This window comes from Nicotiana tomentosiformis, chromosome 12, assembly GCF_000390325.3.
Source record: "Nicotiana tomentosiformis chromosome 12, ASM39032v3, whole genome shotgun sequence".
NCBI classification, from domain to species: Eukaryota; Viridiplantae; Streptophyta; class Magnoliopsida; order Solanales; family Solanaceae; genus Nicotiana; species Nicotiana tomentosiformis.
In genome coordinates, this window is record NC_090823.1 from 32,454,310 (window position 1) to 32,598,488 (window position 144,179).

Sequence of the window (144,179 nt, forward strand, 5' to 3'; positions counted from 1 at the left end):
GGAGTCGCTCGTGATGGAGGTGGGGGTGGAACGGGCACATTGTCATGAGGTACCCGACCTCTCTATTTGGCTCGAGGCTCAAGAGGTACCTCCTCTACTTGTTCCTCCTCGCCGTTCAATTCCCCTAAAGGCAAATTTCAGAGATCATTGTTCGCCATGTTTGTACCTAACATTTCTCACACAAGTTAGTAATAAGGAAGGGAAAGAAGATATTCCAAAAACACACTCAAATATACAGCTAACACCGTTTTAACTCCCCGGCAACATCGCTAAAAACTGATCCACGTCCAATCTGCACTCAATAATGAGTGAAAACAGTCGCTGAAAGAATAGAACCCAACAAGAGTCGGGGTTGATTTTCACATGGAGTTTAATATGGGTGTTAGGGGTATACACTTGATGAGAGTAACTGAAATAACTAAATTGCACTTCCAAACAAAGGGTTTTGTTTTCTATTTCTAAATTATCACTAACAATTATAAACTAATGAGACAAAACTAGAAAGCGAATGATTGTTGTTAATGTTTTTACCAAATGGTTAAAAATCCTAGGGATGTGACCTTCACCTAGGTGTTTCCCTAATGGCTTAAGTACGTTAATACTTGTTTTATTGATTTGGGTGTATTATAGCTCTCAACTCTAAGTTATCGACTCAGTACCTCTCGGTCGTAGAGTGATTTTGCCTAATTTGGCTTTCTCAAGCCCAAATGGGTATCAAGCTAAATAGTTGATATGATCTCAAGTCGGTTTTTTCCTATCTCTAGTTCAAACCCTTTAATTAGCCCAATTTCGTGTTGGCCAAGCTTTCCTAGACTAGGTCCCTCTTTCTCAAGTAAAGACCAAGTCAAAAAGGCATGAATCAATGTTTGCAACCATTAATTCTAAAATTAAAGTATAAACAAGGCTAAATAATCAACACCCAATCATAAACAAGCATTAAATTAAATACCCATAAGGTTTACATACTAGGGTTGGGTCACAACCCTAGTAAGAGTCTAGCTACTCATAGTGGAAAATGAAGAAAATAAAGATGAAATACTAATTAAACTCATAATCTAAGATTAAAATGATAAACTATGATGTTTTAATCCCAAAATAGTCACAAACTTCCTAAAATAGCAAAATACAACGGCTACAACTGCTCAAACATCAAAACTTGACCTAAAAATGGGATTCTCGTCTATTTATAGTGGCCCAAAATTCACTAACAAAAATGCCCCTCGGGAGGTTCTGCGGCCGCAAAATTCTAAGTGCGGTCCGCATATTGCTTCAGCTGCAGGGACTTGGAATCTGCAGCTACACAATTTGTTCTGCGGTTGCACAATTCTTGTGCGGTCTGCACTTCAGGCAATGCTTCAAGTCTTGGTCACTTGCACACTCTCTGAACTTTTGAATTCTTTGTCAGTGCGGATCCTGTTCTGCGGCCGCACAATTCATGTGCAGTCTGCATATCTGCTTAAAGTCTGCTGGGCTTGTTCACCAGTTCTACGATCGCAGATGGAATTCTGCGGTCCGCACTTTCTTCTGCGGCCGCAGAAATACCTCTGCAGACTGCACTTCTTACGTGATACACCCCTTCTTGCCTTGTGAGTCAGAACACTCCTTTTGTAGTCAAATTTCTTCATGAGAGCCCAAATTTCCCATATTCCTGTAATTTGCACACTTTCATTAGTTTTGGAAACATAAATCAATACTTTCAGACTAAAACAAAGCAAAACGGTGCTAATAAGTGGTCAAAATCCACACTTATCCCTTCGCTGCCCCAAGCGCAAACCATTTAGAGATCATGCCTATAGGATTTTATAATGCTTGTAATCTGTAATCTAAATAATCTGAATAGCAGCACTACCTATAATATTTTCTTAAAACTATGTGGTCACATAGAAGCCATACCTATAGGTTTTAAAACAACTTCAATATATCTCGATTCCAAAACTGCCTATTGCAGAATCTGAAATCTGTTTGCGTGCTTTTGTTGCTTATGTGTGGAGGCTAACTTAAGTTATTTGTTGTCTTTATGTGTATTCCTACTTATTTTGAATGTGCACTTAGTTTTATCATTTTGAGCACCTTAAGTGAAATCTAGAACCACCCAAATAGTAGGTCCAAAGCCTCCTGGACCATAGGTATTGGATGGGTAGTGCACGCATCAGACACAATTTAGAACTGAACTAGAGTGTTTTAGGTAATCAACTTTAACATAGTAATTGGGTAGCAGTAGATGATAGTCTGTGCCTGCTGAATAAAATGAGCAACCCCTACTTTAAAGGAGTTGCGACATATTATTTATGTTGCACGGGGTGATCCTTTAGGCTAAAAAACTTAGGACCCCCCTTTATATGTTTGTTTCTCGCACCTTTGTTTCTTTAAACTTAGAGAAATTAAGATGTATCTTGTAACCTCCAAAGACTTGTACTGATCATTTATATATAGTATAATTCCTTTAAATGTGAAATCTGATTTACACTTGTTTATATCATAGTTGAACATTTAAATTCCCTGTCTTCTTTCGCTTACATGATCACATAGGACAATTATAATCCAATAATCCCACGTAGCGTTGATTTCAGCTGTGACCCATAGTTGTGGACCTCAAAGATTGAATAACACCTTCTCTTTGAGGTAATTTGAGCCCTTACCCGATCTTTGGTGACGCATACTAGTTCTAATCAGAGCTACTTACAAATAGGTGCCCTAACGCACCTCCAAATCATTAGGTGGTGACTCTTATCTTTTAATACCTCCTTTAAAAGAGTTGTCACACGTCGAAACCCGCTTTCGCAAGAAAATGGGGCGCGACAACAAGGTAATCAAGATGTTGTCTAAGTTCGCCGAGCTGGCCAATGTCGAGATCACTCTGCGACATCTTGTGTTGCACATGCCCAACTTTTATCGGGGTACGGTGTTGAACATTCACCACCGAGGAAGAAAATCCCTGGTCGTTACGACAGACGACAAGGGTAGTCGACAGTTTTGGCTCGGCTTCTTTTTTGTCAAGACTGAGTCTGTTGTGGCTGATTTCACAGATTTCCTGGAGTCTTGAAACTGCGCTCGTAAGTACTTTTACTCGTCTATGTTCTTTCATATTATCATGTATATTTGACTTTGTTGGATGACTTTTCTCGTCTTGTAGCTACTGCTCGGAGCCTCCAGTTGGTGATGCACCTTGCCGATTGGGTCAAGCAGGTCCTCCCTTGTACTGCGGGGATCCGAGATTGGTCTAGTTTCTTGCAAAAGTACAAACCAGCTTCCCCCAAAAGGTAACGTTAATACGTTGTTTTCATACGGTGTTGTATTCGGCTTTGTTGGTCTAATTGTGTTTATCTTCGTATTTCTTTCTAGGCCCTGCCAATGAGGTTATCAAGATGAACCTGGAGCTGACACCTTTTTTCAGGAAAAGGAAGGGCGTTGCTTCTTCTACTCCTACCTCTAGTTCGACCACTGCGTCTGTTCTCCCTTCGGCTCCTTCCCAGGTTGAGGACGACGAGGTTTTCCCAAGCATCACGGACTTGAGGACCGGAAAGATGACGGTCGTAGATGGGGAAGCTGGTGTACCAGAGGTAGTTAACTTATCTGAAGTTTCCCCCAAGGTCTAGGTGCAAGATGATGTGACAACTGTGACCGAGGGAGATGCTGGGGTGGCCCCGGAGGTGCCTCAGTTGGAGGAACCCAACACTGCGACTTCTTTGCAGTATGAAGGGAATGTGGCTGCAATGAATGCCTTTAACGAATATCCCGCACTTCCCGAGCACAATGAGGCTCCATCCATGGAAGTAGCTTAGGAAGCTTCCTAGCTGATAATGGGAAAAGCAATATGCCCGCCGAGTAGTGCGACGAGCGAGTTGAGCCCATTGGAGATGAGTCTGACTCTGACTTCGATCCTAAAGAACATGAGATGATTGACAGCGGGACGACTCAAATTAAAGTGAGAGTAGAGGGAGGTTCAAGGACGGTCATGATCCCGGTAAATCATGACCTACATAAAAATACCAAGGATGTGATTCAGGCCTTTGGCCTCTTCTGTTCTGATGCCGACCATCAGACTCTTGGGGGGTTGAGTGATAGCACTCTATCCAAGAGTATCGCTGGCCTTGCTCTCAGGGTAAGTCATTTCCTTTTCTTCTTGGCTTTGGTTTGCTTTTGAATCTTATCTTATTTCCTCATTTTTCTTTTCCACGTATAGACGTTATCATGGAGATCGAGAGTGTCCGGAGAGATCAAAGGCAAAAGCAGGTTTACTACAAGATGGGGACAAAGTTTGAGGAGTACCGAGGGAGGTACAGGGAGGCTGAGAAGAGGCTCCACGAGGGGGGGAGGTGAGGTGATCGCCCTGAGGGAGGAGCTAAAAAAGAAGTATGAAGATTTGCTTGCATCCGTGGAGCGGCTCAACGCTTTGGAAGGGGCGCTGAAGAGGAAGGATGAGGAACTGGAGCTTAGCAAGGTGTTGAGGCTCAGTGCCACGACCTTCAGAGTGGGGTCGACCAATTGCAAGATCAAATGGATGAGTGCCAGTTCGAAGTGGACAGGCTCATGGAGGAGGTTGCTGGTAGGCAGAAGCTAATCGAGGAGGCGAAATCTTTCTGAAGACAGCTCCGAGGAGGGATGCTCTTTTTGAGTTGGCGAATAAAAGTCTCTATGCTGATCGGGATAATGTTTAGTCGACAGCTAATGCTAAAGTGGCTTGGCTTGAAGAGAGGATCAGTGAGTTAGAGAAAGAGAACGTTGAGCTGCTTGAGCGGGTTTCCGCTGTAGAGAGAAAGATTGCTAGATTGCTTGAACGGCCCTCCACTTCTCATGCCTCTGAGTTTCCGACCATTCCATAAGATAGTACGAGAGGTGGATTCTTGTCGAGGCTCGAGTAGAGGTAGTCCGAGATTTAGGCCAGACGGGCTTTGTCTATGAGACTGCGTTGGAGGGGGCTCAAGTTAAAGATCGTGAGGCTCGGTTGGCATGTGGTTAGGACCCCAACACACCTTAGCTTGATGTAAAGGACGATGATGAAGAAGGATTCCATGAGCTTGAAGACAACGCCTAGTGCGATTCTGCTTATAGTCAAGGCGATGATAAAGAGGGTGGCAGAGACCAAGGCGAAAACAGTCATTAGGCGTTCCGTCCCTGTTTTAGCCTTTTATACTCTTTTTCCCTTTTTTTGGCATCTTCGTGCGTCTTTGTAAAGAATTTTATCTAAATATTAAAGTCAACTTTCATTTTATGTGTACCTTTTCTATCATTGCATAATTTTTGTTTTTCTAGTTGTGTGTTTTAATTCTGTACTTCTTTCCTTTGTTGTTGCCCTATGGGTTGAGATGGTCATGGGGCTGGGTAACTATACTTAAGCGGGTTGAGTGAGTACCTTTTGTGTAGGTGTAGAGTGTCCATGGGCCGAGGAGTTTGGTTCGAGATGATCGAACGTATGTCTGTTTAGTTAAGACGTGGCCAGAGGCTGAGGAGTTTTGTTCGAGCTAGTCAAACTTATGTCTTCTTAGTTAAGACATAGCCAGGGGCCAAGGAGTTTTGTTCGAGCTGGTCGAACGTACCTCTTAGTTGAGACATGGCCAAGGGCCGAGAGGTTTTGTTCGAGATGGTCGAACGTACCTCTTAGTTGAGAGACTTAGGAGAACAATTCTGACAAACAGGTATCTCATTCATTTTAATCACATGGTGTCAATTACATCATTCTACCTTAAGGAATTTTGGGAGAAAATTACAAGTTTTGCGTGCTGACGTTCCAGTCCAGTCCCATTATATCTAGTCCCTTCATTATTTGATTTGGAGATTCTTGAGGAGTCGGGCAATAAAATATGGTCGTTCTCACGTACTTTACTTCGAAATATCCCGTCCGTTGCTTCGTTAAAAACCTCCTTGAGAAAACCTTATGGGACAAAACTCAAGTGAGGGAAAAAAGTACAAGTTATGGGACATTCCTTGTTTTTCAGAAGTTGAAGTACTTGAGGTGGCTGGTATTCCAATTGTTCGGTAGTAGCTTTCCTTTCGATGTTTTCAGTTGGAATGATCCCTTGTCTGCCTGCCTATGATTTTGTACGGTCCATCCTAGTTGGCTCCTAATTTCCATTATTGGGGTCTCTTCCTACTTGGTTCTTGGCCTTGAGCACGTAGTCCCCGACCTTGAGTAACCGTACCTTGGATTTTTTTTATTATAGTAGCATTCTGCTTATTTTTTTTGTGCGACCATTCTTACATACGCCATGTCTCTCCGTTCTTCGACTTCGTCAAGGGCTTGTCTTCTGGTATCGTCATTGTTATTGTCTCTCTCATTGGTGTACCTTAGGCTGGATTCTCCTACTTCAATCGGTATGACTGCTTCAGACCCATAGACTAATGAGTAAGGTGTTTCTCCCGTGCATGTTTTTGGGGTTGTACTATGTGCCCACAATAATCCTGGGAGTGTCTCAGGCCACAGTCCCTTAGTATCTTCGAGTCTTTTCTTCAGGATGTTCAAAATTGACTTGTTGGAGGATTTTACTTGCCCGTTGCCGGCTGGATGGTACCGGGTTGAGAGTATTCTTTTGATATGCCACTTTTAGAAAAACTCAGTGATTTTTCTCCCTGTGAATTGGGGTCCGTTATCACAGCTTATTTCTTTAGGCAGGCCAAATCGACAGATGATGTTCTTCATATAAAGATGATTACTTCTTGCCCACGAATTCAGGAAAAATGCGCCTGCTTCCACCCATTTAGAGAAGTAGTGAGTTAAAACCAAAAGGAATTTAACGTTACCTTGTCCCGGCGAGAGTGGTCCCACATTGTCCATTCCCTATTTGATGAACAATCATGGCGAGGTAACAGAATGGAGGTGTTCGCCTACTTGGTGGATTATTGGGGCGTACTTTTGGCACTATATGCACTTCTTTACAAATTCCAGAGCGTCTTTCTTCATGGTGGGCCAATAGCATCTTGCCCGTATGAGGCATCAGACAAGTGCCCGGTGACCAGAGTGACTGCCGCAGTGGCCTTCGTGAATTTTCTCAAGGATGCGTTGAGCCTAGTTTGGGCTCGAGAATTTTGCCAAGGAGACCCCGTACGTCATTTTATACAATTCGCTGTTGAGGAGGCTATGACTCGCCGCTTTCATCCTCAACCTCTTGGCTTCCTTTTTATCATTTGGGAGAGCACCGACCTGTAAGTAATTTATAATGCAATTGCTCCAATCCAAGGTTAAGTTTATTGATTTTACCTCGATGTGATCTAAGGCTGAGATGAGGAGATGCACCATATTTTTGTCATGAGGGCTTATGCTTTTTGTTGCGGCAGCTAATTTTGCGAGGTTGTTTGCCTCGACATTCTAAGTTTGTGGAATCTGGTCAAGCTGACATTCATCGAATTTGGGTAATAGTTTTCAGATCTCGGTCTGGTACTTATGTAACCTATGCTCTTTGATCTGGAAACTCCTAGTAATTTGGCTAACTATGAGCTGCGAGTCGCATCATAGTCTTAGGCACCTCTCCCTGTATTCAAGTGCTAGCCTTAGTCCTATAATTACTGCCTCATACTCAGCCTCGTTATTAGTCATATATGGGCATCTTATAAATTGGTATATTATTTTGCCGGTGGGGACTTCGAGTATGAGTCCCAGCCTGGACCATCATGTATTGGCTGCACCGTCTGTGTGCAAAACCCATAAGTCTTGCATTAGGCCGGAAGCTTGCGTAGCTTCCTTTTCGGCCTCAGGAATTACCTTGGAACTAAATTCCACGACGAAGTCGGCGAGTACTTGTGAGTGGTAAGTGATGTCGTGTTCACTTAACTCTATTGCCCATTTGGCCAGCCTCCACCACAGTTCAGGTTTGTGAAGTATGTTCCTTAAAGGAAATGTGGTGACGACTGAGATTGGGTGGCATTGGAAGTATGGCCTAAGCTTTCTTGAAGCTTTGACAAGGTCCACGGCTAATTTCTCTAGGTGAGGATACCTCATCTCGGCATCGATAAGTGTCTTACTGATATAGTAAATTGGAGATTACGTACCTTTGTCTTCTTGAACCAGGACTGCACTTACCGCTACCTCTAAAACGGCGCGGTAGACGAGGAAACATTCTCCGGGCTCAGGCTCTGAGAGTAGGGGTGGTGATGAAAGGTATTCCTTGAGCTCCTTCAGTGCTTTTTTGCAATCGGGCGTCCATTCGAGGTCATTTTCCTTTTTGAGTACATTGAAGAATCTATGGCATCTACCGGGAGACCTCAAAATAAATTTAGACAAGGCAGCGATTTGGCCCGTCAGTCGCTGGACTTGTTTCTTGGTAGTTAGGTGTTCTGATATCTCATCGATAGCGTTAATTTGATCTGGGTTAACCACGTTGTGATACTAGGAAATCCAGGAATTAACCCGAAGTTACGCTAAATGCGCATTTCTTAGGGTTCAGCTACATCCCTTATTTCCTCAATATCTTGAATGTTTCCTTCAGATGGTCGATGTGATCCTCGACCCTTAAGGATTTGACTAACATGTCATCAATGTATACTTCCATGGTCTTGACGAGCTGGTTTTTGAACATCTTCATGACCAACCTTTGGTACGTGGCTCCTGCATTCTTCAACCCGAATGACATGACCCTATACAAGTGTGTTCCCCTGTGAGTGATGAATGTAGTTTTCGCCTGGTCATCCTCCTCCATATGTATCTAGTTGTAGCCGGAGTATGCATCAAGAAAGCTCAGCAACTCATGTCCTGTTGTGGCGTCGATGAGCTAGTCAATATGCGACAAGGGGAACGAATCCTTTGAACAGGCTTTTTTCAGATCAGTGAAGTCCACGCACATCCTCCACTTACCGTTCTTCTTTTTTACCATTACTACGTTAGCGATCCACTTGGGGTACTTCGATTCCCTAATATAGCCGTTTGCCAGGAGTTTCTCCACTTCTTCATGGATGGCCTCATTGATGGCAGGGTTGAACTTTCGTCAGACCTGTCTTACTGGAGGGTAGTAGGGGTCGAAGTTCAGCTTGTGCGTAGCTATATCATTAGGGATGCCTGACATATCTGCATGGCTAAAAGCAAATAAGTCGGCGTTAGTTATTAAGAATTGACTGAACATACCTGGGTCCTTGAGCTTGCAACCTATGTAGGCCTTTTGGCTGGGGTCCTTTGGATCTAGCTGGATGGGATTGAGGTCCTCTATGGTCGAACCTGTAGCTTTGACCATTTCTGGATTCGTAATGGTATCCTTGGCTTCGACCTGAAGGGACCTCGACCCTGTTGAATGCTATGCTTTCTTTTCTTTTTCTTTCTTTTGTTGAGTGGTCGTACTATCCAGGGCGATCCGATAGCATTCCCTGAATATGCGTTATTCCCCTCGTATGCTGAATATTCCTAGGGGGTTAGGAACTTGATCACTTGGTACAAGCTGGAAAGGATTTCCCTCATGGGGCCACGATGGAATTGTACGTCATGTCCTGGTCCATGATGTGGAATGTGGTCTCTAGCTTCACCCTGCAAGCGAGGACGGGGAATTTGATCTCGCTCGAAGTCCGTTCAACTGCATTGTTAAAACCAATTAGTGTAATGCAGCGCGACACTATCTTGTCCTCGAGTCGTATCTATACGAGGACTCGAGTATGGATAATGCATGCCCTGTTTCCATCATACAATAATCCTTCTAACATCAGTATCAAGAATGCGTAAAGTAATAACAAGTGCATCATTATGAGGGAAGGTAAAATCGCCGACATCCGACTCATCAAAGATGGTACTTTCTTTAAGGTCGTCATACCGTTCATGGGTGATTGATCTCTTGAGTTTGTGGGTGGTGTGGAACCCGACGCCATTGATAGAAGTGTCATCGCTCCCTTCGATTATCATGTTGATGGTACGAGTGGGAGATGGCGGCTTTGGCGGGCCTGGGCGTTCTCTCCCTTTTGCTAAGGTGTTATTGCATTTGTCATTGAGCAACTCCTTGAGGTATTCTTGTGATAGCAGAGTCACCACTTCTAACCTTAGGGCATGGCAATCCTCGATCTTGGTGGAACTCATAGAAGGCATTTGACTTTCTTGTGTTCGAGTCGGACCTCATCTTCGATGGCCACTTCACCTTCGGTCTGAGCTTTTCGAGTACATAGACTATATCTGTAGGTGACACACAGAAGTTATGTGCAGATAGTAAAGGAACCACACCTCGTTCACTTCTGGGGATGTCTGATCTTGGCCTAGAGGGACCGTCTTCACGGTGAAAGTTGGGGACGGGTGGCCTGATGTAGGGTTGATGCCGATCTCCACTCGGTCGTAGCATTGGGGGCCTATCCTCGTACTATCCATGCGTTCCCTCTCGGGTTCGAATTTTATTAAGAAGAGTCGTCTAGGTTGGCCCATTGAGGTCCTCATCGTCTGCTCTAACCTCGACACAATAAGCGTTATGGATCTCGTCCTAGGTGGTCGGTGGGTGTTTCATCAATATGCTCAGCAACTTTCTGGTCGCCCTCGAACCCTCTCTGTTTAGCTTGTTCTGGAAGGCTGTTACGACTATCCCTTTGGAGACATTCGGTAAGGTCATCCTCACTCTGTTGAACTGAGCTAAGAAGTCCCTCAGTCCTTCCAATTGAGATTGCTTGATGGCGAAGATGTCGTTTACCCTGGTTTCGGCCTTCTTGGCTCCGGCATGAGCTTTTACGAACTTGTTTGCCATCTTCTCGAATGTTTTTCTATGGAGTAGTGAGAAGTAGAGATTTCAACCTATTATTTGCTCTCTTTTACTTGTGCTTAGGGCCAAAAATGCGTGAAGGTATTCCTGGAAACTAATGTAATATGCTTGCTTGAAGGGATTGCTCAAAATGAGTCAAAGGAATCATAATCAACTCATAAAGGAGTCAAAACTTGAACAAAAACCAAGATTGGGCCATAAGATATGAAACGCGGACCGCACAAATATTGTGCGGATGCGAAAGCTAAAACGCGGTCGCGAGAATTATTTCACGGTCCGCGAAAGAAAGATTCAAAGAGATGGATTTTTGGGCTAAAACATAAATGCGGACCACGTCAGAAGGGTGCGGACACAAAAGTATCGGCGCGGCCGCGATTGGAATTACGTGGACCGCGGTTGATGAGGTTCAGAGAGCTTACATTTTAAGCAAAAATAAGAAGTGCGGTCCGCGTCAAGATTATGCGACCGCGGAAGTCTCCTACGTGATCGCAATGGGAATTGCGCGATCCGCAAAACCATGCTCAACCCAAATCCAGAAGTGAAGAACGCAGACCGCGATCAGAATTACGCGGCCGCTAAAGTAAGAGTGTGGCCGCGATCAGAATTACACGGCCGCATAACCTCCGCAGGGGTATTTTTGTCCGGAAATTTCACCTTAGTATAAATAGAACTTTTTGTCATTTTTATGGAAGGTTGTGTATTTGGTGGGCACGTGAGACAACTGGAACTTCCCTTTTTGGGAAATTTTGAATTCACCTTATAACATTAGATTTGCATCTTTTAATCTGGTATTATGAATTTTATCTTCTTTTCATCTTTGATTTATGCTATTTCTATGAGTAGCTAGACCCATAGCTAGGGTTGTGACCCAACCCTAGTGTGGGTATTTAATGGGTACTGAATTTTAGGGCTTGAATATTTATGGGTTAGTGATATTTAGCCTAGTTCTTGCTAGAATTGTAGAATTAGTGGTTGCAAACACTGATTCATGCATTCATGACTTAGTCTCTTCTTGAGAAAGAGGGTCTAAGTCTAGGAAAACTAGGCTAACAAGGAATTGGGGTGAACTCAATAAATTGATATCCCCAATTAAAGGGTTAAACTTAGAGATAGTAATACCCGACTTGAGCTAATATCACATTACTTGCATGAATACCCATTTGGACTTAAGAAAGTCAAATTGGGCAAAATACTCAAACTATTGAGAGGTATAGAGTGAGTACTTGGGTATGATAGCTATATTACGACCCCAAATTAATCAATCTTGCCCTAGATTCTTGCTACCCGTTAGATAACCACCTAGGCGGAAGTCACTACCGTAGTCCTTTTAAACACTTGAAAACCAGCTTAAAAAAATATTGTACTTAGCTTTAATCATTGCATACAATAAAATAGAATTAGAAGTAGAATCAAAACCAAAATGTGTGGAAGCGTAATTAGGAACAAAACATGCATCTAGACTTAGATATAAACCTAATTCCAAATCAATTAACTCCCCGTGGATTTGATCCTGACCATATTGGGTAAAACTGCATCGACCATCCTCGCTACTCAATAGTAGTGTAGGCTTGGACCCAATCAATTTTTGGCGCCGTTGCCGGGGAGTTAGACAGTCTTAGCTATATATCTAACTATTTGTGTGCTTTGTTCTTCTTTCCTTCCGTTTTTTTAATTTTTGTGTGTCAATTGCTTTTAGGTACCAAATGGCTCTTAATGAGGACCTCGGACATATTCCTCAGAGGGAGGAGGCAGATGAAAATGAAGTGGATGAGGTTCATCTTGAACCTCAAGTACAAAGAAGAGGTCGGATGCCTAATGACAACGTTCCAAACCCTCCCCCTCCTCCTCCAAGGGCAACACACCGGGTGTTGCCCAATGAAGGCTACGCAAGTGCAATTGTCCCGCCCCGGATTCGGGCGGACAATTTTCAAATGACCAATTTCATGCTTACTCTATTGGAACAAAGGGGTTTCTTCACTAGAGCTCCACATCAGAACGCATATAAGCATCTCAAAGGTTTTGTAGACACATGCTGGGGGAGCAAGCAGACAAATGTATCTGAGGACGCTTTGAGGTTAAGGTGTTTCCCTTTCTCACTTAGAGGGAAGGCTTTGTATTGGCTTGAGAGGCTACCCAACCATTCCATCACCACTTGGGATGAGCTGGCCGAGAAGTTCATAGCAAAGTTCTTTTCTCCGGGACATATGGCAACATTGAGAGATAAAATCCTTGCTTTTAAACAAGAGGCAACTGAACCGTTACATGAGATTTGGGAATGGTATCGGACAACGATCAAAGAATGCCCCAACAACGATATGACTGAAGCAATGATCCAGCAAACCTTTTATAGGGGTATCAACACAATTAACCAGTGTATGGTGAATCAGCTCGCAGGGGGTAACTTCATGAACACGCCATATTCAAAAGCATGTGAAATATTAGATGAGATGATGGACACCTCTTCAGCTTGGCAAAGTCGGGCCAACGTTCCTCAGGGTGACCCTAATGTTATCCACCTTCACAAGGAACTTCATGATCACGAACAAGCCATAGCAAAGTTGACAACTACCATGAATCAGTTAGCCAAGGCATAACTTCAGCAGGTTCAGGGGCCAATGCAAGTAAATGCCATGGAAGGAGTGAATGTAATGGTTAACAAGAGGAGACAAAGAGGTCAACAAGTTCAACACAATCATGATCAATTTGAGAAAAGTGGTAGTGGTACAACCAAGATGAATATTATGACAATCAAAGTGAAGAGGTTCAATATGTAAACAATTACCAAGGTCAATGGAGCAATGCTCCAAATCAACAACAGTGGAGATCACAGGGAAACAATCAAAATTGGGGCAACCAAGGCCAAGGGAATTGGAATAGTGGCAACAATAACAATTCGAACAATTGGGGGAACAACGATCGAAATTGGGGGAATCAAGGAAATAACCAAGGAAATTGGTGTGGCAACAATAATAGTAATTAGGGAGGTAATGGAAACAAAGGGGGTTGGAACAACAATAATCAAGGAAATTGGGGGTCGGGCTCTCAAAGGCCCCCGATGTATCAACAACCCAACAACCCGCCTCTATATCCGTCACAAAGGCAAAGTTCTTCCAACAATGAGATGGGACAGATAGAAAGCATGTTCAAGCAAATGATGGAAAGAAACGCCGACTCTGATGCCCAAATAGCCTCCCACAACACTTCTATCCGTAACTTGGAAGTCCAAATGGGTCAAATTTCTCAAGCCTTGAATACTCGCCCTAAGGGGGCACTACCAAATGATACGGTAGTAAACCCGAAGGGTAGAAATAATACGGGCCATGCTATAGCGGTAACTACAAGAAGTGGTAGAGGTGGAGTTGCTAGTACCTCCAAGCCAAGAAAGATCATGAATGATGATGTGGTTGTGCAAGAAGAGGATGAGCCAAGAAATGATGAGAATGTGAACGATGAAGTGAGGATAGATATTGATGAAAACGTGGAGGAGACACAAGATGATGTGAACCCGTCTAGGGAACAAGTGATAGACATACCGGATCCGGTAGTGCCCAAAGCCAAGGCTCCTCTGCCAAGGCCTCCTCCACCATATCCTCAAAGGCTCGCAAAGCAAAACAACAAGAACTAATTCAAGAAAATCATTGATATGATGGAAAGTTTGTCCATAAATGTGCCTTTGTTGAAGCTCTAGAACAAATGCCGGGATATGCCAAGTTCATGAAGGACTTGGTAACAAAAGAAGAGGTCAATGAACTGTGAGACGATCAAAATGACACATCAAGTGAGTGCCATTGTGCATTCCATGGCTCCAAAGCTAGAATATCCCGGTGCCTTTACAATTGCATACACTATTAGTAGTGCCGATTTCACCAAAGCCTTGTGTGATTTGGGAGTGAGCATTAATTTGATGCCATATTCTGTGTTCAAGACATTGGGGATTAGGCAACCAAGACCTACTTCCATGAGGTTACAAATGGCAGACATAACAATGAAGAGGCCATTGGGGATAATTGATGATGTGCTAGTTCGGGTCGACAAGTTCATACTTCTCGCAGATTTTGTGATACTCAATTGTGAGGTTTACTATGAGGTGCCAATCATATTTGGGAGACCTTTCCTAGCTATAGAGAAGGCCTTAGTTGATGTGGAAGCTGGGGAGCTCACCTTCCGGGTGGGCGATGAAAAGGTTGTGTTCCACGTGTGCAAGTCAATGAGCCAGCCTAATAGCAACGAAGTATGTTCGTTTGTGGATCTTGTGACTGAGGTGACTGTTGATGACACAAGTGCTATAATTAATGTGGGGCACTCTTTGGAAGTTGTGTTGTTGAATCATGATGAGGATGAGAAGGAAGTCTTGGTAGAATGTGCAAATGCTATGCAAGGAATGAGATCCTACACATATGGACCCCGAAAACTTTCCTTGGACCTTGAGAACCGGAAGACTCCACCAACAAAGCCCTCAATAGAGGATCCACCCACATTAGAGTTGAAGCCCTTTCCTTCACACCTCAGGTATGAGTTCTTAGGCCCTTGTTCCACATTACCTGTTATTCTCTCTTCCTGCTTAACTAACATGCAGGTAGATTCCACCCTTGCGGTGCTTTAAAGAAGAAAAAAGGCAATAGGTTGGACATTGGCGGATATTCGGGGTATAAGCCCCGCCTTTTGCATGCACAAAATCATATTGGAGGAAGATGACAAATGCTCCGTGGAACATCAAAGGAGGTTGAACGAGGCCATGCAAGAGGTAGTCAAGAAAGAGATCATCAAGTGGCTAGATGCAGGGGTTGTGTACCCCATTTCTCATAGTTCATGAACTTCGCCGGTACAATGTGTCCCAAAGAAGGGGGGCATGACTGTGATCACAAATGATAGAAATGAATTGATCCCCACAAGAACTGTCACCGGTTGGAGAGTATGCATGGATTATAGGAAGCTGAACAAAGTGACCGGGAAAGACCATTTTCCATTGCTATTTCTTGACCAAATGTTGGATAGACTGGCCAGACGTGCTTATTATTGCTTTTTGGATGGATATTCCGGATATAACCAGATTCTTATTGCACCTAAAGACCAAGAGAAAACCACCTTCACTTGTCCATATGGCACATTTGCGTTCTCTAGGATGTCGTTTGGTTTGTGTAATGCACCAGCTACTTTTCAGCAGTGTATGATGGCAATATTTACGGATATGGTGGAGGACTTCCTCGAGGTGTTCATGGATGATTTCAGTGTTGTGGGAGATTCCTTTGAAGAATGCTTAGATAATCTTGATAAAGTGTTGGCCCGATGTGAAGAGACCAACTTAGTGCTTAATTGGGAGAAGTGCCACCTTATGGTCGAGGAGGGCATTATCCTCGACTATAAGATCACAAAGCAAAAATTGAAATGATATCACCACTCCCTCCTCCGACTTCCATCAAAGGAGTGAGGAGATTTCTTGGTCACGCGGGGTTTTACCGTAGGTTCATCAAGGATTTCTCAAAAGTGGTGAACCCCTTGTGCAAGTTGTTGGAAAAAGATGCCAAGTTTGTGTTCAATGATGATTGCATGAAATCTTTTGAGCTACTTAAGTATAGGTTGACTACCACTCCCATCATTACCGCACCCAATTAGAGCTTACCATTTGAGCTCATGTGCCATGCTAGTGACGTTGCGGTAGGAACGGTATTGGGAAAAAGAATCAACAAGATATTTCATCCGGTCTATTATGCAAACAAAATAATGAATGACAGCCAAGTCAACTATACGGTGACCGAGAAAGAGCTATTAGCCATTGTCTTCTCCATGTAAAAGTTCTGCCCGTACCTCATGGGTACCAAAGTGATTGTGCATACGGATCACGCGACACTTCGTTATTTGATGAGTAAAAAGGACTCTAAGGCTAGGTTAATGAGATGGGTTCTTCTTTTACAAGAGTTTGACCTGGAAATCATAGACTGAAAAGGGAGTGAGAATAAAGTGGTGGACCACTTGTCCCGCTTGGAAGAGGAGGGGAGGCCCCATGATGGCCTCGAGATTAATGATTTATTTTCGGATGAACAACTCATCTCCGTGTCTTTGACTGGGGTACCTTGGTTCACCGATGTGGCTAACTTTCTTGTGACCGGCATTGTCCCAAATGAGCTCTCTTCTAACCAAAGAAAGAAGCTCAAACGGGACTACTTGGATTATTATTGGGACGAGCCATATCTTTTCAAAATTTGCAATGATGGTGTTATCCGGAGATGTGTTCCGGAAGAAGAACAATTGAGTATTCTTGAAGCTTGCCATTCCTCACCCTATAGTGGTCACCATGGTAGGGCGAGAACTGCTACAAAGGTCCTAAGTTGTGGATTCTATTGGCCTACCTTGTAAAAAGACACTAGCGAGTTCGTTAGGTGTTGTGATGAGTGCCAAAGAGCCGGTGGAATTTCCAAGAAGAATGAAATGCCTCTCACCACCATCCTTGAGATTGATATTTTCGACGTGTGGGGCATCGACTTTATGGGACCATTTGTGAGTTTATGTGGGAACACTTATATTCTTGTTGCTGTAGATTATGTTTCCAAATGGGTTGAACCTGTGGCTTTGCCCAACAATGAGGCACGGGGTGTGGTGGCTTTCTTAAAGAAAAATATCTTCACAAGGTTCGGCACCCCAAGGGCTATCATTAGTGATGGGGGTTCTCATTTTTGCAACAAAGCCTTTGGCACTTTACTTTCCAAGTATGGTGTCAATCATAAGGTGTCAACCCCCTATCATCCCTAGGCAAGTGGACAGGTTGAAGTCTCCAACAGGGAGATCAAGAGCATTCTATCCAAGACTGTCAATGCAAACCGAACTGATTGGTCAAGGAAACTTGACGATGCTTTATGGGCCTATAGAACAGCTTACAAGACTACAATTGGTATGTCTCTGTACCGGTTGGTATTTGGGAAAGCATGTCATCTTCCGGTTGAATTAGAGCATAAGGCCATGTGGACGCTGAAGAAATTGAACCTTGAATAGGATGTAGCTGCCAATCTCCGGGTAGAGCAACTAAATTAACTTGATGAGTTCCGATTTCATGCTTATTCTAGCTCGTCCTTGTATAAGGACAAGATGAAGTACTTACATGATAAGTATATCCGGAACAAAGAATTCAAGGAAGGTGACTTGGTTCTTCTATTCAACTCTCGGTTATGGATGTTTCCGGGAAAGCTCAAGTCGAAATAAAGTGGTCCTTTCGAAGTGGTACATGTGACTCCTTTCGGTGCTCTAGATTTGAAAAACAAGAATGGTGAGATCTTTTGAGTCAATGGGCACCGAGTGAAGCACTAACTTGGCAAGATTGATGATAGCCATGTTGTGGCATTAATCCATTTCAAATGATGATGGTAACATGCGTTGTGCCGCGATGTTAAATCAGGCACTTCTTGGGAGGCAACCCATGTGTTTTTCTTTCTTTTGATTTTCTTCATAGATTAGACATTGTTTTGGACTAACTGGTTGTGAAGTGTATGTGGAAATTGGTTGTGCAGTGCAGGAAATTGACAAGGAAAGAATGTGGCTAAATGGCAAACTTTCGCGGACTGCGCTCAAAATTTCACGGACCGCACGAGCACTTCACGGCCGCACAATTCTGCGCGCGGTCGCGTAGTTGAATTGGGCAAAATGCCAACTCTCTGAAGTTGGCATGTCAAAATTCCTTCAGAGTTCGCGGCCGCATTTGAATTTTTGCCGTCCGCACAAATTGTGCTGTCGCGGCTAGTGTTTCGCGGACCGCGCCCGTGCATCTGAGGCCGATCTACAAAAAGGTAAAGAGTGCGGACCGCGACAAAATTTTGCGACCGCACTCAGGTAAGGCGGTGGGGTCACTGGGTTCTGAGTATAAATAGGATTTCTTAAAACTTTTCACACTTTACGAACCCTAACCTCTCAAACTCACCTAAAGCACTGTGCATCCTTACTTGATTTCAAACTCATACTATTCTCATCAATTGTCGATTTCCTACCACATTTTACAACTGGTATGTTCATTTCAATAATTTGATTTTATCTTTTCTTTCCTTTTCTCTTTGTTTTAATTTTTCTTTTTAGATAGGGTTAGAATCATGCCAAAATGTCAAATTAATGCTTAATTTTTTATTAACAACATATGGGTAGTGTTTATATGCATAATGGGGGTTGGGGTTAGTAACTTTGCATGTTTAATTGCAATAATTCTTGGGTACTTAGTGAAAACCTTAGTTTTAAGTGATCATCAGTGCCGATTTATTTTGAATATCACGGCCGCGGTCATTTTTCCGCGGTCTGCGATAGGGGATGCGGCCGCATCCAAAATTATGCGGTCCGTGATACCCTAACTTCAGGGCACTGATGGTTGTTTAGAATTCATGTCCGTGGTCACTTTTGTGCGGTCCGCGATTGGTCTTTGGTGACCGCCCCCAATTTTTTGCGATCCACGCATTTGAACTTCAGAGACTCTATCATTTGCCTTCGCGACCGCGTTCAGTTTTGTGCGGTCCATGATTGGTCTTTCGCGGCCGCACTCATTTTTGTGCGGTCTGTGGTTGATCAAGTTCAGAGAGCCAGTAGTATGAGCCTAGCCTCTTCGCAGTCGCGTTCACTTTTACGCGGTTTGCGATGGGCAGTTCGCGACCGCACTTATTTTTGTGCGGTCCGCGATGCCCTGTTCTGAGAAGCATTATTTTTCCTTTCATCTGTACTGCTTTAACACATGATTGAACCACAATCCTAACTATCTTTCACTACTTGTGTATTGCAGAAAATGGTGTGTTCTCGTGGGAGAGGAGACACTTCAAAGGGGAGGGCAGAATCCTCCCGAGGCTGGGGTAAAGGAAAGCAAACCTTACCCTTAGCAACCCAAAGGGTAGTAGGCAAAAAGGCTACCCTCGTTAGACCTCCTGCCGACTCCTCTGACACCAGTGAATACCTCACATCCGGGGAAACGTCTGAGGGGGATTCTGTGCAACCACAACCGGGGGCACAATCACAACAATTCCCCGACAGATTCCATTTAGTCGATGAACCTACCTCTTCTTCTAGGTCGTCTGATGGTTCAGAGGGAGGTAGTGAGGCATCAGAGCCATCTTCTTCACCCGCTACAACAGATGCCTCAACAGCTGCCCCAATAAATATTGATGATGATGACGAGGTCCCGAATGACGGGAGAGGGGGTGACACAATCATGGGAGGCCTGGCTAGATCAAAGAAGCCGGAGGTGTGGGCTGATAGATTTGTAAGTGAGAAGGCGTATGGCAAATTTCGGGAATGGTGGCCCCAAAGGTCGCTTACTCTTGAGCGACAATTCATAACAAAAGACCTAAGCCAACACAATCCGAATGTCCTACGGCAATTTACAGAGAGAAAAGGATGGAAATGGTTCACCTTCCGGTTGAAAGATGCCAATGAATACCTCGTCAAGGAATTTTATGCCAATGTTGCCCCACATCAAAAAGGGTACAAAGGTGACGAAGGTCCGAAACTTGAAAATCCGGTTTGATGGAAACGCACTGAATAGTTATGTAGGGTTTGAGGAGGTCGAGGCAGTGCTATACCTGGAGAATCTAGCCTTGGGTGATGCAATTCGCCCATGGATAGCTGAGATACTTGCTATTCTGGGGACAACACCTGCATGGCTCACAGTAGGAGTTCAAATTGTCAGAGCCACCCTTAACTTTGAAGCAAAAGGGTGGGCGACATTCGTGTGCAGCCGTCTAGACCCATGCCAGCATGAGAGTGTCCTTCCACTCCCCCGGGCAGTATTGGTAGCTTCCATCATGGCAGGCTATCCTATTAATGTAGGAAACTTGATGTCCTACAACATCTCCAATGCATTCCAAAAAGAAGAAAGATCATATCCCTACCCCAACTTCCTCACAGAGTATTTCCACGACCAAGGGGTAGATCCGAGACATTTTGATGTGGAGGTGAAGGCTAAAAAGCCTTTCTCATGGTACCACCTCCAGGGAGTGGACAACCCTAAGTTCAATGGTAAAGCCACTACTTCCACTGTCCAGTCTAAAGAGCCAGGGGTAGTGGCCACCGGGTCAGTTGCCGAGCCCTCCACAGCAGCCGGAGCAACTGCCATGCATCCTCCTTCCTTCGGGCCATCCATCACAGTGCCATTATCTGTGCCCACATCTTCTACCTACCCTCAGACTGCACTACGGGTTTCACAGACACTATCCAGCCTCAACAACTGGATGCATGCAGCCACCACAAAGCTGACCGCCATTTCCAGTGCAGTGGCAGCACAGTCTTCAGCCCCATCAGAGCTTCAGGTACCTCCATCATTGGAAGAGTCTTTGAAGAAGATTCTGGACAACCAGAACAAGATTCTGGATGACCAGAAGAAGATCTGTAAGACTCTTGATACACATGGGATGATTATCAAGGATTTGGGGAAGCAGGTGAAGAAGATGTGGAAAACTCAGGCATCTAAGCATTCGGTGGAGAAGTTGAGAAAAGAGGTTCAGAAGATTGCTTCTGCCGGTGATATTCCACTGGACATGCTCATGAAGGAGACAGCCCAGCAGCACCTACACTAGTGCATGAGGCATCAGATGCAGCAGCTGGCCAGTCTGAGGAGCCGACTGCCACTACACATATTGTTGAGGAGATGATCCAGATGCTCAGAAACCCCATGGTCCCCCAGTCAGAGCATATAGAGGTCCAGTTAGAGGACATGGAGGGAGATGATCCTATGCAGTCTGAGGACCCCACTCATATTCCTGACCCGATGCAGACAGAAACCACATAGGGAGTTGTCTTTACACCCTAACCTTTCCCTAATCTTATTTTGATATTAGCATTGAGGACAATGCTATTTTTTATTTGGAGGGGGGGTGGTCCATTTTGATTTGATTTGTGATGACATTTGGTATGTAATAACTATGATACTATTTTTCTTTATCTTTATTTACCGTTATTTTCACTTTTAATATGTATATAATTTTACCATTCGATGTATATATTCATTTCCATTATGTATATATTCGTGTAATCCATTTTGTACATATTCAGTTTACTTTTCATAGTTTACTTCATAACTTCTTTCGTTATTTTTCCTTAATAGCTTAGCTTCTTATTTCCTCTAGTAGCTTTTTTTTAAGTTTTTATCTTCTTTTTTACATTTTGTGTGAACAATAAGACTTTGGTTTTCTTAATGCCACAGTTCTTTCCAAAGGTGGATGTTGTGTGAACCGGGTGGCTCTTCCCAACGATGGATGGCATGACAACCTTCTTAAGGGATCAAGTCCGTTTTTTTTTATTTTGGTGTATATAGTAGTAGTAATGAATAAAAGTGTCTCAAGCAGGCTTCACTTGGTACTAACACATTTATCTTCGACCTCATGGTTAGAGACAAGCTGATTGGCAAAGATTAGCCCTAGTTGTGACTTTTAGACTCTTGAGTTGACTAAAACAATCATCGAGTGATTTCCTTGAGCCATCTGTGATTTTCAATCTTAGCTAGGGTTGTTGTGGGACCTCGACTCTATTCTCTTTAATAATCCAGCAGCTTGAGAGGTGAGGTATTGAATTGCAAGTCCAAGTCTCGTGCCAATAAGTCTATAACTTGCCCTGAATGTTTGTCTAGGTAAAATTCTTAGTGTAACTCGATTTGAGAAATGATTGTAGGCTCTCCTTGGTCCAATTTGGACTTTGAAAGCTTCCGTAGCCTACCAATATGATATCCCTAGTCAACCCCTTTGAGCCTAAGCCTTTTTCATTCAATAGCCACATTACAAGCCTTTATCCGTTCTATAATGACCCTCTCTTGGCACCCAATCTTTCCTTAGCATTCATGATGAAAAATTGGCAAAAGCATAAGTTTGGGGGAGAGACGAGGAAGTTGAAAGTGATAAAAATTTCAAAGAAGAAAAAGAATTAATGAAAAGGAAAGGCAAAGAAAAGGAAGAAAAGCCAAAAAGAAATACATCAAAAAGAAAGTGAAGGTTAAAGGGATTCAAAGAACGCAATGATGAAAGACATGGAATGATGAGAAAAGGAGAAAAATGATTGTCATGAGTAAGAAAGAGTGACAGTGTGTCTCTCTAGTTCCCCTAAGGAAGAAGAAAATGACTCAAAGAGTCAAGAAAGTATGAGCTGAAATGAGAAAATAGAATGCTTAAGGAAAGATGAAACCATCATAGTTCGAAAAGTCCTACCTTGATCCAAAAGCATTCATTACATCCCATTAAAGACCTATTTGATTTCAAGTTGAGTGAGCTTACATTAGTGGTGATTTACATAAGGGGCAAGCTTATGGTACTTAGAGCCGGACTTGTGGCATTCTTTTGAGAGTGATGAGCGCACTTCTTCACAATCCTTGTTTTAAGTGGTACATTCTAAAAAGTGAGATTTGCTCATGGAGAGTAGAGGAGGAGAAGTTTGGTATCCACAATGACCTACTTGATAGAGCGAGCGTCCTTGATGAATTGAGTCAACTCTTGATGCTCTAGTGTCACATTAAAACTATAGTACTCAAGAGGTCATAACATGGTGTTGTTGATAATTCATTTGTGTTGAGAGTAATTGTTTGTCCCAATTGATGCTTGATGGAGTCATCTTAGGCCAGCTAAAATATCCTTTTCTTATTCTTGTGGAGGTGGGAATTACCTTATTTGCTCGAGGACAAGCAAAAGCTTAAGTTTGGGGGAGTTGATAAGTAGGGATTTTAACCTATTCTTTGCTCTCTTTTACTTTTGTTTAGGGCCAAAAATGCGTGAAGGTATTCCCGAAAACTAATATAATATGCTCACTTGTAGGGATTGTTCAAAATGAGCCAAATGAGTCATAATCAACTCATAAAGGATTCAAAACTCGAACAAAAACCAAGATTGGGCCATAAGATGTGAAACGCGGACCACACAAATATTGTGCGGCCGCAAAAGCTACAACGCGGTCGCGAGCACTATTTCGCGGTCCGCGAAAGGAAGATTCAGAGATGGATTTTTGGGCTAAAACATAAACGCGGACCGTGTCAGAAGGGTGCGGCTGCGAAAGTACCTGCGTGGCCGCGATTGGAATTACACTGACCGCGGTTGCTGAGGTTCAGAGAGCTTACATTTTAAGCAAAAACAAGAAGCGCGGTCCGCGTCAAGATTATGCGGCCGCGAAAGTCTCCTACGCGATCGCGATGGAAATTATGCGGTCCGCGAAACCATGCTCAACCCAGATCCAGAAGTGAAGAACGTGGACCTCGATCAGAATTACGCGGCCGCTAAAGCAAGAGTGCGGCCGTGGTCAGAATTATGCGGCCGCGTAACCTTCGCAGGGGTATTTGTGTCCGAAAATTTCAGCTTAGTATAAATAGAACTTTTTGTCATTTTTAGGGAAAGTTGTGTATTTGCTGAGCACGTGAGACGGGCGGAACTTCCCTTTTGGGGAAATTTGTATTAGATTCACCTTATAACATTAGATTTTCATCTTTTAATCTAGTATTATGAATTTTATCTTCTTTTCATCTTTGATTTCTGCTATTTCTATGAGTAGCTAGACTCATAGCTAGGGTTGTGACCTAACCCTAGTGTGGGTATTTAATGGGTACTGAATTTTAGGGCTTGAATGTCTATGGGTTAGTGATATTTAGCCTAGTTCTTGCTAGAATTGTAGAATTAGTGGTTGCAAACATTGATTCATGCTTTCATGACTTAGTCTCTTCTTGAGAAAGAAGGAGTAAGTCTAGGAAAACTAGGCTAGCAAGGAATTGGGGTGAACTAAAGAAATTGATAGCCCCAATTAAAGGGTTAAACCTAGAGATAGTAATACCCGACTTGAGCTAATATCACATTACTTGCATGAATACCCATTTGGACTTGAGAAAGCCAAATTGGGCAAAATCACTCAAACTATCGAGAGGTATAGAATGAGTACTTGGGTATGATAGCTATATTACGACCCCAAATTAATCAAGCTTGCCCTAGATTCTTGCTACCCGTTAGATAACCACCTAGGCGGAAAGTCACTACCCTAGTTCTTTTAAACACTTGAAAACCAGAATTAAAAAAATATTGTACTTAGCTTTAATCATTGTATACAATAGAATATAATTAGAAGTAGAATCAAAACCAAAGTGTGTGAAAGCGTAATTAGGAGCAAAACATGCATCTAGACTTAGATATAAACCTAATTCCAAATCAATTAACTCCCTTTGGATTCGATCCCGACCATGTTGGGTAAAACTGCATCGACCATTCTCGCTATTCAATAGTAGTGCAGGCTTGGACCCGATCAAGTAGGCCGACAACTGCAAGTTCCACGTTAACGCTACCCATGTGAAACTTTCACCGAACATTTCTAACAAGATGGAGGACACCTGCTCTTTGGTGAGGTCGTTGCCCTTTAGTGCGGTGACATAATGGGTCACATGGTCAGGATCAGTCGTCCCATCATAGATCCTGAGGTACGGGGGCATCTTGAAGGTTTTCAGTATGGCATGAGGAGCTGCTTCTTCCCTATACGGCTGCTCTATAAACCTGTCGGTATCTCTTTTTGGTATTAATTTGGGGGCATCTGGTATCTTGTCGACCCGTTCTTGATGTTCTTCTATCTGTTCTTTGAGTGCCATGTTCTCACTCTCCATTTCTTCCATTCTTTTTAACACGGACGTGAGGGCGTTATCACCTACATTGTCAGTAGTTATATGGATATTACATGAAGTTGGAGGGTTCAGTTGGTTGTCTTGCCAATTCTTATGCTAGGCTGCAGGAATCCTTGGGGTTTGCACGGTCGTGCATAGGACGTGCTTACTCATCACATTGACCAAGGTGTCTGTTAGCTAGGCCTTTAAGAGTTTTTTTATGGCAGGTAGTGCTCCTTCCTCCGCGGATATGGAAGCGTCTTTTCCGTTGGGTTTGGTCATGCTGCAGAAGGGTGTCGGCGACTTCCCTAGCCTGGGGGATGCTGTAGGGGTTATTTCTTTGTCATGAGTTTCGTACCCTTTGTCGATGACACTTATTAGATTAAGCGGGATGTTGTATGCCGCTCATGATCCCTTTCCTTGGTCGACTTTTCCCTGGTTGAAAACTAATAGTTTGACTATAAAATCTCCACAGATGGCGCCAAACTGTATGACCAAAAAATAGATTTTGGTTTTATACAATTAGATTGATAGAAAAATGGGATTAATCATAGCCAATATCAATAATCAAGGACAATTCCAATATTTTATGGTAAGTACTTTAGTGTGTAACGCTAAAGAAAACAACTTGAGATAATACGGAGTAATAAAGACCTAAAAATATAAAGGAGAGCAATAAATGATAATAATAAATGAGTTTCAACTAGTAAATCAGATAAAGATTACCCGACAAGGATAAGATTTTCAAATGTGTTTTCTGATAATGATGGAGGTTGATTAGTGATTGTATATTCCAATCCCTCTTGGATCGAGAGAGAAGAATAAAAGAAGGGAAGTGTAAAGTCAAGCCGTGTTTCTATTCAATAAAGTGAGAATCTTGTACATCGAATGTTTGATAAAATTCTTTACAAAAGGTCCAATCCCCTTTCTAATCTAAATCTCTTCCTATTTACAAGAGCACATGGGTCACAAAACCCTAGATAGTACAACATAGAGGAATATCTATTAGAATGTTCTTTAGGGAATCTAACTCCTAAAACTGGTTATCACTTCGTACCGAAGGTGGATGCTTGTCCTCATCTTCTGCTAAGCCATTTCGACCTCGACAACGACTTATCCTCCACATATGACCTCGACCTTTTGGAGTTGTGTCGACACGTCACAGCCACCAAAGGCTTTATTATCCCTGACTAGGTCAAACACATAAAATAAAGTTTTCGCCCATACAATGCATGGGTTGGTTGATGGTTTAGTTACGGGGATATTGTAGTAAGGTGGTTGTTTAATTTATGAAAGGAATAATAATGTATGAATTATTATGTGGTTAATAATATTGAGTGAATTGTTATATAGTGAATAATAGTGCAGGAATTATTACGTAGGAATTATGTATTTTAGACCCCCAAAAAAAAAGAAATTTGTGCATTTTCCTCTTTAGGTACCCTTATCCATGTGCTAGTAAATATATTCATATTCCACATTTTATCCATGTAAAATATTATGTTGAATTTCTTTATAAGTTCCTTTGATATAAAAATATTGTATTTGATCCGCATAACGTTATATTAGTTATACATAAATTATATTACAGCTAATATTTACTTGCATTATGTATTTATATTAAATTAAGTAATTTAACATTAGTAGTTTAAAATTGAAGTAAATATACATATAAATTAGGGAAATCGCAAAATATACCCCTCAACTTTCATATATTGTCTACATTTAACCTTCGTTGTACTATCGGACAAAAGTTACCCCTACCGTTATACTATCGGGCCAAATTTACTCATACAATCAGCAAACTTTTAAAAATACCCCTTGATTTGTTAAGTAATCCAAAATCTCCCAAATTCTTTTTATTTAAATCACTTGTTGTTCTTCTTGCTCCATTATTTTCAAAAATTACTATTGATATGAATGTTAAAGTTACTAGACTATACAAATTATTCGTATTTTTTTTAATTACCAATGCACCATTTCTCTTCTTGTAATAAATAAAATTAGTTTAGAATTTTATTTATTTTTCAATCATATACACACCGTAGAATTTAGTGGGTCTATTTATTGTGTATTATATGCAGCTGATCATCATGTATGTACATGTATATTCAAATATATTTTGTCATTGCGTGGTTAGTATAGAGTAAGGGTGGCAAGTGGGTCGGTCCGGGCCCGAGACCGGCCCGAGACCGCGGGCCTAGTGGGCCGGGACCGGGACCCGTAGGACCGCTAGTGGTTGGCTTGGGCCGGTCTCGTGGGCCAGTTCTTGCCTTTGAACCGTTAGGACCGGTATCGTTTGGCCCGCCAAGGGACCGGGATCGGACTAGTCCCTTGGCGGGCCAAACGGGCCCAACGGTAATTTTTTTTTAAAAAAAGTAGTCGTTTGGCTATTTAAAAAAATAGTCGTTGGCCTTTAAAAAATAATCGTTGGCTATTTAGAAAATATCCATTTAACCCCAAACTTTTTATAATTATACCTTTTCCCTATTTTCAACTATAAATGTCCCCTCATTCTTTCATTTTTCTTATAAAACCAATATCAATCTATCACAATCTCTCTCTAATTTTCTTCTATACTTGCTACTATTGCTTACTTTATTCCAAAAAATAGTAAAAAAAATATTGAGGTTGTTACAATTTGTGAAAAATTTGTGAAGTTGGTGAATTGAAGTCTTCAAAGTCTTCAACGATAATCAATTTTTAACAAGTTGTTCGTTAATTCGGTAAACTCGTTCCAACTCTTAAGTCTTAATATTATAGTTTTTGTTTTTTTTTATTTGCTATTACTTGATTAATTAAGATGTCTTCCTTAAAAAATATTTTTGGTAAGAGATACCATGTAACTTGTATGATCAAAAATTAGTGTGTATTATGTAACTTGTATTTTGGCACATCTTGATTAGTTTCTTTTTGTTCTCAATGGTGGTATTAACACCTTGTTGTGCTCATTCCATAGGGGGGAGGGAGATTAAGAAAGATATTGCCATATTTTTTTAATGCTATAATAACATTACAAGATATTGCTTTGAATATCTCTTTACAATATTTTTGTATTTAAATTTGAATTAAAATATTTAGGTCACGATTCTATAATAAATTTACAAGGCATTGCCTTAGATATTTTTTTAACATCTTTTTGTCTCTAATTTCTATTTAATTTATTTAAAAAAAATAATTTTTAGCCGCTGGTCCCACTTAGCCAGCGGGCTGGCCCGTTTAGCCCGAAACCATGAGTTCGTGGGCCCGGTCCCAGGCCGGTTCTTACAAAAAGACTGTTTAGCCCGGAACCGCTAAGCCCGTTTATTTAAGGCCCGGTCCGGGACCGGGACCGCGGCCCACGAGACCGGACCACATGCCACCCCTAATATAGAGTTCGATCGACTAACTTAAGAGTGCACAATGTGTAGGCATTTAATTAAAGTAAAGTTGAATTAGACAATATAAAGTTCCCGAGGAACTTCAACTTCAATCACTAATACTTGCAAAGTCTTCATACATTTGGTGCAATGAATTCATTAAAATTGGGATGTTGTAAATTCTTTTAGAATTTAGAAAAGCTACCTAATTTAGATTTTTCAATTTACTATACTTTGTTTATTCGGTTATATTATTTAATATTTTTTTCTCTAATTTAAATGCCAATTATTTTAAAAATAGTGGATCAAGAAGAATAACGAGTGATTTAAATAAAAGAAATTTGGGAGATTTTGGATTACTTAATAGATCAATGAGTATTTTTAAAAGTTTGTTGATTGTAGGGATAAATTTGATCCGATAATATAAGAAAAGTTAAATATAGACGATATATGAAAGTAGAGAGTTATATTTGTCACTTTTCCCAATAAATTAACTATAGCTAAGTGGTAAAATGCGGGTTCAAAAAATATAGCATTCTTAGCCGTGAGTATGAATTCAGTCTTTGTTATCAAGCACTCTATCCTAATATGGGATTTTTTAGGGCCTAATCAGAATTTGATGGAACCGCAATACAGATACGGGATATCCAATAGGAAAAAAAGAAGAAGGTATAAAGTCAGCAGAGCTCAGTTTCTTAAAAAGCTTAACAGACAACATTAACAATGTCCTTGAATTTTGTCAACAAACCGCGACCAAGCAGGAGGAGCCAAGTGTAGCACAATGTCACCAATTACACACGAAGATGATGGAGAAGAACAAGCCCTAATCCATCACTATCACAATCACGTGCTCTCTCCCTGCCTCCCTCTCTCTCTTTCTCTCTCTCCACACACACACACACACAATACAAACAAAGAAATTCAGGCGTCGCTTATGTCACCGTCATTCACTGCGCCGTTGCCAACAATTTCAGTCGTTTTAAGAGTTTTCCCTGGACTTTTTACTTGGTTTGTTCCCTTACTTTGTTGATATGTAATTGTTGTTCCTACCATTTTTGGAGATCGATGCACTTAGCAAAAGATAGGATATAAATTATAATGGAAGAAAAAGATCTTGACAGGCAATATGTCTTACCATTTTAGACATGTTACCACTTTTACTGTAGGTTTTATGCTTTCTAGAAGTGGTTTAGCCTTTATATAGAGAACTTCTAATACTTTTTATTTGTCTTTGCATAATATTGTGAGGATTCATGAAAGATACTGTGAGGATAATTAAAATAATGAATGGAAAAAGAGAAACTGATTTAGTTCCCATTATTTAATTAAGAAATCAAGATTATTTTTCATTTGTGCTTGAGGAAAATTTTGTTGCCGCATTGTGAATACCTCATCGAGAAAAGAAAAACCCCCTCTTTTGTCGGGAGCTTAGTAAAATAAAAAGCTTCATTGAGCTTTAGTGAATTGCAAATGACACTTGGTGTCAATGTGGCCGAATCAGGATTTGAAGCTTATGGGTTCAGAATTTTAATCTTTTTAAGCTACTGGGTTCTAAAGTTAATAATTTATATATATTCAATGGGTTTCTTAAAATAAATACAAAGTTTGGACCTACTGGGTTCTAAAGTTAATAATTTATATATATTCAATGGATTTCTCAAAATAAATACAAAGTTTAGACCAAAGCTACTGGGTTCAGCCGAACCTACAACCGAAAGGCTAGCTCCGCCTCTGGGCGGGCGATGTTGTTTTGTCTATTCCTGAATATTAAGAAGTTTCATTTTGAGAGAAACTGGATAGTGCTGAAAGAGTGTGCTTATGAACAAATGGATTCACCTCTTCTTGCTCTATATATCCTGGTTGTCCCTCGTGCCTTTTCCACAAGGGTTGACATGATCTCCAAGAATCTTCTGCCAACCTCATTTGGCTCTTCTCATCAAATCTCGAGAAGTTTACTTATTGGTGTTTCAGTTGGTTACTCTGGGATATCTTTTTCTTGTGTATCATGTTCATTTTTCTATTACAAAGGGTTTTTCAGTTTGCCATTAGAGGCTTTGAGTTATTCCGGGTAGTTTACCTTTTGATGCTTGCAATCACTGAATGTGTAAATCTTTTATCTTAGTTCTGCTCTTTCAGTTTTGTCCAAATTAATTCCAAATTAGCAGTGCTTTGTAATCATTGTATCGTAGATATGATAGTTTTTCAGGTGCTTACCTTTTGCTCTTGTACCTATGCTTTAATCGGTGACAGCTTATTTTGCACATTTTGATAAAAATGTCTTCTTAGATAGTTGTTTGTAGCTGCTCATAGGTGCAAAATGCATCTTGTGGCGGGAGGGGGGTTGCAGTCTCTTGGATAACGTCTTTCTTTCTCTTTGGTAGTTCTTTACTTTCATCTAACTTGGAGTATTTGACCCAAATGGCAGGTTAATAGATGTATCAAGGTAATCCTGATCGTGAGCAACATAATGCGGAGAAACCACCTCCCTCTTCTGCAGGTGGGGCCCAGGAGACAATCATTGTGGTTGGACAAGAGGGACAAGTTAAACAACCTCAATTAGAAAGGAGAAAAGGGAAGTTGGCCTCAAAGGTGGATAATATTTCTCTTTTACTTTTGCTATGCTTTTATCTTAACTTACTCTGATAGGGCATGTGGTACAAGTAAAGTATTGCGCTGTCTATTGGAGGTCAACAAATCGCTTATCCTAGCAAAATATGACAAATTTCAAGCAAACAACATAACTGCTGCAAGCCCACGTTGCACCATCACCAATCATGTGGCAATGTAGTAGCAAAACACTTCCTCGTTTTATTTTGCCTTTTCCATATGAAGGAAATATATATAACCTGAGTTGAGAAAATTTGGAACCAAACACATGTTCTGGAAAATGAACTTGAGAAATTAAAACTTTTAAATTTGTAAATTCTACTAGAAAAGAAGACAATGGAGACTTTTCAGTTAACTGAACAGTAACATGTAATATGTGCTCCACAATTTTCAGGCTATGTGATTACTATTGCAACTTTTGAGTCACAATGTACCCGAAGCTTGAAGTTTTCTTTGTTTGAAATCTCCTTATTTGGATTGATTGGACGAATAACGCTCTACACAAGGGAATGTTCTAGCATTTGGCTGCTGTAATATCTGCTTAACTTATATAGGAATCAATATATTACTTTAGGATAGAGTGTGGAATGAGAATACTTGTATTGATAGTCCCATAAATTCGTATTCTTATCATTGTGGGCAAGGGGATAGAAGTAAAGGGGAATCCCCATCATTCGAGCATTAATCTACCTACTGATTGTGTCATTTGAGCATTAATCTACCTACTGATTGTGTAGGAAGTCAGCTCAGCTCTTATACTTGACCTTGCAGTTCCCTTTGGTGAATATTTCCAGAAATCTACTATTGGCGTACCAGAGTCTTGGGGTGGTGTATGGAGATTTGAGCATTTCGCCACTTTATGTCTATAGGAGTATATTTGCAGGGAAGTTGCAGGATTATCAGACTCAAGAAGCAATATTTGGTGCATTTTCATTGATATTCTGGACAATAACTCTCATTCCTTTGCTCAAATATGTATTTGTGGTATTGAGCGCTGATGATAATGGTGAAGGTATGTTAAAGAGAAGGCCCTGAATGCATTAATACTTGTGGAACCTGATTGTGTTGATCAATTATACTTGAATACCAGGTGGTACATTTGCTCTTTACTCTCTGCTCTGTAGACATGCAAAATTCAGTCTACTTCCCAACCAACAAGCAGCTGACGAGGAGCTATCTGCTTACAAATATGGCTTCGCTGGGCAGTCGACATCGTCTTTAGCGTTAAAGAGATTTCTTGAGAAACACAAGAAATCACGTACAATTTTACTCATTGTTGTATTAGTGGGGGCTTGCATGGTTATTGGTGACGGTATTCTTACACCTGCAATGTCAGGTTGATAATTCTAACAGTATTTGCTTTTCTTTTATGTGGTATTATCTAGTGTACATTTGTAACTCGGAAGCTATTAGTTTATCCAAAAAAAGAAACTGGTTTATGAATTGATTACTTCCTTGGTTGGAGAATGATAGATAACATAAAATTTTTTTGCATGAGATATTCAGCACCTTGCTATGCCTATGCTAGTGCAGAAATGCAATCAGAATTTTTGCATTATTACATGCTTGAAATCCTGTAAATTCAGTCGAATTTAGTGTATTTATTAATTGGAATCATTTTACTGTGGCAGTTATATCATCCATGTCAGGAATCAAGGCTGCAGCGGAACACCTATCTCACGGTAGATTTACTATTTTACTACTTTTAATAGCTCCCGTGTGACCTCAGTCCAAGGCATTGATCATTAAATTATCTTTCATCATAGGTGAAGTGCTGTTGCTTTCTTGCCTGATATTGGTTGGTCTGTTTGCTCTACAGCATTCTGGGACCCATAGGGTCGGCTTTTTGTTTGCACCTATAGTTATCATTTGGTTGATATCAATATTTGGGATTGGGCTCTACAACATTATATTTTGGAATCCCAAGATTGTGTCTGGTCTTTCTCCCTACTATATCATCAAGTTTTTTAGGGAAACAAGAAAACATGGTTGGATGTCTCTTGGAGGTGTCCTCCTTTCTGTTGCAGGTACACCAAATATATTAGCTACACATTTTGCTCTTTATCCAAGAAAAAAAGTAGTCTTTAAATTCAGAGCATTGTTTGTGCCGATACTTACTAGTTTGTGAAAGAAGGATTAGACAACATGTCCTTCAGAATTTGAATCTTGTTTCTAATTCATTTTCCATCAGCAGGTACCGAAGCTATGTTTGCAGATCTTGGCCATTTCACTGCGTGCTCAATGAGGGTAAGTCAACCTATGCGCAACTTCAGCAAAATCACGGCCGCAAATGCGGTACCAAATCGAGGCTTTTTCTTTATTTAACCCACCATATGTGTCTGTGGAAAACCCTGTGCACTAGGGAAAAAATAATTGGGCTGGGAAGCAACAGGCAAGTATATGTTTCAGGTTGCATTTAAATATTGAATATATAAGTCCTTAACAAATTAAAAATGTAAAAGATCCAATTGTAGCAAACAAACAAGTTTTACAAGGGTTAACATAATGAATTTATTTTAATCAGAGAGGGACTTCAGTTGTTTGCCCAAACATTAATAAAATCTTAGAGAGGGACTTCAGATGACATCTAAGTTGAGAGAAATTTGAACCATTTGAAATAGCTTTTTGGGCCTAAGATTGGAAATAATTTTGAAAGAAACAATATAAATAGCATATGCAAATGCAGCCAAAATGGTCATATTCTATGAATTGGGTCTCTAAGCTGATTATCCTTGTGGCTGGGCATATTATATTGCCTTTAGTGGTCGTTTCTCTCTGCGTCATATCATTCAATATAGTAATTGATTAGTTTTATTTCTAGAACTTGCACCATGTCAATCTGAAAGTTATATTCTCCCATGCAGATTGCCTTTTCATTTCTTGTGTACCCTTGCTTGGTGGTACAGTATATGGGTCAAGCCGCTTTTCTTTCCAAAAATATTGCTTCTATCCCGAATAGCTTCTATAATTCAATACCTGGTTAGTCCTTTATTTCACTTTTAAATGAGACTGTTCTCGAGATTGTTGACGAAGTTATATTCAGTCATTCCCAACTGCTGCTCATTGCTTTCATGCAGATAGTGTATATTGGCCTGTTTTTGTCATTGCTACCCTTGCAAGCATTGTCGGTAGCCAGTCCATCATCACAGCTACATTCTCTATAGTCAAGCAATTGAATGCACTAGGTTGCTTCCCGCGAGTCAAGATTGTCCACACCTCAAGGAATGTTAAGGGGCAGATCTATATACCAGAAATAAATTGGATCCTTATGATTCTTACGCTTTCCGTGGCTGTTGGTTTCCAGGACACAATTTTAATTGGAAATGCATATGGTAAGCCTAACAGTGTGTTGAAGATCTTTTTTTGTAATATTTAGATGCTCCCCTGACTGTAATTTTTTGTTTCTTGTTTGGAAAAAAAAAACATTTAGTTCCAAAACAAAGTAGATCTGATCGGTGGAAAGTAGAATTACAATCTCCATCATGTCTTCTCCCCAACTATTTCTATCATATTGCCTACAAAAGCAACTCAATTTGTTTCGCAAAGCGTAGCTAGTTCCATATCCCATGTAAAGGAGGAGGGTTGAGATAGTTTGATAGACAACGTGGAAATAGTCTAATTTTGATGAATCCTTTGAAATATATCGGACCTCTACTGCTTGCATTTTGTGCTTGCATATCACAACTCAATTTTTGTGATTGCATTTTTCTACTATGCTTCTTAGCTCTACTTATGTACTCTTCTTTGCAAACCTTGTGATGGGGGATTTATATGCCTCAGAAGGGAAAAAGGAGTCTCTTCTGAAAAAGAAAAGAACGATGATCTAAAACAAGAAGAGTTGAACAAGAAATGATCTCTAATTGCATGACCTGGAGAAAAGAATCTGCTTTCTTTTCCCAGAGAGTACTCTCTTTTGCTAAGTACCATGAGGCCATTGTAACTTCTTTTATGATGACGCTGAGTTACAATTTCTATTTCTGCAGAAATTACAGAAGAAATTTACTATTTATGTCCACAATTGAATCTTTGTTTTGATTTAGTCTTTTTATTACTCTTGGTTGTTTTTTCATATGAATTCTTTTTCTTTCAGGCCTAGCTTGCATGACAGGTATGTTTATCACAACATTTCTAATCACGTTGGTCATGATCTTTGTGTGGCAAAGAAACATAGCACTTGCCACTTGCTTTCTCCTGTTCTTCTGGTTCATTGAAGGTGTATACCTGTCTTCCGCGTTCACCAAAATTCCACAGGGAGGATGGGTCTCCCTAGTGCTTGCCTTTGTCTTCTTGTTTGTCATGTTTGTCTGGCACTATGGAACTCGCAAGAAGTACAATTTTGATCTACACAACAAAGTTCCATTAAAATGGCTCCTTGGCATGGGCCCTAGCCTTGGTATTGTCCGTGTCCCCGGGATAGGCCTCGTATACTCAGAATTAGCAACAGGGGTCCCATCTATCTTCTCTCACTTTGTCACAAATCTCCCCGCATTCCACAGTGTGCTGGTGTTTTTATGCGTCAAATCTGTTCCCGTACCCTATGTCTCACCGGAGGAGCGCTTCCTCATTGGTCGCATTTGTCCAAGACCCTATCGCATGTATCGTTGCATTGTTAGGTATGGTTACAAGGACATACAGCGAGATGATGGGGACTTTGAGGACCTTCTCATCCAAAGTATAGCAGAGTTTATCCAAATGGAAGCTGTGGAACCACAGTGTTCAAGCTCTGAGACTCCATCATTTGATGGGAGGATGGCAGTTATAAGCAAGAAAACTGTACAGTCAACTTCAACATTAATTGTCTCAGAGGATTTTGGAATGAGTGACTCCATTCAAAGCAGCAAGTCTCTGACCCTCCAAAGTCTAAGATCTGCTTATGCTGATGAGAACCTGCAAATGAGGAGGCGGCGAGTGAGGTTTCAATTGCCAGAAAACCCTGGCATGGATCCAGCAGTCAGGGATGAGCTTCAAGATTTAATTCAAGCAAAGGAGGCAGGGGTTGCATATATAATGGGGCACTCCTATGTGAAAGCTAGGAGATCATCCTCTTTCTTGAAGAAGTTTGTTGTTGACATTGGGTATTCATTTCTGCGCAAGAACTGTAGGGGTCCTTCCGTGGTGCTTAACATTCCTCAGATTAGTCTTATTGAAGTTGGCATGATATACCATGTCTAGAGGGAGGATGACCTTGGCGTGCCTTTTGGCTGTTACCTGCAGAATGTTTAGGCTTAGTAGATGGTTGGTCGTCTTATAACTTCAAATGTGATCTCCCATAGTAAATGTTGAGGAGATGATGTTGGTAACCTTCTGACTTAAAATGTGATATCCAACATCAGATGTTGAGGAGCTGTTTTAGTTTTTCATGTTACCTTCTATAGTTTCTGCATATATAGAGATAATTTTATCTTAGCATACTGGGAATAGATAGGCATGCAAATGTGCTTTTTAAGAGCATTCTACATCAAGTGACAAACCTCAAAGTTCAATTAAGGAGAAAGGTACTGTTGAGTTAATTTTAACAACCAAATAAGCAATGTGAGTGAGGCTGCTGCCATAGCTTTTGTAGTTCTCTTGTTGCAAAATAGTTGTTCAAATTTTAGGTCCCAAATGCCCTTTCTATTAAACAAGAAAGTTAACATGGGTCAGAATGACAAGAAATTTACTTGTTTGACATTGTTTATTAAAATCAACTGGTATCAAGATATATCATGGCACTAAGGCAAGTCTTGCCTCTTAAGTTTGTAAATGACAGCCTAATTCTTAAGATCAATCAAATGGTAAAAGTTGTACTGTACTAGTTTCAAAGAATGTATTAGATTAGAAATTTCAAGGATTTCATTAATAAACAAATTTCAAGGTGAATCCTTTTTTGGTTATTTATAAGATTATTTTTTTTTTAACTATGAAATAAAACCCATAGTATCTGCAGTTAATTAACACATTACGTATGTTTCGATGAGTCGGATCCTGTGTTTCTATTACAAACAAAAAAAAATAGTGGTTAAAAAATAATCTATTGCTTAAGACGAAGCAAATTCAGGATCATACGTTTACTAACACGTTACGTACATTACAGTGAGCACAAATGTAAGAAAAATCTGATTCAATTATTACAATGCATATAAAAAGTAGTATAATATTGCAAAACATGCTAGTCATTAATTAATTGTGTTAATCCAAAGACGACCCTCAAAATAGCAAACGGAGTTCAAGCAGCTAGTTAATCTTCCTCATTACATTATTCTCTTTTTTATGTATTAACAGAAGCTATATTATTATTTTAAGAAGGATATTGGCATGATATATTCAAGTAAATATGAATCACATCCAGCTATGGGCATGATTTCTAATAATCTGTCATAGATATCGTAAACATAGAAACCGCAATACAACCAATATAATTAAGTTAGCTATTTTCAATTACCATAGTCTACTGTAAAATTGCTACACTTTTAAGTAGGTGTAGCTCAAGGAGAGTTTAGTAAAGCTTTTGTTGTAGGCCTTTTGAGGCCCCAAAAATTTAAGGTAAATTTTATCATTTTATTTTTTCTTAGATAATTCTGAAATTTTCTAGAAAAAAGGAAAAAAGAAAAAGTAAAATATCTTTACAAAAAAAGAAAAACTGACTGACTTCCTACTTTTTAATAGTAGAGATACTTTGAATTAAACTACTCAAATCTTCATATTTTTTACAATAGTATCAAAGGTAATATATTGCAAAAACATGACTAACAATCTTATCAATTTAAGTTAAGAAACTAATCTCAAATGAAACAAAACAATGATATTGTTTCCATGAAATCTAAACACCATTTTGCTGTAGGTACTAGACAACAAAACAATCAGACACATCTCACCTTAACTAGAACTTACAAGTTCCAAATACTCAAAATCCCTAACATAATCAGACATTTTAACTAACAATCAGAAGTTGAACTATGAGATAAGCAAATGACAGAATGAAATGGCGCAAATGCTTCTACTACTTGATCACTGGCAAAGCTGTTCGACTGCAGTAACAATCTGGGGAGGTTGGACAACAGTCCAGTTCTCTAACGTCCCAGCATACGGAGTTGGCACATCCTGTGATGAGAGACATACAATAGGGGCATCTAAATAGTCATGGAAGTTCTCAGTTATAGCGGCCGTCAAGCTGGAACCAATACCTCCTGTCCGCATACATTCCTCGACGATGAGCACACGGTGAGTCTTCTTCACTGAATTTCCGATGGTGTGAAGGTCAAATGGTTTCAATGACCTGATATCAATGACCTCAGGATCATAACCCTTGTCGACAAGCGTCTTCGCAGCCTGCATCACGTGATACCTCATCCTGGAATAAGTTAAAATGGTAACATGCTCCCCGGGTCGTACCATCTCTGCTTCTTCAAGATTCAACACATACTCTTCATCTGGAATTCTTTCCTTGAGGTTGTAGAGCAAAACATGCTCAAACAGAATCACAGGGTTATCGCTCCTAATAGCTGCCTTCATCAAGCCCTTGGCATTGTAAGGGGTTGAGCAGGCAACCATTTGGATTCCAGGAATTGACTGGAAATACGACTCGAGGCGCTGAGAGTGCTCTGCTCCGAGCTGTCGACCGACTCCACCAGGACCTCGAATGACGACTGGTATCTTAAACTGGCCACCAGATGTGTAGTGAAGCATACCACAGTTGTTAGATATCTGGTTGAAGGCTAGAAGAAGAAATCCCATGTTCATTCCTTCAATAACTGGACGCAGGCCAGTCATTGCAGCTCCAATACCCATACCAGTGAAAGAGTTCTCAGCAATGGGAGTGTCGAGAACCCTGAGATCACCATATTTTGGGGCAAGGCCTTTAGTTACCTTGTACGAACCTCCATAATGACCGACATCTTCACCCATTATACATACAGTGGGATCTCTGTCCATCTCTTCTTCAAGACCTTCACGGAGGGCCTCAAAGAGCAATAGTTCATGCCTAAAGATTGTACATTCAATCACATAAGTGGTGTGATCAAGCAACAAGAAAGCTAGATAAAGAACAATCAGGTAAGTGATAATTGATATAGTTCACACCATGATCGACATTAAAAAATATGAGAAAAGAGTGCATAGCTGACCACCCAACAAAGATCTATTCAGTGACGTAAGTTTAATGATTAAGCAAGCACAGTTATAGAGTTCTTTTAAAACCACAGACAATCTATCCCCAATCATTCGGAAGAGTCCTTCTACATTCAAAGATAATGTTGGTTATGACCACCATCAAAACTAAACGAGATCTATACCCCTCAAACAACCAGATCAGTAACAGGAATTCCACAGCAGGAATTTTATGCATGAGGAAGAGAGAATGAATAAGAGACCTCCTTACTAGCTTCTGGTTGCCTATATCATTCATGTAATTAGAACCTCAGAACCCAACAAATAAGAGAGGAAAAATCAGAAATTCAACAAGTATGAAGTGGGAAAGTAAGCTAAATTTCCTACAAAATATGCCACCTTCCTTTTGAACAGAGTGCATATCCGACCAGCCAAATACATTTCCCCGCACTATACACACACAGAGAGAACACTCTACTCCATCATAGCATCTGTTCGACCTTACACCAAGAAAGCAAACCTCCATCGTGCCTTTTCTCATGATAATTCAAAGTATTTGTTCAACATGGATCATCAACTCTCCATTTTGTTTATGTTTCCATAATTTCTCTGTCTCAAACCTAATTAAGCAGATATTGCATAGATATGAAAATCAGGTAATTCACATACATGATAAATCCAAAGACCAAAATTTTTGAAGTCAAGTCTCAAAATTGAATTGGAAAAATCAGTTTCTCTTCTTAGCGAAGACATTGATATGATGATTCAATAGAAACACTGGTAATTACCAGGTATAGCTATATACAAATGTACTTGCATGAGCTGGAAAAACTATAGTGGTGTTACTTATAAAACTTTGGAAAAGAGGGGTAGTGCATAGACTTAGGGGCATTATTATAGGCATTACAACGGTGACACCAAACCATTTTGGGTTTATTCTGTAAAATAGAGACCACATTTTTGCTAAGAGCATTCATAGAAATTCATAGAGAGGGAGGAAGAAGGATATATTCATCGACATATATTGTAGAGTGCGAAAAAATTGGTTCTATACCTCATGCAAAAGCAGCTCTATGTTGGGGTTATAGGTCAGTGAAAAATTACAATAATAACATTACTAGCTTACATTTAAGAAAACTTTTAAAAAACTGACGTTGGCAAACTCTATTAGCAAGGACCGCAATGAATCCATATAGAGTTGAAGGGAATTTTTCTAGCAATAACAAATAGGAGATGGTGAGATATCAAGAGAGAGAGAGAGAGTCACAGTTCTCTTCTTTTTGTTTGTGAGTCGCATGACAGGTTCAAGCAGTAAAATGGTGCGCAAGGCAAAATGCATTCCAAGACGTCAGTACAGTTGTACACTTTTGGTAGCTTTTTGGTGTATGTGAAATTAATTAAATGATATGGACACAATCTAAGATTTAATCAGTTCCTTACAAGCTTGAACTAGGAATTGATCTTTCGTATAGCCGTACGGTTTCAGCAACAATCAACATCTTAGGTTTTTTTTGTCTTGTTTGGATAAGCCAACATCTTAGAGTTGTTTTCCCATCAATAAAATACATGTGATGGCAAAAAAAGAAATTCAAAATTTTGGAGCAAATAAAAGATAAAAAAGTGAAAGTACTACAAGAAAGAAAAGTGAGAATACACACAATTTATAGCTTTAGGGATCGTTCGGTTCACTTACTAGTTATGCAGGAATTACAATTGAGGGTTGTTTATGCGGTGACTAATATGAAGGATTATTATACATGAATTACTTACTTTACAAGGACGTTTTTGTCTTTAAACAGTTTAATCCTTCCATTGCTAATACACATATTCTTATTCCACATTCTATCCCGCATGTTAACTCGAGTTTTATTTAATACCGCCAACCAAATGCTGTTATGCGGCAATTATTCTTTTCTTATGCAACCAAACTATTAATTATCTTATGCAGAATGTATATCCTATATATGTGGAATTCTATGTTAGGATTAATTGCTCTAATACCACAACCAAACGACCCTTAATAACTCCCTGTTTTTTCAGAAAAGTCCACAGGAGACTTGCTTGGCTAAAAGAAAAGATCCGCTAAAATTGTATCCTTTATCTATGTACACATACTTTTGGATGGAAACTACACATACTTTTGGATGGAAACAAGGGTTGGGCTTCTAATCGCTACATAGTCCCTTCCTGTCTCTCTTTTCTATTTTTTCCTGATTTATATCCCTCGTACTAATCCAAACACAACCATATCACTCCCACCATCCCTCTCCTTCCTTTTGTTTCCTTTCCGGAACAAAGAGGAGAATTAGACATGTTCATTTCAGGATGAACAGGCATCATCTGAAGTTAAACAGCAACAGCTATTTTTTTTGTTTTCCTTATTTCCTTTTAACAACTCCATCAAGATTAGTACCTCCACCAAAAAAAATAATCCTACCAGCCAAGCTCCTATTTAAGCCAAGATTGTCAAACATTGCCCTAGTGAGCCATGATGAATAACTAATCTGATCTACTAACAAGCCACCCCTAGGACATGAATTTTCATAAAACAAGTGGTGATTAGAGCTCTAGAAGACAAGTATTAGGAGAGACAAGTGGCAACTATGTGAAAATTGTAGAGAGAGAAATATTGTAAATGAGGAAATTGTATTATTTCCAAAACTGAGATTGTATCTGTACAAGTTCCTACTTATACACATGTGAACCACTCCACTAATTAACAGCTGGCATAACTAAACTCCAGCTACGCTAACCGACTCAAGTGTGTGAAGGAAAGAAAATGACATAAATATCCCTAACTAATCTACGACTGAGATATAACACACTTGTGTGTTTAGACACCTGCTGATCATTACACGTGGCATAGAAGAACAGTCATCTCCTAAGCTTATCAAAACCAAACATTAACCCAAATCTCTGATAGTATCAGCATCACCACAGTGCTCATCTCTAACTTCAACAACCCCCCCTCAAGTTGGAGGGTGCAGATTGAACCCCCAACTTGCCCAAAATGTCACGATGCAAGGGACCCGGTAAGGATTTGGTAAAGATATCGGCTAATTGCAGACGAGTAGGAACAAAAGAAAGAGAGATAAGCCCAGATTGGAACTGCTGCCGGACAAAATGGCAGTCAAGCTCCGCATGTTTAGTGCGTTCGTGAAAGACGAGGTTTTTGGCTATGTAAATGGCCGTCTGACTGTCAGAGTGAAGCGGAACAGGTAACGAAGGAGGAAGAGACAAATCGGAGAGAAGGCGAACTAGCCAGGTTAACTAAGCCACAACACGACGCATAGATATGTACTCTGCCTCGGCGGAGGACAAAGAAATAGAGTGTTGTTTCTTAGATTTCCAAGAAATAGGGCAAGACCCCAAACTGATAAAAAAACCACTGACGGAGCGGCGAGTATCAGGACAGGAACCCCAGTCAGAATCGCAGAAAGCAAGAAGGTCAAAAGGAGAGGAAGTCATAAAAAGGCCCAAGCCAAGATCTTTGAGAAGATAACGGAGACAGTGTTTGGCAGCATCCAAATGAGGGAATCTAGGGTCTTGCATGAACTGAGAGAGATGTTGCACAGCGAAAGAAAGGTCCGGACGAGTATGGGTCAAAAAATTGAGTTTGCCAAGGAGACGACAGTAAAGGGAAGGATCAGGGATAGGGTCCCCCACACCAGCAAACAGTTTGCAAGTAGGATTCAAAGGAGAAGAAGCAGGTCGCTCAGCAAGACAGTCAAATTTAGAGAGCAACTCAAGGGTGAATTTGTGTTGACTGAGAATCAGACCTTGAGGCTCCCTAAGGACTTCCATGCCAAGAAAAAAAGATAAGTGATAAGTCACCCAAATCCTTGATTTGAAACTCAGCATGTAAGAACAATTTTCAAATCAGTTAATTCTTGCATATTATTGCCAGTCAATAGAATGTCATCGACATAAACTGCCACAATAGACACAGAATCACCACTTCGCTTATAGAACAGAGAGTAGTCGTTGAGAGAGTGAGTGAAGCCCTTAAAATTCAAGGCAGCTGTCAGTTTAGCATACCACTGACGAGAGGCCTGTCGCAGACCATATATGGACTTCTTTAGACGACAAACTAGGTGAGGAGAGGGAGGAGAGAAACCTGCAAGAAATTTCATATAAACCTCCTCATGGAGGTCACCATGTAAAAATGCATTATTGACATCCAACTGGTAGAGGCCCCAACCCTTCTTCACAGCAATAGCCAAAATACATCGAATAGTGGTCATTTTAACAACAGGGGAAAATGTCTCAGTGAAGTCATTGCCTTCCCTTTGAGTATCCCCTCTAATCACCAGTCGAGCCTTAAGCCTTTCAACAGAACCATCAGATTTAAGTTTAACCTTATACACCCACTTACAAGGAAGGGCTTTCTTGCCTTTAGGGAGAGGTACCACTTCCTAGGTATCATTGGCAAGCAAGGCATCCAGTTCCATGGCCATGGCATCCTGCCAGCCAGGATGCTGAGCAACAAGTGAGTAGGAGACAGGCTCTTGGATATGAGAGATAGACTGAAAAACATGTTGATTGGAGGCAGACAAAGCACAAAAGGGAAAGGGAGCAGGGGTGACTGGGGAAAGGAAACAGGGAGAAGAAACATCAGTGAGGTGAAGAGCATTGCAGATGAAATCTGAGAGATAAGCAGGGGTTTTGTGGCGTCTTACGGATCTGCGCAGTGCAATAGGAGGTGGGTGATCAGAGAATAAGGGAGAAGAGGAGAAAATGGAAGGGGGATAAGAGTAAGAAGGAGAGAGGGGAGAATGAGGAAGAGGAACAAGACTAGGAGTAGGAGGTAAAGAAGAAGGAGAAGTAACACTAGGAGAAGGAGGGGAAGGGGAAAGTGGAGAAGCAGGAGGAGAATCTAAGAAAGAAGGAACATGAATAGGATTAGAAGAGAAATCCATAGGAGGGACAATAGAAGAAAGAGGAGAGGAGGAAGGAGAAGGGGAAGTCATTAGAGAAAAAGGGAAAATGGATTCATGGAATATAACATTTCTGAAAACAAACAAATCCCGAGTAGTGAGGTTAAGTAGTTTGTAACCCTTTTTGCCAAAAGAGTAACCAAGAAAAACACATGGAGTGGCCCTGGGATCAAGTTTACTTCTGTGTTGAGATAAAGTGGAGGCAAAACATAGGCAGCCAAAGCATTTAAGGGAGGTATAGTCAGGTTGTGTGCCAAATAATACTTCATAAGGTGACTTATAGTGGAGCAATTTAGTAGGGTATCTGTTTATCAAATAGGTGGTAGTGAGTAAACAATCTCCCCAGTAGACTAGAGGTACTTTGGACTGAAACAATAGTGCTCTACAAGTCTCAAGAAGATGTTTATGTTTCCGTTCAACAATTCCATTTTGTTGGGGTGTGGCTACACAAGAGGTTTGGTGAATTATCCCTTTATCATTAAAGTAGGTTTTGGCTGTAGAACTGCCCCCTAGCTCAAGGGCATTATCAGATCTAATAACTTTTACTTGAGCAGAAAATTGCCTTTCCACCATAGAAACAAAAGAGGTTAAAACAGTAAAGGCGTCACCCTTAGTGCTCAGTAAATAGGTCCAGGTACCCCTACTAAAATCATCAACTATAGTGAGGAAGTACCTGAAACCATCATGAGTTGTTGTGTTATAAGGTCCCCAGGTATCAATATGTATAAGCTCAAAAGTGTGAGAAGTAGAGGTAGTACTAACAGGAAAGGGCAATTTATGTTGTCTTGCCATGGGACAGATAGTACAAGGGAATGTATCAGGAATAAGAGCAGCTTTAGGTAAAAAGGAAATGTTTTTCATACTAGAAATAGGCATATGCCCAAGTCTTACATGCCATAATTTGTGACAAGACTCAGCAGAATAAGAAACATTAGTAGAACAACTAGACAAAGAATTAGCAATAAGCTGAGTGCAATTATTTGGAATAGTTGACACTGGTTTGCTTTGGTGCAGAGAATCAGCAGGAGGATAGAAGGATTGAAAAAGGTAGAGTCCATTCTTCACCCTACCAGGAGCCAGAGGCCTCTTCAAGGAAAGGCCCTGCAACACACAGGAAGTAGCACCAAACATGAGAAGGCTATTGAACTGTAAGCAAAATTTCTGCACTGAGATCAGATTGAATTTGAAACTTAGCACTAGTAAAACTTTATTTAGAGTTAATTCTGGGTGAATAGGAACTTTCCCTGCATGTGTAACTTTGATCCTATAGGAGTTAGGTAGATTAACATAGACAGGCTGTGGCAGAGGTTCAACATTAAGTAGAATAGATGCATCAAAAGTCATGTGTTCTGAAGCTCCAGAATCTAGGATCCAAAAATGTGTTTTAGAGGTGATGAGTGGAAGAGAAGAGGAGTGTATACCAGCACAATTAGCTGTTGCATTGGTCTCAGAACTGGAAGGTCCCTGCTGTCCAAATTTAACCTGTTGTAATAACTCCATTAGCTGAGTGAGTTGTTCCTGCTTAATACCTATACTGACATCAGTAGCATGTGATTGAGTATCTTCCTGAGTGCTAGTTGCATTGCTGTGTGCATGATTATTGAAAGGTCTAAGTCTGTTATTTTTAAAGTTGAGGGGATAGCCATGAATCTTATAACATTTCTCAATGGTATGTCCTGGTTTCTTACAATATCTGCAAATGAGATTGGTAGAATTATTCCTCTTGTAATCCTGATGTTGAGTCTGACTGTTTCTTAGTCCATTGGTTGGGTTTCCTTGGTTATTGTTAAACCTGTATTGTCCTTGACTAGCATTCTGCCCAGTACCAGTAAATGAACTTGAATCACTAGGATAATTCCCCAAAGGTTGTATACTCCTCTGTCTTTCCTCTTGCAATAGAAGAAAGTAAGCTCTATCAATATCTGGTGAAGGATTCATCATCATTATGTTTCCTCTACAGGCAGTGTATGACTCATTCAGTCCCATTAGGAATTGGACTAACTTCTGTCTCTCTTCAAGTGCATTGTTTTTCTCCGGTGCTCCACATGTACACTCTGCACAACTGCACACAACCCTACATCAAGTAGCTCAATTTCATCCCAAATTGCTTTCATGTTATTGAAATAGGTTGCAATGTTATTTGATCCTTGCACAGTTTCTACTAGTTGTTTTTGCAATTCAAATAGCTGTGCCAGATTCGATTGTCCATATCTCTTCTCAAGTTGTTTCCATAAATCGTGTACAGATCTAGAGTGCATGACACTGGATCTGATTTCTCTTGTAAGAGAATTCAACAACCAAGCAAAAACCATGTCGTTACAACGAGTCCAAAGGCTAAAAAAAGCAGAATTCTCCTTTGGTTTTGGCAAAGTTCCGTCAATGAAGTCAAGCTTATTCTTAGCAGATAGTGACACTAATACAGATTTTCTCCATGAGCCATATCCAGTTCCATCAAAAGCACTGAAAACCAATGCCATACCTGGTGAATCTGAAGCATGAAGATAATACGGGTGAAGATGATCGATCTTCTCCATTGTAGCAGAAGTAGAAACTCCAGAAGTTGGAGTATCTTCCTCCAGAACCATGATCGAAGTAATGAGTTTTGGAAACCTGACGAAGAACCTGAGTTTTTCTGGAAAATTCTAGAAGAATCTAGACAAAAAAAGCATATGCTCTGATATCATGTGAAAATTGTAGAGAGAGAAATATTGTAAATGAGGAAATTGTATTATTTCCAAAACTGAGATTGTATCTGTACAAGTTCCTACTTATACACATGTGAACCACTCCACTAATTAACAGCTGGCATAACTAACCTCCAGCTAAGCTAACCGACTCAAGTGTGTGAAGGAAAGAAAATGACATAAATATCCCTAGCTAATCTACGACTGAGATATAACACACTTGTGTGTTTAGACACCTGTTGATCATTACACGTGGCATAGAAGAACAGTCATCTCCTAAGCTTATCAAAACCAAACATTAACCCAAATCTCTGATAGTATCAGCATCACCACAGTGCTCATCTCTAACTTCAACAAACTAAAAGAAAGCGATTTGAACTATAAAGACTATGTGCATGTAAAACTCAAAGGAGAAGTAAATATACCCCGGCTTGGATGAAGTAGAAGCAGCAGCAGTATCTTCTTTTGCCTGTAAAAGAATTACACACAACACCAAAATCAAAGTCCAAAAACAATAACATTTCCCTCTAACCCATTTTATGTGATGATATTTGACTGGGCATAGAATTTAAGATAGATAGAAAGACCGACTTTTGAAACTTGTGATCTAAAACAAGCCAGACATTTTGTGGCTACAAATCATGTCATTAATTGTAAAATGATAAAATGAAAAGTTTAAAGTCATTCAAAATTTACAAATATGTCATTCTTTTGGAAAGACAACAAGGAAAGAGAGTCACACAAATTGGAACGGACAGACTAAAAATGAAAAATTGGGACAGCTAATTATGCACATTTTTGCTAGTACACAATTACATTCATACATAAACACACACAATCATATCATAATGTGAGAGTGAAGAATACTAACAGCAACTGCATTAGTAATTATTTGTTCAGCTCTTCCCCCACCGCCACGTCGGTTCAAACCATAACTCAAACGCCCATCAGATCTAACCAAACAAAACCTTCCTTTCCTCTCTGCACCAACAAACACAAACACATGCATCAAAACAAAACCATAAACTCCACAAATTTAACACAAAAGATTCAAACTTTGGATACTAAACAAGGCTCCACCATAAAACACAAAGATTAGACAAACCCAAGAATCATAAAAATTGAACCAAACATACACAATCAATTAAACCCAAAAAAGGCATAAATTTAAGCAAAACTTACAAAACCCAATTAAGGAAAATAGATAAATGATTCATAAAATGCAACGAACCTGAAAAAGATGTGCGAGAATTGGCGAAAAGTGACTTCTTGGAATCCAAAGAATTGGCTGAGGAAAGTGCAGTAGCAGCACCAATTCCTTGTATAATAGCAGCCATTTAGAAAAACCCACGAATAAAAATCCGTTCTTGATTCAAACAAAAAAAAGGAGTATCAGATTGAGAATTCAAAAGCCACCTATAACTATATATATGAATTAAGAAGGGGGCGGAGATAGCAAAGTGTTTGATAAGTTGGATTGGGCGATTTAAAATATATCTATTGAGTGTAAAAAGAAGAGTGAAGTCAATTTGTGCTTCGTTCACATCGCCTGATTGTGTACTTGCTTATTCACTGTAATTTGACGAGTGTCCATGTGAAGGGTACATTTGTCATTAGAAAGTTTATGATTATCCGCTGTCTTTGATGGCTTAGGAGTTAGGAACTAGTTTGGTTGGCCTACCCTAACGACCAGCTCGTTACTTGTTATGACATGAAGTACTAAAAGATCGAATTACGTATTTTGCTATGAAGTTTTCGGTATGCCGACTTTGTCCTAATTATAACAGGGGTGCAAATAGCACTAAATATTGTCAAATGTATGTGTAGGCATATAAATTTTAGAATTAAATTTATTAAATAATTTGAACTATATTTAAATGCAAGATATATTAGGCCAAATAAATATTATGAGTTAATATAATTGAATTAATTTTATAAGTCAAATATATATGGATTAAATAAATAAGTCTTAATCCATTGGGCTAGCCCATTAATTGGGTTAAAGTGATGAGCCCACTTCATTAAGCCCAAGATTTCATCTTCCTAGAGGCCCAATTTGATGCTCACGTGTCAAATGACGTGGCACGCCAAGTCAAACAAAAGAGCCAATAGGATCATGCCACGTGTCAAAATGACAAGGCATGCCAAGTCACATTAAAATGCCAATGAAATCGCACCACATGTGCAAGTGACATGTTCTGGCCAATCAAATATGGCCTTGTCACGCTTCAATCTGATTGGTCGGAAAGAGTTTATTCTTATCATAACTCTTCCCTCCCACAACTATAAATAGGGGTCTTGAGAGAAAAATACCAGAAGTTATAACAAGAAGCAAGAAAAAGCTCGTGGATCAAACGCTGCAAATTCCTCCATAAGTTTCAAGCTTCAAGCAATCAAGTTCAAGTTCAAGCTCAAGAACGAAGAGCAAATCAAGATTCAAGGAGTACGAGTTTAAATCAAAGTTCGTGCTAGTTGAATTCAAGATCATCGTTCGTGACAACAAATATAGGTTCAAGATCAAGCTTAAAGGCACTTGAATTTATTTACTATTGAAAAGAAGAATCAGAGGATTCATAGAGATTGTACACTCAAATTACTTGAAATCAAATACTATGATTGTTGCGATATTTTTCGGTCTTGATTTTATTTTCTCGACCCAATTTATTGTCTATAAATTCTGGCACGCCCAGCGGGACAATCTCTACCTCTCATCGCAACTTTTCAATCACCAAAGTTCAAGAACATTGAAATGGCTTCAAAGAAAATCAACTCCAGTTCAACTTCCACCAAGGTTGCTAATTCCAAGTTTTATGCTAATGTATAAAGCATCCTCGATGTTACCTTTGGAAGCTTTGGACCAGTTACGAGGAGCAAAGCAAGATCGTTAGGATAACAAGCACCCCAAGTGCCATCCGCATCAACCCCTGTTTTCGGATCTTCATCCTCAAAAAGGAGCAACATCTTCCACAAACGCACCCGAAGGAGGAAGCGATGTTGCTGAAAAGATAAAGAAAACTCTTGCTCTGCTTGACCTCTCCGGATCCAAGCACTCTGCTGCGAAGGAAAATGATGATGCTTCAAGTGATGTATCCTCCCCACTTACACCACATAGTGTGAGCCAATCGAGGATCAATCTATGTGATAATCCATACTACTCTCCCTCGTCCACGACGATCATGCAAGTCATGGTAACAAACACTTCATCTGTGGAGGAGCAATTGGCAAACTTGACGGAAGCAATCGCTGGCTTGACCAAGTGCATGCAAAATCAAGATGCTAGAATTGACAAGCTAACAGATAGGGTAGGAATCTTGATGGAAGAAGAATCCACCCATGCACCGGGCAAGCTCCCAGAAGTTCCAGAGATTGATTCTCCCCCAAGACAAGTAGCATCCGCTAAGGCTATCCCTGTCTCATCTGAAGGGATAATTCCAATCGATCAACTGAAGGAGTTCATTGAAGGAACCATTAAGAACAATTATGAAGTTGCTGCCGAGTTCTCCCTTACATATGCAAAGCCATACACTGCAATGGTCGATATGTTGAAGATGCATGTTAGCTATCAACCTCCAAAGTTTCAACAGTTTGATGGTAAAGGTAATCCAAAGCAACATGTGGCGCACTTCATTGAGACGTGCAACAATGCTGGGACGTATGGAGATTACCTCATCAAGTAGTTTATACGCTTGCTAAAAGAAAATGCTTTTTGACTAGTGCACAGACCTCGAGACTGGATCTATCATTAGCTGGGATCAACTAGAGCAAGAGTTCCTCAATCACTTTTATAACACGATATGTACTGTGAGTATGATAGAACTCACAAATACTCATCAACGAAAAGGTGAACAGTTATCGACTTTATCAATCATTAGAGGAATACAAGCCCCAACTGCAAAGAGAGGCTTAGTGAAGCTTCTGGCATAAAGATGTTCATCCAAGGCATGCATTGGGGACTCCGCTACATCCTGCAAGGTATCAAGCCTAGCACATTTGAAGAACTTGCGACTCGTGCCTATGATATGGAGTTAAGCATGGTCTCCGCTGGAAATGAAAGGCTGCCTATCTATGAGCCTCGCAAAGTGAACGACAAGCAAGAAGTCAGGAAGTGGGGCAAGTTCGTACCCAAGTCTAAAAACAAAGAAGCTAGGAATGTCAACGCATCACCTGTGAAGTTCACAACAAAGGTGAGCAAGAAGCACAATACGAAATCCACTTCTTTTCAAGATAAACCAAGTAGGAAGTTGACTCTAAAAGAAATGCAAAAGAAGGAGTACCCATTTCTGGATTCTGACGTGCCAACAATTTTTAAAGAATTCCTCGAGTTAAATCTCATTGAGCTTGCGGAAATGAAGCTGGTAAAACGAATGACCCAAATTACTGCAAATACCATCGACTTGTGAGCCACCCTCTAGAGAAGTGCTTTGTCTTCAAGGACAAAGTTATGGACTTGGCTCGTGAAAAGAAGATCGTGCTTGAAGATGAGAAAGCAAATGCAAACCAAGTCTCTATTACCTTTGGCTCATTCAGTCCGGATGAATTATGTGGTTTTAAAGAAAGTAAAGATGGATAATTACTGGAGAACAATAAAGTTGAAGTCGATCAACCTGATGATGATGAAGGTTAGACATTGGTGACTCGTCGTAGGCGCCATAAAAGGAGCCCACGAAAAGAATCAATAGAACAACCAACAAGGAAAATAATGGTAAAAGGACCAAGGAAACGAAATCCAGTTAGGCGTTTGAAGAAAGAAAAAGTGGAGGTGCACCACCCTCAAAAGCCACGACATCCAGTGACCTTGGAGGACTTCTTGCCATGTTAGTTCCGCATGAAGATTTTCCATGATGGTATTGAGGTCTCTTGTTGCAATGCTGATAAAGGGGAAGAAAAGAGTGATGACCTACTGTCACGACCCAATTTCACCTATAGGTCGTGATGGCGCCAGACACCACTGTCAGGCAAGCCAACCATAATCAATTTACTTAATTACCTATTTTAGTGTTTTTGAAATAAATTTTTTTTCAATGAAATAGTAAAGATAAAACCCATAGAGTAAATGATAAATATTTTTAAAAAAACTAAATTTCTAAACAATTCACAACCATTTTCAAAATCCGGTATCACAAGAGCATGAGCATTTACTAGGGAATTAAAATAAAATACAGCATCTGTCCAGAATATAAATTAGACAGGAAAGTATAATAACTTTAACGGAGATTCTGTTAGCTGCGGATCGTAATATAGAATGCTGCTCACCTATATCCCCACAATTATTAACCACACCTCTGAGCCCACAAGGCCGCTATACATATATGTACCTGCACAATAAAATATGCAGCAAGTGCAGTATGAGTATGAAAATAACGTGTACCCAGTAAGTATCAAGCCTAATCTCGAAGAGGTAGAGACGAGATGGCCGACTTTGACACTCACTATGGGTCAATAATATTAAATAATCATGAAAATAGAAATATGTATATCAACGTGATTCATAGAGTTAACAATAATTTTATTGAACCAGCAGAAGTAATTAAATTCCTTCAATTCCAATAATTCTCAATATATTAATTAAATTCCTTCAATTCAAATAATTTCTAATCTATTAATTAAATCCTTCAAATTCAATAAAAATTCCAATTTATCAAATAGCTTTACAAGCTGCAATTCAATTTCAATAAAAATTCTAATTTATCAAATAGCTTTACAAGCTATAATAAAATGTCCAAGTATCGTGTAATTATTATTATTATTATTAAGCACGATTTCTGCCGAGGACGTACGGCCCGATCCAGAGTCTGTTTGCTCAAAAAGTTGACCAAAAACTTAAGGATCCAAGTGTTCCGATTTCAATCCAAACACTTCTAAATCCCGAACCAACCATCCCCACAAGTCATAAATCATTTAAAGCACATACGGAAAGTTTTATTTAGGGGAACGGGGTTCTAAAAGTCAAAACAACCGGTTGGGTCATTACATTCTCTCCCACTTAAATATACGTTCGTCCTCGAACGTGCTAAAGAGTGTTCTGGAGTTATCCAAAATTACTGTTTAACACCTCGTGTACCTACCCGTGCTACCACACCCAGTTGAGCATATTAACTTCTCCCATTTATTTAAGCAAATAAGCCTTAGAGCACAATTCTAACATCCAGAATTCTCCACCATGCCTGTTTCCAACATATGAATGTCGTATCAATCACTACACGATGCACTAATACAAGATTGCATACCTTTGTTGAATTTAGACCATGTACCGCATCATTCATATGACTATAATAACATCCTCCGATAACAATAGCCAAAATTTCACGAATCTGATATTCACAACACACCTCATGATACATATAAGTCATGTTCTAACTCTTGAAATGCTTCCACGATGGAATAAATGTGTAGAAATTCATAATCAACTGCCGAGTCAACAATTATTAAGTTTCTCCTTATGACAAGAACCATTGCCTCATTATAACCAAATAATGGTATTTGCTCTTTATTACACTCCATATAATCTGATCGCACAAATCCCAAATCCAATAATCTCGTCTCACCATGTATAAGTTGCTCAGGCAATAAACCACCTCAGACATGATAAAAAAAGAGCCTCATATGATGCCACGATGAGCTAATAAGCTACGGCCTCGATTGCGATATATAAGAAAAACGAACTCTGGAAAGGATTACTCAACCCACATGACTAACTAGACAACTGAAAAGGTATCATGAACCTTCCTCAGAAAATGGGACACAAACACACAAAATAGAATATAGGGGACTGTACTCAACATCACACTGTTACGACGTGCAACCTGATCCAAACAACATACCCGTGGCGGCGTGCCACCCGATCCGCACAAATCTATAAGAAAATACTTACTGAGCTAAAATGCTCATTACAACAAAATATCTGAATATCGGACACAAGCACGCTCAGTGCATAATATCATCCCTGGAAGGACCGACAGTGCCATACGCTACAAAACTCAAGCACAACTAAGGTGTGATATATGATATGAATCTCGAGAGCCATCCTGCTCACATAACACCATCGCTACGCGAAACCTCATCACATAAGAAATTTATCAAGCCATTTCATAACTCACACGGCACAATATAGTATTACATGAAATAACCGACAACAAAACAACATCCAACGTCCGAATACTCCACCATAGAGAGCTTTTATGCTGAAATGAACACATTCGGCCTAAGATAGAGCCCGTATTCATATTTAAATCCATCCACATACCTCAAGCCGATTCTGATCGCACTGTACTAGGCTAATAACCTTTCAAGGATCCATAATAACCCTTTTTCCCATAACACACAAGAATAGCCATCATAATCGAAATAATTTCCACAGTCCACAACCAAATGAACAGAGCGCCCTCCAGGCATAAATTCTCGAATCAACGATATTACCACAATATTCATACTTGGTTTCAATCTTCACTCAATCAAGTGACTACATGTCACTCTTACACAATATTTCTGTGAGACACGCTCCCACGACCTTTCGCACTAGGTAATAAGTCTGCACATCCATGCTACCGGTTACACTAATGTTGTAAAGCATATCCAAAATCCATAAATCACTACACAAGGTCTCTTACACCTGACATCGACCTTAGATGATTTCAAAAACAATACCATCTTACTTTAAACATCTAAATTCCTTTCCTGCTTATCCGAGCTCATGACATCCTTGTCAACACCGAACCAAAATCTTAAATCCTCAACTTTCGAATCCCATGCTACTTAGTGCACTTAACCACGCCCATGCGCAGGAGTACAAGAATTCCATCATAACTCCCGAACCACTAATAGAGTAAACACTTCATCATATAGAAACCTTCTTCTTAACGCATTTCAAGAGAACCATTGCAACACGTGACTGAATTCCTATATCCGTAGAAAATACCGGCCTCAAGTAGTGGTCTAAGCCACCATAACTTTTTCGGGATCCCTCTACACATAACATGCCATAATACTTGAATTCCTCCAGATAAAATCAATTACGGCGGCTGCCAAGCCTCGCACGTACCGCCACAAATTACATGCATAACTCTATGCGCTGAAGGAACTAGTCATTACCACCATCATGCCGATTCAACCATTGTTAGCCGACCCGTCTTTTTCTCAATTTATTCTCAACATGCCTTAGAAATAATAATAGCTTCATTCATTACATCACGAACTCAAATCCGCACTCATCCTAAGTGACGTTATTTCACGAGACCACGCTGTTTCAAAATCCACAAATCATCTCATACCCCTCCTTGTGCGCACTTTTTCATCTTCAACTATTACACCCATTCTGATACTTTTTTTTTGTTTTTTCAATCCGAAGTTATTTTCTTCCGTTTCATATGCTACACCACAACCTAAAGATAACGCAGAGTACTCCAAGCCCTGTTTCATAATCTGCTGCAAAAGCTCAATACTCAACCAGACTACGAACTCGAGATCCTTAGACACACCACTTTAAATTTTTGAACCCGCTAAGACCGTTATTGAGAGTCACTTGCTCCGACTTGTTCCCAAACATGATCAATTCCAAGGCTCTGCTAGCGCATGGACACTTTATCAAGGAAACATCTGACTGTCTCACTTTTCTGTACATTACATCTATACGAAGCATAAACTCTGAGTCTTCCAAAAACCTGAATATGAATTGATAAGGCCAAATATGGCACACATTCCCCAAATCCTTTGCTCAAATTACCACTGAAGTTTTCTTTCCTTAGTTGCAATGACCCACCAATACATCGATAACCAGAAACCGCACAACTTGACACTACGCAATCCAATCATAGGCGATGGGGCTCTCCCACTTAGCTTGAAGCTACAATTACAAAATTCTGAAATCCACCGAGATTCTTTCTTCATCGTTGACATGATCCTGCACACGCAACTCGCCAAATTTTTCTCAAAATCCTTCTACTAACCTTTAATAAACACTCTGAACCACTAGCCACATTTACATATTAAATCTCTTACCGGGTAACCAGTAGAATTCTTCGAAGAAGCTTCGTCAACACCACACGACTGCTAACCTGCTCACAGGAGATAACCCACATGTGGAAATTATATGCCGACATATTCCAACGTCGCTGCATTGGGTGCAATTGCTATGAAATCAGTAGATCATCCTGAGTCCGAGCTCATTCACCAGCTGCACGAGTCTGTTCACTCCTCATGGACGTCAACTAAAGGTGCGACAATACATTCCAATCCAAAGTCATGTTGTATCTTTCTTCATATCAAGCAACTCCCTCCTGTTGTATCCAATCTTCCTCAATATAGCAGCCAATATTCTAAATTAAGTCCGTAAACCTAGTCACTGTCCATTTTACATCCCAAATCACTCCAAATGTTCCTCAAGACATGTAATCATCCTACCACGTAACCCATGTGCTACCTTGCCACTCTCCCACTTTGGTCAACCATCTCCTTTAAGCAACTACTCTGCTTTCATTTTCTTACACTTGGCCTTTTCGGAACCTAACCACCGCAAGGCACCTTCCACATGTCCTTCCTCATCCTTCGCTGCCCAGTTGTTGCCTTAACACAAAATACGTCTCTGTAGCACTTGAACCAATAGCTCGTTACCAGCTTTAAACCTTTCTGACGATCATCCTTCTCGAGACATCAATACTAGAAACACTGCTTCGATCCTGAATTACTGCACACCGCGATCTCTAATGACTGCTTCCCCTATACTAATTCCTAACACTCCGTCGTGAAGGCGAGTTGAAGAAAACTATAACACTGGCGAACCTTAACGCATTTTACAAGGCGATGACACCACATCAAAATTGAGAACTCTACCACACTCGAAAATATCAAGCTTCGTTACTCCATCAACCCCAAACATGAACATTCATAGTCCGGTTGCCTTTTCTCCGCTGGAATTAAAACATGAAACCTCTGAATCATGTACTGAGAAAACCTTCTTTCAAGTCGTTTACTGCCCTGATACATAGTCGAACATTTTTTTTTCATTTCATAAACACTATGCGATAACAACGCATGAATCTTCATAACAATCAATGCCAAATCTCAAAACCTTAGGTAGTACTGATACTTAATTTGAAATGACAGAGCGGCCTTTCGCAAGGCGATGACAACAGCCCAATTAATTACACAAGGAGAAGTATCTTGTACTACACCTGTAGTACCATTAAAACTTTTCTCGATCCTCAATGTATAACAAGCGCTTCACGTCGCATAAGATTGAATAGGAAGGAAATGTAGGCATAAGCCTCAAAGGAATTGAATCGGACAATGAGGAATCAAAAAGGAAAGTATTCCTAACAACCCTGTAGCCTCTCGAAGATAAGCACAGACGTCTCAGTACTGATCCGTAAGACTCTACTAGACTTGCTCATGACTCGTGAGACCTACGTGAATCTAATGCTCTGATACCATGTTGTCACGACCCAATTTCACCTATAGGTCGTGATGGTGCCAGACACCACTGTTAGGCAAGCCAACCATAATCAATTTACTTAATTACCCATTTTAGTGTTTTTGAAATAAAAATTTCTTCAATGAAATAGTAAAGATAAAACTCATAGAGTAAATGATAAATATTTTAAAAAAAAATTAAATTTCTAAACAATTCACAACCATTCCCAAAATCCGGTATCACAAGAGCATAAGCATTTACTAGGAAATTAAAATAAAATACAGCATCTGTCCAGAATACAAATTAGATAGGAAAGTATAATAACTCTGACGGAGATTCTGTTAGCTGCAGATCGTAATATAGAATGCAGCTCACCTATATCCCCACAATTATTAACCACACCTCTGAGCCCACAAGGCCATTATACATATATGTACCTGTACAATAAAATATGCAGCAAGTACAGTATGAGTACGAAAATAACGTGTACCCAATAAGTATCAAGCCTAATCTCGAAGAGGTAGAGACGAGATGGCCGACTATGACACTCACTATGGGTCAATAATATTAAATAATCATGAAAATAGAAATATTTATATCAACGTGATTCACAGAGTTAACAATAATTTTATTGAACCAGCAGAAGTAATTAAATTCCTTCAATTCCAATAATTATCAATATATTAATTAAATTTCTTCAATTCAAATAATTTCTAATCTATTAATTAAGTCCTTCAAATTCAATAAAAATTTCAATTTATCAAATATCTTTACAAGCTGCAATTCAATTTCAATAAAAATTCTAATTTATCAAATAGCTTTACAAGCTATAATAAAATGTCCAAGTATCGTGTAATTATTATTATTATTAAGCACGATTTCTGCGAGGACGTACGGCCCGATCCAGAGTCTGTTTGCTCAAAAAGTTGACCAAAGTCAAACTTGGCCTTTTAAAGCCAACTTAAGGAACCAAGTGTTCCGATTTCAACCCAAACACTTCCAAATCCCGAACCAACTATCCCCACAAGTCATAAATCATTTAAATCACATACAGGAAGTTTTATTTAGGGGAATGGGGTTTTAAAAGTCAAAACGACCGGTTGGGTCGTTACACCTACCGTTGGCACCATCTCCAGAAAAGCTCATCGAGTCTATCCCTCAAGAAGTTAACGCATGCGAGGAAAAAGTTATGTTCACAAATGACGACCTTCTACTAGGTGACACTCTTCATAACCGCCCGTTGTACCTGGTTGGCTATATGCGTGATGAAAGGGTAAATCGAATTTTGGTTGATGGAGGATCCTCAGTGAACATCTTGCCAATTCGCACTGTGAAAGAACTCGGTATTCCCATGAACGAACTTTCGAAAAGTCGTGTGACGATCCAAGGATTCAACCAAGAGGGGCAAAGAGCCATAGGTGTGATCAGGTTGGGAATCACCATTGAAGATATGCAATCAAGTGCATGGCTGCATGTGATCGATGCAAAGACTTCATACAACGCCTTGCTTGGAAGGCCTTGGATATATAAGAATAAAGTGGTTCCATCTACCTACCATCAATGTTTAAAATACTATGAATGTGAAGTCGAGAAGAAGATAATTGTTGATGACGAGCCATTCACCGAGGCTGAGTCACACTTCGCCGATGCAAAGTTCTACTTGAAGAACAACATTGTGAAGAAGCTAAAAGTTGATGATGTCATGAATGACAAGGATGGCGAGCTCACGGCTAAGAGAGCTGAGGTGACTGCTGGTAAAGCCAAAGTTGTTACTGAGGGGGTACAACCCGACACGAATAAATCTCATAGAGGGGATATTGCGTCTTATGGCAAGAAAGTAAATCCCGTGCTCCAATATATCCCTAAAAGGAAGAAAGATGAAGGTGAATCATCGAATCTCCAAATTAACATGCTAAAGGAATTAACTCTTCCGGTAAAACGAATTGACGCAGTAAAGTTTCCTCGAAGCCACTTGCAGGGTTTGTAGCCCAAAATCATTTGCAGAATGTGGCACTCCCTACAAAACGAACAGATGAAGGTTTTGATCCTAACACTTACAGGCTATTTGCAAGAGCTGGATACAATCCCAATGAGCCATCAAAGTTAGGGAAGCTCCCATCAGAAGCTGCGAAGAGGAAACCACATGAAGGTTTGGGATACAAGCAACCGTCACCAGTGCGCATCTCCATAAGAAGGGCGAGCAGCAATTATATCACTGTAGAAGACGAATCTGCCGCTTCTAACATGCCTTCTGTCTTTGATTCACTTGGAAAATTAACTGTGAGAACTTTCGTATTTGAGAGATTGGGTTCATTAAAGAAGTGGAATAAGTTCCAGAGAAATTATCGAAATACAAGAACATCCGCTTCACCCAAAATTCAGAAGATCTCTAAAGATTTCCAAAGTTTGGTTTATTCTAGAATGAAGCGACAAACAAAAGTCATGGGTTCGTGCGATGGGGTACTGAAGGTGAAGCCATACACTGTGGTCTACACTAAAGAACGTGATAAAGACGAAGAAAGTGTGGGTTCTTCGTATCATGTTACTGCACAAGGCGAGTATGGTATTTTATCTCTAATGGAGGATGGCGAGAAATTGGATGATGTTTCACTGTGTTATCACATATCCTTCAACGATGGGGACCCTCAAGAAGATGAAGATGCGAAAGATGCTCCCATGTAACTTGAAGAAGGGGTGAAGGCAACGATTGATGTCTTAAAAGAAGTTAACCTTAGCACTGATGAAGAACCAAGACCCACCTACCTAAGTGTTTTGCTAGAAGTTGATGAAGAAAGCACTTATGTTGAGTTACTTAAGGAGTTTAGGGATGTCTTTGCTTGGAGTTACAAAGAAATGCTTGGCTTGGACCCTAAATTAGCAGTCCATTACCTTGCGGCCAAGAATGGCGCTCGTCCTATTAAGCGAGCTCAAAGGTGCTTTAGGCCGGACTTGGTTCCCCTAATTGAAACTGAAGTTAACAAACTTATTGAAGCTGGATTTATTCGGGAAGTTAAATACCCGACGTGGGTTTCAAGTATTATCCCTGTAAGGAAGAAGAATGGCCAGATTCGAGTGTGCGTCGACTTCAGGGATCTCAACAATGCGTGTCCCAAAGATAAATTCCCGCTTCCTATTCTAGAGCTGATGATCGATGCTACTACTGGGTATGAGGCAATGTCATTTATGGATAGTTCGTCAGGCTATAACCAAATTCGCATGGCACCAAAAGATGAAGAGCTTACTGCATTCCGCACCCCTAAGGGTATTTATTGCTACAGGGTAATTCCTTTTGGCTTGAAGAACGCTGGCGCTACTTATCAATGGGCTACGCAGAATATTTTTGACGACCTCCTCCATAAAAAAGTCGAATGTTATGTGGACAACTTGGTGTTAAAATCAAGAAAGAAGGGCGACCACTTGAAAGACTTGAGAATGGTGTTTGAATTGCTGCGGAGGTACCAACTTAGGATGAATCCATTGAAATGCGCCTTTGGAGTTACTTCCGGAAAGTTCCTTGGTTTCATATTCCGACATCGAGGGATTGAAATTGATCAAGCCAAAGTAGATGCAATTTTGAAAATGCCTGAGCCTAGGGATATTCACGAATTGAAAAGTCTGCAAGGAAAGTTAGCGTACCTTAGGAGATTCATTTCAAACCTAGTTGGGAGGTGCCAACCATTCAGTCGCCTTATGAAGAAAGGTGTCCCTTTCAAATGGGACCAAGCGTGTAGCAATGCCTTTGAGAGTATTAAATCCTACTTGATGAAGCCTCCGATTTTAGTAGCCCCTATGCTTGGAAAGCCATTGATACTATATATTTCAGTACAAGAAAGGTCTGTTGGAGCGTTGTTGGCCCAAGAAAATAGTGAGGGGAAAGACAACTCTCTCTACTACTTGAGCAGGATGATGACACCAAACGAGCTGAATTATTCGCCAATTGAAAAGTTGTGTTTGGCGCTAATCTTCTCAATTCAAAAGTTGAAGCACTACTTCTAAGCTCATGTTGTTCGTCTTGTTTCTAAAGCTAATCCCATCAAGTTGTCAAAACTTGTTCTTAGTAATCGACTAGCGAGATGGTATCTCCAATTTCAACAATTTGAGATTTTGTACATCCCTCAAAAGGTTGTAAGAGGACAAGAATTGGCAGACTTCTTGGCAGATCACCCTATACCTAATGATTGGGAGCTAACTGACGAACTACCCAATGAAGACGCAATGGTCATTGAAGTTCAACCTCCATGGAAGATGTACTTTGATGGTGCTGCACATCGCGGAGGAGCTAGTGCTGGTGTAGTATTTGTCACTTATCAAGGTGAAGCTTTGCCCTACTCTTTTACGTTGACGCAACTATGCTCTAACAACGTTGCTGAGTATCAAGCACTAATACTTGGGCTTGAAATGGCTGTCGAAATGAAGCGGTTGCAATTGCAAGTCTTTGGTGACTCTCAGTTGGTGATCAACCAGCTTTTAGGTAGTTACGAGGTCAAGAAACTTGAACTACGCCTATATCATGATTATGCTAAAAACATTAATGGGATGGGTCGGTGACGTGACAATTCAACATGTGCCAAGTAAAGAAAACAAGAAGGCTGATGCTTTAGCTGCCCTAGCTTCATCGTTAACCCTGCCTAATCAAGCGCAAGTTACTGTCTGCCAAAACTGGGTAGTACCGCCACCAAATAAGGTTGAAGGTGAAGGAAATGAACTCAAGCATCTTGTCGTTGTTTCTAAAGCTGAGAAAGAAGAATGGCGACAACCCATTATCGACTACTTAATCTATGGGATACTTCCAGAAAATCCGAGGGGAAGGACTGAAATCTATCGTCATTCACCTCTCTTCCTTTACTATAAAGATACTCTATACAGAAGGTCATTCGAGGGGGTACTCTTGTGATGCTTAAGGGAAGAAGAAGCACTCCAAGCTTTGCAAGAGGCACATTCTGGGGTATGTGTGTCACACCAGTCTAGACCAAAGCTCCACTTCCATATAAAAAGGATGGGATATTATTGGCCAACGATGGTAAAAGATTTCTTGGACTACGCTCGAAGATGCAAGGCTTGTCAATTCTATGAGAATTTTATTCATCAACCTCCTGAAGTGTTGCACCCGACTAGGGCATCCTGGCCGTTCGATGCTTGGGGATTAGATGTTGTTGGACCACTGCCAAAGCCTCTGGTGGGCACCTATACATCTTGGCTGCAACTGACTACTTCTCAAAATGGGCTGAAGTTGTTGCTCTTAAGGAGGTAAAGAATGAAAATGTTGCAAGTTTTATCCGAGTAAACATAATCTATCATTTTGGCATTCCTCGTTACATAATAACGGATAATGAAAATCCATTCGATAATAGGTTGATGAACAAGATTTGTGATCTCTTTGGCTTCAAGCAACGTAACTCTTCAATGTACAATGCTGCCGCCAATGGTCTAGCTGAGGCATTCAACAAAACTCTATGCAACTTGTTAAAGAAAGTCGTCTCCAAATCCAAACTAGATTGGAATGATGTATGGAAGAAGCTTTATGGGCATATAGGATGATTCACCGCACGCCAACACAAGCGACTCCTTATTCACTCGTTTATGGAGTCTAAGTCATCTTGCCACTCGAGCGTCAAATACCTTCTTTAAGACTAGCTATTAAAGAAGGAATCACTGATGAAAATAATGCTCGACTTCGATTAGCAGAGTTGGAGGCTCTTGATGAGAAAAGGTTGGAAGCTCAACAGAGTCTTGAATGTTATCAAGCTCGATTGTCTCGCGCCTTCAATAAAAGAGTTCGCCCGATATCCTTTCAAGTAGGAGATCAAGTCCTTGCCATACAAAGACCCATTATTACTTCCCATAAACCTATGGGGAAGTTTACTTCAAAATGGGATGTGCCATATATCGTACAAGAAGCTTACTCAAGTGGGGCTTACAAGCTGGTTGATGCAGATGGCATGAGAATTGGTCCTATCAATGGCAAGTTTTGAAGAAGTACTATCCTTGAAGTTGCAACGCTTCTTGACGCATGAGCCTAAACTGCATGTTCATATACTCCTAGACCGCATGAGTCTAAACTGTGTACGGCCCACCACAAAAAAAGAGGCCCGCTAGGTTGAAAATCTCGAAAGAGGCGGCCTAGGCAAAAGTTAGGAAATAAAAAAAAATAAAAACAAATTAATTCACTGAGGTACGTAGACAATTTAGAGTTTTATTTTGAGTTCAGTCGTATAAGTTCAAAAGATACATAATCCCCCAATCGTTGTCCGAATGAAGTACGATGGAATGTAATCCATTCAGTCAGCACTTGGAAATCGAGTTAGATATTCTGTTAAACTTTGGATCCCATTTGATTTAAAGAGGGCAGGCCGCTATGGTAAATTTATGTCTTCAATGAAATGATTAATATCTTTTAGGGGGCTGCCAAGCATTTGCATTGAAGTCCGAGGGATTCGTTATGCCTTCATGTTCGCCAAACCTTCAAGTTATTTTTTTGGCGTGCCTTCACGATGATTCAAATTTAGTGAGACTTGAACCTAAGGCATTTGGTGAGAATGAAGCTCTTGAATTTCAATTTCTGACAATTAAAAAGGTCTTACAATCTCAAGGCTTCCACACCAAGATACAAAACATTTTGGTAAAGTCGCGCTAATTTGGAACTGTCGACATATCAAAAACCAAAGTCGACTTCGAACTATCATCTGAAACTATACTTAAGGTATTAAATTTTATATTTTAGATGTATTTTAGATTTTGATGTTTATTTTCCAAAAAATCAAGTGGTTCATGATTGCGACGTCACTACTTCAAGACACAAAACTTTTGGTGAAGTCGCTCAAATCTAAAATCGTCAGTGTGTTAGAATTTAGTATTGACTTAGAAATATTATCTGAATCTATTCTTAATGAATTAAATTTTGAATTTTGGATATGTTATATATTTTGAAGTTCAGTTTCTAAGAGATCAAACGGTTTGTTATTTCGACATTCCTACATCAAGATACAAAAGTTTTGGTGAAGTCGTGCAAATCTGAAATTGTCGCCGCGTCAGAATTTAATATTGATTTTGAACTATTATCTGAAACTATCCTTAAGGCACTAGATCTTGCATTTTGGATATGTTATATATTTGTAAGTTAAGTTTTCATAAAATCAAACTGTTCATGATTTTGGCTTTTCTATACCAAGATATGATATTTTTGGTGAGACTGCGCAAATCTAAAATTTTCAACTTGGTGGAATCTAAAGTTGGTTTTAAAATATTATCTGAGGCGATTCTGAAGGTGTTTGATTCCAATTTTTGGATATGTTTTAGATATTGAAGTCTAATTTTCAAAAAATAAAACATTTCGTTATTTGGACTCTCCCACGACAAGATATGAATCTTTCGTTACAAGCGCGTAAATCTGAAAATCATGCGACTAAGATAAAAGTCGGACAATGTAAAGCAAAAGAGAAGTAACCTTATTTAAGATGAAATAAATATCTACTAGGTCAATCTAACATAAAGATAAAAGGGGAGATAATGCTAATAGCCTAATCTAAACAAAACTTGTAGTTGATCAATTCTTGACAGCTAGCCTCCAAGTTCTTCTTCTTCTGCTCCAAATTGGCCGAATCATCAACAGTCAACAAATTTACGTTGTCATATGAAGATACTGATATATTTTAGATATTGAAGTCTAATTTTCGAGAAATCAAATATTTCGTTATTTGCACTCTCCCACGACAAGATATGAATCTTTCATTACAAGCGCGTAAATCTGAAAATCATGCGACTAAGATAAAAGTCGGACAATGTAAAGCAAAGGAGAAGTAATCTTATTTAAGATGAAATAAATATCTACTAGGTCAATCTAACATAAAGATAAAAGGGGAGATAATGCTAATAGCCTAATCTAAACAAAATTTGTAGTTGATCAATTCTTGACAACTAGTCTCCAAGTTCTTCTTCTTCTCCTCCAAATTGGCCGAATCATCAACAATCAGCAAATTTATGTTGTCATATGAAGAGACTTCAGTCTCGGCAGCTGAAACTTTTTCTTGAATCTCTTCAACCTCCTTTTGAGTCGCTTCTATAACACCTTTGAGGTTGTCCCTCTCTTGTTGTAATGTCTGCAACTTCTTCACAACTCTCTTCAGTTTCTTTTCACTAGAGGAAACTTTCTTGACTTTCTCACTTGCTTCAAGTTTGAATGATTCAAGACGCTCCTTAGCTTTGGAAATCAGCTCCAGCTTCTCATCTTGACTCATCTTATCAGCCAAATTGGATCACTGTTGGTCATATGAAGAAGCAAGCTCGAAAAGAGAATCTAGTAAACACTATAATGGAGAAAAATCTAAAATATTCGCCTTTTTCATATCCTCGAAAATCTCAGTGATTTGCTCCCTATAAGATGAGAGCAGTTCTGCACGAGTTTTGGAGAGTCTATTGCAAATATCCTCCTAAAGCCCCAAGATGAATTCCTTTTTGCTATTAAAGACAATGCTCTTTCCTTCAAAAATAGACACGGTTGCATTTGTCATTAGTGGAACGCGAGTTATCCCATTTGGAGTTGTCTTTTTAGGCTTTGTCATGAGGAAGAGATGATGCCTTTGAAGACGACCTCACGTTAGACGTAGGCCCTCCAATAGATTCATCACTCACTTGCAGCTTGTCATGTGGGGATACCATCGGATGCCCAATGGCATTTAACTACATAAGAAAAAGGCAAAGAAAGTAGGTAATTTTTAGTGAAGGTATTCGTTCGATATATATATATATATATATATATATATATATATAGAGAGAGAGAGAGAGAGAGAGAGAGAGAGAGAGAGAGAGAGAGAGAGAGAGAGAGAGAGAGAGAGGCAAGGTGATTGTATTTTTACCTCTTTGTTACAAACCGTATGCGTTCTTGAGGGACTATCAACACTTGGAACCTCTACGATCTCTACTGGGTTAGGCTGTTTTCTTTTTCAATTTTGATCTTCATTGGTACTCTGGCTTGTATCTTGAGGAACTTGCGTGTTAAATGGAAGAACTGGAGGGCGTTTCTCTATATCTATTGAAGTGAACACCACCTCTTTCAAAGCTGCCTTTGAGGATTTAAGCGTCCTTTTCTTATGTTGTTTAACTACTTTTGGGATTAGAGTAGGTGGTTCTTTGACTTTTGAGAGCGTCTTTCCAACACCTTGATCTTCACCTCCTAAAGAAATAGTAGATTTTAGCTTAACATTATCTACCAGAGCTTGTAAATTATTCTTGAGAAACTTCCCATGCGCTTTCTCCCACCAAGGCATATAATTGGTGGAGAAAAGCTTCTCCACAGGATCTCCCATTGGGGGAAAAGCCGCACGTGACATAGACTGATACAATGTGCAAATCCTCCAAAATCTGAGTCCTTCATCTAGAGAGGCGCTACTGATATCATTCTCCAAACAATCGGGGACGTTCTGGTAAAACCCAAATTGACGACCAAACCGATGCGGGCTATATGGCTCGATGATGAAGGAGTTATCATACCTCGAAGGGAGGTAATTAAAACATAAGCTCATGAAGTAATTTGACTCCAACTCTTGAGGGGCATCGTTATCCACATAATAATAAGGACGAGAATTGGTTAACATTGTTGGTGTCCAAACTATATCCTCTCCATTGTGGATGCATTTTCTTGCATCCTTCTCGTCAAAGTACCTCGCAACTCCCTCTCCTGAGTACGCAACCATCTAAGGGACAGACGGACCCTTAGCAATTGGATAATGAGTTTTGAGATAATGTGCAAGCCAGTCGTAAACATAATGGATGGGAAAACAAACTTTGACCTGATCAAGTTGGGAAGAACATGAAATCTTATTCAAACCATGATAAATACTTGCCAAAACTGGGACCGCAAGGCTAATCTTTCGCCTGTTTGCCATCATTCTTGCCTTTTTAAAAGTCTCGGGACGAATGAAGTTCTCTGCCTTATAGGGAAATGCAAAAGTACATAGCCAAATTGATAAGAAGGCTGCTATATATGTTTCATCCTTCTTGTCAGACCTCACCCTAAGCTTGGAGAATATAGCTTCTTGATCACTCGACCACCTAGTTGTCTCGGAAATAACTCCGTTAGGATCATGTGTTGACTTTAGGTGTGCAGATTTCTTTTCCTTTCGCGGTGGGGTAGGTTTATATATTAAAGCTTTTTTATACTAAAAATTTGTCCACTTGCTCAAGGAGACCTTTTGATTAACACCCGTACCTTCCTTAAGTTGATGAAAGGCAGCAAATAAATACTCTCAATATCGAGGAATAAATCTCATCTGTTTTTCGTACAAACCGATGAGTTCTCTTGTCTCAGGTACCACTTCTTCGTATGGAGAACCCGCAATGAGCAGACCTCCAAGGATATGTAAGTCCCAAAGAGAGATAGATAGTTCCCCATCTAATGTAAGAAGCGCGTTCGTCTTGGGGCACCAAGCCTCATAAAATGATTGTAAACTGTTCGAGTTTCGATCATAAGTGAAAGTGAGGCATATACAACATCATAAATCTTTGATGTACTCATGGTTTGTTGGCTTTCGCCAAGCACATCTTCAAGCAATTCCCAATATCTTGGAATATGACGATACTCGCCCTCGATTGTTGTTGTGTTTCCATAATGTACTTCGCCTTGAATTATGTGACGCCTTAAGTTTGGAAGGGTACTAGCAATGTTTATGTGGCGATAGATTGGCGCTTGGAGAGACCACATCTTGGACAATGGATTAAAAGTAGACTTGTGCTCCAAGGTACAGTTTTCTATATGAAGGAAGTTCCTCATAGAAGGCCATAAGACTGCATACCGGCCAGCTTGTGGGGTGTGAACCAAAAGCTTGGTTTGTTCTATGTCATCTTCAGTCTCGATTACGAGATATCTAAGTTTGGAGGATGACGAGGTATAGTCTCTGAAATTTTCCATCTCTACGGGCTGCAAAAAAAAAAAAGTCATCAAAGTCCAAATCGAGAATATTAGAATTTGCTAAAAAAAAGAGAATATTAGAATGGGCACAAAGGCCTAAATGGATAAAATGGCCTTCGGTTTTCGTGCAGGAGTGAATATCCATCCCTTCACACCCTGAGAGCAATGTTTCCGATAGTCGGGTAGTTTTGAGAGTAATCTCTCCGATCGTCGAGCCATATTGAGAGTAATCTATCCGATAGTCGAGCCATATCGAGAGTAATCTATCCGATAGTCGAGCCACATTGAGAGTAATCTCTCCGATAGTCAAGCCACATTGAGAGTAATCTCTTCGATAGTTGGGTCATTTTGAGAGTAATCTCTCCGATAGTCGAGCCATATTGAGAGTAATCTTTCCGATAGTCAGGTCATTTTGAGAGTAATCGTTTCGATAGTCGAGCTACATTGAGAGTAATCTCTCTGATGGTCGAGCCACATTGAGACTAATCTCTCTGATAGTCGGGTCACCTTGAGAGTAATCTCTCCGATAATTAGGCCATGAGAGTAATCTCTTCGATATTTGGGCGGGGATGAGTACTCATCCCCTCACACCCTATGATTGTCTTCTCCATGTATGGATCATATTGTTAAACAAGAATATATCCTTCTCGTTGACCTAAAAAAAAGAGACAAAAATGCAGGAAAAGAACGGTACCTGTCAATGATTCGCTTGAATAGGCTTGTGAGCTACAACTGATGCCAATTGAAGGGAAGGCATGTCCCTATTTATAGAGCTCTAAAAGTCATTAACTGAAGGATTAATAGCGATGTGGGAGCCGCGATTATCAGAGTCCAACTAGAATTCGTTATCCTAATTCAATTGAAAGAAAATAAAGGTAAGGCGGTGGAGTTTGTCTCTACTTACATATAAATTAGGAAAGGGACGATGGCATTCTTGTTCTAGTGGACTAAGGAAAGGATATCCAAGCAAAGGGAGACAAAGATGACATTTTGTTCAAATTTTTGGATCCATGTGGCTTTATCCTAAATACCTCAATGAAAGAAAACTTTAAATTCCAATCTGTTGAAGTCGGTCAAGGTTAGATGCAATGTTTTTAAATACACATTTTGCTCAAAGTTCCTTAACTGAATAGTGATCAAATTTGAGCGCTTGGTTGCACAGCAACATTTCATGGAGCGTCTTTGAGGGACACATGAAGAATTTCTTACTTCAAGACTAGTCTTTGAAATTCACACAACAAGTCTTGAAGTAGGGGCATTTGTATGCATATAAATTTTAGAATTAAATTTATTAAATAATTTGAACTATATTTAAATGCAAGATATATTAGGCCAAATAAATATTATGGGCTAATATAATTCAATTAATTTTATAAGTCCAATACATATGGATTAAATAAATAAGTCTTAATCCATTGGGCTAACCCATTTAATTAGGTTAAAGTGATGAGGCCACTTCATTAAACCCAAGATTTCATCTTCCTATAGGCCCAATTTGATGCTCACGTGTCAAATGACGTGGCACGCCAAGTCAAACGAAAGAGCCAATAGGATTATGCCACGTGTCAAAATGACAAGGCATGCCAAGTCACATTAAAATACCAATAAAATCGCGCCACATGTGCAAGTGACATGTTGTGGCCAATCAAATATGGCCTTGTCACGGTTCAATCTGTTCGGTCGGAAAGAGTTTATTCTTATCATAACTCTTCCCTCCCACAACTATAAATAGGGATCTTCATAACTCGAAAAAAAATACCAAAAGTTATAACAAGAAGCAAGAAAGAGCTCATGGATCAAATATTGCAAATTCCTCCATAAGTTCCAAGCTTCAAGCAATCAAGTTCAAGTTCAAGCTCAAGAACGAAGAACAAATCAAGATTCAAGGAGTACGAGTTCAAATCAAAGTTCGTGCTAGTTGAATTCAAGATCATCGTTCGTGACAACAAATATAGGTTCAAGATCAATCTCAAAGGCCCTTGAATTTATTTACTATTGAAAAGAAGAATCAGAGGATTCATAGAGATTGTACACTCAAATTACTTAAAATCAAATACTACGATTGTTGCGATATTTTTCGGTCTTGATTTTATTTTCTCGACGCAATTTATTGTCTACAGTATGTATGTAAAAGTTAGTATTTTTTAAAAGGCAAAATTATCTCGATATGAGACATGTTAGAAATTTCTCAATGGAATCATGGGACTTAGGTTCAGTATATTGGGGCTTTCGCCTTTTGCTTCGTGCGCACATTAGGTTGTCTAACGTGTAATAACAAGAATGAGTAATTTTTATAAAATATTATAGTTTAGAGCTTAGTAACTATAAATAATTTGGCATCAGTTGTATTCGTTGCACACGAATAGAACTAAGGCGAAATACAAAAATACAGAAAAATATAATGCGCTTGTTGAGAGTCAAACTCAAGACCCCCACTAACTAAGAGAATTCTCTAACCAACAAAGCTACGAGAGCTTGTTGCTCTGTTGTTTCAGTTCAAAATAATTAATCTCTTATTTCACAAGATTTGCTATAAATTCAAATATAACTACGAGTGGTAAATTTGTTGAAAGTATAACTATGAATGATAAATATAGTATAAATATTTGATGTGTCGCGTAACTTATCTTTCACATACTTTACATTTATGGATGTCCGCTCAAACATCCTAGAATATTTTCTTCTTAGACATTCTCTGATCTATTCGATTATGTATATGATATCCTGTTAGAATACATTCCTTCGCATTCCTATCTGCATATGGTATTATGCTAATTAGATTAGTTTTAGCACATCTTTCTATTGTATACAATTTTATGTATTTGATTTTTTTTAAATTTAATTTTTATTTCTCTTTTTAAAATATAAATAAAAAATTGTGTGCATTGGTGCAATTACTTGTAGCATGCTTAAAGCTATATTGGCATAGAGTAATTGAGCTATTATATATATTTTTAGACGCTTGAGAGAAGTAAACCTTGGACAAGTAGGACATCTATCTTCGGCCAGTATCGTATTCTAATTAATTATATATCCTATGCAATTTCTCAAGTTGAGTTCAAAATTTTGAGAGCTCGGCGAATTGTTTTGCTTCAACCATGTTTTTTTTCAAAGTCCCAATTCGCATTGAACCAATTTAACTCTATAAATTCAGCATAAGAAATGATACTATTGTCCAAAAATATAAATTTTGAAATAGGTGTAGCTTTGTCTAAGAATATTTTCTCCACAAACTTTTAAAGGGATTACAGCTAGAGGCAAAGAGTAGGCGAGGAAGGAAGCCGAGAAGTAGAGGAGGGATCTTTTTTTTCTTTTTTTTTCCTCCAAAATGGCTAGGTTCAATCAAACCAAATGTCTGACCTTGCTAGTCTGAGCAAATATGCAAGGAGTACCATAATTTAGATCTTCTGAAAGTACTCGAGATGTGACATCATCATAGTGAGACATATCACCTCTGATCACAGCTCCAATACAGAATATTGCTTGATATTTCTATGACTTTCCCAACCATGATAAAAAATAGTCAAGAACCCACATAACATCAACATCTTTCGAGTTAACTCTTGAAAGTATGCAAAGCTCCATCCAAAGGCTTATTGATGATAAGATCATTGAAACATGCAACAACAACATCAAAGAGGTGGCCTTGGGCAGAGATAACATAACCATTCAGCTGACGAACAACATATGTTTGAAACAAATTCTTCTAGTCGCAATCTCTCTCAATTGCATACTAGATCGAAACCTTGAGATGGGTGAATGATAGTGCAGGTGAAGAGGTTATGCTTTTTCTGTGTAAATACAAAGACAAAGAATAACAAGTAGAATGCAGTTGTGTGGGATTCACAGTTGTTATACAAGGATGAAGATTGCATTGAAAGTCGTTATTTTTTTTTTAACTCTCTTAGGACTTGGGATAAATATAAATTTACTTTTCTTGTAAGTGTTGATGAGGGCGGACTTTGATTTTCTGGGTTGGGATAGGGGATTGGGTTCGGGGTCGAGTGTCTGGGTTGGGATAGGGGATTGGGTTCGGGGCCAGGGATGGGTGTTGGTGTTGGTATCGAGGTCCAGATTTGATATCACGATTTTGGGGGCGATGTGCATAGATAGCCAGTAATAACACATGTATTTACTTTTAAGCCACTGTTTTAAATGTATTTAGTCTTTAGCCACTGCTTTAATAAACTTTTACCCGTCTGGACGAAAATACCCTTATGCTATATAGGATTTCGCTGATACATACGCTCCTTATTCACGATCACCAGCAACTCAAACTTACGTGCCAACTTACGTGCAAAGAATTGTTGTGATCGTCCAAAATTGCAGAAGCTTCTCTTCCGATTTCAAACTTTTTATCTAAGTTCAGAATTCAACTTTCTCGTCCAAAATTCACCATAAAATTACAGTAAGTTATAAAGTTTTAGATATCTCTATATGCTTTTGTGGGTTTGTGTGAATTTTTATTTCGTCACTGAAGAATAAGATGCTAGGAATTTAATTTTTTTTTCTTTTCTGTATTGATAATGTTAAGGACATCGCGTCCTTAACTCAGTGATTGTTCTGTAAATATTGAGGACATAATGTTAAGGATTTGGTGTCCTTAACATGACTGTTGTTCTAAAAAATATTAAGGATAAAGTATCCTGTGTTTTGCAACTTGTATTAATAAAGTTAAGGACACGATGTCCTTAACTTCATGACTGTTGTTCTAAATATTAAGGACATAGTGTCCTGTATTTGCAAATTATATTAATAAAGTTAAGGACACAATGTCCTTAACTTCATGACTGTTATTCAAAATATTAAGGACACCATGTCCTTAATATTTTCACTGCACACAGCAAAGTTAAGGACACAATGTCCTTAACTTTTTCACTGCACACATCAAAGTTAAGGACAACTTGTCCTTAACTTTTACAATGCACACATCAAAGTTAAGGACAACTTGCCCTTAACTTTTACAATACACATATTGAAGTTAAGGACATCATGTCCTTAACTTTTTCAATGCACACATCCAAGTTAAGGACACCATGTCCTTAACATTTTGATTGCACATATCAAAATTAAGGACATAGTGTCCTGTTTTTGCAACTTTTACTGATAAAGTTTAGGACATGATGTCCTTAACTTCATGACTACTGTGTAAAAATTAAGGACATAGTGTCCTATTTTTGCAACCTATACTAATAAAGTTTAGGACATGATGTCCTTAACTTCATGACTACTGTGTAAATATTAAGGACATAGTGTCCTGTAGTTGCAAATTGTATTAATAAAGTTAAGGAAACGATGTCCTTAACTTCATGACTATTGTTCTAAATATCAAGGACAACATGTCCTTAATATTTTCACTGTACACAGCAAAGTTAAGGACACAATGTCCTTAACTTTTTCACTGCACACATCAAAGTTAAGGACAACTTGTCCTTAACTTTTACAATGCACACATTGAAGTTAAGGACATCATGTCCTTAACTTTTACAATGCACACATCCAAGTTAAGGACACCATGTCCTTAACATTTTGACTGCACACATCAAAGTTAAGGACATAATGTCCTGTTTTTACAACTTGTACTGATAAAGTTTAGGACATGATGTCCTTAACTTCATGACTACTGTGTAAAAATTAAGGACATAGTTCTTGTTTTTGCAACCTATACTAATATAGTTTAGGACATGATGTCCTTAACTTCATAACTACTGTGTAAATATTAAGGACATAGTGTCCTCTATTTGTAACTTGTATTGATAAAGTTTAGGACATGATATTCTTAACTTCATGACTGTTGTTCTAAATAGTAAGGACATAGTGTCCTGTGTTTTGCAACTTGTATTGATAAAGTTTAGGATATCTTGTCCTTAACTTCACGATTGTTGTATAAATATGTCCTGAATTTCCCATTTTCTTGACTTGCAAGATGGATACAATATGTATTATAGTTGCTTTTAATGGTAGATGGACTGCAGGCTATAAGTATCTTGATCATCAAACAAAGCTTGTTCTAGTACCTGAGGCAATTCGATTTGAAGATTTAATTAACCAGGTCTTTGAAGTTATTGAATTGGATAGAGACAAATTTGAAGCATTGATATGGTTTGATATCAATCTGGGAACAAGCAAGGTAATGCTTGTATCCAAAGATTTAGATCTTCACACATGTATATAGTTACTAAAACGTCATTCACTCTTCAAGGGTTGTCGTTTCATTGTTGATATTTCGGAACGAGTTTTTGATTCTACAAGCACCTTTGAACATGTCAATACAGAAATTCAACAAGATAATCAAGACAAATGCCAACAGATAATGGAAATAGATGTGGTTGAAGCTCAACCAATAACTGAAGAGGTGCTTCAAACATTTGATTCTATTCAAGTAGAAGGACAAAGCATTATAGAGATCGACAACGAACAAGCTTTGGGTATTCAAGTCTTAGAGAGTGCACCAGTAATAGACGAAGTTGCTGAAAAAACCTTTACTCAACTAACTAGACAAAGCTCAAATTCGAAACAAAAAGAATACCCAACTACGATATTAAGAGAAAATGCTTCGTTGGATGAAATAAAAGTGGGATCAATATTTGACAAAAAGAAGAGTATAATTAACTGTTTTTCCAATATAGCAATTAAAGGACATTTTGAATTCAAGGTTGTTAAATCAAGCTCAACAAGATATTCGTTGAAATGCAATGATGATAGGTGTGGGTGGTGTGTGCGTGCTTTCAGAATTAAAGATTTAACACTATTCAAGATAGTAAAGATTAAGAAAAATCATAACTGCTCAGTTAACACTATGAAAGCTGATCAAAGGCATGTAACTTCAAAGTTGATTAGTGGTTACATTATCGACAATCTTCGAGACCCAAGGTTTGAAGTTACACCAGCCTTTGTCATGGCAGAAATGCAAAAATTGCATGGACTAGACATTGGTTATCACAAGGCATGGCATGCTATTCAACGTGCTTCAGCTTTGATAAGTGAAACTCCTGAAGAGAATTATGAATTATTGTCTTTATACTTATATATGATGAAAAGTAAAAATCCGGGAACATACACTAACATAAAGATAGATGATAACAACAGGTAAACAATCAAAAAGAGTTTATTAGTCTGTTTTATAAACTTTAGGACATGATGTCCTTAACTTGGATGTGTGCAATGAAAATGTTAAGGACATGGTGTCCTTAACTTTGATGTGTGCAGTGAAAAAGCTAAGGACATGGTGTCCTTAACTTGGATATGTGCAATGAAAAAGTTAAGGACATGGTGTCCTTAACTTTGATATGTGCAGTGAAAATGTTAAGGACATGGTGTCCTTAACTTTGATGTGTACAGTGAAAATGTTAAGGCCATGGTGTCCTTAACTTTGATGTGTGCAGTGAAAATGTTAAGGAAATGGTGTCCTTAACTTTGATGTGTGCATTGTAAAAGTTAAGGACATGGTGTCCTTAACTTTGATATGTGCAATGAAAAAGTTAAGGACATTGTGTCCTTAACTTTGCTGTGTGCAGTGAAAATATTAAGGACATGGTATCCTTAACTTTGATGTGTGCAGTGAAAAAGTTAACAAGATGGTGTCCTTAACTTTGATGTGTCCAGTGAAAAAGTTTAGGACATGGTGTCCTTAACTTTGATGTGTGCAGTGAAAAAGTAAAGGACATTGTGTCCTTAACTTTGCTGTGTGTAGTGAAAATGTTAAGGACATGGTGTCCTTAACTTTGATGTGTGCAGTGAAAAAGTTAACGAGATGGTGTCCTTAACTTTGATGTGTGTAGTGAAAATGTTAAGGACGTGGTGTCCTTAACTTTGATATATGCAGTGAAAATGTTAAGGAAATTGTGTCCTTAACTTTGATGTGTGCAGTGAAAATGTTAAGGACATGGTGTCCTTAACTTTGATGTGTGCAGTGAAAATGTTAAGGACATGGTGTCTTTAACTTTGATGTGTGCATTATAATAGTTAAGGACATGGTGTCCTTAACTTTGATGTGTGCATTATAAAAGTTAAGGACATGGTGTCCTTAACTATGATGTGTGCATTCTAAAAGTTAAGAAAAAGTTCTCCTTAACTTTGATGTGTGCACTGAAAATGTTAAGGACATTGTGTCCTTAACTTTGATATGTGCAGTGAAAATATTAAGGATTTAGTGTCCTGTATTTTTAAACCTTCTGTTAAACTGTATTTTCAAGTTTCTTTATATGTTTTATGCATATGGATCATCAATAGCTGGTTGGAATCATTGTAAACTAGTGATTGCTGTTGATGCAACTTCTTTAAAGTCAAAATATCGTGGTGTTTTAATGATTTCAGTTTTAAAGGATGCAAATAACCAAATATTCCCACTAGCCTTTGGAGTTGCAGAGTCTGAAAATAACAATTCCTATGAGTGGTACTTTAGTGAGCTTCGCAATGCAATAGGGAGCCGTGACAATTTAATTTTTTAATCGGATAGGCATCAATCTATTGCACATGGCATTGAAAAGGTATATCCTGAAAACCACCATGGGATTTGTATATATCATTTGAAGCAGAAGCTAAAGCGAAGGAAAGTGAAAAGTTGTCACGACCCAAAATTAACCCCTGTCGTGATGGCGCCTATCATGGGACTAGGCAACCGACTCATTTCCAAAACAAAATGATATTTTCATTTCAAAGATAATTTCAAGGTTATTTAACATAAAACCTCCATTTAAAGAGTTCAAATCAAAGAAAAACAGAAGTGCGGAAAAGAAAAGCTCGACATCGGGGTGTCACTAGTCATGAGCATCTACTATAATCTGTCTAATAATATCAAGGCTAACTCAGCTTGAAAAATAGCTAAATACTACTAGAGGAGGATAAGAGGTAGAAGAGCAGGGGCTGCAATCGCCAAACAACTACCTTGCTATCTCCAAGAAAATCTGCAACCAGAACACTCAATAACCGCTACCGTGTCCAGCCACACCTGGATCTGCACACAAGGTGCAGGGAGTAACGTGAGTACGCCAACTCAGTAAGTAACAATAATAAATAAAAACTGAGTAGTAGTGACGAGCAATAAAGCATATAACGTTCATATCAGGAAATCTCAGTAAAATACCACATGCTCTTAAAAATCAGGATTTGAATAAAACATCTCGTTTAAACCCAGTTCCAATAAAAAAACATTTTAAAGACATTTTTATTTTCCAATAGTTTTTCAAACAAAGGCTCAATGCAAAGGTGAGCAAAAAAAATGATGAAATCATAAACAGCCACTCGGGCAGATCTCACAGTCACTCGTGCCACTCGGGCATACCTCACAATCACTCTTGCCACTCAGGCATACCTTACAATCAATCTTGCCACTTGGGCATACCTCACAATCACTCTTGCCTCCCAGTCACTCAGCACTCGGCACTCGCACTCAGTAGGTACCTGCGCTCACTGGGGATGTGTACAGACTCTGGAGGGGCTCCTTCAGCCCAAGCGCTATAATCTGCACGGACAACTCACGTGCGATAATAATAAAGTATACTGCAGGCGGGTAGCCACGATCCACACTCATCCTCACAAATTAGGCCCTCGGCCTCACTCAGTCATAAACCTCTCAAGCCACTCGGGCATTTCAGTAAAATAGGGCATTCGACCCAAAACATTTATATGCATCAAAATAGAATCATAAAACAGAGTTATGCAGTAAACAAGTATAAACATAACTGAGTATAGACTTTCAATCGAAAACAATGAGAGGATGGTAAGAAACAGACTCTAAGGGTCCAAACAGCATTGGCGCAAGGCCCAAATATGGCATTCAGCCCAATTTACATAAATTCTTTCTAAAACATATAAGTATCATATGGTTTCAACAAAGTATGCAACTTTACAGTTGTTACGGGACGGACCAAGTCACAAATTCCCAACAGTGCATGCCCACACGCCCGTCACCTAGCATGTGCGTCACTAAAATAGTAGAATGATACAAAATCCGGGGTTTCATACCCTCAGGACTAGATTTACAATCGTTACTTACCTCAAACCGGTCAAATCTCTACCCCGCAATGCTCTTGCCTCTGGACTCGGCCTCCAAATGCTCCAAATCTATTCACAATCAGTATAATACCATCAATATACGCTAATAGAATGAATTCCATAAGAAAAGCTTCAAAATTAGACCAAAACCCGAAATTGGCTCAAATATTGCTTGTGGGGACCACGTCTCGGAACCCGACAAAAGTTACAAAATATGAAGCCCATTCAACCACGAGTCTAACCATATAAATTTTACCAAAATCCGACCTCAACTCGACTCTCAAATCTACAAATCTTATTTCTAAATTTTCTAAGTTCCAATCTCTGATTTACACCTCAAAATCATGTAATCTAGTCAGATTACTCGATGATAATTCACTATGATGGAGTAGAAATGATCACAAGGGACTTACCTCAAGTTTTCCTTGAAAACATATCAAAAATTGCCTCTCCCCAAGCTCAAATTTGTCAAAATGGCAAATGGGACGAAGTCCCTATTTTTATAATTCTGCCCAGAGATCCTCGGTTCTGCCTTCGATTGAGGTCCTCGATCCTGCCCCTCGATCCTGGTTCTCGATCCTGGGCTCGATCATGGCTTCGATCGTGCCCCTCGACCATGAGCTCGATCTGGGCTTCGATCGTGGCCCTCGACCCTAAGCTCGATCTGGGCTTCGATCGTGGCCCTCGACCCTGAGCTCGATCTGGGCTTCGATTTCTGAGCAGAAGCAATTTCCAACAGAAGGAAATTGCAGCAGCTGTTCTAGTTCAATGTTTGATCCGTTAACCATCCGAAACTCACCCGAGGCCCTCGGGACCTCAACCAAATATACCAACAAGTCCTAAAATATCATACAAACTTAGTCGCATTCTCAAATCACGTCAAACAACGCTAAAACCATGAATTACACCCCAATTCAAGCCTAATGAACTTTGAAATTTCTAATTTCTACAAACAACTCCGGAACCTATCAAATCACGTCCGATTGACCTCAAATTTTGCACACAAGTCATAAATGACATAACAGAGGTATTCCAATTTTTAGAATCGGATTTCGACCCCGATATCAAAAAGTCAACTCCCCGGTCAAACTTTTCAAAAATAAAACTTTCGGCATTTCAAGCCTAATTCCTAAGCCCAAATAATATTTCGGACACGCTCCTAAGCCCAAAATCACCATACGGAGCTATTGGAATCATCAAAATTCAAATCCGAGGTCGTTTACATATAGGTCCATATCCAGTCTACTTTTCTAACTTAAAATTTTCAATTATGAGACTAAGTGTCTCATTTCACTCCGAGTTCCTTCCGGACTCAAACCAACTAACCTGATATAACATAATATAGTTGAATAACACAAAAAGAAGTGGGAAAGGGGAAAACAGGGTTACAACTCTCGAAACGACCGGCCGGGTCATTACATCCTCCCCCTCTTAAACATCTGTTCGTCCTCAAACGGGTCTAGAAACATACATGGAGTCTCGAATAGGTGTGGATATCTGCTCCGCATCTCCCGCCCAGTCTCCCAAGTGGCCTCCTCCATAGGCTGACCTCTCCATTGCACCTTCACTGAAGTTATATCCTTTGACCTCAACCTTCGAACCTGCGAATCCAAAATCACCTCGGCTCTACATCATAAGTCATATCACCCTCTAACTGAACCGTGCTGAAATCCAAAACATGGGACAGATCTCCAATATACTTTCGGAGCATGGAAACATGAAACACTGGATGCACACTCGACAAGCTGGGTGGCAAGGCAAGGCATAAGCTACCTCTCCTATCCTCTGAAGCACCTCAAAAGGCCCACTGAACTGGGGGCTCAACTTGCCCCTCTTCCCAAACCTCATAACACCCTTCATGGGTGATACCTTCAGCAAAACCTTCTCCCCAACCATAAAAGACACATTACGGACCTTCCTATCAGCGTAGCTCTTCTGCTTAGACTGCGCCGTGCGAAGCTGCTCCTGAATCAATTTCACCTTATCTAATGCGTCCTGGACCAAGTCTGTACCTAAGAGCCTTGCCTCACCCGGCTCAAACCATCCAACTGGAGATCTACACCTCCTCCCATACAAAGCCTCGTACGGAGCCATCTGAATACTCGACTGATAACTGTTGTTATATGCAAACTCTACGAGAGGCAAAAACTGGTCCCATGAACCCCCAAAATCAATGACACAAGCATGCAACATGTCCTCCAATATCTGAATAGTACGCTCGGACTGCCCGTCCGTCTGATAGTGAAAAGTTGTGCTTAACTCAACCTGAGTACCCAACTCTCGCTGCACGGCCCTCCAAAACTGCGATGTGAACTGAGTACCCCTATCTGAAATGATGGAAACTGGGACACCATGCAGGCGAACGATCTCTCGGATGTAAATTTCAGCCAACCGCTCTGAAGAGTAAGTAGTACCAATTTGAATAAAGTGCGCAGACTTGGTCAGCCAATCCACAATAACCCAAATAGCATCGAACTTCCTCGAAGTCTGTAGGAGCCCAACTACAAAGTCCATAGTGATCCGCTCCCACTTCCACTCTGGGATCTCTAACCTCTGAAGCAAGCCACCCGATCTTTGATGCTCATACTTAACCTGCTGACAGTTTAGACATCGAGCCACAAACCCAACTATATCCTTCTTCATCCGCCTCCACCAATAGTGCTACCTCAAATCCTGGTACATCTTCACGGCACCCGGATGGATGGAATACCGAGAGCTGTGGGCTTCTTCAAGAATCAGCTCTTGAAGCCCATCTACATTAGGCACACATATCCGGCCCTGCATTCTCAGCACCCCGTCATCACCAATAGTCACATCCCTAGCATCACCTCTCCGAACCCTATCTTGAAGAATGAGCAAGTGAGGGTCATCATACTGACGCTCCCTGATACGGTCATAAAGAGAAGACCTAGAGACCACACAAGCCAATACCCGACTAGGCTCCGAAATATCCAATCTGACAAGCTGGCCTGCCAAGGTCTGAACATCTAATGCCAAAGGTCTCTCTGCTACTAGAAGATAGGCTAAACTCCCCAAACTCTCTTCCCGGCGACTCAAAGCATCGGCCACCACATTGGCCTTCCCCGGATGGTACAAAATAGTGATATCATAGTCCTTAAGAAGCTCCAACTATCTCTGTTGACGTAAATTAAGATCCTTCTGCTTTAACAGATACTGCAGACTCTGGTGATCAGTATAGATTTCACAATGAACCCCATACAAATAATGACGCCAAATTTTCAAGGTGTGAACAATGGCTGCTAACTCAAGATCATGGATAGGATAGTTCTTCTCATGGGTCTTCAACTAGCGCGAGGCATAGGCAATCACCCTACCCTCCTGCATCAAAATACAACCAATGCCTATCCTCGAGGCATCACAATACACGGTGTACTAATCTGAAGTTGATGGTAAAACTAACATTGGAGCTGTGGTCAAAGTAGTCTTGAGCTTCTGAAAGCTCTCCTCACATTCATCCGACCACCTGAATGGAGCACCCTTTTGGGTCAATTTTGTCAAGGGTGATGCAATAGATGAAAATCCTTCCACAAAGCGACGGTAGTAACCCGCCAAACCAAGAAAGCTCCTAATCTCTGTGGCTGAGGACGGTCTGGGCCAACTCTGCACCGCCTCTATCTTCTTCGGATCCGCCTGAATACCCTCACTGGACACCACGTGCCCCAAGAATGCTACTGAACTGAGCCAAAACTCACATTTAGAGAACTTTGCATAAAGTTTCTCCTTCCTCAATCTCTGCAATACAACCCTCAAATGCTGAGCGTGCTCTTCCTGGCTACGAGAGTACACCAGGATATCGTCAATGAATACAACGATTAATGAGTCCAAATAGGGTTGGAATACACTGTTCATCAGATGCATGAACGCTGCTGGGGCATTGGTCAACCCAAAAGACATCACCTAGAACTCATAATGGCCATATCGGGTTCTGAAAGCTGTCTTGAGAATATCTGAATCCCGAATCTTCAGCTGGTGATAACCGGACCTCAAATCAATCTTGGAGAACACCCTCGCTCCCTGAAGCTGGTCGAATAAATCATCAATACGAGGCAAAGGATACTTGTTCTTGACTGTGACCTTGTTCAATTGCCTGTAATCAATACACATTCTTATGGAACCATCCTTCTTTTTCACAAATAGAACCGGTGCACCCCAAGGTGACATACTAGGCTAAATAAACCCCTTATCAAGGAGTTCCTGAAGCTGTTCTTTCAATTCCTTCAACTCCGCCGGTGCCATACGATACGGTGGAATAGAAATGGGCTGAGTGCCCGACACCAAATCAATACCAAAGTCAATATCCCTGTCAGGCGGCATGCCCGGTAGGTCTGCAGGAAACACATCCGAAAAATCACGTACCACAGGAACATAATCAGTGACAGGAGTCTCTGCACTAACATCCCTCACAAAAGCCAAATAAGATAGACAACCCTTCTCAACCATGCACCGAGCCTTCAAATATGAAATCACCCTACTTGGTACATAATCTACAGAACCGCTCCACTCAACCCTCAAAATTCCTGGCATAGCCAACGTAACCTTCTTAGCGTGATAATCTAGAATAGCATGACATGGAGATAACCAATCCATACCCAATATCATATCAAAGTCAACCATACTGAACAACAATAGATCTACTCGGGTCTCCAGACCCCCAATAGTCACCACACATGACCGATATACACGGTCCACAATAATAGTATCGCCCACAGGAGTAGATACATGTACAGATGAAACTAAGGACTCACGAGGCATATCCAGAAAATGGGCAAAATACGAGGAAACATATGAATACGTGGAACCAGGGTCAAATAATATTGAAGCATCTCTGTGGCAAACTGAGACAATCACAGCATCTGAAGCAATAGCATCTGGTCTGACAGGGAGAGCATAGAAACGAGCCTGACCACCCCCTGATCTACCTCCCCCTCTAGGGCGACCCCTAGCTGATTGACCTCCACTCCGGGTGGTGAGGTAGCTGGTGCTGTAGTTGGAGGTTGACTCCTCTACTGAGATAGACCTCTATGACGATGAGGACACTGCCTCCACATATGCCCAAGCTCCCCACACTCAAAACAACTCCCTGGTGCTGGCGGCGGAAACTGAAGGGAACCCCTAGCACCAGGATGACTGGTAGAAGAACCTGGCATGGAAGAGCCCTGAACAGGTAGAGCACGGGATGAACTCTGAACTGGAAGGGCACTAAGTGATGAGTGGCCCTGATGAGAACTGTGAGAACCATGGCTAGATGATGCACCCCGATGAAATGGCCGAGCTGACTGAGCTTGTCTGAAATGACGACCTCTAATGTGCTGGAACTGATCCCCAAAAGAAGCACCGCTGAATCCACCCTGACCACGAGGCCTCTTGGCCTCCCGCTCAACCCTCTCCTGATCGTGAACCATCTCAATCTACCTAGCAATGTTGACAACCTCATCAAAGGTAGCACCCGAAACTTGCTCTCTGGTCATGAGCAACTGTAGCTGATAAGTGAAGCCATCAATAAACCTCATGATCCTCTCTCTGTCCGTGGGAACCAACCAGATAGCATGACGGGCCAAATCGGAGAACCGCATCTCATACTGCATCACAGACATATCACCCTAGCGTAGCCACTCAAACTGTCTACACAGCTCCTCTCTGTAGGATTGAGGCACGAACTTCTCCAAAAAGATCACGGAGAACTGCTACCAAGTAAGGGGTGCTACGCCAACAGGCCTACGCCTCTCGTAAGTCTCCCACCATCTGAGTGCAGCCCTAGAAAACTGAAAGGTAGTGAACGAGACCCCACAAGTCTCCAAAATACCAGCAGTACGGAGTATCCTCTGACACCTGTCCAAAAAGTCCTGAGCGTCCTCTCTCTCTGTGCCAGGTGGTGGCTGAAGTCTCCTAAACCTCTCCAACCTATGCTAATCATCCTCAGGCATAGCAGGAAACACGTAATCCTGAGCAATAGCAACCGGATGGGCTGGTGGTGCCTCTGGTGTCTGAAGTCCCTGAATAACCTGCTCGGGTGTGCGAGCGACAGGAGTCTGAGTGCCTCCCCTGGCCTGAGATGTGGTTGCGGTCGTCGAAATAGAGACCGCCTGAGCAAGGCCGGTACACGCTGACAGAATCTGAGCTAGGGCCTTCTGAAGGCCTGGAATCACAATAGGCACATGTGGTGCCTGAGCTGGTGCATCAATAACTAGAACTTGGTCCTGATCTGGGACAACCGGTGGATCTGTAGGTACTGCCCCAACTGCTGTACGGGCTGCACCTCTACCCCTACCACGGCCTCTACCGCAGCCTCGGCCTCTCACGGCCCTGGCTGGTGGTACTGGTGGCTGGCCCTCCTGACCGGTAGTACGAGTCCTCACCATCTGTGAGAGAATGAAACAACAGATGTTTAGTTACTAGAATCAACAGATTCGCACGACAAGAATTCAAGAATGTGGAGTTTCCTAAAGGTTCTGCAGCCTCCTGAAGATAAGTACAGACGTCTCCGTACCGATCCACAAGACTCTACTAAACCCGCTCATGACTCGCGAGACCTATGTAACCTAGGCTTTGATACCAATCTGTCACGACCCAAAACTAACCCCTGTCGTGATGGCACCTATCGTGGAACTAGGCAAGTCGACTCATTTCCACGGGGTGTCACTAGTCATGAGCATCTACTATAATCTATCTAACAATATCAAGGCTAACTCAGCCTGGAAAATAGCTAAATACTACTAGAGGAAGATAAGAGGGAGAAGAGCAGGGGCTGCGATCGCCAAACAGCTACCTTGCTATCTCCAAGAAAATCTGCAACCAGAACACTCAATAACCGCTACCGTGTCCAGCCACACCTGGATCTGCACACAAGGTGCAGGGAGTAACGTGAGTACGCCAACTCAGTAAGTAACAACAATAAATAAAGACTAAGCAGTAGTGACGAGCAATAAAGCATATAACGTTCATATCAGGAAATCTTAGTAAAATACCACATGCTCTTAAAAATCAGGATTTGAATAAAACATCTCGTTTAAACCCAGTTCCAATAAAAATCATTTTAAAGACATTTTTATTTTCCAATAGTTTTTCAAACAAAGACTCAATGCAAAGGTGAGCAAAAAAAATGATGAAATCATAAACAGCCACTCGTGTCACTCGGGCATACCTCACAATCACTCTTGTCACTCGGGCATACCTCACAATCACTCTTGCCACTCGGGCATACCTCACAATCAATCTTGCCTCCCAATCACTCAGCACTCGGCACTCGGCACTTGGCACTCGGCACTCGCACTCAGTAGGTACCTGCGCTCACTGGGATTGTGTACAGACTCCGGAGGGGCTCTTTCAGCCCAAGCGCTATAATCTGCACGGACAACTCATGTGCGATAATAATAAAGTATGCTGCAGGCGGGCATCCTCGATCCACACTCATCCTCACAAATTAGGCCCTCGGCCTCACTCAGTCATAAACCTCTCAAGACACTCGGGCATTTCAGTAAAACAGGGCATTCGACACAAAATATTTATATGCATCAAAATAGAGTCATAAAATAGAGTTATGCAGTAAACAAGTATAAACATGATTGAGTATAGACTTTCAATCGAAAACAATGAGAGGATGGTAAGAAATAGACCCTAAGGGTCCAAACAGCATTGGCGCAAGGCCCAAACATGGCATTCAGCCCAATTTACATAAATTCTTTCTAAAACATATAAGTATCATATGGTTTCAACAAAGTATGCAACTTTACAATTGTTACGGGATAGACCAAGTCACAAATTCCCAACAGTGCAAGCCCACACGCCCGTCACCTAGCATGTGCGTCACTAAAATAGTAGAATGATACAAAATCCAGGGTTTCATACCCTCAGGACTAGATTTACAATCGTTACTTACCTCAAACCGGTCAAATCTCTACCCTGCAATGCTCTTGCCTCTGGACTCAGCCTCCAAATGCTCTAAATCTATTCACAATCAGTATAATACCATCAATATACGCTAATAGAATGAATTCCACAAGAAAAGCTTCAAAATTAGACCAAAATCCGAAATTGGCTCAAAAATCGCTTGTGGGGCCCCATCTCGAAACCCGACAAAAGTTACAAAATACGAAAGCCCATTCAACCACGAGTCTAACCATATAAATTTTACCAAAATCTGACCTCAACTCGACTCTCAAATCTACAAATCTTATTTCTAAATTTTCTAAGTTCCAATCTCTGATTTATACCTCAAAATCATGTAATCTAGTCGAATTACTCGATGATAATTCACTATGATGGAGTAGAAATGATCACAAGGGACTTACCTCAAGTTTTTCTTGAAAATATATCAAAAATCTCCTCTCCCCAAGCTCCAATTTGTCAAAATGGCAAATGGGACGAAGTCCTTATTTTTATAATTCTGCCCAGACATCCTCGGTTCTGCCTCGATCTTGGTCCTCGATCTTGGCCTTCGATCGAGGTCCTCGATCCTGGTCCTCGGTCCTGCCCCTCAATTCTGGTTCTCGATCCTGGGCTCTATCATGGCTTCGATCGTGCCCCTCGACCCTGGGCTCGATCATGCCTTTGATCGTGGCCCTCGACCCTATGCTCAATCTGGGCTTCGATTGTGGCCCTCGACCCTGAGCTCGATCTGGGCTTCGATCATGGCCCTCGACCCTGAGCTCGATCTGGGCTTCGATTTCTGAGCAGAAGCAATTTCCAACAGAAGGAAATTGCAGCAGCTGTTTTAGTTCAATTTTTGATCCGTTAACCATCCGAAACTCACTCGAGGCCCTCGGGACCTCAACCAAATATACCAACAAGTTCTAAAACATCATACAAACTTAGTCGCATCCTCAAATCACGTCAAACAACGCTAAAACCATGAATTACACCCCAATTCAAGCCTAATGAACTTTGAAATTTCTAATTTCTACAAACAACTCCGGAACCTATCAAATCACGTCTGATTGACCTCAAATTTTTCACACAAGTACTAAATGACATAACAGAGGTATTCCAATTTTTAGAATCAGATTCCGACCCCGATATCAAAAAGTCAACCCCCCGGTTAAACTTCTCAAAAATAAAACTTTCGGCATTTCAAGCCTAATTCCTCTACGGACTCCCAAATAATATTCTGGACACGCTCCTAAGCCCAAAATCACCATACGGAGCTATTGGAATCATCAAAATTCAAATCCGAGGTCGTTAACATATAGGTCCATATCCGGTCCACTTTTCTAACTTAAAATTTTTAATTATGATACTAAGTGTCTCATTTTACTCTGAGTTCCTTCCGGATTCGAACCAACTAACCCGATATAACATAATATAGTTGAATAACACAAAAAGAAGTAGGAATGGAGAAAACAGGGTTACAACTCTCGAAACGACCGGCCGAGTCGTTATAAAAGTGAGGTCATAAAACTTTTCCAAAGTGCTGCAAGAGTATACAGGTGCAAAGAATTTGATCTATACATGTCAGATATAGCAAAAATTGATAAGAAGACTTTTGACTACTTGATGGAAGAACTACCGGAAAGGTGGGCACGTTCTTATAGTCCACGACGAAGATATGACATGCTCACAACAAACATAGTTGAGTCAATGAATTCTATGCTATTAGAAGCAAGGGAGTTGCCTATATTAAGAATGATGGATTTCATCCAAGTGAAGCTGCAACATTGGTTTTATGAAAGAAGAAATGAAGCAGAAAGAACTTTTTATGACGTTTCTTGTTGGGTAGAAGAGGAATTGAAGAAAAAGATAGATTTAGCTTTTACTTTAAATGTAAGTATTATGTTCTTACTTTAGCTTATTATTTTAATGATAATTTAACATAATGTACTAACTTATAGTTTTTCAACTTTGAAGGTCTTCCCTGCTGATTCATGGCGTTCTAGAGTTGAGGAAGAAGGAATTACTTTCTTGGTGGACTTAAACAAAAGAACATGTGATTGTTTTCAGTTTCAATTTGATTAATTACCATGTATACATGCAATTGCAGCTATCGAGAAGAGAAACATCAAGAAGTCCAATTTCTGCTCGGACTGGTACTTAAAGGAATCTTGGCTGAAAACATATGAAAGACAAATACATCATGTAGGACATACAGATTCTTGGATTGTACCAGAGAGTGTTAAGTCACAAATTATTAAACCTCCAGATTTCAAAGTCCCGCCAGGTAGAAGGCAGAAGAAAAGGCATACCGAATCATCAAAAATAACATTCAAATGTGGTCGTTGCAGAAGAATTGATCATAATAGAACATCTTGTATATATATTCTCCGGCAGTCCATCCATTTTCAAGGAAGCATAGAGAATAATAGATATATCCACTTATATTTATCTACTTTTTTAAGTTTTTGCTATAAATTGGATTCATTTAGATTGTTTTATTTGAGCAAGTAAACATTAGCAGATGGTTATATAAAAGATGTCCTGAATTTTTAAAGTTTCTTTCCACTTACTTGCTCTTTGTTTCTTTTTCTTTTTCTGGGAGTTTAATTTACCTTTGTCGGACCAATTATTGTTTATGGGATTTTATTCTTGTCGTAAGTAAACAAGAAAGTCCTTTTCTTTATATAATTTGACGCCTGCAACTTGCTACATCTTTATTTTTAAAATGAGATTGGTACAAGTAAAACTTAAGGACATAATCTTTTACAAGTCCTGAAAATTTCAAGTATGAATCTAATATTAAGGGCATAAATTTCTAAAATGTCTTTAACTTCTGGAAATCTCAGATTATTATCTAGATTTCTAGAAGTTCAGGACATTTCAGAAAAATATGTCATGAATATTATTTTCATCCTTCAACAAATCAGGACGTTTATGAACATAATGTCTTGAAGTTCTACAACAATCAAGTATCTTTTGCTATATCTCTACAGATTTAATAAAAAACTGGCAATTTAAAATGGACAAATCAGTAGTTATAAAATTGACACCTACAACTTGCTAAATACAGCTTGCTACATCTTATTTTTAAAATGAGATTGGTACAAGTAGACTTCAGGACATAATTTTTTGAAACGTCCTGAACGTTTGAAGTATGAATCTAATATATAAGACATATTATTTCTAAAATGTCCTTAACTTTTGGAAATCTCAGTTTATTGTCTATATTCCAGAAGTTTAGCACATTTAAAAAAATATGTCTTGAATATTATTTTCATCCTTCAACAAATAAGGATGTAGTTAACAGATTCTGAAGTTCTACAACAATCAATGTGTGTTGCTTTGAATTTCTAAAAACTTCAAGACAATTTAATCAAAGATTGGCCCTTTAAAACTGTGAAAAAATGGACAAATCAATAGTTAACAGAAAGAAAGAAATTAATAACACGATGCCTTCATATTACTGCTGAAACTGTAATTTAGCATAGTTGTGACCAAAATATTATGCTATGCAAACAAAATAAAGTGCCTTGTGACAATTTACAGGATATTTCAGAATTCATATGGATTCTTTACAGCAATTTTATACCAATTTCACTAAAGCTGACTTTCTTTACTACTACACTACAACTCCTTTGGGCAGGAAGTTTCATTTTCACTATCATAGTCGTCGCCGACATTTTCTAGTGGTGTATCATAATCAAAATTTCTTTTCCACTCTCCATGTGCCCAAAGATTTGCTGCAAGTTCTTTTCTGAAGTTTGATATGTCCTCAGGTTGGAATTTCTCCACATCCTTTCCCATCATCAACAACTCCGCATACTTGATTAGGAATGCACCACAATCAGTCCTAAGAAAAATATGGAGTCAATTAAACAATATCTTTAATAAAATAAATCTAAAGTACATATAAATTATATAGCAAATGACAACACGTACGATCCACTTTGGTGTGATGATCTTTGCCACTGAATATCAAATTTGTTGAATGCATTTCCAAAAGACTTGTGATTTTTCTCAAACTGTGGGAACTTTAGGAAGTGGGGGATCATGCGTGCATACATTTCAATGTGTTTCATTCCTTTCTCATATGGCTCACTATATATGGAATCGTACACATCAATCTTTCTCTCATTCAAGTCCAATACCCCCAAAAGAAAATGTGTCACAACATCATTATCTTCTGAAGGAAGCTGACATGGAAAAAAGATTTTGTCAACCTCTGTCCAAGCAATTCCACATCTACGATTGCCACCCCACACATATGGTGTGAGAACCAACTGATTATCATCACACCAAAATAAATCTGAAACATCTTCATTAAAATCCTTATACACAATTAGCATATAGTTATCAAAAAGTATATCTGTAGTTGTGCAACAAAAAGGATGGGCGCAAGGGTGGTAGCGTTCCTTCTTTCTCAAATAATACAGGGCAATGTCAATATGCTTCATAAAAAGGCAAAAAAAGAAAACAAATCCATCAGTCATAAATAAATAAAAAACAATAAATTAAGAAGAAAGAAAACAAATGCCTTGTGAATTATCAAACCTTATCATCAAGTACAAAGCTACTATCTGCAAACTCAAGGAAGAACATTTTTCTACTGATTTTTTGATGTTACAATTTATATGGATTCTTTCTCACGCCATTATCCTCAGCATATATATCAGTTTTTCCCCTTAAAATTTTGAAAATATCAAAGTTAGAAAGTTTATAAGTTACTTCTCAATTCCTAATTAAGGACACTTCGTCCTGAACTTACAGTAACAAGGTCATAAGTTTAGGACACTTGGTCCTGAAGTTAGAGTTGCAAATTCAAAATTTAAGGACAGGATGTCCTTAACTTACAGTTATAAGTTCAAAAGTTAAGGACACTTGGTCCTGAACTTAGACTTACTAGCTCATAAATTAAAGGACAATTAGTCATGAACGTAGAGTAACAAACGCATAAGTTAAGGACAATTGGTCCTGAACTTAGAGTGGAAGTTCAAAAATTAAGGACACTTGGTCCTGAAGTTAGAGTTGCAAATTCAAAAGTTAAGGACATAATGTCCTTAACTTACAGTTACAAGTTCAAAAGTTAAGGACACTTGGTCCTGAACTTAGACTTACTAGCTCATAAATTAAATGACAATTAGTCATGAACTTAGAGTAACAAGCGCGTAAGTTAAGGACAATTGGTTCTGAACTTAGAGTGGAAGTTCAAAAATTAAGGACACTTGGTCCTGAAGTTAGAGTTGAAAATTCAAAAGTTAAGGACATATAGTCCTTAACTTACAGTTACAAGTTCAAAAGTTAAGGACACTTGGTCCTGGACTTAGACTTACTAGCTCATAAATTAAAGGACAATTAGTCATGAACTTAGAGTAACAAGCTCATAAGTTAAGGACAATTGGTCCTGAACTTAGAGTGGAAGTTCAAAAATTAAGGAAACTTGGTCCTGAAGTTAGAGTTACAAATTCAAAAATTAAGGACAGGTAGTCCTTAACTTACAGTTACAAGTTCAAAAGTTAAGGACACTTGGTCCTGAACTTAGACTTACAAGCTCATAAATTAAAGTCCTGAACTTAGAGTAACAAGCTCATAAGTTAAAGTCCTGAACTTAGAGTAACAAGCTCATAAGTTAAGGACAATTGGTCTTGAACTTAGAGTGGAAGTTCAAAAATTAAGGACATTTGGTCCTGAAGGTAGAGTTGCAAATTTAAAAATTAAGGACAGGTAGTCCTTAACTTACAGTTACAAGTTAAAAAGTTAAGGACAGTTAGTCCTGAACTTAGACTTACAATCTCAAAAGTTAAGGACACTTAATCCTTAACTTAGAGTTACAAGCTCAAACACTTTGGACATTTAGTCATGAAGTTAGAGTTGGAAGCTCAATACATATAGTCCTGAATTTAAAATTACAAGTTCAAGACACAAATATGAGCAATTAAGAAATAATTTGCGACCTTTCCATTTCTCCTTGCCCAACCACCCAATGAATTTCTTCAATAAGTTTTCATCATCTTTGGCATAATGAAAAATACATGTACGAGTATATTTTGATTTTATCCAGCCTGTATACTTAGGAGTATTTTTATTGTGCGCCATCGATATTCCTCTTTTTCTTTTCTGTTCAAAAGGAGATTTCAATTGCCAACTAAGCTTATTATTCCTTTTCCCTCGACCAAGCTCTTCTTCAACATTTCCTTCAACCTCCATAGACAAACCCTCATCAATGCTCATTTGTGTAGTCGGAGGAGTAGGAGTAAGAATAGCAAAAGATGGACCATTAAAACCAATACTATCTCTCTCTTCCTTTTCCTAGTATATTGGTTAACGACTTCATTTTTGTTTTGCTCTGCAAGCAATACTATATATACATTAGTTTACTGCAAGTCGTCAATTCTATGAATTGTCAAATGAAGAGACAAAAACTAAGGACATAATTTTTGAAATGTCCTGACAATTTGAATTATGAATACAATATTAAGGACACAATCAATACTTGTGTTGGCCACGCTGCTCTTGTATTTTTTTAACAGACAATAGTGTTGGCATATTGCTTGCATTTTCTTTATCTTGCAAATGTTCTCCATGTTCTTCGATTGCAAGTTCACAAGATTCTGCAAAATATTTACAGGAGCTAACACAATTAGTACTTGTTACTAATCATTGATTAAAACAAACATGTATAAGATAAAAAAAACTCCGTCTAACCTTTTGCAACTGTCAAGATCATGCCAGTTAAATCATTATCTTGACTAGCATTTTTTTGGCTTCCAATATTGTCTGTAAGAGAGAGGTGTAGAGATATCATACGTTCCTTCTATACATTTGTAAACAATCTCACTTATGCTTGTTCCTTGGGTATTTTCTATGTCTTGAGATTGTCCTCCACTTTTCTCTTTTGAAATTTCATCATCTTGATAGTCCACTCCATCTTCTTTCCTTGTAGTTTCAAAAGATTCTGTAACATTTACAATTAATACTTGTTACTAATAGTTTACTAAAACTAACATTCAACATGTCATGAAAATTCCATCTAACCTTGATTGGTATCATTTTGATTTCCAAATTTCTCTTTAAGTGAGAGAGGTGTAGATAGATCATATATTTTTTCAACACATTTGCATACAATCTCACTTATACTTGTTCCCAATGGATTTTCTAAATCCTGAGATTGCACTCCAGATTTACAAATTATGTCTGTTACACTTGTCTCTTTTGGATTTTCCTCGTCTTGACATTCCATTCCATCTTGAACTTGCACTCCATCAAAAGATTCTACACACATTTGTAATCACAAAAAAAGTTTGTATGTATTATGCTATTGAATATAAATTTCAATGATAACAAATTCAAAAACTGTATCTAACCTTTCCCAATTTCGATGCCAATATCAGTTTCATCTTCTAGATGCGCATCTCTATAATCGCTTTCATAATGATCTTATACATGCACATCTATATCATCACATTGATCATTAACTGCATCTTTGCTAATTGGAACACTAGGTTCTCTCTCTATGGTCCTTTCATGAGGTTTGTCAAGAAGCTTCAATAAAGTATCAATCTTTGATCCTAGGTTTTTCTTTAAAGCCTGTGAGATAGTATTTAAAATAAGAATCATAATGTTAGCTGCTTATAAGTTACGGACATTGGTCCTTAACATAGAGGTACAAGCTCACAAATTAAGAACAAGTGTTCCTTAACTTAGAGTTACAAGAACAACAATTAAGGACATGTAGTCCTGAACTTAGAGTTACAAGTTAAAAAGTTAAGGACAGGTAGTCCTACACTTCAAGTTACAAGCTCACAAATTAAGGACACTTGGTCTTTAACTTAGAGTTACAAGCACAGAAATTAAGGACAGTTAGTCCTGAACTTAGAGTTCCAAGTTCAAAAAATAAGGAAATGTAGTCCTGAACTTAGAGTTATAAGTTAAAAAGTTAGGACAAATAGTCCTAAACTTCAAGTTACAAGTACAGAAATTAAGGGCAGGTAGTCCTGAACTTAGAGTTCCAACTTAAAAAAAATAAGGACATGTAGTCCTGAACTTAGAGTTACAAGTTATAAAGTTAAGGACATGTAGTCCTGAACTTAGAGTTACAAGTTAAAAAGTTAAGGACAGGTAGTCCTGAACTTAGAGTTACAAGTTGAAAAGTAAAGGACATGTAGTCCTGAACGTAGAGCTACAAGTTAAAAAGTTAAGGACATGTAGTCCTGAACTTAGAGTTAAAAGTTAAAAAGTTAAGGACAGGTAGTCCTAAACTTCAAGTTACAAGCTCACAAATTAAGGACACTTGGTCCTTAACTTAGAGTTACAAGCACATAAATTAAGGACATGTAGTCCTGAACTTAGAGTTACAAGTTAAAAAGTTAAGGACAAATAGTCCTAAACTTCAAGTTACAAGTACAGAAATTAAGGACAGGTAGTCATGAACTCAGAGCTCCAAGTTAAAAACATAAGGACATGTAGTCCTGAATTTAGAGTTACAAGTTATAAAGTTAAGGATACGTAGTCCTGAACTTAGAGTTACAAGTTAAAAAGTTCAGGACAGGTAGTCCTGAACTTAGAGTTACAAGCTAAAAAGTTAAGGACATGTATCCTAAACTTAGAGCTACAAGTTAAAAAGTTAAGGACATGTAGTCCTGAACTTAGAGTTACAAGTTAAGAAGTTAAGGATAGATAGTCCTAAACTTCAAGTTACAAGCTCACAAATTAAGGACACTTGGTCCTTAACTTAGAGTTACAAGCACAGATATTAAGGACATGTAGTCCTGAACTTAGAGTTACAAGTTAAAAACTTAATAACATGTAGTCCTGAACTTAGAGTTACAAGTTAAAAAGTTAAGGACATGTAGTCCTGAACTTAGAGTTACAAGTTAAAAAGTTAAGGAAAGGTAGTCCTGAACTTCAAGTTACAAGCTCACAAATTAAGGACACTTAGTCCTTAACTTAGAGTTACAAGCACATAAATTAAGGACATGTAATCCTTAACTTAGAGTTCCAAGTTCAAAAAATAAGGACATGTAGTCCTCAACTTAGAGTTACAAGCTAAAAAGTTAAGGACATGTAGTCCTGAACTTAGAGTCACAAGTTCAAAAGTTAAGAATAGGAAGTCCTAAACTGAGAGTTACAAGCTCCAAAATCAAGGACATGGTGTCCTTAACTTAGAGTTACAAGCATAGAAATTAAGGATATTACCTTGATGTCATTTTGAATCCTTTTTTCTGATAAAGCTATTTTTTGATGTATTCTAGTACATTCTACCTCTATATCCTTTTTGAACTTCTCCGATAATCTCTGAATCAAAAACCATAAAAACAAAAAAGTCTCTTAAGCAAAAATAAGCAAATAAAAAACTAATGGTATTCAAAGACAAAAAACCTACGTTAACAATTTTCTTAAGCAAGACTTCATCAAATTGTGTTGAAGGCATTGAACTTTGATTTTGAGACAATGGCACATGCACACTAGTGGGATCCGCATCTACTTCAGAAGAAAAAAATGGTACCATCTCGAGCAACTGATACAACTATTATATAAGGAAAAAAAACGTAAGTATTTAGAACTAAAACACATAAACAAAAAAATAGCTAGTAATCCTGTTAACTTACTTTTTTATTATGGAAGTATTTTTTACATAGGGTGTCATAATGTGGAGATTTCATATCTAAATAATATAGCATCCGGGGGAACCCACATTCTCTGAAGTTCACAAATTATTTTTCCTGAAAAATTGGGAATACTTCCATAATCCAAACACAGAAGGCGAAAGGGAAGCCAAGTATAGTATAACTGTCCTTCTCTTTATCTTTCTCTTTCTCATTCTCATTCTCATTCTCATTGTCTGAAGTATTTTGTTTGGGCTTCAAGCAACTCTTCAACGATTTTAGTAACTTTTCATAACAAAGAGAGCCCCAATTGAAAGAAGAGCAGAGTTCATCGTCATCTACGATTTTCATTACCTGCTCATACATATTCTGATTCTTGCGCTTCCCCATCAACACAGATTCAACAAAATAAATTGTTGCCAACTTCACCGCATCGTCATGGCTGCCTAAAAATGATGCAGTTGTACCATATGGGTGAGTAGTAATAAAATGCCACAAATCGCCTAACTCGATTATATCCTTTCCAGGGAAGTAGACTTTCGAAAGCCTATTCGCTCTTTCACGTAAAACTTTGAAGTCCACCGAAGAAGAACATTTCAACCCAGTAATTATCTAGAACGCTTCACGTGTAAACTTCACTTCATGATCAAAAACCTTGAATGCCATTGAATGCGAGTCATTGCTTATAATTTCTGAAAGTAACACACAATGAATAAGTCTACCACAGAACTTCACACCTTGTAATCGGAAAAAGTTTTCGAAAATACCATCCCTCAACTTCTTCCATTGCGTGTTCGACAAGAAACTTTTTATTGTTTCCTTATACTGAAAATCTCCTTTCCAATAGCTCATCGAATTATGCCAATCATCAAACTCGAAAACACGATCTCCTTCCATTAGCACACTACAAAGAAGGAAATAGAACGTAAACATTAGGACTATTTTTTTGAAATATCCTTTATATTAAACTACAAAACTAAAATCCAGGACCTAAGTAGATGTATCTTTAATAGAAGAGCAGTAAACTAAAATTAGCTTACAAATTCTTAGGACTATTTTTTTAAAATGTCCTTAATAATTAAACTACAAAACTAAAATTTAGGACCTAAGTAGATGCATCTTTAATAGAAGAACAATAAACTAAAATTATCTTACAAATTCTTAGGACTATTGTAACGACCCAACCGGTCGTTTCGAGAGTTATAAACCCGTTTTCCCCCATTCCTATTTTTTAATGTTATTCAGCTATATTATGTTATATCGGGTTAGTTGGTTCGAGTCCGGAAGGAACTCGGAGTGAAATGAGATACTTAGTCTCATAATTGAAAACAACCTATGTGTAAACGACCTCGGATTTGAATTTTGATGATTCCAATAGCTCCGTATGGTGATTTTGGGCTTAGGAGCGTGTCCGGAATATTATTCGGGAGTCCGTAGAGGAATTAGGCTTGAAATGCCAAAAGTTTTATTTTTGAGAAGTTTGACCGGGGAGTTGACTTTTTGATATCAGGGTCGGAATCCGATTCAAAAAATTGGAATACCTATGTTATATCATTTAAGACTTGTGTGCAAAATTTAAGGTCAATCGGACGTGATTTGATAGGTTCCGGATTTGTTTGTAGAAATTAGAAATTTCAAAGTTCATTAGGCTTGAATTGTGGTGTAATTCATGGTTTTAGCGTTGTTTGAGGTGATTTGAGGATGCGACTAAGTTCGTATGATGTTTTAGGACTTGTTGGTATATTTGGTTGAGGTCTCGAGGGCCTCGGGTGAGTTTCGGATGGTTAACAGATCAAAAATTAAACTAGAATAGCTGCTGCAATTTCCTTCTGTTGGAAATTGCTTCTGCCCAGAAATCGAGCCCAGATCGAGCTCAGGGTCGAGGGCCACGATCGAAGCCCAGATCGAGCTCAGGGTCAAGGGCCACGATCGAAGGCATGATCGAGCTCAGGGTCGAAGGGCACGATCGATAACATGATCGAGCCCAGGATCGAGAACCAGGATCAAGGGGCAGGACCGAGGACCAGGATCGAGGACCTCGATCGAAGGCCAAGATCGAGGGCCAAGATTGAGGCAGAACCAAGGATGTCTGGGCAGAATTATAAAAACAGGGACTTCATCCCATTTGCCATTTTTGACAAATTAGAGCTTGGGGAGAGACGATTTTTGATATATTTTCAAAGAAAACTTGAGGTAAGTCCCTTGTGATCATTTCTACTCCATAATAGTGAATTATCATCGAGTAATCCGATTAGATTACATGATTTTGAGGTGTAAATCAGAGATTGAAACTTAGAAATTTGGAAATTAGATTTGTATATTTGAGGGTCGAGTTGAGGTCGGATTTTGGTAAAATTGGTATGGGTAGACTCGTGGTTGAATGGGATTTTGGATTTAATAACTTTTGTCGGGTTCCGAGATGTGGGCCCCACAAGTGAATTTTGAGCCAATTTCGGGTTTTGGTCTAATTTTGAAGTTTTTCTTGTGGAATTCATTCCATTAGCGTATATTAATGGTATTATACTGATTGTGAATAGATTTGGAGCATTTGGAGGTAGAGTCCAGAGGCAAGAGCATTGCGGGGTAGAGATTTGACCGGTTTGAGGTAAGTAACTATGGTAAATCTAGTCCTGAGGGTATGAAACCCCGGATTTTGTCTCATTCTACTATTTTGAAGTGACGCACATGCTAGGTGATGGGCGTGTGGGCATGCACTATTGGGTATTTGTAACTTGGTCCGTCCCGTAGCAACTGTAAACTTGCATACTTTCTTGAAACCATTTGATACTTATATGTTTTAGAAAGAATTTCAGTAAATTGGGCTGAATGCCATGTTTGGGCCTTGCGCCAATGCTGTTTGGACCCTTAGGGGCTGCTTCATATCATCCTCTTATTGTTTTTGATTGAAAATCTATACTCAGTCATGTTTATACTTGTTTACCGCATAACTCAATTTTATGACTATATATTGATGCATATAAATGTTTTGGGCCGAATGCCCTGTTTTACTGAAATGCCCGAGAGGCTTGATTTGTGAGGATGAGTGTGGATAGGGGCTGCCCGCATGCAGCATACTTTATGACTGAGTGAGGCCGAGGGCCTGATTTGTGAGGATGAGTGTGGATCGGGGCTGCCCGCCTGCAGTATACTTTATTATTATGGCACGTGAGGTGTCCGTGTAGATTATAGCGCTTGGGCTGAAGGAGCCCCTCCTGAGTCTGTACACACCCCCAGTGAGCGCAGGTACCTACTGAGTGCGAGTGCCGAGTGCTGAGTGACAAGAGTGATTGCGAGGTATGCCCGAGTGGCAAGAGTGATTGCGAGGTATGCCCGAGTGGCAAGAGTGATTGTGAGGTATGCCCGAGTGGCAAGAGTGATTGTGAGGTATGCCCGAGTGGCAAGAGTGATTGTGAGGTATGCCTAAGTGGCACGAGTGATTGTGAGGTATGCCCGAGTGGCACGAGTGATTGTGAGGTTTGCCCGAGTGGTTGTTTATGATTTCATCATTTTTGCTCACCTTTGCATTGAGCCTTGGTTTGAAAAACTATTGGAAAAATGTCTTTAAAAATAATTTTTTAGTGGAACTGGGTTTAAACGAGATGTATGATTCAAATCCTGATTTTTAAGAGCATGTGGTATTTTACTGAGATTTCCTGATATGAACGTTATATGCTTTATTGCTCGTCACTACTGCTCAGTCTTTATTTATTGTTGTTACTTACTGAGTTGGTGTACTCACGTTACTCCATGCACCTTGTGTGCAGATCCAGGTGTGGCTGGACACGGTAGCGGTTATTGAGTGTTCTGGTTGCAAATTTTCTTGGAGATAGCAAGGTAGCTATTTGGCGATCGCAGCCCCTTCTCTTCTCCCTCTTATCTTCCTCTAGTAGTATTTAGCTATTTTCCAGGCTGAGTTAGCCTTGATATTGTTAGACAGATTATAGTAGATGCTCATGACTAGTGACACCCCGATGTCGGGCTTTTCTTTTCCGCACTTCTATTTTTCTTTGATTTGAACTCTTTAAATGGAGGTTTTATGTTAAATAACCTTGAAATTATCTTTGTAATGAAAATATCATTTTGTTTTGGAAATGAGTCGGCTTGACTAGTTCCACAATAGGCGCCATCACGACAGGGGTTAGTTTTGGGTCGTGATAGATTGGTATCAGAGCCTAGGTTACATAGGTCTCACGAGTCATGAGCGGGTTTAGTAGAGTCTTGCGGATCGGTATGGAGACGTCTGTACTTATCTTCAGGAGGCTGCAGAACCTTTAGGAAAATTTCACTTTCTTGTATTCTATCGTGCGAAAATGATTCTGCTTGAGACATAACTCTTTGAATTCCTTCCACGCATCTCGTATGCGCATATGAGCGCTCAGTATCTGTTGTGTATCGCCGGCTTGTGATTCTATGAACGAGGTTCGAGATGTGTATTATATGTTTTGGTGATGGGCTAGTCTGGAGGACTTGAGGCCAGGTTTAAACCGTAGTTTTGGCTCATTAGCTTCAGTTGTAACCTATGTATTTGGACTCATATGTCAGATAAATTCCTTACGAGTTAAATTGTGGCTCGATGAGCAGTGGAATGGCTTTGTGGTGAGTATGACGTAACTACGGGAAGTGTTAATACTATGTGAACGTGACGAGGAGTGTTTTATTTAAATGTAAAGGAAGACCATTGGGTGTTTGATTTTTCGTTTTGATGCGACGTACCGTCTCGAGTGTGAATGTTTTGAAGGATCTTTCACGTTGTTAAATTTTGGGGTAAATTAAATTCTCATGTCTGTCAATGAGTTTGAACTCAAGATGAGTAAGTGGTTGTGTAGTAATGGTGGTTGCGAATGGGTATTTTGATGTTGATGGCTCGGGAAAGATAGTCTTTGAAGAGACTTAGAGTCGGTAACATTTTATTGGTTCAGGTGCGACAGAAATACATTTCGGTTTGATGCAGTAGTTGGGTAGCAAAGTATGAGGGAGGACATGATGGGAAGTGTTTCACGGTGGTTGAAGTACTAGCAGGTCAAGTAGGAGAAGTAGAGGTTGAGAAGTTTCTTAAAGGAGATGATTTAACCGAAGTAAGAGTGATAGATTAGCATATGAATTCACTAGTAGGGTAGTCGTGTGCCTTGAGAAAGTGTAGAATGGTTTGGAATCGTGTTAGTATGTGAATCGGCATGCAGACTCTATTTGGAGTGATGGTTAGTGTACAAAGGAAAAATTTAATACGGTAGAAAGGAGTGTGTTTGAAATGAATAGAGGCGTGGAGATCTGATTATCGTGTGAGGTGCAATATGACTTGAGTTCGGAAGGTATTGTTGACGTATAGTTGATGTCAATAGGGAAAGTACAAACTTATACAAATGGTGGGCGAGCATGAACTCAGGAGAATTTATGGATTTAGTGGTCGTTGCACTCAGTGCAGTGTCATTGGTAGATATCGGTAAGGAATTCCACATGTGGGTTATCTCCTGTGTGCAGCTAGCGGTAGCGTGATGTTGATGAAGCTTTGCGAGGAATATTACTTGCTACCCGGTAGGAGGTCGCGTGTGTGATTTTGGCTGGAGATTCAGAATGTTCATGAAAGGCTTAATAAAAGACTTCGAGAAGTCTGGTGGGTTAACGGTGCGAGATCTTGGTAATTGAGAAGGAGAAATCCTTACGGGTTCTAATTTTATATAATTGCAGCTTAAGGCTAAGTGGGAGTCTGCTATCGACGAGTTGATTGCACGGTTATGGGTCGTATTAGTTTCGGTTCGGGGTATACCGGTGAATCAGTTATGACTTGCAGAGGTCGAGATCGAGGATGACTCGGGTAAAGGAATTTCTGGACACAAGTTGTGTTACACCCTATGGTTGTGGGAGGACCATAAAAATAATTGAGTGTTTATTCATAGATAATGTAGTGTACATGGAGCGGGAATTTGCTCGGTTGTGTAGGAGTGAGGGTTACTCTTTATTCCCTTGGGTGTTGATGTGCTAATGGGGCACATGTCGTTTCGGTCCGTTGGTCGGTTAATTCAAGAATGGGTGCAATGGATTCAAGATTTATAAATATGACTAGAAAACTTGGAGTTGCATTGAACGGTGTTGAGACTCGTGGCATCTCATATCATTGTGAATTATGCATTTCAGTATCAAGAAGGTGAAGGAAACAGTTTTAGATTCACATAAAGTCTCTTCAGAGAAAGCATTTTTGGTTGTGGAACCTTTGGAATACATAAAAAGGGAATTCAGCGGCTTATAAGCCTTAGGGCGGTGTGATTATATGCTAGAGTTTGTAGGGCCAGTTTTAGTTAAGGATAGAAGTGTTCTAATAAGGAAATAAAATAGCAATTTGAAGGCAATTTGGAAAGGACTTGGGGAAATAGGATAGTTTGGAAGTAGGTTGGGGTAGCACAGTAATGGGTATGATCGGTTATTTGTGTACTTATGACGTGGCTAGTATCTACAGGTGCTTCGTGGAATTGCTCCTGGATTTGGCAACCGGTGTGGCTTGGTGAAGTTAGAAGAATTCGGTCCAGATAGCTTGATTATGTGCAAATGGATTTCAAAGTGTTCATGATGGGTTCTACCATGGTTTAAACCGAATAATTTCTACCGATGTACGGAGCGTGTTGTGCGTTATGATTTTCTCCTAGAAAGAAGCAAGAAAAAGGTTTCTGACTAATAAGGTATGTAATTTGCTAGTGACTCAGAGTTGATAATGGAATTCTTATGCTTGTCACATGATGGCATAATAGATATGGTGTGTTGTGCGGGAATATGATTTACATGTACCAGGTCACAGTTCAGTTTTGAAGGGAAGGACATAAATTCTTAGGAAGCATGAACGGTTTTCGATGACTAGGTAAATGATATTTCTATCTGGTATAGCTTGATGAGAGTGTACTTTTCAGAAGGGGCAGTGTGTTTTGATTTATGGGTACTTCGCTGGTATTGCGGCACTCTCCTGGTTGATCGACTGTTGACATTCAAATTTTTGCCAGGTAGCATGAAAGAAGTTTCAAAGTATTTCTCATGGGAGGATTGTGTATGAGAGAGGTGTTAGGCATTCGGGCGGTGGAGGTGGAATCAAATAGGGTGATTCATGTGTTTTATGGAATTGAAGATTGGGAGTTCTCATGAGCAGATTGTTTCATGGTGGCGGACTGTGAAGTTGTGGCCGGAGCTAGCCAGATGTTAGAAGGTGTTATGATTCCGTCATTGTGGACTTTCGGAGGTTGTTTATCTATTGGTGGCTGACCATAGTTTATTCGGGGCACATTGGTAGGCCCAATTAGGATGTGTATTCTACACCGAACCGGATTGATTGGCTCCATACTGCTATTATTGAAGGATGTGCCATTCGGTTGATGTGAAGCTTATTCGTGCTCTGAAATGATCGGTGAGTTACTCTTCTAGGCTACGAGGAGTTGGGTTTCGTGGTTATATGCACATATGGTGCAGTTCTATTGTGGCCTTATAGCGGAATTTGAACGAGAATAGCATTGGATATTGCTTAGTTGATGACGTATTGGTCGTGTTCTTTCGGGTTTTATGTGGCATGGTGTCGTTTGCTTCTCTGTGGTTATGGTAATGCACTTTGGGTACTTGATGTCTAATTGCGCATGGTTATTGATTTTTTTGCAGGGTGACTTGAGGTGTTTCATATGGACCAGTATTTGGATAGGGTCGCGTATTGCAGTAGAGTTATGTGGAAATATGACCCCTTGTGTAAGATTCATATGTTATGGTTCTGCGGTGTATGATGGGTTCTTAACATTACGTCGGGGTGGCACTCGTCAAGCTTGTGGAACAGTTCTCCTATTTGGGTCATTATTATGATTGGGTACATTTGGAATGTTTCTATCTGGTGCACGGATTGCACGGGTTGTGGCTTTAAATTGTATTGATGTGTCATGTCACTAGAGTGGTCGTATTAGAGGAGACGAGGTCATTTGGCCTAGAATGGATGATATCAGATTTGATTGTGGTATAATTAGGAGGATAATATCGGAAGTCGACTTTGAAATTGGCTATAGTTTTTGTAGAAGGAACGAGAGCTCTATGGCCTGATGGTCTAATGAATGGTTATGAATTCGGTATGTTTCTTCCATCATCGGCATTGTAGGAAGGTTTTAGAATGAGGGTTTGTTTGATATGAGGTTTATTACTAGCACTGGATTGATTTGAGTCGATACTGTGATTTGAAATCATTGCTTCGAGCATTCGAGCTATGCGATATTTGAATTTGAGTATTTGAGTTATGGTTACGACTTTTGGTATAGATTGCTCAGACATATACGGTATGTAGATGCAAACTTCTCAGCTTATAGGAAATTTCGGATGTTGAAAATTGATTCGAAGGCTTGTGGGCTAGGTTGAATTGAGAAATTTCAAGTTGTGCTGTGCTATCGGACCTGTATGGATAGAGTGATGTGGGATCACCCCCGAGTATGTGCATGTGAAAGCTACACATCGATTTGATGGATTTTGGAACAACTCTGGGCACGTTCGGGGACGAACGCATGTTTAAGTAGGGAAGGATGTAACGACCCGACCGGTCATTTCGAGAGTTATAACCCCGTTTTTCCCCATTCCTATTTTTTATGTTATTCAGCTATATTATGTTATATCGGGTTAGTTGATTCGAGTCCGGAAGGAACTCGGAGTGAAATGAGACACTTAGTCTCATAATTGAAAACAACCTATGTGTAAACGACCTCAGATTTGACTTTTGATGATTCCAATAGCCCCGTATGGTGATTTTGGGCTTAGGAGCGTGTCCGGAATATTATTTGGGAGTCCGTAGAGGAATTAGGCTTGAAATGCCGAAAGTTTTATTTTTGAGAAGTTTGACCGGGGGGTTGACTTTTTGATATCGGGGTCGGAATCCGATTCTAAAAATTAGAATACCCCTGTTTTGTCATTTAGGACTTGTGTGCAAAATTTGAGGTCAATCGGACGTGATTTGATAGGTTCTGAAGTTGTTTGTAGAAATTAGAAATTTCAAAGTTCATTAGGCTTTTATTGTGGTGTAATTCATGGTTTTAGCATTGTTTGAGGTGATTTGAGAATGCGACTAAGTTCTTATGATCTTTTAGGACTTGTTGGTATATTTGGTTAAGGTCCCGAGGGCCTCGGGTGAGTTTCGGATGGTTAACGGATCAAAAATTGAACTAGAACAGCTGCTGCAATTTCCTTCTTTTGGAAATTGCTTATGCCCAGAAATCAAGCCCAGATCGAGCTCAGCGTCGAGGGCCACGATCGAAGCCCAGATCGAGCTCAGGGTCGAGGGCCACGATCGAAGCCATGATCGAGCCCAGAGTCGAGAGCCACGATCGAAGGCATGATCGAGCTCAGGGTCGAAGGGCACGATCAAAGCCATGATCGAGAACCAGGATCGAGGGGCAGGACCGAGGACCAGGATCGAGGACCTGGATCGAAGGCCAAGATCGAGGGCCAAGATCGAGGCAGAACCGAGGATGTCTGGGCAGCATTATAAAAACAGGGACTTCGTCCCATTTGCCATTTTTGACAAATTGGAGCTTGGGCAGAGGCGATTTTTGATATAGTTTCAAGGAAAACTTGAGGTAAGTCCCTTGTGATCATTTCTACTCCATAGTAGTGAATTATCATCGAGTAATCCGATTAGATTACATGATTTTGAGGTGTAAATCAGAGATTGAAACTTAAAAATTTGGAAATTAGATTTGTATATTTGAGGGTCGAGTTGAGGTCGGATTTTGGTAAAATTAGTATGGGTAGACTCGTGGTTGAATGGAATTTTGGATTTAATAACTTTTGTCGGGTTCCGAGATGTGGGCCCCACAAGTGAATTTTGAGCCAATTTCGGGTTTTGGTCTAATTTTGAAGTTTTTCTTGTGGAATTCATTCCATTAGCGTATATTAATGGTATTATACTGATTGTGAATAGATTTGGAGCATTTGGAGGTAGAGTACAGAGGCAAGAGCATTGCGGGGTAGAGATTTGACCGGTTTGAGGTAAGTAACGATTGTAAATCTAGTCCTGAGGGTATGAAACCCCGAGTTTCGTATCATTCTACTATTTTGAAGTGACGTACATGCTAGGTGACAGGCGTGTGGGCGTGCACTGTTGGGGATTTATGATTTGGTCCGTCCCGTAACAACTGTAAAATTGCATACTTTGTTGAAACCATTTGATACTTATATGTTTTAGAAAGAATTTCAGTAAATTGGGCTGAATGCCATGTTTGGGCCTTGCGACAATGCTGTTTGGACCCTTAGGGGCTGTTTCATATCATCCTCTCATTGTTTTCGATTGAAAATCTATAATCAGTCATGTTTATACTTGTTTACCGCATAACTCAGTTTTATGACTATATATTGATGCATATAAATGTTTTGGGCCAAATGCCCCGTTTTACTGAAATGCCCGAGTGGCTTGATTTGTGAGGATGAGTGTGGATCAGGGCTGCCCGCCCGCAGCATACTTTATGACTGAGTGAGGCCGAGGGCCTGATTTGTGAGGATGAGTGTGGATCGGGGCTGCCCGCCTGCAGCATACTTTATTATTATCGCACGTGAGTTGTCCGTGCAGATTATAGCGCTTGGGCTGAAGGAGCCCCTCCGGAGTCTGTACACACCCCCAGTGAGCGCAGGTACCTACTGAGTGCGAGTGCCGAGTGCTGAGTGACTGGGAGGCATGAGTGATTGTGAGGTATGCCCGAGTGGCAAGAGTGATTGTGAGGTATGCCCGAGTGGCAAGAGTGATTGTGAGGTATGCCCGAGTGGCAAGAGTGATTGTGAGGTATGCCCGAGTGGCATGAGTGATTGTGAGGTATGACCCAGTGGCACGAGTGACTGTGAGGTTTGCCCGAGTGGCTGTTTATGATTTCATCATTTTTGCTCACCTTTGCATTGAGCCTTTGTTTGAAAAACTATTGGAAAAATGTCTTTAAAAATGATTTTTAGTGGAATTGGGTTTAAACGAGATGTTTGATTCAAATTCTAGTTTTTAAGAGCATGTGGTATTTTACTGAGATTTCCTGATATGAACGTTATATGCTTTATTTCTCGTCACTACTGCTCAGTCTTTATTTATTGTTGTTACTTACTGAGTTGGCGTACTCACGTTACTCCCTGCACCTTGTGTGCAGATCCAGGTGTGGCTGGATGCGGTAGCGATTATTGAGTGTTCTGGTTGCAGATTTTCTTGGAGATAGCAAGGTAGCTGTTTGGCGATCGCAGCCCCTGCTCTTCTCCCTCTTATCTTTCTCTAGTAGTATTTAGCTATTTTCCAGGCTGATTTAGCCTTGATATTGTTAGACAGATTATAGTAGATGCTCATGACTAGTGACACCCCGATGTCGGGCTTTTCTTTTCCACACTTCTGTTTTTCTTTGTTTTGAACTCTTTAAATGGAGGTTTTATGTTAAATAACCTTGAAATTATCTTTGAAATTAAAATATCGTTTTGTTTTGGAAATGAGTCGGCATGCCTAGTTCCACGATAGGCGCCATCACGACAGAGGTTAGTTTTGGGTCGCGACAACTATTTTTCTGAAATGTCCTTAATATTTAAACTAAAAAACTAAAATCCAGGACCTAATTAGATGCATCTTTAATAGAAGAACAATTAACTAAAATTAGCTTACAAATTCTTAGGACTATTTTTCTAAAATGTCCTTAATATTTAAACTAAAAAACTAAAATTCAGGACCTAATTAGATGCATCTTTAATAGAAGAACAATTAACTACAATTAGCTTACAAATTCTTAGGACTATTTTTCTAAAATGTCCATAATATTTAAACTAAAAAACTAAAATCCAGGACCTAATTAGATGCATCTTTAATAGAAGCACAATTAACTAAACTTAGCTTACAAATTCTTAGGACTATTTTTCTGAAATGTCCTTAATATTTAAACTAAAAAACTAAAATTCAGGACCTAATTAGATGCATCTTTAATAGAAGCACAATTAACTAAACTTAGCTTACAAATTCTTAGGACTATTTTTATGAAATTTTCTTAATATTTAAACTAAAAAACTAAAATCCAGGACCTAATTAGATGCATCTTTAATAGAAGCACAATTAACTAAAATTAGCTTACAAATTCTTATGACTATTTTTCTAAAATGTCCTTAAGATTTAAACTAAAAAACTAAAATTCAGGACCTAATTAGATGCATCTTTAATAGAAGCACAATTAACTAAATTTAACTTACAAATTCGTAGCACTATTTTTTTGAAATGTCCTTAATATTTAAACTAAAAACTAAAATCCAGGACCTAATTAGATGCATCTTTAATAGAAGCACAGTTAACTAAAATTTCTAAACACAGTTAGCTTACAAATTTTTAGGACTATTTTTCTGAAATGTCCTTACATAATCAATATATTGATTGAACTACAAACACATTTCAATGCCAAAAGGTTCTCAATAACTTTCTCACAAAAATCTGCACCTTATTCCTCAGCGAATCAAGTTATAATCATTATTTTGGACATTTCACACATACTTGATGACAAATACAACATTGATCACGATTAGAGATATACAAAAAGAAAAATGCATAAAAACAAAATCGAAAACATACCAGTACGCTGGTTCGCTGCAGTGAAGATGACAAATGAGAAGAGATTAAGTTGGACAAAGTATACGCAGGAAATTGTTGTGGGTTGGGCAAGAGCGATATTGAGGGAGCCAAATTTTGCTTATGAAATTTTGGCTCTAAACTTCAATCGAGAGAAGAGAGTTGCATGCAGGAACGATATTGAGGGAGCGAAATTTTGCCTATGAAATTTTGGCTCTGAACTTAAATGAGAGAAGCATATAAAGGAAGGGTTTGGGAATAAAAGAAATAGAAGAAAGGGTAAAAATGTCTTTTTATATTAATTTTAATAGAGTAGTGGCTATTTTTGCTCAACATTAGATTTGGTGGATAAACAATAAACACCACCTTATTTAGTGGCTACCACACGCCATTTTTACCGATTTTGGGGTGGGGGTGGGGGTTCGGCTTGGGTTTAGGATAGGGGTTGGGGTTTCGGTCCTGGTTTGGAGTCAAGGATGGGGTTTGCAGCCGGGTCTAAGCTCGACACATACCTTAACCTAACCCCAAACCTCACCCCGACCCCAACCTTTGACCCATATCCTGATCTTCGACACTAACCTCGAACTTGAACCTCGAGACTACTCCGATTTCGACCCTACCTCAGACCCGATTGTTGTCACGATCCAAATCCCACAATAGGTCATAATGGATCCCAACACTACCGTTAGGCAAACCAACAATTAAATCAATACGTTAATAGTAAATCCAAAATGCATTTCAAAATAGTTATATAAATAAAGAGTGAAAGTTCGTTCATTTTGATAAAAAGTATAGATGTTATTATTTTAAATGTTCGAATGTGGTCGAAATATAAACCCGGAATCATATAGAATACAATCACGAGCAAAATCTAAATCCTTAAAATCCGATTTCATAAGTGCATGAGCATCTACTGAAAGGTACATGTCATGACCCAAATCCAATAATAGGCCGTGATGACGTCCAACTATGCTGCTAGGCAAGCCAACGCGTGAACCTCCACTTAACTATCCATTTTAAAATTTTAAAATTAGGAATTTTATTAAATAAATAGAATAAAATCTAGCACTCATAGAAACCTATGCTTTTCTTTAGCAAATTTTCGAATATAAATAAATCATAAAGTGACATGATAATAATAACGTAAAATAAAAGAATGAACTTCTACTAGGAACCCCCAAATCCCGGTGTCCCAATAGCATGAGCATCTATTTGAACAATACAACATTACCACAACATCTGTCTGGAATAAAAATAGACAAGATATAATAACTGAATAATATGGAGGCTTCGTGTGCTGCGAATCGTAGCATAAAATACAGCTCACCATAAAGTCCCCTCAGCAGTTGCGCCAATGCGCCAAGATGACCACCTAATGTACATACCTCAGTACCTGCACATTCAGTGCAGAAGTGTAGCGTGTCTATGTAAATCAACGCATACCTACTAAGTATCTAACCTAACCCGAAGAGGTAGTGACGAGGGGTCGACATTGACACTTAATAGTGGTACAATAAATCAAATATAATAAGGTAGACAAGTATGAAACATGGTGAGTAAACAGTGAGAACATATATAGGAAAATAATATGGTCTACAACTGAACAATGAACAAAAGTCCTCAATTATCGGATACCTCCTCAAATGGAATACGTAATGGTCACCACCAAATCAACGATCAAATCTCAAGTCAGGAAACTTATAAGTACGCGGACTCCTTATCAAGTATTTCACACGATTCTACCTAAGTGATCGGCCCGGTCCCATAAGAGTATTTCATAGAATTGTCGTGGCGAACGACCTGACCCCATAAAAGTATGATACATAATCCTACTGAGGCGAATGACCCAATCCCATAAGAATATAATACATGATACTGCCGAGGCGAACGACTCGATCCCTAAGGATATGTTACTCTGCCGAGACGAACGGCCTGATCCCATAAGGGTGTGTTACATATACTGCCGAGGCGAATGACCCGATCCCATAAGAGTATTGTTGAGGCGTTCAACCTGATCCCATTAAAATATAAAAATTTGACGGGTCATTGATCTCACTCATGAATATAAGTGTGAGTTATAAAATTCAAGAAAAACTATCGGATGAATACGCACAATGCGGAAGAAATCCGTAAAGAAAAATACAATCACAGCTAATCAAGTAGCTCGTCAAGTATCTAAAATAGCAAGTCTGATACTCTACGCGAGTCTAGTCTCAAGCTAAATGTAAATTAAAGTATTTAAACATGCAAGAATAACTCAAATAGTACAATTAAAGCATAGCGCGAGTCTAAGTCTACCCGGACATAATCAGAAATTCTACCATACGCATAGATGCTCATCACATCATACATGCATAGCTCCCACAACATGTATCACATAATAAATATAACACATACGGGGTAAATTCCCCCTCACAAGGTTAGATAAGAGATTTACCTTGCCCCAAAATCCGATAACCAGCTCCAATGCCTCTCTAACTCCTCAAACCAATGCCAAAAGATTCGAAACTAATCAAATAATGTGAAAACCAATAAAAATATACTCAAATACTCGTAATTTAATAATTTATAACAATTCTCAACTCCGCTCGAAAAGTCAACATAGTCAACCTTGGGCTCACGTGCCCGAATTTCGAAAATTATCAAAAATAAATATTATCTTTAACTTATGTAGTATATATATATATATATATATATATATATATATATATATATATATATATCCAGAAAATCATCCAATTTCATTCATAAATTGACCCTCAAATCAAGGATTTACTATTTCTCAACTTTGGGGCTCAAAACTCCCAATTTCTACAATTTAAATACGAATAAAAAAAATAAACAACGAAAATAATTATAGAAAAACATCAAAATAAATGTCATATATTTACCTCCTTGTTGATACGAGAACAATGCCGCAAAAAGCACTTCAAACGGAGCTCTACAACTCAAGATATGCTCAAAATACTAAAATGCTCGGTATGCCCATTTAAAACACTGGCCAGGTGATTTTTGTTCTTCGCTTCACGGGACACATTCGCATCCGCAAAGAGTAATTTTTCACGTTGACCATTCAACCCAGAAATCCTTCTTCATGTTCGTGGAACCTCTCTCGCGTTCGCGAAGAACAAAGGTTCGCACCAGAAACCAACAATCTTTTCCGATACAGATATGAGCATAACTCTCTCATACGACCTCAGAATTCGACGATTTTTATTGCTATGGTTTCATAATTACGATACAGATATAATGGTTCAATATAATCAAATTCAAATGTTGTTTTCTTAATATATTACCCTTTATACCCAATGAAATGACGCTGAAACATCAATTAAGAGCGCGACACAACCCAAACCCATCTGAAACACACTCGAGACCCCCGAGACCCCGTCTAATAAGACCAAACAGTCCCAAAATATAACACGAACCTAATCATGGTCTCAAATCACACCAAACAACATCAAAACTATGAATGATACATCAATTCAAGCCTAATGAACTAATGAACTTTTAAACTTCTAAAACTCATATCGCACCATGCCAAATCAACCCGGAATGACCTCAAATTATGAATGCAAGTCCCAAATAATACAACAGACCTATACCAACTCTCGAAACTATAATCCAAACCGATATCAAGAAAGTCAACTCTCTGTCAAACCTAGCAACCTTCCAAACCTTCAATCTTCCAATTTTCGCCAAAAAAGCATCAAATCAACTAACGGACCTCCAAATCCAAATTCGGATATACACCTAAGTTCAAAATCACCATCTAGACCTAACAAAATCGTTAAAACTCTGATCCGATGTCGTTTACTCAAGAGTCACACCCTAATCAACTCTTTCAACATAAAAATTCTGAATTGAGAATTCTTCTTCCAAATCAACTCCGAACTTCTCAAAAATCGAAACCAACCACGCGTGCAAGTCATAATACATAAAGTGAAATTACTCAAGGCCTTAAACCAGTGAACGATATGCTATAGCTTAAAATGACCGGTCGAGTCATTATAGTGCAATACTAATACAACATATGTCTGGAATATAAATAGACATGATAAAATAAATGAATAAGATGGGGACTCCGTGTGTTGCAGATCGTAATATGGAATGCAGATCACCACAAAGTCTCCTCAGCAGCCGCACCTATGCACCAAGATGACCACCAAATATTCATGCTACACTTATGCACTGATTGTGTAGGTATAATTTCTCCAATTCAAATCACTAATTAAAGGAAGATTTGAAGATCGATTTGAGGTCTAAATTGGATAATTTTGGTATGGTTGGACTCATATTAGAATGAGTGTTCGAAATTTATGAGTTTGGTCGGGTTCCGAGGTGCAAGCCCGGGTTTGACGTTTTGAGTTGGCTTTTTAATTTTCATTAAATATCGAATCTTTGTTATCCGAAATTATTTCCTATGGCTTTTATTTATGATATTAAGTTATTTTGTCTAGATTCGAGTCGTTCGAAGTTGGATTTACGCGGGAAAGGCTTATTAGTGGATTGATTTAGCTTGTTTGAGGTAAGTATCTTATCTAACTTTGTGTGGGAGAACTACTCCTTAGGGTTTGGGATGTTTGTACTATTCGAATTATATGAAAGACATGTACATGCGGTGATGAGTGTGTACATTGGCTTTTATGTGGTATTTTACTGGTTTAGACTCTTATGTTATTTATAAGCACTTAATTGAAGTTATTATTATTTATTTTATCTTTCATTGGTAATTTTATTCTCACATGCTTTAATTGGAATTGTCATTACATATGTTAGTTTCCATCGTCAAGTTACTTTTATCTGCATTTACTTGTAGTAGTTGTTACATGCCATTCCTTACATTATTGCTCTATTCTCATGCATTTAGATATAGTTGCTATCTCTTTCATTGTTATCTTATGTCATGTATTTGAATTGAAAGTTTTTATTTTGTTGGAATATCTTCATTGTTGAGTTATTGACGTCGTAGTTGTGAAAGCTATTAAAACAATGAGGTTGAAGTTGTTAATGGTTGAAATATCTTTCCTTGTTGAGTTTTTTCTCATTCCTTTGTTTCTATTGATGTTTTATACACATTGTGTTTGAGCCATGAGCTATATGTTGTGGTAATATCAGTACTGTTGAGTTTGGGAATGTTGTGGCACATGGGTACGTGTGGTGCGAGTTGACTATTGTGTTGTGATATTGATGCGCATGCGGCGGTATAAGGATAGGGGTTGATGTACATGTGGCGAGATAAGGTGTGATTTATACGCATGTTGCTAGTAAGGGAATTACTTTAAGTCACACAGTGAGATAAGGGGGCATAAGAGCGTGTAGCTATTTCGGAAAAAAATATTTTCAAAAATAAAACTGTAAGACTCACGCGGTGATATAAGAAGATTGTGATTGTAAATTTTGAAATGTGGATATGAGGTGTGGTGCCTCAGCTGTGATTCTTGTTGTACATTCTATGTTAAAAAGGCTTGTTGGTTAAACGATTTTTGTTATTCCTTCATTTGTTTTACTTGTATTTGACTGTATTTGATTACTTGTTGTTCTTATCATATGCTCATTCTTGTTGTCCATTATTGTTATAATATCCGTTGTTAGACTTACATTTTTGTACTACTTTGTTGTCATTATTTTTTTGCTTTCCGTTATTAGATTATATTATACTCTGTTCATTTTTCTTTGTCCTAGTAGGTGTCTTGACCTGGCCTCGTCACTACTCTACCAAAGTTAGGCTTGTTACTTACAGTGTACCGTTGTTGTGTACTCATGCTACACTTCTGCATATTTTTGTGCAGATCCAGGTACTTCCGCTCGTGTCAGACATTAGTGATTGGACTAGATATTTAGGAGACTTATAGGTATACCTGCTTGATGCGCGCAGGTAAGCATAAAATAGCCAGGTTAATTAAGGATGTTAAACCTCATCTATTATACAGGTTAAATGTTTTTTATTAAAATGCTATTAAGTAAATAAATATTAGGATAATTGCAAATGTAATGAATAATGAAATTGTAAATTTGTGTGATGAGTTGAATTTGATCTGCACTTTGACGTCATAATTGAATTATTTTGAGCTTATTGCCTCTCTTTTTTTTGTTCTTGGTTTTGTTTCTCCTGCCTCTTCTTCTTTTAGGCGACACTTTTTATTGGGCTTTTAGCCCATTTGAACAAGAGATTATTAAATAAATAGCCAGTCAGATTCACTATTTACTTTTTCTAATTGGTATACATTAACTATACATAATTATACATATATTGCACATGCATTATACATATATTATGCATCCGCCATCTATTTTTACTTTAAGAAATTAGATGAATAACTATTTGGGTTAATTCATCTTTGAAGAACAATAGGTTGAAGTATTTCCAACTTAAGCGGACAGATCTCGTTCCAGGCCGCCCAACTTCCACATGAGGTTTCGCTTGTTGGGGCGGGGGCAAATACCTGATTTTGGGGCCGCTGTTTAAGTTGTACCCTAGGTTTAATTTTTTTAATAATTTTACCCAAATCAGATACAATTTCAGGCGTATACGACTAAAGTAGCACAATTTGTGTCTGAAGCTATAATGTATCTGAAGATGTTGACTTCAAACAAAAATGTCATACGTGCATACAAAATATTAGTTGCACTTAAGATGCATACGTCTTAAGTCCATCTTAAATAAAATGTTTGCACTTAATACGAAAACGTCTTAAGTGTATGCAACAAATGGGTTGTACTAAGATGTTATGCACTTAAGACGTATGTGTCTGAAGTAAAGCCATTTTTGTATGCACCGAAGATGTTTTTATTTGAAGCTCAAATTGTCTAGAAACAAAAATTTATTATTTGAATTTCAACATCAAACACACTATTCTACACCAAATTTATTTTAAATGAGTTCAAATTTAAAATATAAGCCTCAAATATTATAAAGAACAAACCCCAATCATCAATTTGTCAAAATAACGATAAATCTAGCAAACTCATTTTACAACTAAGAAGAAGAGGAAGAAGAGATGCTCAGAAGTAGCAAAGAAAGGAGCTTTGCAGCACCTCACTACGATAAAACCTCATAAACCGTCTTAAAATATGCTCACAAACACCATGTAAATCTGATGTCACCTCTATTTAAGAAGAAGGAGGAGAAGTAGAGAAGAAGAACTTGTCTCAAGTTACATGTATTTTGGGTACTAGTTAAACTCTTTAAAAAAGATAAATATGGGTTAAATGGGGGCGACCAAATAAAACGCGCCGCAAAATTATAACACTTATTAGTGGGTGGAAATTAATTGAGTAAGACAAGCATGGAGGGTATTTTGTGGATAATTAATTAATGTTTGTCACATATTAAGTATTATATGTCTATTTTGAACTTTGGAAAGTAGTTGACATGGGTAAGAGTTTATGCATGCGTTATGGGATTTTTGTGATGTTCGTGTTGTATACAACATTCTCGTTGTAGGCGTATGTAGTTGTATAAATGAAAGAGAATAAATGATTTCCTACCAGTTACAACATTCAAGGGGGTGTCGTGGTGCATGCTATTTGCATATGATATTGTATTGATTGACGAGACGTGAGACGGTGTGAACGCGCAATTAGAGGTATGGAGGCATACCCTGTAGTCTAAAGGTTTCAAGTTGAGCAGGACCAAGACAAAATATTTGGAGTGTAAGTTCAGTGGCGAGACTCAAGTAGGGGAAGGGAAGGTGAGGCTGGACTCACATGTCATCCCTTGGAGAGGAAGTTTTAAGTACCTTGGGTCTATTATTCAGGAGGATGGGGAGATTGAGGAAGATGTCACACATCGTATTGGGGTAAGATAGATGAAATGGAGACTCGCTTCTGGTATTTTGTATGACAAAAAGGTGCCATCAAAACTTAAAGGTAAGTTTTACAGAGTGGTGGTCTGACCAACGATGTTGTATAGGCTGAGTGTTGGCCAGTCAAGATCGCTCATGTCCAGAAGATGAAGGTAGCAGAGATGAGGATGTTGAGATGGATGTACGAGCATACCAGGTTAGATAGGATAAAAATGAGGTTATTCGCGACAAGGTGGGTGTGGCCCCTATTGAAAACAAGATGGGGAAAACGCGGCTTATATGGTTTGGTCATGTGAGGAGGAGGAGTACAGATGCCCCGATGAGGAGATGTGAGAGGTTGACATTGGAGGGCGTACCGAGAGGTAGAGGTAGGCCAAAGAAGAGGCGATGAGAGGTGATTACACAAGACATGGTGCAGTTTCAGCTGACCGAGGACATGACCCTTGATAGTAAGGTATGGAGGTCGAGGATTAGGGTAGTAGAGTAGGTAGTCTATAGTATTCATAACAGTAGTATTGGCATGCTGTCTCGCTTTCTGATTGTAATAGGTTTTTATGACTAACCGTTGCTTTCTTTCATTGTTGATCACCTTACTATCTTGTTGTTTTTATTCTGCTTTTATATAAATTTTTAGTACTGTCCCTTCTTGTTTATATTTTTATTAATGTGGTGCTTATGCTTTCCTAGGCCGAGGGTCTATTGGAAATAACCTCTCTATTCTCACAAGGTAGGGGTAATGTATGCGTACACATTACCCTCCCCAGACCCCACAATGTGGGATAATACTGGGTATGTTATTATTGTTATTGTACCGGCTACAATATAAATAGAAGAAAATAATTTTATAAAAAAAATTATATCGTATTTATGGATGAAAGCATTTACATCCTTAAAGTTTGCTGTAAATATCAAATTCGTTCTCCAATTTTTGAACAATTGTCTTCATTTTCTTTCTCAAATCAAAGTTGACTTTTTAAAATGTCTATTTTATTCTCTACAACTGTCACGACCTCGATTTTCCTCCGTAAAATATTGTGACGATATCTAGTCTTTAGGACTAGGTAAGCCTAACACTTACAGAGATAATGGCAAAATTTAACCAACAACTATAAATATAAAACAAAAAGTTTCTATACAAAACCAATAATTCCAAAACCGGTAGTACAAGTCATAAGCTCTACTAAGTTTGCTAAAATATTCCTAAGTACAATTGTTCCGAAATAGAAATATACAGTACAAGTACAATATTAGAAGGTGACTCTGAGGCCTGCGAATGCGACGACAGGTTTACCTTGAGTCTCCACAGCAAAACCCGAACATCTAGCTAGTGATAAACCAACTCCGAAATACCTGGATCTGCACAAAAATACGCAGAAGCGTAACATGAGTATACCACAACAGTACCCAGTAAGTATCAAGACTAACCTCTGTGGAGTAGTGATAAGGGACATTCAAGACGCCTACGGACTAAACAACCTGAACAAGTATGTAGGTGAACTAATAGGGAAACAATGTTAACATAAAGCTAAGCATGGTAGGGAAGACAAAACAATACTCGCAATGAAACACTAGAAACAACAATTAGCAGCAGGAAACAAACATGTAATAATATTGTAGAGTAAGCTGAACACAATTTAAGTCCGGTGAAGCCAAATAAAGGAAAACAAGTAAATATTCAATAAGAACAACCGCTTTTATACCATATTTATTCAAGAATTTACATGAGGTACTAAACCTCGTAATCATAAATCACGGGTCCCAATTCATGAACCCTAATCACTTGGCATCTTATGTCCACATTACAATTCATAACTGTACGGACGACTCACGTGCCAAGAGAGTGACAATATCTAATATCTGCACGGACCACTCACGTGCCAACAATAACAATGACTCACGACTGCACGGACAACTCACATGCCAACAAGATAACTCTCACACAAAAGGAAAGTACATGAGAGTACATGTAAATGGTCACTAACAACATGATTCATCTTCTTAAACCGATATGGGTGATTTATTTATGTGTATGTTGTGCAAGTGTTCTACCACAATTCAAGTCAACAAGTAAGAGTAGAGACAATGAATGGCACATAAGAAATGATACCACAAAATGTACACGGTATAACTCATACAAGGTAGGCACACCACTACACAAATATCAACAATAACAATGCCCCCAGGCCACCACAAGTCATCACAAATCATTCCCCAACATAGCCCACCTTGTCTCGCCATGTGCACAACAATAAAGTAAATGCCCGCCTTGTCTCTACGCATGCACATAATAATATTCTCACCTTGTCTCGCCACATGTACAAACTCACATATATAGCCCGCCTTGTCACGCCGTATGTGAAAATATCAATAATAATAACGGACAACTCATGTGTGAACACCCCGACAATCCTCTCAACAATAACACATGTGCCAAAACATAACAACACAATAAAATAACTTTCACAACGCGTTCCCATATGCCATAATATTTCCTCAAAATAGTTTCAATACCACAACCACGCATAGCCCTTGGATCAACAACACTGTGTACAACAGCAACAACAACAATAACACGAGAATATTGCAAGTAAATCAACTCAAGAACTTTAGAACACAAAGAAACGAAAGAACGAGCTCACAAGGAAAGACACAACAGAGAATAATGATCTCAACAAGCATAGCTCAACAAGGGAGAGATAATGTGTAACAACGATTCCACAACAGTACAATTCGACGATAAGAGAGAGAGAGAGCATGAATCAATGACCCCAAATAAGAATACGTCAACAAAAAAGGGATAACGAAACGTCAATTAAGGCTAAGCAATTACGAAAGATATAATAATAACTTCAATTAAGGTTAAGAAATTAAGGAAGATATAATAATAACTTCAATTAATGTTAAGCAATTTCACAAGAGATAATAATAACTTCAATTAAGGTTAAGAAATTTCGGAAGAGATAATAATAACTTCAATTAAGGTTAAAAAATTACGGAAAAGATAGCATGCAAATAAAAGAGGCAACAACTTTAGTTAAGGCACATAAAAGTTTAATTGGCAATAAGGGTAGAACATGAATCAATTAATTCCAAATAAGACACATAAGAGTGAATTTATTAAATGGAGGATTTAACATGATGAAACAACTTCATATCTAATTTACATAAGAACCTAAGACCCTAAACGGTCAAATTTCCACAATTAAGTCCGAGTATGTACTCGTCACCTCGCGTACACGACCTTCACATGGCACAAATAGCACAAATGACTCAAACCCTAAGGGGTAGTTCCCTCACACAAAGTTAGGCAAGATACTTACCTCAAAGAAGCTAGATCGATACTCTAAAATGACCTTCTCGTGTGAAACAACCTCCGCACAGCTCAAATCTAGCCAAAATAACTTCATATCATAAATAAAACTCATAGGAAACAATTTCGGATAATAAAGCTTCAATCTTTAATAAAAAATAAAAGATCAACATAAAAAGTCAACCTGAGCCCACACCTTGGAACCCGATAAAATACGTAAAATCCAAACACCTATTCCGATACAAGTCCAACCATACTAAAATTATCAAATTCCGATATCGAATCGCCCTTCAAATCCTCATTTTACATTTTTGAAAGATTTTACAAAATTCTCATTTTCTTCCCTTCAATTCACTAATTAAATGATAAAAACAAAGATAAAATCATGAAATAAAATCAAATCCGGGTAAAGATCACTTACCCCAAACAACCATGTGAAGAACCCCTCAAAACACGCCCAAATCCGAAGTCTACAACCTAAAATATGATAAAAACGGCTAACCCTCGAATTAGAGTACTTCTATATTCTGCCCAGATATAATACATTGCGATCACGGAAAATTCCTCGCGACCGCGAAAAACAAAAATGAAGGTTGTCAAAATAACCATACGTGAACACGAACAAACAGACGCGAACGCGAAATACAACGACCTCCTCTTATGCGATCGCGAACCCATTAATGCAAAAGCGAAGAACAAATTCCTGATGCCCTTTCCAGCTCTAACTCTACGCGAACGCGAAATACACATCGTGAACGCGGACCACGACCAACTAGACCTTATGCGATCGCGTGCACAAATTCACGAATGTGATGAACAAAACACTGAGCTCCCAGAATCACTTGGTGATCACAGCTTCATCTTCGTGATAGCGAAGAGCAACAGTCACACCAGAAACCCGCAACTCTAAAGCATGAAGAAATGGCCCGTAGCCCATCCGAAAAACACCCGAGACCTTGGGACCCCGTTCAAGCATACTGACAAGTTCCATAACATAACACAGACCTACTCGAGGCCTAAAATCATATCAAACAACGTCGAAACTACGAACAGTACCTCGAATCGAACTTATGAATTTTTAAATCTTCCAACTTCCAAAGCTCGTACCTAAACATATCAAATCAACCCGAAATGACATCAAATTTTGCATGCAAGTCTGAAATGACATAACACAGCTAATCCAACTCTCAGAATTACAATCAGAGCCCAATATCAATAAAGTCAAACCAGGTCAACTCTTACCGCTTAAGTTTCAAAAGAAGAATCCTTCTTCCAAATTGATCTTGGATCATCCGAAAATCGAATTCGACTATATACGCAAGTCATAACACATAATACGAAGTTGCTCGAGACTTTAAGACATCGAAAGATATGCTAATTGTCAAAACAACCGGTTAGGTCGTTACATTCTTCCCCTCTTAAATAAATATTCGTCCTCGAACGTGCCAAGCATCGTTTTGAAATCCTCAAATCACTAAATATACTCACCATACATATACTCGCAGGGTGATCTCACACCACCCCAATCCACATAGGCCCGACAACACCATCACAACTGAAATGTATTCCTTCCACCAATACCAATAAGCCTTAGAACCAAATTTTTCCCCTTCCGATCATTTCCAAAAGACCCGATTCCTACATCAACAAACGGTATTAGCCTCAACCAGATGCAACAACTTATGCCTACACCCACAAGGTACAACCACACAGCGTGACACATCACACATATGCCCATAACAACCTCTCTGATCACAATAGTTGTCCATAATCAACCTAACACTGACAATTAACCTCATCTCAGCTAGAACCCTGTTCCAAACTTCCACAACACCAACAACGATGCAAGAACCACGAAGATTCCATGACTATTCACTCAAATCAACAAGTCACACCCAACACCACTTGGATACACACCTCGCAAGCTAAATTGCAATAAGCACAACATGAATATGACTGAATACACAAGGAAACACATGAAAGAATTATCAAACAAGCCCGACAAACACCACTCCCTGTCAGTACCATACTACGATTCAATTTCACAAGGGAGAATCAAAGTATATGAACAAATCGCAAGAATCTCATCCTAATATTACTCCACTGTGACCCGTAGCCCGGTTCAAACATATTAAATCACATGAAGACGCGAGGATCCCATCCCCAACTCTGAATCACAAGTAGTATACACATTATACCAACCGAATCCTTCCATTAGTTCAATTCCGCTAATAAAAAAATCACACCACATACCGGACCCCCACACCGGTAGAGCATCTATATCACAAATAGTAACCAACCACCCAGGATTCACTTCAAAACCTACCGTAATGGGTAATAGAAAGTCACTTCTAGTCTCATAGCTCTCAATAATTAACAAAACAAAATGATAGACATGGGATACCGCTATAGAATCTCCCAACAGGGGTAAACACATAAACAGGGTATAAAATCACAAAACTCACCCATATGTGAAGCAAAATAGGAGGACTCACCCCAATAAGAAGAACCGAAACAAAATACGAATGATAATCCTCTATAACAAATTAAAACCATACATGTACGACATCATCTCCCTACCGTAGGAAGCACATCAACCGACCGTACCTCCCCCTCTTGGACGCCCTCAACTCGCCTGACTTGCACCCCAAGATGGCGGTGCAGAGATATTAGCAATTGGAGTAGAACTCATAGACTGAATACCCCGCCGTGACACATCTGTCCGAAGTCTGGGACAATCTCTCACCATGTGGCTGGTATCTTCACACTCAAAGAAACCTCTCTGCTTACGTGGCTGCGGGAGCTGTCCGGTACGGGCACTCTGAGACCCATGAGTACCTGAAACACAATGCGAAGCCTGAAGTGCAAACTGAACTGGCTGACCCACAAAACCACTACCATGCCATACCTTGCCTCCAAAATAGGAACCAATAGATCCTACCGGTCTATGAGGCCTCGTAGCCTCCTTGTCCTCTCTCTTCCAACCGGTATGTCCTCTCTCTCCTGGTCTCACATGTCCTCTAATTGGCGAGCGATCTCTACCACCTACTGAAATGTAACATACGACTCCAACTCACGAGCTATGTTGAATCGGAAATCATGACTGAGCCCCCCAATGAACCTACAGACTCGGTCTCTAAATATAGAAACCAATGTGGGTGAATGTCTGGACAGATCACTGAATCTAATGGCATACTCTGACACTGACATAGTACCCTGGTGCAGCTGCTCAAACTTTGTGCACCATGCATCCCGAAGGGTTTGGGGAACAGACTCTCTCAGGAACATCTCTGAAAACGGAGTCCATAAAAGTGAAGTTAAATCGGCTGGGCTACCCAACTCGTACGCGCGTCACCAGGGATACCCCACCCCCTTAAGCTGGAATGTAGTAAAAGAACCCACTTGTATCCATAATACTTATAGTGTGGAGAATACAATGACACTCCTCTAGAAAACCATGTGCATCCTCCAAAGCCAAACCACTGAAAGTAGGAGGGTGATAATTCTTGAACCTCGCAAGTTTGAGCTATTCTTCCTCAGATGATGCTACCCTAAGCACGGGCTGAACTGGGACAAAAGGCTATGTTAGCATGACACCTGGAACCTGACCAATGTGGACTCTCTACTCTAAAATATGGGCGGCGGGATTCTGAGCTCCTTCCCCGGTCTGTGAAGTAGCTAGTGCAACCAGAATCAATTTCGCCTAAGCTAATGTGTCAAACATGCTTAGGAACTGTGCTATAGTCTCCTGAAGTCTCGAGGTAGCAACAGGCGCCTCCGAAACCTGTCCCCCAATCGAAGCTATTGGCGACTCCTCAAGTGCTGCTCTGATAGGTGCTCTAGCTGCAGCACGTGCTCCTCCTTTGCCTCTCCTCCGGCCCCTAGCAACATCGACTCTAGGGGCAACGTCATCAGTAACTGCTGCTCATGTCCTCACTATCTGTGAGAGAGTATAATGAAAAAAGCTCAAACTTTGAGATTAATAAACTCGCACGATAGGAATGAAAGAAATGAAACTGTCCTAACAGTTCCATAGCCCCTCGAAGATAAGTACAGACGTCTCCATACCAATCCACAAGACTATACTAAACCTACTTATGACTCATTATACCTATGAACCTAGAGCTCTAATACCAACTTGTCACGACCCCGATTTCCCTCCATAGGATGTCGTGATGGCACCTAGTCTCTATGAATAGGTAAGACTAATATTTGGTAAACATTGAACATATGTAATTAACAAATTACTTAAAACCAATCTGATAAACTCATATAACTTCTGAAAAGAAAGATCTCAACCATACAATCCCCAAGAATTGGGGAACATAGTCATAAGCTCTATTGAATAAACTAAAATATCAAATATATCACTGTTTGAAAGGAAATATAATAGTAAATGAGAATAAGGGAAGGTGACTCCGAGGCTTGCGGACGTCGAGCAACCATACCTTGAAGTCTTCAATAAAGGCAGCTAGCAGTTAATCTCTAACGATCGGCACGAGCAGACGTACCTGGATCTGCACAAAATATGAAGAAGCGTAGTATGAGTACACCACAATAGTACCCAGTAAGTATCAAGCCTAACCTCAGTAGAGTAGTAACGAGGCCAGGTCAAAGCACTTACTAGGATATAAATAAATAGTATGAAAATGTAATACAGATATATAATGTAAAGTTAAGAAACAACTAATACAAAACATGATAATAACATGAAATAGTACCGAAAATCAACAATGGAAATAGCATAAAAGAAGCAACTAAAGGAGGCTACAATAATCATGTACGGACTACAACTGATAGAACAATAAAGAATGAAACAACAAGAAATATTCCCACCAAAATACTTTACAACATGAAATAAACAGAAAGAATCAAAATGAGGTACCCCCTAGTGTATAATAAAATCAAAACCAAGGTACCGCCTAGTATAATCAAGAATCACAACCGAGGTGCCGCCTCGTATTCACATTTTTCAATTTCAATCATAATCTTTCCTTATACCGCCGCGTGAGCCTTTATTTTGAAATAGGTTTTGAAAACAGTTTTCCCGAAATAGCAACACGCACATAAGTCCCACCTTATACCGTCGTATGCACATCAACCCCAAGCCTTATACCGCCGCATGTGCGTCAATATCACATTACAATAACAACTCACACCACATGTACCCATATATCATAATTAGCCAACAATACACAATATAAATGTTTCCACAACAATACTTCACGACTCCACCACAACGGGTACACGGATATCAATAACAATAATGAATGTAAAATGCTCAAAAGAAAGATGTTTCAACAATAACAATTTTGCCTCAATGTGATAGCGGCTTTCACAACCTCAACACAAATAATTCAACAATGAGAGACAATGTATAACCACGATGTTAAATAGGAATAATTCACGATGGAAAGGATAACGTATAGAAATGACTTCAAATAATGGAATTCAACAATGAAAGAGATAACATGAACAATATCATCAATTAACGATAATTAATAATAAAAGAGATAACATGTATAATGACTTCAAATAATGATAATAAAAAATAAAGAGATAACATGTAACAATAAAAGAGGCAACAAGTTCAACTAAAGCATGAAAGCAAATTAGCAATTAGGAGGTAGAACAAGTATTAACGAAATCATTTAAGGCATGCAAGGATAGAATAACACAAGTAAGAATAGATTGACTAAGAGAATTAGAACATGGTATGGCATTCAATTAAAGCATGTAAATAGTCTAAGTAGCCTAAATCGGTCAAATACCATGTACAACCCGTGTACCCACTCGTCACCCTGCGTACACGGATTTTACTTAGCACAATTGAATCAAACAATACCAATGCTACGGGGTAGTTCCCCACACGAAGTTAGGTAAGACACTTACCTCAACTAGGCCAATTCAATACTCTCAAATAGATTTTCCCTTAAAATTTGCCTCCACACGATTCAAATCTAACCAAAATCGACTCAATATCATTAAACAATGCTAGGGAATTCAATTGCAATAGATAGAGCTAAGATCTTTACACTTTTCCCAAAAGTCAACAAATGTCAACCGGGGGCCCACCTCGGTCAAAACCCGGGTCCAATGATATATTCCGTCTATCAGTGACCCCCCGAGTTCATATATGTGATTAGTTTCAAAATCCGAGTCCAAATCGACTCTCAAAACTCAATTTCTTATTTTTCAAAAAGTTGACAAAGTTTCACAAATTCTCTTTGATTCACATGATTTTGATATTAAAATCTAAGATATGTTGCTGTAATATGATTAGAAATGGATTAGAATCACTTACCCAAGGGTTGTAGGTAAAACTCCCATCTCTAAACAACCTCCTACCAAGTCTAGGGTTCAAAAATGAGAGAATGAATTCAAAAATGATATCGCATTTGCAACACAGGGCTCACATTTGCAAAACATAGCAATTGCGGACCAGGGCTCGTATTTACGAACCCAGACAACCTTATATATCTTCGCATTTGCAAGACAGACTTTGCAATTGCGAAGCTGGAAATATCGCAAAAGTGAACAAATGTTCACAATTGCAAACTCTGGCCAGATTCTGCTTCCTTCGCAAATGCGAAGAGGAGGTCGCATTTGCGACATTAGCCCCCTTACTGTCACCTTCGCATTTGCGAGCTTGGTGTTCTCAATTCCGACACCAGAGCACCAGACACCAGATTTCTGCAATTTTAGTCCAAAACTCTTCGGAACATGTCCGAAACTCATCCAAGCCCTCGGGGCTCTAAACCAAATATCCACACAAGTCTAAAAACATCATACGAACTCGCTCGCGCGATACAACACAAAAATAACATCTAAAACCACAAATTGACCTCTAAAATGCATGAAATTCAAGGAAATGTTTCAAGAACTTCTAGAATTACAACTAAACATCTGAATCCTATCAAATCAACTCCAAACGACACCAAGTTTTGCAGACAAGTTCTTAATATTATAACAGACCTATTCCAACTCCCAAAATCGAATGTCGATCTCGATAGCTAAAAGTCAAACTATGGTCAAACCTTTCAACTTCACATTGTCAAAATTCGGCAAATCAACATGAATCAACCTACGGACTTATAAAAACATTTCCGGGCATATGTTGTAATGACTCGACCAGTTGTTTTGCTTTCTAGAACCTCGCTCCCTTAAATAAGACTCTCTGTATAATCTTTTACTATTTTATGGCTTGCGGGGATGGTTAGTTCGAGTTTGGAAGGGTTCGGGTTGAAATCAGAACATTTAGTTCCTTAATATTGGCTTAAAATGGGTTAAATTTGACTTGAGTTAACGTTTTAAGTAAACAACATTGGAACCGGGATTTGACAGTACAAATAGGTTCATATGATGATTTTGTACTTGGGCGTATGCTCGGATTGGGTTTTGGATGACCCGGGAACGTTTCAACGCTTGATATTGAAGATTGACACATTGAAGGTTTTTCAAGTTCTTTAAATTTGGTTTGGAGTAAGTTTTGATGTTATTGAGGTCCGTTTGGGATTCCGAGCCCGGGGATAGTTCCTTATGGTGATTTAAGATTTGCATGCAAAATTTGGCGTTATTCCAAATTGATTTGATAGGAATCGTACGCACGAAAGTGTTTCTAGAGGTTTTTGAGTTTCATAATTCGATTCATGCATTTTGGCGTCCGACTCGTACTTCTAGATGTTATTTTGGTATTTCGAGCACGCGAACAAGTCCGTGTTATGTTGTTGGATGTGTGAGTATTATTGGATGGGATCCCGGGGGCCTCGGGTGTGGATCAGATTGGAAATCGGACTCGGAATTTGGCTTGGGGGACTGCTCATGCACCAGTTCTAGTGCGTTTGCACCTGTGATATTTTGGCCGCAGGTGCGAGCTTTTGATCGTAGATGCGGTTTTGGATGAGGCGTCTGTGGCCCGGATAAGCGGAGGCATTTTCGTATAAGCGACCTCATTTCTGTGATGAAGGAGCCGCAGGTGCGATAAGTGGTCGTCCAAGCCTGGGTTGCAGGTGTGAAAGGCGAACCGCAGATGAGGGCTCACAAGTGCGGTGCCCTTCCGTAGGTGAACCCAAAGCTGGGCTGGGTGTCTTCTGTAGAAGCGGACCTTTGTCCGTAGAAGCGGCATCGCAGGTGCGACCTAAGGTCCGCAGAAGCGGAATCGTTGGAGGCAGTGAGTCTTTTAATGTCGGGACTTAGGCAATTTTAGCTCATTTCTTTCATCTCTTGGGAGATTTTGGAGCTTCTTGGAGAGGGGTTTCCACCTAGCTATTGTAGGTAAGTAATTCCTACCTAATGTGAGTTTAATACATAGATTATGGGTAGATTTTAACATGTAAAATTATGAAAATCAAAGGTTTAGTTGAAAAACCTAGATTTTGATAAAAATGGGATTTAACCACAAAAATGATTTATTTGAGTTTGTGAGGTTATGGGTAATAATTATCTTCGAAGATTTCCGAAATCCGAGCACGTGGGCCCGGGGGTGAATTTTAAGAATCTTTCAATTTGGATTGGGTAATTACTCCAATAGCTAAATTATTAACTTTTGAGCGTATATTGATTGTTTTACATAACATTTGGCTAGCTTCAGATTGATCGGCACCAAGTTGAGTCCTTAGAATGAATCTGTGGGCGGAAAGTGAGCTTTGAGACGAGATAAGTCTCTTGCCTAACCTTGTAAGAGAAAATTTACCCCATAGGTGATTTAAATTGCTATTTGATTCTAATTGTGGGTCTACGTACGCATGAGGTGACGAGAGTCTGTGCGTAGCTACTAATTATGCTTAAGTTCGGGTAGTTTAGCACCCAAATCATGAAATACTTGTGATGTTTACACCCTACTTGTTAATTAAAGTGCTTAAGTTATATTGAAACTTGTTAAAGGATTTGTAAAGACCGAATTTCACTTACTTGTGTTTTGGCGGGTTACTTGACCGTTAATAGAAATCGTGCTTCTTTGTGTATTAGCCTTATAATAGCTTTTAAATCAGATGTTCATAATGTATCCTCTCTTCTTGTGGAGCGGTTCGAACGCCTCAGCAGTATAATAGATGCATCTATGGTTCGTGCCGTTCGACCCTAGGCAGTGTATACATTATTTTGAATCGGGTTATAAGACCTTGACATAAATCGTGTGTGTTAATGCTTGAAACTCGAACACACTTGATATTATTTTTCATGAATTGAGGGATTATATGTCACGACCCAAAATCCCAACCTGTCGTGATGGCGCCTATCTCGATACTAGGCAAGCCGAAAATCTCAATAAACCAAAAGTTATCTTTAAGTTTGAAAATATAATATTTAAATACAATACAAACACTCCCCAAAATCTGGTGTCACTGAGTACATGAGCATCTAATATGAATACAAGTCTCGAAAATATAGTCTATAATAGTCTGAGACCAAATAAAGTAAACAAAGAGATAGAGAAGGAGAGACAAGGTCTGTGGAACACGACAGCTACCTCAAAATCTCCTAAAAATCAACCACTCGAAAGGATCAACACCCTCTATGTACGAGAACACCTGGACCTGTACACGATGTGCAGGGTGTAGTATGAGTACAACCAACTCAGCAAGTAACAATAAAAAATAAGGAACTGAAGATAGTAACGAGCTACACAGTTATGGTTTATTTCCAGTAATTTCAGCAAAGAATAGACATGCTATCAAATATGGCAATTTAATGTCAAATCAATTTTTATACAGTTCATGTTCATGTAATCCGTATATCAACAATCTTTCAGAGATTTCACAATAATGACAGATAGCAACTAAGTGCAACAATAAATGAAAATCAAGTACAGCCTCTTAGGACAACAATCACTCACTGGGCTCCCAACCCTCATCACTCCCTGGGCTCCCAGCCCTGATCACTCACTCTCAATACGTACCCGCGCTCACTAGGGGGTGTACAGACTCCAGAGGGGCTCCTACAGCCCAAGCGCTATAATCTGCACGGACAACTCACGTGCCATAATATAACTATTTGGATCCGCACGGCCAACTCACGTGCTGCACGACCAACTCACGTGCTATAGTATAATATAAGGATCTGCACGACCAACTCACGTGTTGCACGATCAACTCACGTGCTATAGTATACTATAAGAATCTGCACGGCCAACTCATATGCTGCATGGACAACTCACGTGCTATAGTATCAATATCTCACAATCAGGCCCTCGGCTTCACTCAGTCATAATTCCCTCCAGTCTCTCAGGCTCTTAATAATCATGAAATCAGCCCAAACAACAATGATATGAAGTATCAATAATAACAACAGAAACTGATATAAAATGTGCAAGTAAAAACTGAGACTGAGTACAATACAACAGAGAATTACCACACTCCTCGATACCATCCAATGTAAGTAACTGATTCTAGTGATATACAAATTCAAAAAAAATTCAATTTCCACATAAACATTTTGAATCTAGTAGAACCCTCTCGATAGTCATCCATTCTTCTCAAATCTAATTTACTCCGCCCCAAACGGGCCGAAAGACATGTGCTCCTTTAACACAGTCAACACTCAAATAAGTAACCATGCCATAACATGACCAACCAGATTCATACTTCGTATGCACTACATCCTTCAAAATAACAACTTAATCATTCCAAACGTTTCTTATTCCTCTAAAGTGCCTTATAACCCATATTCAGGAATTTCCTTACCCGAGTCATCCTCGATCTCCATCTCTGCGAGTCAAAACTGATCCACAAGTATGCCTCCGACCTAAACAAAAATTTAACACATAACAATGAAATCAAATTGTCAATAGCAGGCTCCCCCACTTAGCCTTAAGCAACAATTATATAAAATTAGAAACCACAAGGATTTCTCCTTCTCAATTACCAAGATCTCACACCGTTAACCCGCCAAACTTCTCGAAGTCTTTTGTTAAGCTTTTCATGAACATTCTGAATTACCAGATACAGTCACACACTCGACCTCTTACCAGGTAGCAAGTAATATTCCTCGCAAAAGTTTCATCAACATCATGCCACCGCTAACCACTCACAGGAGATAACCCACATGTGGAATTCCTTACCGACATCTTCCAACGACGCTGCACTAGGTGCAACAACTACGTAATCAGCAAATTCAACTGAGCTAATGCTCGCCCACCATTTGTATAGGTCTGCACTTTCCCTTTTGACATCAAATGAAATTTCAGTACCTTCCGAACTCAAGTCATATTGCGCCTGAAATGATAATCAGATCTTCACATCCCTCTTTATTTTAAACAAAATCCTTTCTGCCATATTCAATCTTTCTTCGTACAGTAACCCTCACTCCAAATAAAGTCCGTAGGCCAAATCGCATTCTATCACGATTCCAAATTGTTCTACACTTTCTCAAGGCATGCGACTACCCTACCACATAATTCATATGCTAATCTGCCACTCTTACTTCGGTTAAACCATCTCCTTTAAGCAACTCCTCAACCTCTACTTCTCCTACTTGACCTGCTAGTAGTTTAACCACCGTGAAACACTTCCCGTCATGTCTTCCCTCACACTTTGCTGCCCAACTGTTGCATCAAATCAAAATGCATCTCTATCGCACCTGAACCAATAAATTGTTACCGACTCTAAGCCTCTACGAAGATCATCTTTATCGAGCCATCAATATTAGAAATACCCATTCGATTCTGAACCTCTGCACACAGCTATCTCTAGCAACCGCCCCGCATGCACCATTTCATAACACCTTGCCTCGAAGGCAAAATCCAAGAAAACCATAACACCGGAGGACCATAATGCGTTCAAATAAGGATGACGATACAGCATCACAATGAAAATTCGAGCATGCTCGCAAATACCAAGTCTTATAACTTTAACAACCAACTTGGACATCTATAGTCCGATTGCCTTTCCTCCGCTTGAATTAATTATTAAACCCCTTAATCATGTACTGATAAATCCTCTCTTCGAGCCATTCACCGCCTCTACACATAACGAGCACCTTACCATTACACCAATATTGTGCGATAACAATGTATAGCCATCGTAGCAACCCGTGAACAGTCTCGAAATCATATACTGAGCTGGAATAAAAGGACATTCAAATTGTCTTAACACATCCCGCAGTTACATCATACTCATCACAAAGCCATTTCACCGCTCATCGAGCCACAAATTCCACTCGTAGGGACATTACCGGACATATGAGTCGAAATATACAGGTTACAACTGAAGCTACCGAGCCTAAGCTGCGGTCTAAACCTGGCCTCAAGTCCTCCAGACTAGCTCATCACCAAAACATGGTATATACATCTTAAACATTGTTCGTAGAATCACACCCTGGCGATGCACAACTGATACCGAGCGCTCATGTACGCATACGAAAAGTGTGAAAGGAATTCAAAGAGTTATGTTTCCAGTTGAATCGATTCCGCACGATAGAATACAAGAAGGGAAATTTTCCTAAGTGTTCTGCAGCCTCTCCAAGATAAGTACAGACGTCTCTGTACCAATCCGCAAAACATTACTAAATCTACTCATCACTCGTGAGACCTATGTAAACTAGAGCTCTGATACAAACTTGTCACGACCCAAAATCCCAACCTATCGTGATGGTGCCTATCTCGATACTAGGCAAGCCCAAAATCTCAATAAACCAAAACTTCTCTTTAAGGTTGAAAATATAATATTTAAATACAATACAAACACTCCCCAAAATCTGGTGTCACTGAGTACATGAGCATCTAATATGAATACAAGTCTGGAAAATATAGTCTATAATAGTCTGAGACCAAATAAAGTAAACAAAGAGATAGAGAAGGAGAGACAAGGTTTGTGGAACATGGCAACTACCTCAAAATCTCCGAAAAATCAACCACTCGAAAGGATCAACACCCGCTATGTTCGGGAATACCTGGATCTGCACACGAAGTGCAGGGTGTAGTATGAGTACAACCAACTCAACAAATAAAAATAACAAATAAGGAACTGAAGATAGTAACGAGCTACACAATTATGGTTCATTTCCAGTAATTCCAGCAAAGAATAAACATGCTATCAAATCTGGCAGTTTAATGTCAAATCAATTTTTATACAGCTCATGTTCATGTAATCTGTATATCAACAATCTTTCAGAGATTTCACAACAATGACAGATAGCAACTAAGTGCAACAACAAATGGAAATCAAGTACAACCTCTTAGGACAACAATCACTCACTGGGCTCCTAGCCCTCATCACTCCCTGGGCTCCCAGCCCTCATCACTCACTCTCAATGGGTACCCGCGCTCACTGGGGGTGTACAGACTCCGGAGGGGCTCCCACAACCCAAGCACTATAATCTGTACGGACAACTCACGTGCTGCACGGATAATTCACGTGCCATAATATAACTATCTGGATCCGCACGGCCAACTCACGTGCTGCACGGCCAACTCACGTGCTATAGTATAATATAAGGATCCGCACGGCCAACTCACGTGCTGCACGGCCAACTCACTTGCTATAGTATAATATAAGAATCTGCACAGCCAACTCACGTGCTGTACGGACAACTCACGTGCTATAGTATCAATATCTCACAATCAGGCTGTCGGTCTCACTCAGTCATAATTCCCTCCAGTCTCTCGGGCTCTTAATAATCCTAAAATCAGCCCAAACAACAATGATATGATGTATCAATAATAATAACAGAGACTGAGATAAAATGTGCAAATAAAAACTGAGACTGAGTACATATAACATATAGCAGGCAATTCGACAAGTACATAACCTCTGTGGGTCCCAACAATACTATCACATAGCCTAAGCATGATTTGTAACATGATTTACAATCAAATTTTATCAACACATAGAGAGCATATAGCTAACAATAAATTATTCAACTTTACAACTTTTTTGGGACGGACCAAGTCACAATCCCCTCGGTGCACGCCACACGCCCATCATCTAGCATGTGCGTCACCTCCAAAATAATCACATGATACCAAAATCCGGGGTTTCATACCCTCAGGACCAGATTTTAAACTGTTACTTACCTCAAGCCGCAAAATTCTTTACTCTGCTATGCCCTTGCCTCGTGAATTGGTCTCCAAACGCCTCGAATCTAGCCATAAATAATTCGTTTCAGTCAATAAAATTCATTGGAATTAATTCCATAAGAAAATAATAATTTTCCATAAAAATCCGAAAATTAGCTCAAAAATTGCCTGTGGGGCCCACATCTCGGAACTCAACAAAAGTTACAAAATTCGGAAGCCCATTCAACCACGAGTCTAACCATAACAATTTTACCAAAATTCGACCCCAACTCGAACCTCAAATCTTCAATTTAAACCAAGAGGGTTTTCAAACTTTTCCAACTCAATTCACCAATTAAATGATAAAAACAACTATGGATTCGGGTAATTTAACCAATAATGAGTTAAGAACACTTACCTCGTTGTTTTCTCTGAAAATCACCCAAACATCGCCTCAATCCGAGCTCCAAATCGTTAAAAATAGAAAATGGGACGAAGTCCCATTTTCTGAACTTAAACTTTCTGTCCAGACCTCTCTTCTTCGCGAACGCGACAGGCCCCTCGCGTTCGCAAAGCACAAAAATTGTTGCCCAACATTTACTCTTCGCGAACGCGATGCTTTACGGAGCCCTTCTTCGCGAACGCGAAGGCAAAAACCCATGCCCACTATTTTTCCCTTCGCGAACGCGATGCCCAAACGCGAACGCAATGCACAACCCAGCTTCTCTTTGCGAACGCGAGACCTCATCGCGAACGCGAAGAGTAAATCCTGCCTGCCTGAAATTCCTCTTCGCGAATGCGAGTGCCCACTCACGAACGCGAAAGAGAAAATCCGAAAAATGCAGCAACAAATATCAGCAATCCCAGCAAGGCCACAAATGATCTGTTAACCATCCAAACTCACCCGAGCCCCTCGGGACCTCAACCAAATATACCAAAAAGTCCTAAAACATCATACGAACTTAGTCGAATCCTCAAATCACTTCAAACAATGCTAAAACCATGAATTACTCCCCAATTCAAGCCTATTATATTTTGAAACTTTCCATTTCTACAAACAACGCCGAAACCTATCAAATCACGTCCGATTGACCTCAAATTTTGCACACCAGTCATAAATGATATAAACAGACCTATTAAAATTTTCAGAATCAGATTTCGCCCCCGATATCAAAAAGTCAACCCCCCGGTCAAACTTTCCAAAAATTCAACTTTTGGCATTTCAAGCCTAATTCCACTACGGACCTCCACATAATATTCCGGAGACGCTCCTAAGACCAAAATCACCATACGGAGCTATTGGAATCATTAAAATTTAAATCCGAGGTCCTTTACACATAGGTCCGTATCCGGTCCACTTTTCTAACTTAAATTTTTAATTATGAGACTAAGTGTCTCATTTCACTCTGAATTCCTTTCGGACTCGAACCAACTAATCTGGTAAGTCTTAAAATGACTGTGAAGCATAAATTGAGCAGTAAATGGGAGAACGGGGCTGTAATACTGAAAATGACCGGTCGGGTCATTATATTATAATTTATTTATTTGTTCAGAATTTATTTGGAGTTAGTATGTGCTAATGAAAGACTCTTGGAATTTACTATTAGTTAAAGAATTATTTAATCAATGTTGTCATCGTGTTAATATTTTTATTCACATACTCTATGTCTATTTAGCATTTCTATATTTTATTGTTAGCCCATAGTAAGTATCGATGTCGACCCCTCGTCACTACTTCTTCGAGGTTAGACTGGATACTTACTGGGTACATATTGTTTATGTACTCACGCTACACTTTTGCACTAATCTTGCAGGATCTGAGGAAGGTGGATCTGGCAGTCATTCCGGCGAGCACCCCCGTTACCCCGAGGCCTAGTGGTGAGCTGCTCTTCTGAGTCTATTCTGCAGCACCCGGAGTCTCTCTCTTTTGCATTTATTTTCTATCTACTCTATTTCACACAGTAGTGTAGAGTTTTGCATAGTCTACTAATTGTTCATACACTTGTGACACTAGGTCTTGGAACACATGCTAGTAGACTTTATAGTTTTTGGGCGTTCATTTCACCCGCATTTGTTCATACATTGGTTTTCGCCTTATTTCATTAAATCTTATACTCCCTATTCTCTTAATAAATAAAATCCAACTACTTTAATTTGGAATTATTAAAAGGAACAATTACATGGTTAGATCATCGTTGGCTTGCCTAGCGGTGACGTTGGGCGCCATCACGGCCTATATGAGAAATTGGGTCATGACATACGCCCAAGTCCGAAATCACGATTCGAAGCTATCGAAGCCATAAAAACACAGTTCCGGGGTCATTTTCATAAAAGTCAAAGTTTTGTCAATATTTTTTAATTTAAACTTCTAAGTCAAGAATCAAGGGTCCAAATCAATCCGAAAGCTTTCCGGAATGGAACTAACCAATCTCGCAAGTCATAAAATCATAAACACACATGTCTGAAGCAATAAAAGGGGTAACGGGGAGCAATTACACAAAACGACCGATCGGATCGTTACAAATAATATATATTATAAAAATAATGGTAGATTTTATAATAAATTCATAATATGGTTATTCTACTATAATATATAATAAGATATACTCCCTCCGTTCCAGTTTATGTGAACCTATTTCCTTTTTGGTCCGTTCCAAAAAGAATGACCCCTTTCTAAATTTGAAAACAATTTAGTTTAAATTTACAATTCCACCCTTAATGAGAAGCTTTTATAACCACACAAATACTCTGAGCCCCTTTTTGATTTGTTTAGGACCACAAATTCCAAAAGTCTTCATTTTTTTATTAAACTCTGTGCTCAGTCAAACATGTTCACATAAATTAGAACGGAGGGAGTAATATTATTTGAAAATCCTTTTTATTTCTAATTTATTATAGGCCCCATATTTAGTGTAACGACCCAATCGGTTGTTTTGAGTTTTAGCATTTCGTTCAATGGTTTGAGGTCTTGGGTGCCTTCATAGTGTGTATTATGACTTGTGGGCATGGTCGATTTTGGTTTCGAGTGTTTCAGGATTGATTTGGAAGAATGATTCTCCTTTTAAAAGTTTAGGTTGGAATTATTGACCGAGATTTGATTTTGTGAAAACGACCCCAGAATGGTATTTTGATGACTCTGATAGGTCCGTATTATGATTTTGGACTGAGGCGTATGCCCGGAATAGAATTTAGAGGTACCTATATTGATTTGGCTTGTTTTGCTGAAAGATGGTAATTTAAAGGTTTAGAAATTCCTTAGGTTTGACCATGGTTAGTATCAATATTATTGTAAAATTATTCAATTGTTTCGATCAGCTTCACATACCAGCCACGAATTGGGTGCTATGATGATGCCATCATTGCAAGCAACTCCTACTGGGTCGGGGAGATAGCTGTGTTTATTTGTTCGGTCATCAGGAAACTCTCCTTTGCCATTTCAGCTTTAACCTCAGCGAGCTGCTACTGTCGCATGTAACCATAAATTGCTTTAGCGCTAGTGATATATGCAGCTGCAGTGATACAACTACCTGCTATAGTTTTTGCCTTTTCTTTGTCAATTGGGTGGATATCTTTCGCGTATTTTCACCAAAGAGAAATCTGATGGCACCCTCGCAGACCTTGTATTCCTTTGAGACGAAAATATGTGCATGCTCCGCCACCCTAAGGTGGACAATTGCATATCTCCCCGTCGCTATCGCGATGGGCTCTATAATGTATTTTATGATAACGCTAGGCATAGAACCATATAAGATTTGTACTTCAAAAATGGCAGATATCAGTCGCGAAGTTAAACTCCTATAAGATATGTACTTCGAAAATGATGGCCGATCGGACAGAGAGGATTCTTTTGCTGCCGATATAACCATAAAAACTACTAGAAAATTTTCAAATGACACATCACAAATTTATTTATATAATTAATGAACTCTTTGTCGTTAGAATAGTTTGAAAGCGGATTAAGCTTGGTAAATAAAACTGTAATTCGACCAAATTAAATGGCTGAAAACCTAAACAATTTATCTAACTAATTCTCTTTGTTTGTTGTAATTCCCATTGTTTGACTGGAAAAAGTCTTTATGTTGCTTAAACAGTAATACCAGCAAAACAATTCATCCATTTGACATATTTCAATAACACAATATGTGACAAGTAACAATACAATCATTTTGTAATGGTTGCAAGATGCACCAACTATAAGTACTTCAATCACATCATTATATATAATAGCCAAATGACTTCAAGGCATGAATTTTGAATACTATAATATTTAAATTTAGACGTACAAATAAAACTGTGAATACCAATTGTATAGATACCCTAATATGGTCCTTTAACTTCCTATGGAAAATTCATCGCTAAGTCCACATACCTCCTTATTAGCCCTAGGTCAAATCAAAGCAAAATATTAGATGGTAGGATAAGAACTCAAGTTTTAAACTATATTTTGCACTTTAATGATTGTACTTTGATTGTATTTGAGCCTAGTTGCTAGTACTTTTTACTTATTATGTATGTTATGCCTTGCCAGAGATGATTCCGAGTTAAGAAGATATTTTGGAGCTAAATTGAATGATTTGAAGTTTTGAAGTCTAAGTAGAAGCCCAGGGAATTAAACCGGGATCGTGTTCAGGGGTAGAGAACCAATATGGGATGTTAAAAAGTGACAAAATTCGGAACTCTAAGAAAATTACACTACCGTGCCGTAGGGCACGACGCGCCAGTGTATTTTTGTTTACCAATTTTTTCACTTCGGCTTGAAAAGGGTAGTTTCGTCCGGGCCCATTTTTATATAGTATAAATACACCAAAAATATGATTTTAGAGGACTTTTGACCTACTGAAGATTGGAAGAGCATTGGAGACTCTAAGGCACAAGGATTCATCATTCTTTCCTCAACTCAACACCCGAGTTTGGATTGAATTCATATTTTCTTATTCAACTTTATTTGCGATGACTTTCTCCATGATTATGGAGTAGTTTACTTTAGGGTTTAACATATATGGTGCTTTAATTGATATTTGTGGATTTTAACTCTAGTTAGTTGCATGAATTTATTTACAGAGTTTTGAATTGATTGCAATTTTGTTCACCGAATTATTTAATCGAAGGAGAAATATTTTGGGTGATTATCTTTGCATTATTTTGTTCGGTTTACTTTAGCAATTCTTCAAAGTAATCGAAAGAGATTTTTGAATGATTGACTAAACTAAGTTAGGAGAATGTTCGAGAGACGGTTTCCTAAAGACCAGTCCATTAACGTGTTCTTGCATACGTTCACAGTGCTTTATATTAGTTTACCTTGTAGAGTTCGGATTTAATCGAGAGAGGAGTCTTGCTATACGATTGAACTAATCATCGAGTGAATTCGTGAGAATCATTAGAATATTAGAAGTGAATTTAACTAGAGTTAGATCTCGAATAGCTATCTTTCACCTATCCTGTCGTGACCCTTATTTCTCCCATTGATTATTTTTATGTTGCTCAACTATTGTCTTTCCGTGATCAATTATTATGTACTTTAATTTTAATATTTAATTTTAGTTCATAATTATTCCAATCAAAATATTAATCATCCTAAATAGAGTTAATCTAGAAATTACTAGAATATTATTTAAATCCAATCCTTATGAAGATGATAATTTTACTATACTATCTTTGACTAGCGAGCATGAATTTTCTTGTGTGTTTTGTGCTCGTCAAATTTTGGCGTCGTTGCCGGGAATTGGCAATCAATAGTGTTCAAAATAGTTTTTGGTGCTAATTCAGGAACCAATTTTATTTTTAATTTTTTTGTATACATATTTTCTCATATGTGTGCAGGTGTTGCTCCCTAACGCACACGCAAATATACGTGGTCGTACAAGTAATAAAATGTTAAGTCGAGTGTCGAACCCATAGAGACTTGTATCAACTACCCATTAAATTCACCAAGGTTGTTATTCAGTCGAGCCAATTCGAGTTCAAGAGTGTGATTATACTAAACAATAATTCTAAATAATAACTAAATTATCAAGCAGCAAAATAATTGTTGTGTATTCAATAGAGACAATATTCCAAGGTTGTGATCGATTCACCAATCCTATTGTGTTCTAGTTAACTCTCCTTTTAATACAATTCACTCACGGTTGCTAATTAATCGAACAATTTCTGTTGTAGCCTTCTCTCGAAGTATTATTCGCCTATTCAAAATAGATTAACGTCTATATTTCTATGAAACCAATCTATTAAGAACGCATTAAGATTACGATATTTAATTAAGCACGATGACTAGGTATATTCCTATCCTAACCACAAATTCTCCCCCTCATAGTTAAGATCGTGCTCTCTTCAATTCTTCTCTAATCTAAATATGATTTTCCCAAGTGATAAGTGAGGATTTTGACCGCTTATTTGCTCTCTTTTACTTGCGTTTCATCTAAACAATGCTTAAAGGTATTCCCGAAAACTAATGAAATGTGCTTTTGTACAGGAACATTGGGAAATGATCCAAAAAAGTCAAAACCAACTCATAAAGGAGTGAAAAGTGGACAAGGACCAAAATAAGGGAAAAGGCCCACAGTTCGGACCGCACAATACTGTGTGCGGCTGCAAAACAAAGAAAGAGCCATGTTAGTTTTTCTTCAGAGTATGCAGACCGTACAAATATTGTGCGGCCGCAGAAGAAGAGATTCAGAGAGCTGGTTTTGGGCAAGTTGAAGGAGTGCGGACCGCACCATAATTATGCGGCCGAAGAATAACAAGTGCGGCTGCACTCAATATTATGCGGCCAGCAGATGTCAAAGATAAGAGAGATAGGATTTAAAGTTCAAGAAGAAATGCGGACCGCACCATTTTTATGCGGTCCGCAGAAGTCTCACACAACTAGAGCTTAAGATCAAAGTGCGGACCGCACTATAATTGTGCGCCCGCAGAAGCAAGAGTGCAGCCGCACTCACAAATGTGTGGTCCGCAGTAGTTGAAGGAGTGCGGCCGCAGAACTAGAACCTGTCAAGCCAAGTCTCATTGTGCGGATCGCACACATAATTATGCGGCCGCACAACTTTCGCGGGGCATTTTTGTCAGATATTTTCAACTTAGTATAAATAGAACATTTTGTCATTTTTAGGGTAAGTTTTATTTTGAGAGAGCACCTGTGCCGTTTTTCTTTACTGTTTTGAGTAATATTATACTAGATTAGTTTCTAAAAATTAGACTTTCTTTCCCTAATTAATTATTATGCATTCTATCTTAATTTCTTTATTTTTCATGAGTAGCTAAATTTCTAGCTATGGTTGTGGTCCAACCCTAGTGTGGGTACTTAATGAGTATTTGATTTAGGACTTGTTTGTGATTGGGTTAGTCATATTTAGCCTAATTATTGCTTGAATTCAAGAATTAATGGTTGCAAACATTGATTCATGCCTAATTAACTTAGTCTCTACTTGAGAAAGAGAGACTAAGTCTAGGAAAACTTGGCTAACAAGAAATTGGGGTGAACTCAAGAAATTGATAGCCCCAATTAAAGGGTTGGATCTAGAGATAGTAAGACCCGACTTGAGCATTATTCACTTGTTTTGTGCAATACCCATTTGGACTTGAGAAAGCCAAATTGGGCAAAATCACTCAAACTACCGAGAGGTATAGAGTGGGTAATTGCGTGTGATTGCTATATTACAACCCCGACCAATTAGGCTTATCCTAGAGTTTTCAACGCATTAGGTAACCACCTAGGTGGAAGTCACGACCCTAGATCTTTTATCATTTGGAAAACAACCAAAACCAAATATATTGTCTCCTAGTTTTATAATTGCAATCAATAGTTTAAAGTTGAAGTAGAAACAACAAACAAGAATGTAAAAGTGTAATCTAAGGCATATTGTATAATTACACTAAATATATACCTAATCCCAATTCTAACTCCCTGAGGATTCGACCCCGACTTGCGTTGGGGTTTATTATTGCTTCGACCGCGTCACTACCTATATTTGTGGTGTGAGTTTGGGCGACATCACCAAGCATAGCATATATAGTAAATAGAACATAACTTCTGGCCAGACAATTAAGTAATTAATCACAAAATTGAAGAAACAACCATATATTGATGAATTGTAATCAAGGTTAAGTCAACATTAAACAACAATATTCTTGGCTAAATCACAACCCCAGAACTATGGGTTTTAGCCAGCTCATGAAGGTATCAAACAAATTCATAAGTGTTGGATAATTGAAAATACTAAGAAATGGTGAAGAAAATTGAGATCTCCTCGCTCTCGGATGTTCCTCGTGTGTATCCTCCCTCCAAAGTGGCGTCCCCTTCTAAAAATAAGCTTAGTCTTGCTTTTATACGTGTTGGGTAGGTCTAGGGCCGAAATAACCTTGTCCCGGGCAAACTTGGACAAATCCCTCATCACCAGCGTCCAACCCAACATCCCACGCTGGCCCTGGCACTATCTAGTAAAAGTTTCTGCCACTGACGCCACAGGTGGCTTGGAGCGCTGAAAATCCAACTTTTCCCGTTTTCCTCCGTTTTGGCTCTAATCTCGCACCTTTCGCCCCAATTGCTTCCGAATGATTCTTACACATAAAACACCCCAAATTAATATAACTCAACACATTTTACATCCGAAATCCATGAAGCACGAGTAAAATATGAGGCGATATACATATAAATATATATATACTTTAAACTAAATATCAACACCTCATACTTAGACTCTTGCTCGTCCTCAAGCAATGGGACCTACAACTCTATCCCAACTACATACAAATCTAAACTATAGGGGAGCACTTCATTTTATAACCATACACTCTACCTTTGACTATGATCGATACCGACAATCAAGCATGAACATGCAAAATTTGCACTCTTCCCGTTTTAAACATGCCCAAGTATAACAATTTCAATTCAAACAACTTATCTGTAACCACCCAACCTTAAGAGTCGACTCGTTATCACTAAGCACCCTCAACTCGCGCACTCACCCAACAAGAGACGTTTAAAACATTACCAATCATTCTTGAAATCATGTGCCCTTACCAACAAACAAAAGAGTGAATATAGACTAGTCCACACATTCAAATATGCTTTTGAATATAAATTAAGGATATCATGCAATTGAACAAAATTAGCTCACTCTCACAAAGATATCATATGCATCCCGTGGTTGTACCATAAGCTTGCCCATAGTGTACATCTCTACTAATCTAAGCTAGCCAAATCTAGGATCAATTAGGACTTTAAGATTGTAATGTAGGCTAAGGGACGAGTATGATATATTTAGGAATAGTGACTAACCCTACTAGGCACTTTAATACACTACACTCACAAATCGAGCACATATTCTTCTCAACTAATTCACTTGCCACAAACCATATACAACACAACCCTTATTTTCATTAAGCACTTCTATACTCCCACTAGCACAAATTAGTAAGATTAGGAGGTGTGTGTGTTTTTCTACATTATTTGACTATCATTTTTTTTCTTGCAATTTGTCTTTTTCTTTCTCTTTTTTTTTCTACACACACTCCATATATTAAAGTTCACCGGCTAGTGAATTTTGATTTTAACTTTAGTGCACCAAAGGGCCCTTCCATGGTTCCACTCAAAAACTAATCCCCAATCTGTCACCTTACTTCTTTTAGCGAATAAGTGCCTTAGGAGGTAAAGGTTCAACAATCTCAAATTAAGAATAAAATAGGGGTACGACTTGTAACGTGGGTGCCAACGAAAATGTTTACAGGCTCAACGGGGCTAGCAACGAAAACTTTTATCTTCAAGTGATATGCATATCTAAGCTCAAGCAAGAAACGCTTACATCATCTCCTAGATTAGCAAAGCTTAGCAATTTCTCTTCGATTAATACACAGCGCAAGTTCCAGACTACACAGGATAGCACATAGAATCACAATTCCTCACACACACATTGCACATGACTCAATCAAGATGGTTTTGTTCAACCCTCAATTCAAGCAAGCACATATAATTAAGAAATTTAAGCATTAACGCATTATGTAGCATACAAGTCGAACAACTGAGAAAAGCCGCCACAAAATAGGCTATTTACTCAGGCATCACAATTCAACTCAAATGTACGAGCAGATAGAATGCATGTCATAACATAATGTGCCAACACCAAACATGTCACTAGGTATCTCATATTAACTCAGTTTCTTCCTACCCTACTCCTAAAGAAAATAAATTACCCGATTTGAGCTACACCCTTGGAAAAGAACCGGCGGCTAAAGAAAAACCAAGGGATACTACCTACCTAAAAAAAATTTAAATTTGAATAAGAATTTATCCCTCAAGAAAATTGTCCAACAGATCCATCGTCGGGAAAAGTTCGAGTTTTTTCTGATATATTTTTTTTCATTTTGCATTTTTGTAATTTTTTTTCTTTCTTTCTAAAACAAACTAGACTAAAAACTAGACTACGTAAAACTAATAAAAGAAAGTAAAACTAATAAGAGAAACAAATTGATACAATTTATACAAAGTATATCACAAGTAGTAGTTCTCCCACCCCACAGTTAGCATATGCATAGTCCTCAATGAATATAAAAATGTAAACCAGAGTAGGGGAAAGAAAACTCCCTGTCAGTTAGAGTCTTCCTCCTCATCATGCTCACCATCCATAGCTCTGGGCATTTCATCATCAGGTTCTAGAGGTACTAAAGCTATAGCCCCCGTGACATCATCACCAATCTCATCCTCCGTGTCATAGCCTTTTACAGTGTTTGCGTTCTCCGACGAGTGAACGGGGCTTCCAGGTGCAATCCCTAACATCTCTTTGGAGGAACTAGACAAATCATTGTGTAAATGCATACGCTCCTCATCTGATACACCC

At 39.2% G+C, this 144,179-nt stretch overlaps 5 protein-coding genes across 7 annotated transcripts; 3 read left to right on the top strand and 2 right to left on the bottom strand.

Moving 5' to 3' along the window:
• The first annotated feature begins 29,237 nt into the window (after positions 1-29,237).
• On the top strand, positions 29,238-36,587 carry LOC104120299 (potassium transporter 4-like). 2 transcript variants are annotated; one of them, XM_070191458.1, is made up of 10 exons: positions 29,238-29,607; positions 31,000-31,163; positions 31,953-32,193; positions 32,272-32,517; positions 32,813-32,863; positions 32,948-33,208; positions 33,376-33,428; positions 34,046-34,160; positions 34,259-34,513; positions 35,272-36,587. In XM_070191458.1, exons 2-10 carry the CDS (start codon positions 31,008-31,010, stop codon positions 36,351-36,353), a joined length of 2,460 nt encoding a protein of 819 aa, XP_070047559.1. In that variant the 5' UTR covers positions 29,238-29,607; positions 31,000-31,007; the 3' UTR covers positions 36,354-36,587. The 2 variants fall into 2 exon arrangements, with proteins under 2 accessions (XP_070047559.1, XP_009630338.1); XM_009632043.4 differs by having other exon boundaries at positions 29,240-29,582.
• A 1,316-nt stretch (positions 36,588-37,903) lies between these two features.
• LOC104120301 (pyruvate dehydrogenase E1 component subunit beta-3, chloroplastic-like) lies at positions 37,904-48,565 on the bottom strand. 2 transcript variants are annotated; one of them, XR_011412921.1, is made up of 5 exons: positions 48,119-48,565; positions 47,759-47,868; positions 47,313-47,356; positions 38,079-39,141; positions 37,904-38,030 (listed from the first exon to the last, which is right to left on the bottom strand). XR_011412921.1 is itself a non-coding variant. In XM_009632044.4 (4 exons), exons 1-4 carry the CDS (start codon positions 48,222-48,224, stop codon positions 38,169-38,171), a joined length of 1,233 nt encoding a protein of 410 aa, XP_009630339.1. In that variant the 5' UTR covers positions 48,225-48,565; the 3' UTR covers positions 37,904-38,168. The 2 variants fall into 2 exon arrangements, 1 of the variants encoding a protein (XP_009630339.1); XM_009632044.4 differs by having other exon boundaries at positions 37,904-39,141.
• Positions 48,566-58,550: 9,985 nt separating this feature from the next.
• LOC138902433 (uncharacterized) lies at positions 58,551-62,830 on the top strand. The gene is made up of 7 exons (XM_070190300.1): positions 58,551-58,710; positions 58,879-59,175; positions 59,271-59,970; positions 60,028-60,554; positions 61,317-61,763; positions 61,870-62,161; positions 62,644-62,830. Exons 1-7 carry the CDS (start codon positions 58,551-58,553, stop codon positions 62,828-62,830), a joined length of 2,610 nt encoding a protein of 869 aa, XP_070046401.1.
• A 2,336-nt stretch (positions 62,831-65,166) lies between these two features.
• LOC138902434 (uncharacterized) lies at positions 65,167-65,526 on the bottom strand. The gene has a single exon (XM_070190301.1). It carries the CDS (start codon positions 65,524-65,526, stop codon positions 65,167-65,169), a length of 360 nt encoding a protein of 119 aa, XP_070046402.1.
• A 22,130-nt stretch (positions 65,527-87,656) lies between these two features.
• LOC138902435 (uncharacterized) lies at positions 87,657-88,239 on the top strand. Its single transcript, XM_070190302.1, has 3 exons — positions 87,657-87,968; positions 88,053-88,109; positions 88,186-88,239. Exons 1-3 carry the CDS (start codon positions 87,657-87,659, stop codon positions 88,237-88,239), a joined length of 423 nt encoding a protein of 140 aa, XP_070046403.1.
• The last annotated feature ends 55,940 nt before the right edge of the window (positions 88,240-144,179 follow it).

Excerpts from the sequence above, each read along its gene's own strand:
- LOC138902434 (XM_070190301.1), bottom strand. The coding sequence starts at position 65,526 with ATGAGTCAAGATGAGAAGCTGGAGCTGATTTCCAAAGCTAAGGAGCGT.
- LOC138902433 (XM_070190300.1), top strand. The coding sequence starts at position 58,551 with ATGCGTGATGAAAGGGTAAATCGAATTTTGGTTGATGGAGGATCCTCA. Across the intron at positions 58,711-58,878 it reads AGAGGGGCAAAGAGCCATAG|TCGAGAAGAAGATAATTGTT; the intron begins GTGTGATCAGGT and ends ATGAATGTGAAG. Across the intron at positions 60,555-61,316 it reads TGCATTCCGCACCCCTAAGG|CTAATCCCATCAAGTTGTCA; the intron begins GTATTTATTGCT and ends TTGTTTCTAAAG.
- LOC138902435 (XM_070190302.1), top strand. The coding sequence starts at position 87,657 with ATGTCAGATATAGCAAAAATTGATAAGAAGACTTTTGACTACTTGATG. Across the intron at positions 87,969-88,052 it reads ATTTAGCTTTTACTTTAAAT|GTCTTCCCTGCTGATTCATG; the intron begins GTAAGTATTATG and ends TCAACTTTGAAG. Across the intron at positions 88,110-88,185 it reads AAGAAGGAATTACTTTCTTG|CTATCGAGAAGAGAAACATC; the intron begins GTGGACTTAAAC and ends ATGCAATTGCAG.
- LOC104120301 (XM_009632044.4), bottom strand. The coding sequence starts at position 48,224 with ATGGCTGCTATTATACAAGGAATTGGTGCTGCTACTGCACTTTCCTCA. Across the intron at positions 47,357-47,758 it reads TAATTACTAATGCAGTTGCT|GCAAAAGAAGATACTGCTGC; the intron begins GTTAGTATTCTT and ends ATTCTTTTACAG. Across the intron at positions 39,142-47,312 it reads TCTACTTCATCCAAGCCGGG|GCATGAACTATTGCTCTTTG; the intron begins GTATATTTACTT and ends TACAATCTTTAG.
- LOC104120299 (XM_070191458.1), top strand. The coding sequence starts at position 31,008 with ATGTATCAAGGTAATCCTGATCGTGAGCAACATAATGCGGAGAAACCA. Across the intron at positions 31,164-31,952 it reads AAGGGAAGTTGGCCTCAAAG|TTCCCTTTGGTGAATATTTC; the intron begins GTGGATAATATT and ends TTGACCTTGCAG. Across the intron at positions 32,194-32,271 it reads CGCTGATGATAATGGTGAAG|GTGGTACATTTGCTCTTTAC; the intron begins GTATGTTAAAGA and ends CTTGAATACCAG.